Source organism: Manacus vitellinus, unplaced genomic scaffold, assembly GCF_001715985.3.
Source record: "Manacus vitellinus isolate BGI_N305 unplaced genomic scaffold, ASM171598v3 scaffold_3_pilon, whole genome shotgun sequence".
Lineage (NCBI taxonomy): Eukaryota > Metazoa > Chordata > Aves > Passeriformes > Pipridae > Manacus > Manacus vitellinus.
The window spans coordinates 23,344,452-23,488,630 of NW_021940535.1; the positions used below are offsets into that span (position 1 = coordinate 23,344,452).

At 39.4% G+C, this 144,179-nt stretch overlaps 4 protein-coding genes across 6 annotated transcripts; 1 reads left to right on the plus strand and 3 right to left on the minus strand.

Annotated features, from left to right (window-relative positions):
* Positions 1-41,695: 41,695 nt before the first annotated feature.
* STK31 (serine/threonine kinase 31) lies at positions 41,696-73,601 on the minus strand (the record flags this gene model as incomplete). The annotated part of the gene is given in 18 exon segments (XM_029961771.1): positions 41,696-41,914; positions 45,711-45,806; positions 49,078-49,210; positions 49,679-49,800; positions 50,845-50,961; positions 53,412-53,535; positions 53,537-53,593; positions 53,864-53,892; positions 56,864-56,953; positions 65,736-65,895; positions 68,388-68,425; positions 68,795-68,931; positions 70,815-70,889; positions 70,892-70,937; positions 70,939-71,065; positions 71,433-71,464; positions 72,119-72,218; positions 73,537-73,601. Coding segments are annotated over 18 exon segments (1,767 nt in total), but the record flags the coding sequence as incomplete, so codon positions are not given.
* Positions 73,602-76,384: 2,783 nt separating this feature from the next.
* FAM221A (family with sequence similarity 221 member A) lies at positions 76,385-86,374 on the minus strand. The gene is made up of 7 exons (XM_018075220.2): positions 86,262-86,374; positions 84,520-84,693; positions 83,860-84,050; positions 81,548-81,754; positions 80,621-80,731; positions 79,850-79,938; positions 76,385-78,119 (listed from the first exon to the last, which is right to left on the minus strand). Exons 1-7 carry the CDS (start codon positions 86,315-86,317, stop codon positions 78,057-78,059), a joined length of 891 nt encoding a protein of 296 aa, XP_017930709.2. The 5' UTR covers positions 86,318-86,374; the 3' UTR covers positions 76,385-78,056.
* A 6,772-nt stretch (positions 86,375-93,146) lies between these two features.
* On the minus strand, positions 93,147-107,927 carry CCDC126 (coiled-coil domain containing 126). Its single transcript, XM_018075782.1, has 4 exons — positions 107,800-107,927; positions 96,431-96,563; positions 95,394-95,797; positions 93,147-94,745 (listed from the first exon to the last, which is right to left on the minus strand). Exons 3-4 carry the CDS (start codon positions 95,629-95,631, stop codon positions 94,564-94,566), a joined length of 420 nt encoding a protein of 139 aa, XP_017931271.1. The 5' UTR covers positions 95,632-95,797; positions 96,431-96,563; positions 107,800-107,927; the 3' UTR covers positions 93,147-94,563.
* Positions 107,928-114,600: 6,673 nt separating this feature from the next.
* TRA2A (transformer 2 alpha homolog) lies at positions 114,601-139,946 on the plus strand. Of its 3 annotated transcripts, XM_018075404.2 has the most exons (10): positions 114,646-114,865; positions 118,660-118,793; positions 123,131-123,442; positions 123,722-123,855; positions 125,350-125,515; positions 128,958-129,146; positions 137,302-137,417; positions 137,913-138,020; positions 138,723-138,790; positions 138,960-139,946. In XM_018075404.2, the coding sequence occupies exons 5-10, from the start codon at positions 125,483-125,485 to the stop codon at positions 138,968-138,970; spliced, it is 525 nt and encodes a 174-aa protein (XP_017930893.1). In that variant the 5' UTR covers positions 114,646-114,865; positions 118,660-118,793; positions 123,131-123,442; positions 123,722-123,855; positions 125,350-125,482; the 3' UTR covers positions 138,971-139,946. The 3 variants fall into 3 exon arrangements, with proteins under 3 accessions (XP_017930891.1, XP_017930893.1, XP_029817834.1); XM_018075402.2 differs by lacking the exons at positions 118,660-118,793; positions 123,131-123,442 and having other exon boundaries at positions 114,601-114,865; XM_029961974.1 differs by lacking the exons at positions 114,646-114,865; positions 118,660-118,793; positions 123,131-123,442 and adding an exon at positions 115,913-116,033.
* The last annotated feature ends 4,233 nt before the right edge of the window (positions 139,947-144,179 follow it).

Below are 144,179 nucleotides of genomic sequence, written 5' to 3' on the forward strand. Positions count from 1 at the left end.
GAATGGACCACTCTTAAGTTTGGAGGTGATCCTTGAAAAATCAATCAGCTCTCCTGGACTGTATCACATGGATTACTAGTGCCAGTACTAGTCCAGATACATCTGCTCCCCTGACCAAATCACATAAAACACTGGTAGCAAGGACTGGACTGCTGTAAATACTCTGTTGGGAAGAGGTATCAAACTAAAGATCCAGCCCACTGGGGCCATCAGCACATTGTTGGAAAAAAGTCATTAACCTTTAGGTGTCCTGAGCTATTCTGAGAAAACTGATAGTATAGCTGATGTGAAACATTACATAGATATAATGAAATTCACACAACAGGGTACATTTGAAGCCCAGATAACCTAAAACAAATCATGTATGATGCGAGGCTATCCATTATTGACACAAAAGCCATAATTTCTGAATTGACATATCCCTGCACCTTAACTGTTCATTTTCACACACCACACAGCACTAGCTGGACCAATGGCTAGGTTTGCTGTAAAGACAGTTACACCATGTCAGACAAGAAGCCTCTTTATCCCTATATCTTCTCAGCAGCAGAAGAAGAATGTGAGAATATTCTGTACATGTCCTGGTTCTTCCTGAAGACCTTCTTCCCACTTCCTGTAGTCAGTACCCCTGGAGCTTCCTGTAACTGTGCTCTTTGAGAAGCAACAATAATCACTTGCCTTCTCCATCCCTTTATTTTTCCATAAATTTTTCTCATTTCTTCCTTAGTCTCTCTATAAACTGAAGTTCTAATCCAGTTAGTGTCCTCTCAAGGAGCAGCTATTCCATGTGCTAGGTCATTCCAGTTTCCCTTTTCTGGTGCACTACCCTAGCTCAGCTTCTCTCTTTTTACATAAGGTAATATTCAAGATATGAGCGCAGCATGCGCTTATACAGTGGTGAAAAGATGTTTCCTCTTCAGTACTCACCTTCCCTCTTAATTACTTTCTCACAGCTTATTTCCCTTTCTGACCACTGGAAGGCACTGAGTTGGTGTTTTAAGAAAGCTTTTTTGTATAATTCCTAGTAATTAGAGCCCATCATTGTATAGGTACACTGTGGATTTTTTTCCCTCATGTATATTATTTGGCATTTAGTGATCTGAGTCTCCATTAGGCAACCAGCACTTCTGAACTTTGCCCATGATCTGGTGATTCTGACTGACTATATTTGTCTGTTCTTCTAAAAATATCATGTGAGGTGTTCTGAAGTTCTTGTAGCTGTATGCTTGATTGTCACTAGCACCAGGGAACTTACTGTCCATACTCATCAATCTCCAGATGACAATCACCTCTTTACTGTGGTCTTGGCTAATTGGGTTGGGATGCTCTGGTTCACCATGAAAATCAGTCAATACAGCTGAACTGGAATTACAGGGATTGAGACTTAGCAAAAATCAGTGTGAGATGGCCTGTCCACATAACAACATGGGACGTTTTTCAGCCAGCTCTAAGGACCCAGACTGTGGGCTCACTTGTAACTTTTCACAGACTCTGAGCCACTGGAAGGCTAGAGCTGAATTAAATGGAAGAACATAAATATTACTCCTCTGGTACTGCAGCAGCAATTTATTTCCCCAATTTTTCCATACATCTTATGGAAGAGGATATGTCCAGGGTATATCTGTCATCATCACCTTTTTTTTAATATATTCAGTATTTTCTAGAGCCCAGCAGACCTTCATTAATATCATACCAAGCCACCTTGCCTGATAGATTCCCTAAGTACCTGCCCTCTTTAATCAAGGATTTTCAGACAGAGGTTCTGGGAATAAAAGTTTCACTTCGTCATAGAAAACATTTCAAAACCAGAGATGCACCTGCACCCTCACAGACATAAATGCACATACACATGCACATAACTACAGTGCTGTATATACATAACTATATAGCAATTGCTAAAAGCTTCAGTATTTAAAAATACACTCTTGTCTGCACAGTTTTTTTGAAAGTGCCTTACGAGATGTAATTCTAAATGATCTGAACATGAAGGGAATAACTCCAAGATTTCTTTCATTTTTCTCCTCCTCTTCTCCAATTAATTGATGAAGGTAGTTCTTTCATGCTCTCTTCAGCCAAACAGGATTTCATGGTCAGCTGTTCATTTGAAAAATCTGCAAGAAAAGACCAGCAAGAAATTTCCCTCTGGAGCTATTACAAGAAAAATTATCTTCACATGGGGAATTTCATGTTTTTGTGAGCTCATAAAAAAGTACAATATTTACTATTGAACTTCATAACATTTATTCTTGCTGTAATTTTTTGCCTAAGTTTAAAATACTGGTTTTGACATTTTGCCTCAAGAACATGTTGCTTAGTCTGCCAAGTGGGAACCAGCATGAGTTCAGGCCTCATTGAGGAGGTGCAATTTTATTGTGCTTTTCCCACCTTTAAAAGTTCTGTGTTGTAAAATATGGCATTATTGTATATTCCAAATTCCATATGTACCCAGCAAGCTAATCTAAGACAATGCAGACCAGGTAGGCTTTTGAGTGCAAACTGCTCCTGGAGCAAAATCTGACAGGTCTGCACAGCTGGAATAGGGTTAAGCCTTGGTTCTAAAATGTTTTGGAGACGTTTTGTCTCACCATATGGGCTTTATGAACACAAATTCTCTGGAGTTGAAGTAAACTTCCAAGACCAGAACCCTGAAACTTCAGCAAAGAGGCTGAAAGCTAACAGCAAAAGTTGTCATACATAGTGAAACGAGTTCCGTGGGATTCATTCAGGATCACAGAATCACAGAATATGTTGAGTTGGAGGGGACCCACAAGGATCATCCAGTCCATCTTCTGGCCCTGCACCGGACCATCCCAAAGAGTCTCACCATGTGCCTGACAGTATTGGCCAAATGCTTCTTGAACCCTGTCAGGCTTGGTGTTGTGACCACTGCCCTGGGGAGCCTGTTCCAGCATCCAGCATCCAACTGCCCTCTGGGGGAAGAACCTCTTTCTAATATCCAATCTAAACCTCCCCTGACACAACTTCAGGCCACTTCCTCAGACTCTGTCACTGTTCACCACAGAGAAGAGATCAGGGTCTGCCACTCCTCTTCCCCTCATGAGGAAGTTGTAACTGCAATGAGGTGTCCCCTCAGTCTCCTCCAGGCTGAACAGACCAAGTGACTTTAGATGCTCCTCATACGGTTTCCTCTCAAGGCTCCTCACTATCTTCGTTGCCCCCCTTTGGGCACTCTCTAATAGCTGAATATCTTCTTATATTGCAGTGCCCAAAGCTGCACACAATATCCAAGGTGAGGCCACACCAGTGCAGAACAGAGTGGGACAATCCCTTTCCTCAACCGGCTGGCGATGCTTTGCCTGATGCTCCCCAGGACATGGTTGGCCCTCCTGGCTGCCAGGGCACTGCTGACTCATAGTCAACTTGCTGTTGACCAGGATCCTCAGGTCCCTTTCCAAGGCACTGCTCCAGCATCTCACTCCCCAGTCTGTACCTACATCTGGGGTTGCTCCATCCCAGGTGCAGAATCCAGCACTTTTCCTTGTTGAATTTCACATGGTTGCCCAATCCTCTAATTTGTCTAAGTCTCTCTGCAGGGCCTCCCCACCTTCGAGGGAGTCAACAGCTCTTCTGAGTTTTGTGTCATCTGCAAACTTGCTCAGTATTCCTTCCAGTCCTGTGTCCAAGTCATTTATGATGATGTTGAAGAGCACAGGGCCTAAGATGGAGCACTGTGGAACCCCACTAATGACAGGTTGTCAGTCTTATGTTATTTCACTTACTATATACCTCCCAATATCCATGAGGATGTGAAATGTATGTTCATAACAGAGTTTATGGTCATTGCTTTGTGGTTTGCATCATTGAGTTGGTTGTCTGCAGCCAGAGCCCTAAAATCTATGCCTTGAATGCTTTCTTCAGACAAATGCCTCTCATATTTACACTATATCCCTGAGCATTCTGCATCACTTACTGTCTTTCATAATATATTTGTTTACTATTTAGTAAACACTGCTTTGCTGTAAAAACAACTAGAGCTCTCCTAATTGTTTTGTGGCTCGTGCAGTAAAACCAGCTCTTTTTAAGCTTAGGAGATTTCACAATGTGACTACTCAACCTGTATTAACATTGCTGGGAGCCTCTTGTTTTTGCCCAAGGTAAAAAAACTCCCCTTCATTAACATACATTATGCTGTTCCTGAACACATCCCACTATAAAATACAAAGCTGTGAAAATCTGGAATCTCTAAGACTGCAGACCCTTATTACTCCCTCATCTTGCATGCATTCACTTGTCCTTCCCAGCATGCCAACTTTTGTGCTAACCCTGTGCTAATCAAGGAGAAAACATAGGGTGGAATGCCTTTTGCATTTAGCTATTTCCCCAGATGACATACTACTCATCCTTAGAAAAGCAGCACCTTTAAGGAATATGTTTCTTCAGAGACTTGCAAAAATAATCAGTAATGTTGGGGTTTATCTGTGCAATCAGCCTGTAATCTGCACCAAAACCAGCAATGGTAGGGCTCCTTTTCTCCTAGGAAAATTGTTAGTCTTCTAGTCTAGAGTTAGAACATTTCAGATCTAAAGAATCTGTCTTACAGATCTAGAAATACTTCTCAAGATCCTCAGTTTGGATGCCCAGTGCTCCTACTCTACCAACAGTAACCTCTGGTCAAATTAACACCCCAGGCACATACGAACCTCCCATGGCCCATGAACCTCCCTTGGCACCATAGCCAAGGTGCTCTATGGGAGATAAAGTACTGCTGGTTACTTCCACTTCAAGAGGGGACAGCAGAGTGCTATAACCACCAGGAAATATAGCTTTTAGCCAGCACTGGTTTTGACAGAGCATTTTCAACCCATCCTATGGGGAGACTTGAGCCCTGCTGCCTCACTGAGGTGAGTAACTTTGTTGACCCACCCTAAGCAGCAAATATGTAAGAAAAACCTTCTTAAGTGATAAATCTAGAGCCTACAGCTGGACAGTGATGATGTGGAACATCTGGAAGAGCTGTGCTAAGGAAAACACTGGGAACAGAAAACATCCAAGCCAGCTTACAACACAAGGGCATTCACAGTGCCAGCCATCCAAAAGTACAGAGTTAATGGGAAGCTGTTATATGCTGCCTCTGTCTCTTTTCTGGCGATCCCTCAACTTCTAATTAAGAATGATGCAAGTGTGATTAGAATATTCAGCAAAATCTGAATAGTTTATGGTTTCTACTAAGTTATTTCCCATGAATCCAAAGAGCTCATAAGATCATTCTGAATAATAAAATAAGTTGTTCTTATAGAGACAAGGTATCATTATCTAATATTCATCATGACAGAATATAGTCATCTTACAATTTATGCTGCAGTATCCAAGATATTATCTAACATCCATTATCAATTATGTCTTGAACTGACTATATTACATTTATTTAAAGAAATTCAGACAGGTGAGATGTTCTACAGAGACGCCATTTTCAAACAAGCAAATGGGAAAAAAGCCATTGACTGCTATAAATGTAATAAACTCCTACTGACGTCTCAAACTCATTACAGCTCACTAACAAGTATAAAGGCTGATTATTATGATAAAAGAAATAGAGAAATAGCTTCCTTTCCTTCCTAGGAAAGGAAGTGTGACAGCTACTCCTCATTGAGCTGATCCACCTGACTGTTACTCTTGGATTCTGCCCAACGTTTCTCATTTTCTTTGTTAATGTTACATTCATGAAATAACCCCTTTTTCTCCCCATTTTGTAATGGCAGGCTTTGAACACAATCTAAGATATAGAGGATGCAATTTGAGAGCTTTATTTGCTATTTCTAGGGAAGAAATTTAACTGGTTATTTTTCAAGTCCAGAAAGTTAAAGAAATTATGCAGCACAGTTGATATGCCAGTTCCTCCTCCTCGCTTACCAATAAGAGGGCAATGAGATGAAATGAGTAGGCAACTTGCCTACTGGGTACCAAACAGGTATTAAAAGATTTAATCCCGATGAAAACTGCACAGAAATATAAAATCCACAAGGTATGTAATCAGTGGTAGAACAGCTAGATTATTCTATTTAATCATCCCCTCAACACAAACTAGCACCACCCAAAACTGCATGCCTTGTTTACCTTATGAAAAAAAAAGCTATTTTGGAATACTAATGGTTCATATCTGTTCAGATAAAACAGACAGGATCCTGATGTAAAAATATGTATTTGGAAAATATTTCTTTTTGTGACTATTCTCATGTTTTGTCCCTTGTACCTCATTAGGATTAGTCTTGCCTGAAATTTTCATAGCCCTTGCTTATTGACAATGTTATAAAGACAAAGTCAAACTTGGCAGAATGAAAAAAGAAGATGAGGTTTCCCTGTAGCCTGGGAGGAGCTGAGTCAATTCCTCTCAGCCCAAATACTCAACTTCAGTATTTGTGCTGGGGCAGGCAAAGCAGGAGCAAGGCTGAGCCCTTCCTCCCTTCTCTCCTTTCTACTCCAAAATGCTTCTACTGCCACTATAAAGGTCAATTTGCCAGTGATGCCAAGATGCCTGAGGAGCAAACAGGGCAGATGTCCCGTGCTGAGTGCATTTATTCAGATGAAGTCTTTCTGATTTTGTTTTTTAAATTATTGAATGACAGAGTGAAGCAACTGAAAAAGGGACATCAAGACACTGCTACTGTCAGACTTCACTTAATGTTTGCTTTCCTCAAGGCCAAATATATAGCTTGATGTTACTTAATGGTGCTACAAATCAATTAATAATTTGATACATAAATGATTATTTTTTCATGTAAAGATTAGTTTTCCTTACTTTGATCCCATTTTGATGGTGAGACTTGCAGCAGGTCCTTCTTAATCTCAAACCACAGCCATAGTAGAAAAAGATTTTGTAGACAGAGAAGATTTTTTCGTAGCATTTTTCTAAACCAGATTATATGAAGTCAAGGACGCAATATATGGATGACAGCACATCTCAGAGTAGCCTCAACTGAAACATTAGCCTTTTAGCTTTCTCCACTGAGTTTAAGAAAAGGAACAGGATACTTGAAAACCAATCACAAAAGCAAGAGTACTTCACAAAAAGAAGTGAAGAAGCACTTCACCACCTTAAATTTATCGCAATTAAGTATGTCTACATGGTTTCATTGACCCCAAATCTGACAATACATGATTCAGAGGAAACACAGGACTGAATTCTTGAAGCAGGTGTGTGAATCTTCACTTGTCTGCATTTTCCTTCATGGAAAACCAGCATAGCAAAGAAGAGTTTTGAGTAGCTGCCCTTTTCTGTTTTCAGACACAACATAAGTGGCACACACAAACCAGTTTATCCATCCACGTGACACCACCCGGCCAGTGGTGCCCCAACAGTCCTGCTGGTGGTCTGGCAACCTGCACCAACCCACAAGACGTCTCCACCAGCTCCAACCCCATCAGCACCAGGTGCCTCAGGAGGAGACTGGAGCTGTAGAAGGGTTGGGAGGTCAAAGGCCTCTATGGCACCTGTCCTGCTTACAGTCTTCTGGCATGGTTTCCCTGACAGCCCTACTAACTGCTGCCAGTCCCATGTGGAAAGAAGCAATTGTTTCCAAACTTCAAAAATTTCTTCACTCAAGAAATGACTGGATGTGGCACTTGGTGCCATGATCTATTTCACAAGGTGTGATCAGTCAAAGATTGGACTTGATGATTTCAGAGGTCTTTTCCAACCTAAATGATTCTATGATTTTGCGAAAAGGCTGCTGGCAGTGCCCAAAAACGAGCACCTGACCCAACACTTCAGGAAGGCCAAGAGAGTGCTGGACTGTCAGTGCCACTACGACCCCAAGTGCTCTGAAGGGGTGATATTCCATCACTACTTCCAACAGCCATCACTAAGGGCAGGAAGCTATAAAAATGTTGGATCTGTTTGGCCATGGAATCAGGTTTTGCATATCTCAGTGAACTAAAGAGAAAAAATGCTATAGGCAGTGTAAAAGAAAGGCCTCAGCCCCACAAAGTTTCGCATGGTGTGCCCACAGTGCAATTTAAAGGTCTGAGGTAAAAAGACATTTAAGGAATCCTTTTACCCCATTAATTCAAGCCTTTTCCATACTGTTTGCAATTAAGGGATAATGTATTTAATTACTAATTGCACCAATCAGTCTTGACTTCTAAAAAGCCAAAGGAAAGTTTCTTTTCCTGAATTCCACTCATGTAATTGGCAAGCTCAAGCCAGTGTGCAGACTGAAATAGCAGAAGCAGTGGGTTTATCTATTAGAGTCTATATTCTTCTTCAATTCCAGGCTGCTTTGATGACAATGATCCTGGATGGATTTCTGGTCCCTTGATGCACAGTAGTTTCATATAGCAAAAAAATAAAAACAGAACAAACTTTGCAGAGCAAGCATTTCTTTTATGAAAATACCATCCTATCTTAAAAAAAACAAAAAAAAACAAAAAAAACCAAAAAGAAACAAAAAACAAACAAACAAACAAACAAACAAAAAACCAAAACCAACCAAACACCAGTAAAGAGAAAAGCAAACATGCTAAAGAAAAGGAAAAAAATGTTCAATTTCTTAAATACAAGAATAAATGGCCAAATCCTAGGTCTGTAAATTGTTTTGAAAATATGTGATGTGGTTCAAGTTTGGCTATAACACAGGAAACTACTCACTCTTGAGGAAAGATACCAACAATTTTGCAGTGAGCAATATGATTCAAGTCTTCTATGTGAGCTGCAAGCCTTACAAAAAAGCTTCACTGTGATTCTGAGCTGCTGGAGCTGCTGTTATTATTAGGCAACAGCATATGTAAGCATCCCTGACACATACAGCTTGTCAACACATTTCAATTTCAGGAGGAGTCTAAATAAAATGTTTGCCTAGCACGTTCAAAAATGATCTCAAGAGGCAAGAAGGAAAGGGTATGGCAAGATTACAGCATACAAATTGCGGAGATCTTGGATTTTGAATCACCCAAAGCAATGAGAATCAGCAGTGGCTTGCTTAATCTTTTATTTCCTTTCCATAATGAGTCTACCTCTATGAATGCAATTTTCTTGCCTCTCAGCTTTTATCTGTCACTTTATAAAGCAAACACAGCTTCGAATTCGACAGTTTTCTTGTTGTTAGTCTTTGTTTTGAAACCAACTCTCCTGTTGATCTAAAAAGCCAGAGACTCTCAGCCCCATCCTGCCCTCATTACAGTCTTGTTTCTCCAGTGCAAAGACTTTCTTTAACTTCTCAGTTTTTTGATGCTTTATCTCCCACCCCACAAATTATTAAACTCTACCACATTTGCATTTCTCCTGTAACTTTAAAAAGAGAAATCAAAACTAACAATGCTGCAGGACAGTAACACTGCATCCTATAAACTCTCTGGTCTACAGCTGATTAGAATTTTTTCAGACAAAACTTCAACTGCGAAAAATTTTGCAGGACAGCAACAGCCTGTAACAAATTCCACCAGTCACAGCAGCATCACAAACACCCACAGAAAAATTGCTTGCTTCTTCTATCAAACAGCTCTGGGGGAGGACACATTTTGGGAGTTGTCGCTTCTTAAAGCCTGCAGCATATGAACAACGTTAGCTAGGTTTGTACCATCTTGTTGGAACAGCTATATTTAATAAGAACAGCCCCTCTGAATCTGACAGAGGAGACGTCTACCCCACATCCAGGCTCCCACAGCAACAAGCAGCAGATGTCTCTAATACAGAACAAGAACTGGGCAAGTATGCCAGGATACCTCCCCCCGTGCAACTTCCCTGCTTCAAACAGCCTGAAGTCTGGGCACATCCTCAAACAAAAATATGATCTACTGCTTAGCAGGCAAAGGATTTTTCTTCTTTTACTATTTCTATGTTTTGGCACAGATAAACCTTTGGGAATAAAGCCTTCTGTAACAGCGATTTTCACTGTTGGCCAGATGCTGCGTAAGGAAGGACCTCTTTTGGTTCATTTGCAGCCTTCACAGACCAGTTCAAGACTGCTCATTCTTGTAATATAAAATGTCATAATGACAAGCATTACCCTTTCACTACACCACTGCATTGTTCAAATCATATGGTATGCAGCATTTCAGAACATGAGCATTTTTTTCTTTTACTCTTCAATTTCAGTTAATTTTCAAATTCATAATACTAAGCTCAGTTGAAGGATCCTACATTTTCATAAAAATGGCAAACCAAAATGTGCAGTTTCCAACTTCATCAAATTAAGGAAGTGCTTCATTTTAATCAAATCTTTCCCTTCCTTTTCTCTTTTTTCTTTTTTTTTCCTTTTTTTTTTTTCAAGGAAGGAGATGAAGATATTTATAATACTTACTGCGAGAAAAATCTTTTTACTGAAAGAGACTTCTGGATTTATGCCTAGAAGTTAGGCATTCAAGAAAGATCTAAATCTAAGTATTTTAGCCCTGGTGACTGGCCACCTAGTTTAAAGTAGCTCTGCTTGAGTGTATACACTGCTATAAGAAAGCATGGGAAAGAACACTGGAGACAAACCAATACTTACAGATGCAATTGTCTCCCTTTAAATTAGGAAGTTAAGATGAAAGCTAAAACACAAAGTACAAAACCTTATTAAAATTATTACCTAATGAGAATAATCAAAGCTTAATCATGACTTGGTTAAATTCACTCATAATCATTATAACTCTGGAGCTTGTCTCTAGAGTGGCCCAAGTCTGGGGTTTTCCCCTGACTACAGTAAAACAGTTGAAAAGCACTCCATAGCAAAGCTAATTGAGAGAAAAAAGGTTTCCAGCAGTATAGGAGAGGTGTTCAGAGGGGAATAAATACTGCTTACAGTCTTAATATGTAAGGGGTATTTTGAGTGGTACTATCTGCTCCCTCTCTTTCTCCCACACAATGTAGTGTTCTCATGATGAGCGGCGCTGCCAAAGTTAACAAGGGAGATCCAAACAAACTTATTCATCACCTGACAAGATCCTCAGTCCAGCACGTCTGTCTATCTGCTCCTGGTGCATTTGCACAGTTGAATGAAGATGATCTAAACTCACATTCTCACCAAAAGAGGTAGAGCTGCCCCCAGCCACTTGCTCATACCCTTTGCCAGCGATTGGGCTCACACAAACATCTGGCTGTCTGGATTCACAGGCTGAGGCCCATTTGAAAATTAACCCTGAAAATCAAGGTTGCTGACTGACTGAAAACATATTCAGTTCTCTGCACAGCTGTCCCTAAGCCAGCGCTGGCACAGGGAAAGGAGCAGAACCAGGTAGGCAGATAAAGGGCAGCAGTGGCTGGTTCAGAGGTGTCACAGACTTAGGTGAACTTAACATGTCAGCAAACTGCACCCTGAAATCAATCCCCACATTGTTCATGAGCCCTAGGCTCCCAGGCATGTCAGTTTGTCTATAGTTGTCTATCAAAAGACTGTCTGTTGGTCATCAGCTCATTAACTAATGATTACTGTCTTCCACTCTAAAACCTCTTGAGGTTCTGCCTGAAAAACAGAGGTTCCTTCTGGTTAGAAGACTATTTTTTTAAAAACCTAAATGTACAGACAGAAGACAAATAGCAGAAGTTGGAAGAAAACTGTAGTTCGAATCACAGATACCTCAACCACTTGGTTCCACACAGGTTGACCATAGTGAATTCCCACAGAATCTCATAACAGAGATGCAATTACAACATGTATAAAATGAAGGTCAGTCCCTGTGGGTCATCTAAATCACAGATTATCTACAAAACTGTTTCCCTCAAAGGTCTTTCTCAGTGCTCAGTGCTGGAAGTGTGTTACATGGGATGAAGTTCACTCCAAGGAAGTAAAGGTCCAAGAACTAGACACTATAGAAATATAGGCACTTTGAAAGTAAGTCCCATGTAAGCACAATTTGGAGGCCAGGTGACAGTAAGCATTGTGTTAGCTCTTATGTGAATGCAATAGATAAAGAACATGCAAACAAAATTTAAGATTATATTTTGGTCACATTTCAGGGCTTTACGATACCCACATGATGAGGTCCACAAGATATGCATAGCAGACAATTCAAACAAAAAGCCAGATGAAAAAATATACTTTCCAATTTCAGAAAATAAAAATAATCAGAGAACAATTATCAACGTTTGAGCCTTTTTCCCATTTGAAAATAGAACAAAGCAAGAGTTGATGAGTGAGTTGTAGAAATGAATGATTCAGGCTTAACATGCCTCAGAGGAGGTAAACTTGAATTTAAAACAGTAAAACAGTGCATGAAGTTGCCAGCTACCCAGTAAAGGAAGGTTTGCCTCTTGATTACTGACATGAAACTCACTAAATCCCAACACTCCTGATGAATCACTGAGTGGGTTAAGATAGCCACCACTCTATATTTTTTGTTTCTTCAAAGTTGTGAGTTATGGTCCAATAAGCAAAATTTTTCTTGAGTCATCAAGTAGTCAGCTATCAGCTTTAGATTTATCCTCATTTACTGAAAAGCATTAAGTTTCACCATCCCTTAATCCAAACAATTTAGTTCCTTTTCCTAAAGTAGATAAGAAATCTGATTTGTTCGAACAATGGAAAATGCTGATATTTTACATGTGGTAAAAAATAAAGAAACCTGAATCCTTTTTGAGTACCTTGTTCTCACAGATTCTAGGAAAGCAGTAAATCACCAAGACATCTGAATATCAGAGTCTATATCTGAAGGGATCCATTTTTCTTGATGATATGATTGTTTACAGTCACTTATTGCCACAGCTTATAATCTATACCTGTTTGTCCATGCCATTCACAGAAATACAAAGAGCATCTATACAGACTTAGCTCTACAGGGGATTTTTGATAGTTGTCAATATCTTATATGGTAATGGCATTTCCAAGCAACTAAATCCTAGACAAAAGCTATCATTAGGTCCTTGCTGGGAGGGAGAGAAGCTATTAAACATACGTCAAACTAGCTGCCATACAAACCTAAAATACAAGAAAAAATGTATAAATAGATTATAGAAAATGTCAGTGGAAACAAAAAAAACCCTAAACAATCAAACCCCAATGGTTTGAGGCTAATAGCAACCACAGTTTCCCAAGGTACTTTCATGAGCAGTAACAACAGCCTTCAGAGCTGACAACATCTGCTCTCTGGCCTTCCACAGCTTAAAATGCAAGTAGGTACTTCAGAGTGAATCAAGGCAAAGAGAGCAGAAACAATTTGTAAAAAGGAATAAAACAGGCTGTAGCTGTTAATCACTGTTAATCACTACTACACTTTAGTAGGAAAAGTGAATAACTAGCCCTTTTGATCCTGATTCATTTTTACCAGATTTTACCCGAATGCACCATTTGACACAAGAAGCAAGCAACCAATCTGGGACCTAGTTCTCAAAGGTGAAGGTGTAACTTCACCTTCCTGCAAGTTGCATGTCAACGGCAATCAGGTGTCTTCAGCACCTTTCTGGATTGGGAGCTCTATTGCAGTCAGACAGGAAGTACCTCTCTCCCCCGTTTCTTCATTCACCCAATTTACTCTGTGGGTGCTTTGTCAGAACAAAGCCTTGGTAGGAAACGTTCCTCCTCACAGATGATCAGCCCTTTGCAGATATTGCCATTTTTGCATTAGACTTCTCTATCACTGTTCAGGGAAAGAAAGGACTCTTTTCAGAAGAGTTACAAGTGAGGAAAATATCCCACTTGGAGATAGTCAAAAGCCATCTGAACGTGGTCCTGTAGGCAATTGTCTGCAGGTGGCCCTGCTTAAGTGGAATCAGATGATCTCCAGAGGTCATCTCTCTCCTAATCTCAACCACTTCATGATTCTGTGATGTGTAACCTCCTCTCAGGTACCTAGAGAGGGATTGTTTCGAAAGCAGAGCAGGAGCCATTCAAGATGTTGCCTGCGAGCAGCAACAGCCCCCACTCTTTGTATGGTAATATCACTGCCTGAGCATCCTCGCTGCACTGCAGACAAGACTTCTGCATGCCTGGCATCAAAGAGGATTCAAATCCACACACCTAAGCTCCTAAAGCTACTGGAGTTCTGCAGATGTTTACAGGGAGGAAGATTTTTAACCTTCCAGAAGCCACATTATTGGGCCAAAACTGTGCTTGTTCTCAGGAGTGAAAGAAACCAGCAATGTTTTCGCAGAGATGGCAAGAACCATTCCCACTTCAGCATCATTAGAGCAAGATGTTGGGAAGAAAATGGATGGATGGTTCATGCCAGGTCTCTCATTTCCCACAGAAGAATTTCATAACCACCAACCAACTCCACATGCATGGGGACAGGACACCACTATCCCTCTTTTACCCTTTTATTTGGGCAACAGTGTCTATGAGCACTATTTCCAGCAGACCTTTTAGATAGCAGCTGCTCCTCTGCAGAGATAGAGACTGATAGATATGATGGAAATTCTACAGCCCCACACTTACCATTTTGGTCCTGAAGGAGGTTTGGAAACATCTGAAAATTACACTTTATGACTTAGGGACCTAATTTTGCTAAATCTTAAACGGCTAAACCTTTTTGTATTTCTCTGGGATATGACTGCAGGTAGGGACACACGAATTAGAAAAGACAAGAATGAGAACAGACTATTACTTAACAAGCAATAGTAATATAGGAGAATATGAATTATGCAATACCTCATAGTTTATTAACTCACTTTCTTTGGCAATCTGTAGTGATAAATCATAAGGAAAGATACAACAGACAAGACTGTTAGTGCCATTTGGGAGACAAAAGTCTGAATGACTGAACAAGATTTGTTGTGCCTTTGGAGAAACAAATACTTCTGCATGTCACTGTTCAAATTCGGCAACTGAAACAGGTTAACCTACGGAAAAGAGGTATCTAGAATAATGGATATTAAATAATGGCATATCTGCACAATGTATAAACTCCAGATTAAAAATTCACATAATTGCAAGCAGAATACAATCTCCCCAATGTATCAAATCTTATGTTTTACACTAATAATGAGCAGTATAAATTTAATCATGACTCCATAAGATGTTCTTTCTTTTTCTTAGCAATGGCCATAAAGATACATTGTGCTAATAAAGGTACCAAGATCAATTTTTGAGGACGGCAATACAAAGATTCTTCTCTAAAAGCAACTGTAACATTTACCAAACACACCCACAGATCTTTATTCCCAGTCAGGAAGATTATGACTATATAGTTTGGGCTGCTATGAAGCACCAACGACAGACAAAACCATTTCTGCTTCAAAACTCATAAATTCCTGTTGAGACACTTCCTCACTTTCCAAGGACTGTCTAGATTTACAGTTTTTACATTGTATTGCTATGCTCTTGTGTGACACAATGGCTATTAAATATGTATCCAATGTGCATAGTGTGTTTGGGTATACGCATACATGGGTTTCAAAAACTTCTATAAATGAAGAAATCTTACTTCTTTGAGAAGAATCAACTGGATGTACACTGCCATTAAGGAATCTCTGGATCCTTATACCTCAAAGGATGCAAAAAAAGATATCTTTCCTAGAAATATAGCTGCAAAATCAGTCTTTCCATCACTATGGCAGGAACTTACGCTGAAACCAGCTATAATATTGTCACAGAGTAGAACAGTTGTAAGCTTATGGCTCTTTCTAAGTAATATCCTTTGGACCATGAGCTGCGTTGAAACTCCAGGCTTTCCAGAACTGAAGGGGAGATCAGTCTTCATGAATGAGTGGGGTGGGTTAGCTTTGACTAACAGCCAAATACCCCCCCAGCTGCTCATTCTCTCAGTGAGATGTTCACACGTCCCCGCTCATTCATGTCCCCACAACTGATTTTATTTAACAAGAGCATAAATAGGAAGAACAGAAATGAAAAAAGGTTGTGGTCTGAGACAAGAACAGGGAGATTGCTTGCTGTTACAGACACAACTTGGTGAAAACTAATTTATTGCCTATTGATTAGGGTAGCAAGAAACAAAAAAGACAAATATTGAAACAACACCTTTCCTCCTTGCTTTCCCACAGCCAACCACCTTCCTTCTCCCCTGCCTCTTCTACCAGCACCAGGAGGTATGGGGCTAGATGAGGATGGAGGATTATGGTCACTACACAGCAGTTCCTCTCTGCCACTCCCTCTTCCTGACATCATTCCTCCTTTCTGGCATAGGCTTTCCATGAGCTACAGTCCTTGTCAGGAAAGTCTGCTCTGGTATCAGGTCTGTGGTATCTGTGGTATCTGCTCTGGCACTTGGAGCACCTCCTCCTCCAACATTTTTGTTGAACCCAGTTGTTTCTTACCCTATTTTTCCCTCCTCCTCTGCCCATCCATTACTTTCTACCCTTTCTTAAGGGACTCGAGCGCAAGTCCTATGAGGAGAGGCTGAGGGAGCTGGGGTTGTTTAGCCTGGAGAAGAGGAGGTTCAGGGGAAACCTCATCACTCTCTACAACCACCTGAAAGGAGGTTGTGGCCAGGTGGGGGTTGGTCTCTTCTCCCAGGTAGCCATCAGTAAGACAAGAGGGCATGGTCCTAAGCTCTGCCAGGGGAGGTTTAGGTTTGATATTAGGAAGAAATTTTTTACAGAGAGAGTAATCAGGCATTGGAATGGGCTGCCCAGAGAAGTGGTGGATTCTCCGTCCCTGGAGGTTTTTAAAAAAAGACTGGATGTGGCACTTAGTGCCATGGCCTAGTAACCACAGTGGTAGCGGATCAAGGGTTGGACCTGATGATCTCAGAGGTCCTTTCCAACCTGGATGATTCTATGATTCTATGTTTCTTGAGTATGTTTTCCCAGAGGCACCACCAGTTTGGCTGGTGGGTTCAGCTGTGTCCTGCTCTGGGTCCACTGGAGCCAGCAAAATTCTGCTTGGGGCAAACCTTGGCCTCTTCTCACAGAGGTCAGCCCTGCAGTCCCCTGCTGCCAACACCTTGACATGGTCACCCAATACAACAAGAGGTAGAGGGAGGCAGCACCACACTACCAGTTTCTGCACCAGCTGCCTGGTGTCAACACCTGCTTTTTGGGTATTTTGGTACATACCAGATTGAGCATTGACTTCTGAAACCTGCCATTTGTGAGAGAGAGAATGTCCTTGCTGGTTTCAAAAACCTGCCATGCAAACTGGGAGAAATCTGGAAATCTCTGCAGACAGCAGAAATGTAGAAATGAACTCATGAATCTGCAGCATTAGAAAGGAAAGGAAATGTCTTTTCAAAAATGGCAAACTTATTGGCACTTCAATAGAGAACATGCAAGAATTTAATTTTCATACATTTAAATGATTGTGCAAATTGTATGTATGATCAATACCTTGAATAAATCCCCTTCCACTGTCTTCTGTCACAAGGAGCACTGAGCTCCACTGAGTCTTTTGAAGGCATCAGTGCTTCACTAGGTGAAATTTGGCAAGTGGTACTGCTATATACTAAATAGGAAACCCCCTCATCTCGGCATGATTATATCTTCTGCATCATAGCACAGAAAAATCTCAAAAATCTGAAGAACAAGATTGAGATGGAAGAGACAGCTCTATATCTTAGAGAATTAGACATGTTTATTACAGAATTTTCTTATTCATATGAAAATACCACACAGGGAGATTAATTTCACCCTGTTTTTCAGTATTGAGCAATATTTGGAGGCATTTCAGGCAACACTGTGGAACAAAATAAAAAGAAATAATTATTGGTCTGTGATTAAATCATTAAAACATTGCAGCTAGAAATCAGCTTATTATTCTGTTGACTTTGAGCCCCTTTGTAGGATTGGAGCTAAAGTCTGGCCACAAAATTCTGCACTTCTGAAGACTGGGCAATTTTCAGAAGTATGACAATGCTCAAGGAAAAATAATATCTTTGGTTGTCCATGGGCAAACTAGAGTTTACATTTGGTAATATTCAAACAAACAAACAAAAAAAGTCCTCTCCATTTTCTAGCTGTAGATACTTTCTCTCAAGAAAACCCAGATCAAGTGTGATTGCAGCAGTTTCCCAAAGGCTTTATTCTTTGCTCTGCCCTACTTTTTATTTCTTCCTCTCAAGTAATGCCCCCAGGTTTTTCTGCTTTGTTCTTATGATGATTTTGTTTCACAGTGGTCTTGCTACAGCAAATTCAAATAGTGCTACTGTTTCTCAGTCAAAACTGGGAAGGACTCTAACTACTTTAAGGTCAAGGAGAACTGAATAATCAACATCAGTAATGTTCTGGGGAGCACATATGTGGCCGATATCTAAATCCGATTATACAGAATAAAATCTTTCCAGTCCTCTCGAGTACAACACCATACTGATCAGTGTTCAAAGAAACACACGCCCTCTTCCAATGCCATACAGCCTGATCACTGGGTGAAACACTGACTTGTATCAGCACTGAATCCTGATACATAATTTCAAGAATAATAGCACCGAAGTATGACATTTGCTTCTAAATACGTTTCCTTTACTACCTGGCTAGAAATAACAGCACTTGCACTTTTTTCTTCTTCATTTTTAAATCATCAGTAGTATAAGTAATAGCCACAGAGCTTTGGGCTCAGCAAGAACAAGATAAACATTGTATACAATTTCAGGATCTTTGCGGTTTTCATTTAATGCTCAATATGTAGGCTTTGTCATCCAAACAACATTTCTGAGATGAGACCTCAGAGAGAAGGAGACGAAGAGCAAGATAAAACTTGCTGAAGGTTTCACCAGCACAAAGCCAGAGGTGGGTTATGGTGGGGTTTTGAGCTGTTTTCTTCTAAACGTCTACAAAGACGGAGGCACTGATTGAATACAACTGCATTTGAAAGGCTGCTCTGAGTGCAGTAATTAGTCCTACAATCACTGCATGCAGGTGTTTAATTACCAAGGTCCCGCTAGCAACCTGTTTTTATGGATTGGCGTTTTCCTTTTATGGCCTTTCACTGACGTGTGTTCAGACTTGATGGGGGTGGTATCCTTGAGAGAGCAGATCTTTGACCTTCAGCGTTTATTTCAGTTGTCTGAAACAAGCAGGCAGAAACACAAGTGGTCACAGGCGGAAACACAAGTGGTCACAGGCGTGGACATGCCCCAGCCTGAGCATTATGATGGGAGCAAAGATTGCTCATTAAGGCAGGTCCAGGGAGGAGGCAGGGATTCATGTTAACTCCTATCTCCCAGGACACACATCACTTTTAACCAGCCATGCCAAGATCAGAGTTAGAATTTCCCCTCATTCGGGGCAGCACCTAAACTGTGTGCACTCTGCAAAGTCATTTTAAAAGTTTGGTTGTTATCTCACATTAGATCAAAACCACGAGAAGGACAAACTACACTAAAAAGTTCTTTGCTAGTTTCCATAAAACAAGCATAAATGTGTAATCTGTTTTACTGCTTTAAACCATCTCTTAAGTGTCTTTAAAAATCTTGGGGCTCCTTTTTTTAAACAACCATTTGCAGTCAGCTTCACATTTCTTTCCCAGAAGTACAATTCCTATTCCAATGTTACGAACAATAGAATCTTCACGCTAAGACTGGCAACTGTGTGGTTAAAGACTGGCACAACCACCTTCACTTCCACAGCAAAAGTAACCCATTGTTTATGAGGTTTGTTACTCTCTCCTCAGGAAGGCAGACAACTTGAAAGAAACAGAGCAGTACAGTTGGGCCACAGGAGTAAGTAATATTCTTAAAAATTTCTGCAAATGAAATCCAGTATTCATTAGCACCTGTGACCACTCCTTATGTATTCATCTCTTCTTCCTCTCTTTCTATATATGCTACCAGTGACCACAACTGAACTTCTGAGTTCCTTCCTCAGAGGTTCATTTCCAAGAACAGGAGGAGTACACTTCCCTGTTAACATTCACACCAGAAGTTCCAGCACTAAACTTATCACTTCCACCAGAAGTACAATACACATCTATAAAGACATTTAGCCCTGCTTTAAATGATGGTAGATCCATCACCTTCAACAGTAAGTTGTCTCCTTAACTACTTTTGCTGTTGATCTAGTGCAACACACACACATTCCCAAAAATCTATCATGATGGTGTTATTCGTTGAACAAGCTTCCTCACTGCGAAAGGCTGAATGCTAATCTTCAGACCCAGTGCTCTCCTCCTTCTGTACAGGTGCAGCAAGGTTGAGCACCAGCATGTAAAGAATCATTCAAGATCTATCACAAGCCAAGTTTGCAAGTTGGCATTCCTGCGCTCCCATCTGAAGACAACAGATCAGATGGAAAAACCCATTGGATTAGATCTGGCTCTTAGATGCTCCTGCTCAGCTCATATTGCTGCTGTAGGTGCCACTGGTGTGACTATTCCCACAGGGGAAATACCACAGGGAGCAAGCCCCGGGCACATCAGACACTGATGCTGACAGTCATCTTGCCCTTTCTCACCTTTTAAAGCATTTACAGCAAAGTTATGACCCCCACTCACCGTGTGCACAAGAACATTGGAGGCATTTTTATCAAAGGAAGGCTGTCAGTCAAGACTAGCTCTTTATCTAAAGGATGTGACTTAATCAAATGGGAATTAATCCAGGGAAGCCTCACAAACTAAGCTATCAAGGAGGACAAATCTGACAACTTGGTGTCTCTGTCACTAGTGGGAACTTGGAGGCAGAGCTCTGAGCATATGAAGACCATGATGGATGGACATCCAACTTACACCCCATTCCCATGCTGGCAACTTCAGGGTGCCCCGGGATGCCAGGGACAGAGGACTCTTCTCCTAGCTGTCATTGTTTGGGCCTTGGAAAACTTGGGGAAATGGTTAATGAAATCTAGAGTGTAGGCATACTCTTGATAGCCATGACATTGTTGCCCAAGAGCTGTTAATTCAAAACCTACTGCCAGAACTACTCTAACCATAAAATAAACAAAACCCACAACGGTGCATATAATGTTGGCTTTATAAAACTGCAACAGAAACACTGAAGTCTGCAGTTCTCATTTTACTCCTAACAAAACAGAGACATCACCTGGTGCTGGAAAAGGCAGAGTGACTACTGCCATGAAACTGAAGCATATGCTGTCACAGGTTTGCTCCATCTTCAGTAGTCAAATTTCCAGAGACACACAAGATACAGAAAAAATGTATTTGTAGAAACGTCAGGATTAATTCTGCAGAAGACACAAAAGTAGTGCTGTGTTTACACCCCAGACCAGCCCAGAAGGTGCCCTGTGTCTCCTCCTGTTTCAGCACCAGCCTTCATCCACCCAGGGATGTCCAGGCACAGACTGTGACCAGGGGAGCTGCATTTGCAGAGTGTCCTTACACCACCCCTGTGTCCACAGAGCACGTGCTCTGAGAAGAGTGGGGCTGGACACAACTTGCCTGGAAATTGCTTTCTGTTGCAATAAGCTGCACCACACAAAGAGATTTGACGATGGAGTGCAGTGGAAACCTGAGCTGTCAAAGGGCTGAGCCAGGCTCACCCGAACAACCTCTCACCCACGTGTGTGGTCACTTCCTTAACATAAGGATTTTACGTGACCTCTGTCTCTCCCGATAAAAGCAACATCTCTATTCACAAAGCAGGACCTTTGTTTTTATTCATCAAGATTTCAGAAACAAAAATACAGGTCTGAGCAATTATCCTCAGAGAAAAAGCAACGGCAAAACTGGAATGCATTAGCCATAAATGAGGCAATTAAGTCTAACCTTTGCTAACCTGGCAGGTCAATGGTACAAACAGTATGCCAGGAGTTATTTGGGTCCTATAGATGCCCTTTAAAAAGCCAATTATCTGGAAGTGAGTGACTCTGTCAGCTGACAATATAGCAGTCCTTCAGAAAGTGCTGGGGGGGTGGGGGGTGGTCTGTCTGCCTAGGCCCACATGCAGTTTTACAGTATAATTGAGCAGCTCTCACTGTTCAGAGGAAGGCAAAGGTTTCTTTCAGGTCTTTGGAATTAATTACAGTGCCTCTTACCGGGGAACTGCAGGGCACGCTTGCTTGGATGCTATGTCAACATATGAGTAGGTTTCTAGGAAGTACAAAAAAAAGTACAAATGCAAAACAGAAAAGACAGGGGATGCAGCAAGATGTATAAGAGTGCCGAGTCTGAAAAACACCTGGATGAGACGAAACACAACTAACTGAGCTTGTGTTAATAAATAAAGAAAGAAGAAAGCACTAAAATGGCTGTCAGGGTACATATACAAACCATGGTGATGAAGCAGTTAGGGCAGGCATGCCCATTCTAGGCACTGAGGAGGAAAGGAGGGCCCGGATTTCAGTTTGGCTTTGTGAAGAAGAATACACATCTACATGCTATTTCAGAAACAGCAATACATCAGTTGTGGGACTTCTCTTGGTAACATGGCTGGCCTCACAACAGGCATCTCAATCAAGGGATGAGATTCCAGGTCCAAATACAGATTTGGGATCAATTATTTTGCCTCAGCCATGATTTTATTTTCTTTTTAAGTTCATGAAACAAACTAAACCCAGAGAAGTGTTATGAATACTGGTTCAGCTACAGTCCTGACACAAAACGACACTGCCCATCTAAGACTCAGCAAGAGAGAACCAGAAAAACCTGAAATGAAGGCAATGAATGAGATTTACCTGCCATCTATCTTCCTATCTGTTACCCTCTCCTCTCTCTGCTGTCTCCCTTACTCCCATCTTGCCCCACTGCATTAAGCATCCATGCCATTTGTCCTTCACTTACACTTTCCAGCGTCCTTAAGCAGCAGAAGCTTTAAAAGGGCATCGGAGACCATGTTCATGAGATGCACCCACCAGCAGAAAAGCAACAGGAAAAAAAAAACTACCTGTAGCTCCTGACAGCAGGAAGTAAAACCCTGAAGAAGAGCCAAAGTCTCTAAGAGAGAGCCTTTTGAAGCTCAGCCTTGAGGAGAAGCCTGGGCAAATGCTCTGGAAGGCTGATCTCTAAGTGTTACACCTGTGAATCAAGATAAGACCTAAGGCCCACCCAGGGAAGTACTATTTCCACCCAATTGATAAAGCTGCTCATACTTATAAGCACTACAGTTATTCACGCTGTGGCTGGCCATCTTTCTGTGCCTTCTCAGCTCCAAAAAGTGAGAAGTTTACAGCCCACAGCGTCCCCCAGGTATTCACCCCTGCTGCTCTGCTTATGTCAAGGTAACAAATAAAAATCAGCACTATAAACTAGCAGTATAGATACCACCACAGGACACCAGCTACTTTAATACAATATGCAAACACTGTGGGAACAGCAATGTGCCTTCTGCCTGTGTGCACAGTCAGGAACTATGCTGTTGCCACTAGCACCAGCATGAAGCCAGCATGTGCCATGTGGGCACACATTCAAAGAATATTACTGCTGCTTGTTTGAGACAGGCCCTGGCTATCTGCAGGATGGTCAGAGGACTCAAGATGCTCTTGAAGACTCATCTTCTTCATACCACTTCTCTCTGTCTGTACAGGATGACAGCTGGTTAACACTGGCCCCAGTGACACACAGGACCTATTGCACATGAACAGCCCCTAAAGCAGAAAGAGCATGGTGCTGTCTGGGGTTATGAAATTACACACAAAACCACTGTTGCTACTGTAGGCTCCTGCCCTTATGTGTACTTGGCTTCACAGAACAACATGAGAGAATATGAAAATCCATAAAACAGCAGCAGAGATCAGGGAGTAAACAGATAACATGAGACCACAAAACAGTGAAGTACTGCAAAATCATTATATGCTCAATTTTGTCACACAGACTGTATGACTACAGCTTTGGAAAACAAAATGTGACTATCACAGCATCCAAAGAAAGTAAAACAAACAGCAAAACCTTTTAATATGTATTTAATATGTATTTATTAGTTTCCCACCCCAAATTCAGATTTACAACTGTAGTCTGTTTTCTCCCAGGAGGCTGTAGAGGATACACTTCACTCAAACCCCAACAGCTGCTGGTCTGTTCCTCTGTGTTCCAGCCTGTTACACAGGTGAGCTGTACAAAAAGCATCTCCTGGGGTGTTGCACATTTAATGAGCTAGGAACTCTTAACAGAAATAAATTTACAAATTTTGTATTTACTAGAGCTCTCAGTATAAGTAACTAAAATGCATAGACCATTAATTAAGCTGCTTTTTTGGTTGATTGTATTAGCAGAACTCTCTGGTGATCTGACTACACATTACTCTTTGCTTAATGGCAGCAACTGTTGGTGTACCTGATCTGACAACCATAGAGCTTTACAGTTCCTTTTCTGAGAAAAAGTATCTCCAGAAAAAGTAATCCTGTGGTCCTTCCAATGAATCATAAGACAAAGAGCACACTGAGCTCTTCTCAGCAACACCCATCTCCTCTGATATTAACTTCCCACTCAGTCCATTTAATGCATGCCCCACTGACACTGGACCCAGCAGTTTGTTTCTTAGAAGTGCTTAAACAAGGTTCTAACAATTAATCACTGTTCCCTTTACTACCTTTTTTTCCATTTCATTAACTACTTAAGTCTGGTTTTCTCCCTCATTTACATTATCATGGCAGCAGTTTTCATACACCTCAAGCCACCTCCTGTTCAATAGTCACGAATGTCTCAATGTTGCTACTGGCTCTGTGTTGACTCAGTCCCGCTAAGACTGCCCAAGATTAGGTCTGCTCACACTCCAGGCTGGACATGTGCTTCCATTGACTTATAATGGGAAAAGCATTGGTATAGAGGGAAAAAAACTTACAGTCTCTACTAAGCACTTCTGAAATCAGTAAGAGCTCTCACTCAGACCTGACCTTCAATCAAGCATACAGGACAACAACAAAAAATATGCAAAGCCTGAAGATTACTAACAAGCGCTGCTGGTAAATCTCAAATGCCTGAGACACTATTTGAAAAACAACAGAAAATGCAGAGGGCAGACCTAACCTAAGTATTTGGCATTACTTGCACTGCCAGCTCAGCAGAGCAGACTTTCTTATTTATGGATAACATGTGAATCAGCTCCTCCTGTCATTTAAGCTTTACCCTCTTCAAGAAACTAACAAAACCATGAAATCTAGAAAGAAAGAAGGCTCGTGGGAAAATATTTTTTTTATTTTTCCTTGGAAAAATGTGTTTGATTCTACCTCAAATTAGTTGCTTCTTCAGCACCTAAGAATAAATCCACCTGAAGTCATGGCAAGACTTTTACTGACAAGCACCACAAAGATGGTGTTCACAGGTCTGTCTTCACACACATGCCTTCTAGTCTGAGATTTCTCTTCTTCCCTCTATTCTGCATTCAGTTCAGCTTCATTTCACATGGTAAAAGTGGCCACAATAGTTTAGGCATCCCAACATTGTTGTGGTTGCACATCTAGTGTTCAGACATACTTCTCACTAGATACTATATAGAAATAAGCTTGATATTCCAAAGACTAACTTTTCAGCCTTCGTGCCATTGCTTCCTTAAATAGATCTTTGCCCACAGCACATGCCTCTGCTGCTATTTTTGTGATGCTTCATGTGATGTTAAGGATCTGCAGACCTTCAGCATCCTCCCTCTCTCTGCTGATTCTACCCATGCACAACCAGTGCTTGCTGCCCCCTCTTTCAGGGCCTGGAGAAGTCACCCTGCTCAGAGACATTTCTTCAGCACCACTGTCCATCCAAACCTACCAACTCATTTTTAACCATCTAAATTCCCTCAAAACAGCCTCTAAAACTTATAGACTGTTTTTTCTTACAGTCTACCATAAACACTTTTCTTCCATTTTGCTCAGTTCCTTAGATACTGCCTACACAGGAACCTGAACAGTTTTACACTGACTATCCAGTCTTTCTTACTGATTTAACCCATTCTCACTGTTCTGTGCATATTGGTCTGCCACAGCTCATTTCACAGAATCACAGAAATAGCCGAGTTAGAAAGGACCCACAAGGATCATCAAGTCAAACTCCTGGCCTTGCACAGGACCTTCCCAAGAGTCACACATCCCATTTCTCTGTTTTTAATCTCTGTTTCCAGACATTATCAATTCAATTTTTTTTTCTCCTCCTTTTAAAGGTTTAAAATATTCTTTGCTGATTAATTACATGTTGTTCTCAGTGTTTTGGCCAAAGACACAAATAACAGGTCAGAATCAGTACCCTGTGATATCATAGCCTATCCCTCTTTCCTCATTTGTTAACAGGACTTGGCACCAGTGTCGTTTCAGTGCACCTACTCCATTTCCCATGGTAATTAATGCCCATTCATGAAGTCCTCCTACTGCTTAAACTCCCAGAGGACTGTGTGGGAAGTCAGTGTAAATGAGTCCTTAAATCCAGCTGCAAGAACAACTTCCAGAAGATGCATGGACAATGGTGTTAAATACTCTCGTAAGTGAATAGTTTCAACCTCTGGCTGGAAATCTCACAGCTTTAGAACAGGTACTGAGCAGTCCTGTCACCTGGAAGAGTTAAACACACCATGGCAATGGGTAGCAGGAGGTACCTCGAGTACCAGGAGGGAGAAAACTGGTAAAGGGAAATAAAACAAAAAATAAAAAGCACTTTATCTAAAAGACACTTGATCAAAAGCAAACGTTAATAGCAATCCCCAGAAATCAAAGTGCTCCTTCAAAGTAATGTCCATGGTGACAATTAAACTGGAGGGGAAAACTCGATACAACATAAAGTTTTGGAACTGTAACAAACTTCTCTGTTTAGGTCTATGCTAAACACAGTTTGTCTGCATTCATACACAAAAAGTAATCAAGAAATGGAATTACTTCTATTCAACTGTTTGGGTTATTCTTGCCTCACAGTGCTGAAACAAACACTGAACTGCCTATTCATTCCTCCCAACAAAACCAAACGATTGCCTGTGTGTTTCCACACTCAAACCTGGAATAAAAATAAGGATTCCACACACTCCTTGTGCAGCCTCTACAAAGAGACTCTTTTTCTTGGAATAAGTTACAGTAATATAGATATTCTAAGTCAGAGACTCAGCAAACAAAAAAAGCAAGAAATTATTTCTTTCTCTTTTATGTACTGGAAAGGCAGGCCAAAAGGTTTGTTTTGCTTACTGTAAGACTTCTTGTTTAGCATTTTTGTTAACAAAATTTAGGGATGTTGAAAATGTTACATCTTTACTCCAAAACAATCCAGAAATACCAGGTACGAAATAGGGTTCTAAACGTTTAGCATTGACAGCTTTTCTTCCGTTTCCTAGGATTTTAAGGTAAATATATTTTATAGACAATCTATGAAAAAGAATTGTAAACAGTCTTAAAACAAAGAATCCCCCTACCTCAGTTAATCAAATTCTTTTGCTTATAATGAATGATCCTAGTAGTACTCTATTATTTTATAAAAAATAGGGTATGCAAGATAATTTCAGAATATGAAAACAAACAAAAGCAAAAATTCTAGATGTCATTTTAACACTATTAGAAGGGCAACAAAAAGTTTTCCCTTTTGTAAGTGATTACATCAGTAATTTAGGAGCTGCACCATCATTTCCAAACACATTATCCACCACAGGAAATTTCAATTACATTAGTTATTAAACCTAATTAATTAAAGTTGCATCATTTCTACACAGGTACACTTGTTTTTGTTCAAGGGAGCCTTACTTGCTCTTGCTCCTTTTTCTAATCAGCCTAAGCAAAATCAATATATGAGAGCTGATAGTGCCTGTTGGTAGTTGAAGGAGGAATTCCAATTCATTTAGTTACAGTTAATTTGGAAACACTTTCTCTGCTACCGTGATTGCCTTTTTCTCTTACCTGAGAATCAATCATTTGACTTGATTATGGGAAGGGGTGGGGGATACATCCTTTCACTCTTCACTCTACAGTATTTAATTACTAATTAATGTTTTCCAGGTAACATTTTAAATGAGGAAAAGGCAAACTTAGATGATATCAACTTGTCAGAGCTTGAGGAAAACCTCCTGTCACACAAAACGGCCGTGGCTGTTTGGGCAACACCAAGAACTCCCACAAGCTGCTCTGCACAAGGCCTAACACAAAAACGTTTGCGTAGTTTTGACTCATCTTCCCTCTCTTCCCACTCACATCCCACCAGTTTTTTCTAAGTTTCTAGCTTTTAATTTAGCTCTTCCATTCAACAGCTCCTTCAGATTTCTCTTGTGTCTCCTACATACATTCCTTGTCCCCTTTATATCCTCTCTTGTCCTTCTCTCTCTTTGGCTCCTGTCTTCTGCCATTTTTGCCCCAAGACCATTCCCAGGTACTTGAAAACGTGACTGCTCAGCAGTGAAGCAGAAAGGGAAAACCCAGGCACCAAGGGAACCTTACTGCCTAGGCCTAACCTGAAATAGACTGACATGGGAGCAATTAGAATGTAATTTTATGTAATAAGATGATTTATTCATTAGTACTAAGCAGGGATAAAAGCTTACAGCTGATGACAGAATCAGGTTTGTTACAGCTGTCAGTTCCACCAGCAAAATGTATTAGTCATTTAATTTCTTTTTTTTTTTTACCCCCAAAAGCATCCTATAATTACATGTATGTGCCCCTCCTCGTAGAAGGAGACTTTGCACAGAGTTCTTTATTTTCATAATGAAAGAGTAACAATTAAAGTGTCATGAGATGATTGGTCTGTCAGTGAGTTTGATTGATCCACGTAGTACAAAAAAATATTTTAAAAAAAAGTAAAATATTGGACGCAAAATACCTATATTTCTTCATAGAAGGAAGAGTAATAAGTATCAGTTACTTGAAGCATACTCTTAGCCAAGAGATCTATACAAATATTCAGATGGCTTCTTTCAAGGACAGCTGCTTTAACAGGAGTCAGCTCTCATTTCTTTCCCGCTTTCAAAGCAATTTCAGCATAGAAGTCTGATTACCAACATCTAAAGCATTTTTAAATTTGGCCTTCTAACCAATACTGATTAGTTTCAGCAAAAGATTACCATGAAAACATCTGCACCACTGATGGCACGTGGAAGAGAATAAGAACATCAAGGCTTTGGTTCACCATCTCAAACACCAGCCACAAGGCCTGAGACTCTGCTTTGTCTTTCAGTGATCACAACAGGGGAGCACACTTCCCCCTTTGGAGTAGCTCCTAGGTAAAATTCACATTGGATAGGAGTACTCAAGGCCTGTCCCTTTCCTTATCTGCTGGAGAACAGGAATGCTTAGTCCTCAGCAAAACCATACCTGAACACTGATTCAGTTCTTAGTGGGACTTAGCTGGCAGTAAAAGGGCAGAAAGGACTCCTGCCTAGTACAAAGTCTCCTGGGTCATTTCACCCTCCCCTTACTTCCCATCTGCCCTTCAAGGATGTGGTGTTCTTCAGAATATGAAATTACACATTAGGCACCAAAAAGGGTGCTTATCACAGAAACGCTAGTGATGCCTCACTTTAGGCAAGATTCTCAATCTGTATGAGCCAGACCCTGTTCCTGCTATCCACCAGCCAGCTGTGGAGAGCAGGAGCACAACCACTGCGCTATTATGGGGTGTTTTATTTGCTTTTATGTGTCAGACCTCAGTAATTATATTAGCATGCATGACCCTCTTAACATTTCAGACAGAGAGATGAAACCACTAAGAGCCAACTTATGATAGAAAGGAAGGCTACTGGTGTCGTGGTCTTTCTCAGGGCTATCCTTTTTGGAGTAGGGGTTGGCCATCACTACCCCTGTTCCCACCCATGGCTTGTCAGCTGCACTTGTGCAAGCTGCCAGCACCTGATGGGACCTTGTGCTGCTAGGATTTCCCTGGATCACAAAAACACCCCCCCAATCACCGTGACACCCACTTAGCTGCTGAATGTGCCTGCAACACAGCTGATCACCTCAGCAATACTTTGCCGTTCAAGTGGCAAAAGATTTTTCTTTCCGTTTAACTACACCAGGTATTTTCAGATTCAAACTTTCCCCATCAGTTACCAAGATGATGTACATGTACAGAGTACTTGCAAATCCACTCAACTCTGCAGGTGCACAGCAGTACATTCAAACACCTCATCCAAAACATCTCATGAGGAATCTTCCCTTTACTGGGGCAGGAGGAGAAGCATCTGCTTGTGCCAATCACCAGCAGGTTGAGAGAGGTGATCCTCCCAATTCCTCAGCACTGCTGAGTCCCCCTGAGGACAAAGTCCAGTTCTGGGCTCGAAAGTACAAAAGGGACATGGACATATTGGAGAAAGCACAACAAAGATTCATGAAGATGCTACATGGACTGGGGTATTTGCCACACGAGGAGAGGTAGAGAACTCAGCCTGAAAACCAGAAGGTTTGGGGGTGATCAGAGAGTATAAATATCTGATGATGAGAGGATGTAAAGAAAACTGAACCAGACTGTTCACAGTGGTGCCCAATGAAAGCATGCAAAGGGGACAAACCGAAATACAAGAAATTCCATTTAAACATAAGGAAAAGCTTTTTTATTGTCAAGCTGGTCAAATATTGGAACAAACTACCTGGAGATGTTTATAGTCCACATCCTTGGAGATGTTCAACACCCAGTTGAGTATGGTCCTGAGCAGCCTGCTGTAGGTGATCCTGCTTTGTACAGGAGGTAGGACTGGATGGTCTCCCGCTGCCCCTTCAACCTCAACCACTCTGTGATTCTGAGGTATACTGGTTTTAAGTCATAGAACCAAGTGGGTTGGAAAAGACCTCCGAGATCTTCAAGTCTAACTCTTGATCCAACACTGCCATGGTTACTAGACCATGGCACTAAGTGACTCACCTTAAAAACCTCCAGGGACGGTGAATCCATCACCTCCCCAGGCAGCTCATTCCAATGCCTGATTACTCTCTCTGCAAAAATTTTTTCCTAATATCAGCCTAATATTCAAACAAGCAAGTGGCATCAAAGTCAGGGACAATAAGCACATAAACAGATACACAGACTGAACTTTTATCTTTTTTTATTTCTTTTCTTTTCATAGCATCTGTGCCTCATGTATCTGTCTATTCACACACTGTGATTCCCCCTCAACAGTCGATCTTCAGGTTTCCTGAGAAAGAGGCTAATAGCAAAAATTCAGTATCAGCTAATGGTCTAAAACATTCTATTCTGGAATGCTCGGCACATCACTCCCTTTAAAAAACAAGTCTGCTTGCGTCATATTTGTGTATTATTATTATTAATATTACTCCTACCGGGGACAGCTGAACAAAAGCAGGAGGTGTATTTCTCAGAAGTTCCCCCTCTTCTGTTGCTTGTTTCTCTGGCTGAAGGCAGCTATGACTAGATCATGGTAACTACCTTTGCAGCAGATACGCCAAACAAGCACGGCAGAGAGAAATCAACAGCAGATTATGACCTGTATAGAAAGAGACCTTGTTTTCATAGTCAGATACTGTTTGTAAAAAAAGAAGAGGTATAAAAACAGCCTATAAGATTTTGGTAACACCTCTCAAAGGACAAAGTCAGTCCTATTTTGAAGCAGATATTCGGGAAGCAGTTGCGTCCCATACGAATACTGATATATAAATGCAGCTCCCTGACCAGCCCCTCCCTGCCCAGCCCGATGACAATTTACCAGTGGGCACGTGGTATCTGGCAAGTTGTAGTGGGTTGACCCTGGCCAGATGCCAGGTACCCACTAAAGCCACTCTCTTCACTCTCCCTCTGCAATTGGACAGAGGAGAGGAAAAAAAACAGCTAAGGATTAATGAGCTGAGAAAACAACTGGGAGAGGTCAGTGACTGATTACCTTCACAGGCAAAACAGACTCAAAGAGGGGATAGTACTTAAATTTATTACTAACAGGATAAGAGCCAAAGAACAAGAAATAAAATAGTCTTAAACACACCTTTCCCCCACCCCTCCTTCCTTCCATGTTCTCCCTCCTCCCCCCCAGTGGTGAAGGGGGACTGGAATGGGGGTTGCAGTCAGTTCTTTTTTCTCCCCTGCTCCTGTGGGGTCCCTCCCATGGGAGACAGTCCTTGATGGACCTCTCCGGCGTGAGTCCATCCCTCAGGCAGCAGTTCTTCCCAAACTGCTGTCCCATGGGTCACTCCTCCATGGGGTGCAGTCCTTCACGAATGAGCTGTACTGGCATGGGTCCCCCACAGGGGCCACAAGTCCTACCTGGGATAAACCTGCTCCAGTGTGGGCTTCCCTCTCCACAGGCTGCAGGTCTCCAGCAAGACCCCGCTCCATCCTGGGCCTCCCACGGGGTCACAGCCTCCTTCATGCATCCACCTGCTCCAGCATGGGCTCCTCCAAGGCTGCAGGTGGGTCTCTGCACCCCGATGGTCCCCCATGGGCTGCAGGGGCACAGCTGCCCCACCATGGTCTGCACCACGGGCTGCAGGGCCTCAGCTCTGGCACCTGGAGCACCTCCTGTCCCTCCTTCTGCGCTGACCTTGGTGTGTGCATTGTTGTTCCCATGTTCTCACTCTGCTCTTCCCTGGCTGGAATTCTTTCTGCACAACAACCTTCTGTTCTTAAGTATGTTATCACGGAAGTGTTACTATTACTCCTGATTGGCTTGGCCTTGGCCAGCAGCAGGAAGTCCATCCTGGGGCTGGCTGGCATTGGCTCCACCGGACAGGGGAAGCTTCTGGCAGCTTCTAACAGAAGCCGCCTCTGTACCCACCCTCCTGCTACCAAAACCCAGCCACGGAAACCTGCTACACAAATCTTCCTCCATGCAAGATAAATAGAGAGTATACTCTAAATAGAATGCTTTCCAATAGGATGAGACATCTGTGGGTGTTTCCAGCCTTGTATCCAAACAAAGCTCAGTACCTTACTAATCATATACTCCTAACATTCTGGCTACAAAAGGCAGTTGCTGCTTGGAGCAATGCATTTCACAGCCAGCTAAGGGCAACAGGTCTTTGCATAAAATAGATTAAAATTTTTTTTACATTATTTAGAGATGTACTGAACAACACTTTACAATTTATAAAGCCTTTTGTTGATGTCATCCTTGAAAGTAGAACCTATTAATTTGGGTTCTGCAGGTCTCTGCAAATGTCAGATTGCCTTTGGTACAGAGCAACTTGCGTGCAGATTCCAATAAAGGAAAAATGCCAGCCACTTTTTAAGCTTCCTGAGGTTGACACATCTCAATTGCATGCAGTTAACCTAGGTCTCCTTTCCCTACCCTCTGCAAAAGAGCATTTATGACACAGGTTTCTTCCTTTTAATTTACCCACTTCAAGGTACTCTTGAGTTCACACATTTTTTCTTGCTGAAATGAACCTAACTAATAGTGACGGCTTAAGGCAAAGTAATACATTAAAAAAGAATACAAAAGACAGAGCCAAGTAGAACAGAAAAATAGTTATCCAGCCCATCTTCCACCCAATAGTAGTTACACAAATCTGTGTCATTCCTGCCAAACAGTTATCTTATCTCACTACTGGAGGTTTCAAGCCTTCCTAAACTTTACATTGCAGAGTTTAATTAAGCTGAATTAGAATGGTTTTTTTTTCCCCTAATATCATAGAATCATAGAATGGTTTGGGTCAGAAAGTATCTTAAAGATCATCTAATTCCAACAACCCCTGCCTTTCACTAGACCCGATTGCTCAGAGCCCCATCCAACCTGGCCTTGAACACTCCCAGGGATGGGACATCCACAACTTCTCTGGGCTACCTGTTCCAGTGCTTCACCACCCTCAAAGTAAAGAATTTCTTCCAAATATCTCATCTAAACCTACTCTCAGTTTGAAGCCTATCTAAATTCCTTTGCTGTAAAACTCAATCCTTTAATGCTCAAAGGGCAGAAGTAGGAATAACAACTCTATATTTCACCTCTGTTCTAGGGTTTTACCTCTTTGAAGAATTAAAAACCATCCACTCTTTACCCAAGTCTTTTTTCTCGCCCACAGATCCAGGTTTGCAGGTATCTGTTCCTCTCTGAACTCTCTGATGAGTTTTTATTCTTCCTTTTATGTAGGATGTCCAAATCTGGAAAACTTACCTTGGCCAAGAAAAGAGTTTCCCCATTATTTTACTGAAAAAAGAGATCATAGCAAAGAAGTCATCAGAGGTGTTTCAATTCTCAAAAAAACCCTGTCTTCTCCAACAAATTTATGCCGAAGCTGCTTGGCACTTAATTTGATAAAGCTAACTTACCCTGTTTCTGAGGCTACTATCATAATCAGTGCATGGTCAAAATACGTGATTTTCCATATTCTTTAGGAGTGACCCAATCTTGTACAGCAACTTACACGTATGGAAGTGAGTTCTCACACTAAGACTTATAAAAACAATGAAAAAAACTAGAGATATTAAACAGTGGCTGACAATTCATTCATCATTCCAGAATTAACACAGCTTTTCTAATGGCACAGTTGAACCACTTTTCACAGAGCCCCACAGAAAAGAGATGTAGGTGAATTAGATGAAAACTGGGAAGCAGAAGTCCCAGAGGAATCTAAATACAAACACCAGAATGCATACAGGTATGCATGCAAGTACAGGATAGTTTCATCTCTCCTTAACAGTGGATGGACATGTGGCAGGGGAGCCTGAAAGCATTTTATAAAAACAAGATTTGGGTCAGTGAAAAGTGACACTGTGATTATATCATTACTTTGCCAAGACAGTGCCTTAAGCCAATATCCCAGCACTTTAGGCTTGTATGACAATACCTTAGCAGGACATTTACCTAAGCCTATTTGTATATCAATGTCTATAAGCATCTGGCAGGATGGTGTCAAGAGGATGAAGTCAGGCTCTTCTCAGTGGTGTTTAGCAATAGGACAAGAGGCAAAAGGCAGAAACTGATACACAGGAAGTTCCACCTGAACATGAGGAAGTGCTTCTTTACTGTTTGGGTGACCAAGCACTGGAACAGATTGCCCAGAGAGATTGTGGAGTCTCCTTCCCTGGAGATGTTCAAGAACCACCTGGATGCAATCTTGTGCAATGTGCTCTGGGATGACCCTGCTTGAGCAGGGAGGTTGAACCAGATGACCCACTGTGGTCCCTTCCAACCTCACCCATTCTGTGATTCTGTGAACTGAGGATACTGATTTTATAACAAATGACCATGGGTTCAAAGATGCTGGTCATATATTTATATGCTCATTTTCTCCTCACCATACTGATTCCTAAAAAAGCCATAAACATTACTAGAGCACATTCATTCTCCTGAATTAATGCAAGTTCTGATTTAATAATGTATCTCTACCTACCTATCTATATAAAGACTGATCTTTTCTGTAGGGTTTTTCAAACTTCAAAATAAAGTTAAGTAGGTGGTAGGTATTATGGCTGGTATGGCACATAGAAAGAGGGGGCATTCCAAAACAAATCACACCACTTGAGGATTTTAAATTGAAAGTGAACCCACAGAGAGTAATGGAAAGAGTAAATTTTCTCTAATTAAATTAGAGGCATCAACCATTCAAGGGCCTGACAGTACTTCTGTAGTAGCCCTGACTTAACATTAAGCAAATGCTGATTGCTTCGGGTTTAAGTCAGCCCAGGATTGCTCTGTAAGTGTCTGTGCACTGATCCGTGGTGGTAGGTCACCTTCAGTAAATGAACAAATGCATTTCAAAACAATTTGAACAAGTGTAAATTTTAATTTGAGATAGTGGTCATTTGATAATCTGAATGCCTTAATCAGCTACTGCTCCATGAAACACAGGAGGTTGTTTTGCAGATTTAAGAGGTCAGAGGGACAAATTTACTACGTATATGTAGGAACAATCAAACCTCCATTCTCTCCTACAACCGGGGTGAGACAAGAAGATTCTGACACCTTACTGTTGAGCTATTTATCTGATTGCACCCTAAAAAAAGAAATGAATAGGCTTATGAATCATAAAACGATACTAACTGCAGCGAATGATGGAATTCATGACTCAGGCTACTAAGATTACCACATTTCAAATTATACTACTTGCATTTCTTTTATTTATTGCTTTGCAATATAATTTGTAGTTACCATCAATTAAAAAACAGTCATAAATGGAACTTTTAAAAGATAAAAAATTAATCATGATTTTGAGCCAAAAAGCAAATAAAAATGTCAAAAGTTTAATTTTACAAATGCCCTGAGGCATAGTAGTAAGATATTAACACTACATGCTGGTCTGTCAGCATGCTCTGACTAGAAAGTTTTCAATACACTGAGTATTCAGTAAAAGTTCAGCATTTTGGCTTGTCTAACAGCATTAATGGGTTGTTTCCTGACACTGCGTTCTTGCAGAGGACTAAAATGGTAGCTTCTGGTAGAGTTAGGACCAAGAGGAACTAATACTGCCACCCATGCTTTAAAATAGTATAGACAGTACAGACACTAGCAAGTACTCTTCAGATGTACTGCTTAGAGCAAGTTTCGGTGCATATTACTTAAGCTTCTTATCAAAACTTGTCTTCTTTTTTTTTTTAGAGAGACTTTCACTGAAACAGAAATACCCAGGAAGGAAAAAGAGGTGTTCAAAACCAAAGTCGCTGGTATCCAGTGGACTCCCTGAGTTCCCCACACCCTTTCTATCTGCAGCAGTAGAAATAGGCTATAAAGAAGAGTGAGGTTTTTGATTCTATATTTAAAGATAGCTCTTCCCTAGTAAAACACTGGGACAATCTGAAGCACACATGCAGACAAGGCTGGAAGCCTATTAAGTTGGAGAGGAACAGGCCACTTTGTGACAAATCACTACAACATACCCAAACGAGCGGTCTCACAGTTTATGCCCATTAGCACTCACGTTACTTGCAATGGCACTATGAAAGAAATAACAGTATCTCCAACAGAACACCAGCACCAAACCGTTCCCACCCTCTACAATAGTGACATTATGTTTGTAGAGACAACATAAGGAATTAAGTACTGAAATAGAAAGGCTGTCAAGTCACAGCAACTGAACCATAAGGCCCCGATAGCAAAAGCGGTCCCAAAAGCAAAACAGCTTTGCAGATCATGTAATACAACAAAGTAAAGCTCTAGTTAACAAAATATTTCAAAAGAGTATTAGGAAAAAGCCATTAAGGTAAACATACTGTTGTCCAACCACAACAACTTTGAGATTTTTTTCTTTCATGAGATGCATTGGAAACTGTGGCCTTAACTGCTCTTGCAAGTCACAACCAGCCATCAAAGAGAGGGCGGCATTGCTTTTGTGAAATCACCATTTTGACAGTTATCTTAAGTTAGAAGGAAGAGAAGTTGCTTATGGAATAGAGCTGCATTTCCCAATAGCAGTTTTCAACTTTAACCAAAGTTCTATGAGGAAAAAAAAAAAAGTTTTTCAAATAACTTCCAATTCCAGCAGTCTTCACCTCCTGATATGGAGGTCAGTGGGCTTTTCCTTTGGAGTATTCACCCAGCTTTCATCACAGTAGTTGGACCAAAGCATCTTTAATCTATTAGCTCCAAAGGAATTCTCCTAGTTTCTCTCCTGAGGGAGACTAAATTGATCCTGTAAACTGAAATACTTGTACACAAAGAAATCCTCTGAGTTGTGCTGGCCATACACATTCACATTGCATGTGACTTTTTGGCTGCACAAGGCTTCTTGTGTGTTTGTTCAGTATTTCAGCCGGTAGGGCTTGCACAGCTTGCAATTTACCACAGTTACACAAAAACTGCATAAAAATTTGAAGTGTGCTAATTACCACTTAAAAATCCTTCTACAAAATTTCAAGACTGTCTACCGGGTACATAACTCTTTTTCAACTCCTAGAATTGTTCCTGTGTCTACTCTACTGTTGCCTTGGCAGGGCAAGACTGGGGGAGCAGACAATAACTTAATCCACCACAGCGTACGCTACGCAACACTATTAAGAACTTGCATTTCACAGATTTTCGGGTTCTGGTAACACCACAAGAGGCTATCTTTGAGAACAACAGAAAAACTTTATTACCAGAGTGAAAGAAGAAAAGTGCTCAAGAATTTAGTTAGAAAGACAAGCTGCAGCAATGCACAGGGTACTTGGTAAGTGCTGGAGTTCCCTCAGCCCTGGAACTAAGTACATGTCACTGTGTACTAATCATGAAGCTGCAACATGCACTTTTACAGCATAGGTATCCTAGGCCACATCTGGAAGACGACAAAACCAAAGACAGACCTGGCATGGGCAAAATCTGCTGTTGAGTCATCTAAAGGAATATAATCTTGCATCTTAAAGCCCAAAATGTGCACCATTTTCTTTCACTTCAAACAAGGACTCTTTCTCCAGAGCTGTCAAATCTGCCAGTACCCAGTATATTAATGACAGGTGGTACATCTCTTGGCTTTGCCAAAACACCAGGTCATAGAGTTGGAAAAGGAGATCATAAAGAAGTCAGAGGGCTGCTATTAAACTTGCCATACCATATTCAGAATATCAGAAATTTCTAGTCCACACTGGGCTGGTCAAGATGAGACAGAACAGATCCAGTCTGCTTGAGTATGCTACCAATTGTTAAAGTTGCAAGGAAGTTGAATAGCTGGAAGTTCCCAGTGAAGAAAGGTGTGTCAGGGAGTTTTGGTAAGGTTTCCCATCTCTGCTATGCAGCAAGTGGAAGGGATTCTCACCCACGGGCCTGAGGCAGCTAAATGGCTACTAGTAACACAGCAGGTAAAAAATGCAAATCATCACATCTTCACACAGCAGGTCACATCTTGTTTCTCCCCATATATTAATAACATACCTTACAGTTTTAACACAGAGATGCCAGTCAGAAAGGATTCTAAAACATATTTTAGAAAAATCCAATTCAAATGGTTTTAGCGTAGGCTTCCACACAGTGTGATCTTTATGTACTGCAGTCCCTGAATCTAAAGCTGCCAAAACCCAAATCCAGCACCTGAACCCATGAGCTCTACCACATGTCATAACAGCAGCTTTAGGACAATTTGACAATTGTTTTTGGTCTATCTAGCTGTAGTGTGCCAGCTGGGAAAAGCACTTTCCAAGACAACTACCGCAGGAGCTGTGGCATGGTGCATGATCTTAGTGCCTGTCAGTACGCACCCAGAAATCTGAGGAGAGTTGTCATGAGGGTTTTAAATTATGTGAATGAAGATTTGACTCTCAAACATCCACTGTGGTCAAGAAAGTCATCAACTTGCAAGCTACTCAACTCTTGATTTGAAATCAGTTTCCTTACAAACTGAGGAAATGAAGTGACTGCAAATTAAATCAATCTTTGTTCATTTAGGGGAACTTCTTGAGGCAATTACCTATGAAGGAATATAATTCAATCTGCAGGCTATACAAACTTGCAGGGAAAAAATCGTTAAAATACTAGTGAGTGCTGACAAGCAGGACTCTCTACTAGCAGAGAGCTGCTTTGAAGTACAAAAGACCACACCCACCCCAACCCTTCTCAAAACTACACAGGCACTGGTGTTAAATACTAAAGGAGTGAGCAGCAAACAACTTGGAAAGATGTAGTAATATTATCATGGATGTTAGTGTAAGCATGAAGATTAAGAGGCAGTGAACAGAACAGCAGGAGTCTCCAGAACTGATTGGAGATGCAGCATTCAGAACCAGAGGAGTAGTTCCCCCAGCTCCACCCAAACCATGGAGATAAGAAATGTTGATGTTCTCCCAACCTGCTTAAAGATCGCCTCTTCCCAAAGAAAACCAGCCTTATACCAGGTCTGCAGGCTAGTTTAGGCAGAGGCAGAGGAAGTGGTGACAGGTGTCTGAAGACTTTGTTACCAGATCTACAGCCTAGAAGGCAATGGTAGTAGCCGACTTGGGCATGACATTGTGAGTAAAAGCCAAGGCTGATATGAAGTCACAACTGGTGAACACCAAGGTGAGTGCACAGAGAACACAAGTAATGAAGATAACAGTCCTCATGAAAGAAAGTTGTCAGCACCTGGAGCTGGACCTGCTGGTTTACCATTAAAGGCATGAGTAAGTAAGAAGATATGAGTGTCTGGGGCCCATGACAGCAACTGAATGCCTTGCTTCCCCCCGACAGGCCCCCACCATCCTGGTCTCTGCAAGGACACTGCTCAAAGCTGCAGAATGCTGATACCAAGGAAGACTGAGGCAGGTTTCCTTTGGGCTTCTTAGAAGAAGCAGCAAGTGAGAAAAAAGGCAGATGGTTCCTATAGGATCATTTCAACCTCCCCTCTCTATCCTCCAAGTATCACCTTCTAGCCATAAGAGATACAGTTGAAAGAGCTGTGTCTTGAACTACATAGCAGGCAGTCCATTACCATAGATTAGTATTCAGCTTTGGCAACATGACCCTCAACCAACCTATTTTCTTAAGGCCTCCGGCAAGTAAGAAATAAAAAGAAAACCAGAGCTACAAAATTACCATAGAAAATGTCAAAGTAGAAACAAACAGAACTAGTGACACTGAAACTGTAATCAGCATTTAATTTAAATGGAAAAGGCTCATACGTAACAAAAGGTTTCATATTACTTACAGCTGGTGAAGAGATTTTGAAGGTTCTGCAATTTTTTTTTTTTTAATCAAGCATACACAGAGACTTCTGGTTTCAGAAAACCAAGAAGGTTAACAATTTGGGGATTTAAGTACACTCTAGGTTGCACGAGCTCTGAAGCGGGAAAACTGAGCAAAAATTTATTCTAACATATGTTACACAGCATGATACAAACCTTCAGGTTAGTCTTCTAACCTCTCTTCAGTGTTTAACATTTATTAAAATTAAAGTTAACATTTTATTAATGGTGAAAGACTGCAATCAGTATTTGGAAAGCATTCCACAAAACTTTTAAACTGTTCGTATTCACTGACAAGGTGTTATTCCTGTGTGATTTCTGTAATGAAAATATTAATTAAAAATTCTATATAAAAATACTTTTAACAAAGGTTTTATTATCATTGGTTATACACACATTACAAAACTCAAAAAATAATTATATTTAATGAAAAGAGGATGAAACATCTTACATGCTATTCCATATAAGAAATCTAATTTGTTTAAGGATAGAAAACCAAGTCTAATATCAGAGGTCAGTCTGCCAAGGTGGTGTCTTCTATCCACTGTGGACCGTATTATTGTACCTGAGGACTCCCCAATTCCCCTGGTGCTGCTGCTTGCCTATTACATACTGCATTTTTACATTCTTCATCCGACAACAAGCAGCTTCAGTAATTCCTCTGCAAAACAGTAGTCTGCCAACAGTGCTGTCCAAGAGCAACACCCAGAGGCTAAATATACTGCTACAGCAACACTGTGCATTCTGACCAGTTTCTTTCTGAGGAGCATTGAAAACCTTCATAAAGATAAACAACAATTTCCTGTAAAGATAAAGAGCTGACAAAACTCTTTTAATAGTAACAACAACAACAAAGTGTTGTCGGCAAACAAACCTTTTCATGAAAATCACACCTTTATAGCTACTGCAAACAACATTTAAGAACAGATGATATATACACAGTGATGTTGAGCAAATAAGCAGTAGTTTTTGTTAATGTGTGTGTATAGTATTTTGGCTGGCAGCAGCACTGCAAAGGAGCAACTAGAAGGATGACTGCTCTCTACAAAGCCAATTCCATTTTTCAAAAGCAGAAAGGCAGAAAAGAGGAAGGGTGCTCACCATTTCTTTCACCAGTTCTCAAAGCAGTACACTGGTTTTTTTCCTTAAATCCTGAAGGCAGTTGCTGTGGGAACAACTTGTCTATGCAATAACAACAAAACTCCAGCAAAAAAACCCTAGAGCATCTTTAAGAGAAATATGTTATCTGGAATCAGAGCATGAAGAGGGATAACTGGATACAAAAACAACTCACTAAAGCTTCATCTTAAAGATCTCTGGCATCTAACAAGACTAATCTCTTTAAATTTAAAGCCTACATAGAGAAAAAGAAAAAGGCCGACAAACTAAGAATACCATGAGTAATATCACACTTATCTCCCCAAACACTTAATTAGAATATACTTAAAAGAAAACACAGTGAAGACTGTATAATCACAAAACATGATTGCACCTACATAACCTTTTATATTTTGAGACTTCAGATCAGGTCAATGATTTCAAAACCAAACAAAACCAGAAGTCTCAATCAAACACCTGATGGAAAAGTTTCTCATCTGTTAAGTAGAGTTTTCTCCGTTCTCCTCAGTTGATCACTTTTTTTTTTCCTCATGTCTTTTCTCAGAATCTTGTTTTTTATGTGGCTCATACTCTTTACCTGCTTACAGTGAAACTGGAATTGCATCTACTACAAGGAAGCAATCATTCCTCAGCACCTGCTCAGGTATCAGTCTGTTAGAGTAGAACAAATTCAAGAGCAGAGATTTAACTTTATCATCCTACAGAGGGAGAAGGATTTCATAAGTAAGCAAAACAAACTCGATTACAAATTATAACCAAGCATTTGATGAACACATCTTCTAAGTGCTTAGGACTCAAAGCCTTCACAAGATGTTGTGCCATAGCATTCCCAACAGACAGCAGCATTAACAGTCATAATGCTCATTAGCAACAAAATACAATCAAATTTTCAGCACTAGGTCTGTCAACCTGGTGCCAGTAGATTTCACAGAAAGCATAAGGTTTTGAAATTTTTGAAATATAAATTCACTGAAACACTACAAATTACAGAAATACTCAAATTGGTCTTTCTACTGCAAAGGAACAAAACAGGTGCCATTCACCTTCTATAACTTCATCTTTTAATTTTTGTCATACTGTTTCATCACTGTACAGGAGCACAGGGGGAAAAGAAAACCAAAGTAACAGGCTCTAAATCAACAGCAGCTATTCTGCTATTAACCCATCACTTACACTTAGGCTCTTTGGATTTATCAGAAGAGATTACGTGCCTAAATACTTAGCACATTAACAGCACTAGACTCCATAGACAAAACACAAATCCACAGCTGCTACACATATGCTTAAGCATCAGCTGTTGAGCAAGAAAGAGAACACGCTGGATTTGGACAAGGGGGCTACAAGAAAGACAATCTCAAATTCTGATCTAGAGATCTAGGTTACTAAACCTCAACTGGAACAGAATCTTTCCATAGGAAGGCTTGCTTGTTCACAGTCTCCAAGCCAGCAACTCTTCTGACCAGGGTCAATATTAACAGCAAAGCACAAGATACCTGTACACCTCTCATCTATCCCTCTTTCACCCAGGCAGAAGAATCACTGTGAAGCAAAGGAACGTACACAAGTAGTCAAAAACTTGAAGACAGAAGTAATTTCCAATTCTTTCACTAATTATCAGAGTGACTCTGGAGAATTAGTCACTCCCCAAATAATCTGAAATCTGGGTTAAAAGATGGGATCTGAAAACTGTTGATCTTGCAGGCATAAAGGGTTGTTCAATATTTGTAAAACATTTGAAATACTCAAAGGAAAATCTCTAGTTAAGGGGATGTGCAATGAAATACCGGAGTGAATCATGACTACATACTTCCTCTGTAAAATAAAGTGAGGAAAATCTGAGCACTTGAAGAGCTTGAAAAGCTTTGTACTTGTGTATTTGCATTTCAAGATACTGTCAAATGTCTATCAACAATAAATATCACCTTCTCACACTTAGGAAACTGAAAATTGATTCCACAAGGAATACTGCTATAGGACAACGTTTCATCTTCTTTACTCCATCTCATTTTGTTTGATCTTACTTACTTTTTTCTTTCCAAATACGCAAAACTGAATGCTGAAACACTCTGAACATTGAAGGCTGACATAGCTAAATGAGTGGCTGCAAGATCTTTCCACTAAACATTACCTTTCCTCAACAGTTACCTAACATTAACATCCCAGTTTTAAAGCTTTATGTTATCTTCCTGTGGCAGTTTTGCATTTGTTGAAAACAACAAAAATTTTACTAGTTGCAAGTGTGCAATTCCTCTGGGCACGAGATTGAGATGGAAGGGAAATTACGGTCTGTCAAGAGCCTGCAGATGGGCATGGAGATTAATTCCGAATAAGCTGATTATAGATAAAGCACTTTAAAGCAAAATAGATTTTCCCCAAGAACTGGGACAAGGATTAACAGCCAGAGGTCTAAAAGATTCCCCAAGAAACAGCTGAAAGATATTTATTAGTACTACATTTCTTAGTAAAACCCTCATCTGTATTTCTGAGCACTGCAGGCAACACAGATTGCTTCCTGGTGGACTTTAGTGGTGAGGCACATGCATCTACATGCATGCAGGATGAATCCTTAAAAACGAAGTAAAAATCCAATGCTGCTTCTTTTCATCAGGAGGAAAAAAAAAATCAGAGAAATTTGCTCTTATTAAAAGCTGTAATATTAATTCATGCCTGCTAAAAACAATACCAACTAAATTAACTAATTGTTCTTGAAACAAAAGCAGCTGTTTGCACTTCAGAAGGTACCTGTTACAGAAGAATACAGAAATATTATGCCCTGAAACTGGCCATTTAAACTTTGATTTGTATCCTTCAGACTTTATTTGTAAAGCATTGTCACAGCAGAAATTTTATGGAAACCAGAAGTGAGCCGACAAGTTTTAATGTCCCAAGAAATCTTTCCTAATTCCTTGGACAATTAAGTTTCCTTTATACATGAAAGAAAGTTTGGGATTTTTAGTATCTAAGGATTATTATGCTTAATCCTGAACACTGCACTGGGCAAATGGCTCTGTACAAATTTTGTGAAATACATTTAAAACCCCCTAGCTGGCCCTAATGTTCAATCATGAAGTACTGAATCTTCTTTCCTATAGTATCGTGTGTTTCATGAGAGTCACTTTAATTTAAAAAAAATCAGGCAACTGTAATGAGCTATAAGATGCACATTTACAGGATCACCTTTCTGCTCAAATGCTGCATGTTTTAGTATTCTATTTTCCATGGTAGTGTCCCACTGGAAATAATTTTGCAGAAGGATTTGGTAGACAGTCCTGTGCGTTATCAGTAATGTTTTCATCACTGAAGAACATTGTTGAAGTGAAGTTGTTAAAAGACATACTGCAGAGGAGTCATCTAATAAAGCAAGATTATTTGCAGTACTGTGTTATACAGTGATACACAAACCACCCTGCCAGGACACTGAAGCTGTGTTAGTCTGGGACTGTATCATGACAGTTTCTTAACCTAAACACAGTAAACAGGATACACTAAGCTCATAATGAACACAACTCCAGTAATTTAACTCCATCTTAAACAATCATCTCTGTAAAGCTGGCAAATCATTAATACACGAGTATAACCAAGAAAGAGGAATTTATTATTTGGTCTTAATTCCTGGCCAGAAGACTGAAAGATTATGGGAATGACAGTTACACAAGAAAATAAGCCTAAGGAAATACAAGCACTCAAGTAAAGAATGCACAGAGATGAGGGATAAAATTGGGTGCCCATCCAAGAGAAAGATAAGTTAGTGAAAGAACAACTGTAGAGCTGGAGACCCAAGTTGTGAAGCATGAAGGTGCACAGATCTTATTCTCAAATAGTCACTGGGACACTGGAACAGGATAAGTTTCAAAAAAAGGGTCTGAAAATAGAGTTCAAGGGAAAAACAGTTGCTGGCATAAGGTAGAGAGAGAATAACAGTATTGAGAGTAGAAAGAATGAAAACACAAATTTGTATCATGCAGGGTTTACTTATATCTGTGCATTTGTTTCAGAGGTATAGGAAAACTTGTTTCACAAAAAAGAAACCAAATCCAAAGAGTAAAGGGCACAGTACAGTTTTTTAACTGCATTTAAGTGATTAAAATGGAATTTGGTGGTTTTATTAATGCTCAAGCACTGTGCTGTCATTATGTAGTAAGACAGATGAACAAAGTCAACTTCCTGACTTCAGAAAAGATAGATTTCTAATTCAAACACCTCCTTTGAGGCTGAATCTCAATGACTTATTCCCCAAGTCTGTAACTTGGTGTCATTCAATTAATGGTAAAGAAGTTGCTCCTTCTGAGGTCTGAGTTTAATATTAAGAAAACTTTGGGGCTTTCTACCTTCTCAGTCATCATTTTATTTGTGCATTCTATCTAGAATTATGCAAATAGTCAATTAAGAACATTTTTCAAGCCAGCACTTAAAATGAAATATTTGACTTTAAAATTTGATCAACCACTTCTAAACAAGAGCAGTCTTATCTTCCTCATCTGACAATTGACATACCATGGCAACCACATCTACCTCAGGTGTTCCATCTTCTTATATGCCAAACTCCTGGTTTTGAATGCAAAGCTGTAATAACACGGGTGGGTTTTTTCCCTTTAGTTAGGAAAAGCAAACATCAGTCAAGAAGATTCACCAGGTTTCAAATGAAAATGGATTAATACAATAAAATGGCAAGGAAAGACTGTTTTCTAATTTTAAAGTAGGGTAAAACATGCAAGCTGCTCAAGTTTCCCTTACACAGAAACAAGAGGAAAAAATAGTATCAGAAGAAAGTTTTAGAGGTCAAAAGAAGTAGACATTTAAAAATATGACGTAAAATAACATGCCCAAGTTATGTTACAAAATCCTCTTTAAGAAATGTTGAGGGGTAAGTGTATTCTAGCAGACAAATGTGAACTCTGTACCCATAAACTAAGTATAATCCCCCCAGTCTTCACTATTGCCCAGAAGCATGGACGAGTACCGCACTTTCCAGACACTGCCTGCAGGTTAAGCTGAAAATTCCTCTACTCTGAACAACTACATAAAGAGCAAAAGGAAGCATGTGTTTTGTCAGTGCTGGGCTCTCGGGACACAGATCAGCAGAGAACTCGGAAAAATCACTGTCTCCATTTTTGAAGTGTCTGTGCTGCTTAATGAGGGAGAACACAATTTTGGATGCCTAACATGAAACTGGCAACTGCGGAATGTAATATTAAGACTTGAGCTAGAATTTTCCATCAAATGATCAATGCAAGACCAAGTCTGAGCTGAAGATTAGTTACATGTGGGGCAATCTGAAATTCAGCTGGCAAATTTGGATGAGGGTTCAGAATGCCAATCTTGCTGCATCCCAGATAGTCTCTTCAACCAGAATCAGTAATTCGTTTCAGTCTTTGTTTCTTTGGGGTTTTCTGTTTGGTTTGTTGGGTTTTTTTTACTTTTTTTTATTTTTTTACCCTCACTTCTACTTACAAAACCCTTTAGAACAGATTATCTGAATAATGGTAGTAGTATTCTAGCTAAATCCTACAGTGTTAGTAAATTATAAAAATCTACGACATCAAGCTACACTTTAGCTCATCCATTTCATCACTTATTCATCTGAGTAGAAAAATTACTTAATTTTAAGTAACAGCTTCCTAAATTGGGAATAAAGCATAATAAAGAGTTACTTTTATATGAATCAGCTTCATCTTCTCAACCCAGGTAATTGCCAGTGGCTACCTATCAACTTGCACTGTTAGGAAGTGTTTTTAAAATGCTGCAGCACAGAAAGCATTACTGAAGCCATCCCTGTGCAGATGAAAGAACTGCCAGTATTTCCCAGGAAGACCCCCATATACCTGGAGCTCCAGCTGATACTCAGTGAACCAGTTCCAATACATTAACTGCTCATGCAAAATCGCTGCATGGGAACATAAGCACTTGCTGGGTAGCTTGTGGCTTTTCAAGTTTGGGAGCTTTGAACTTTTCCCATTTAGAACACATGGTACTGCCAGCCTGAGCTGGGGAGGCAGCAGTACAGTGCCAGAAAAAGACATGGAGGAGATGCTGTCCAACATACCACCTAATGAAGGAAAGTAGGCTGCTTTCTCCTCCCTGGCATACCACACACTGAGAAACTATTAAAGCTCATAAGGTGGCAGAGAATACAAATTGCAAAACCTCTCAGGTAAGAAAAAAACTTTACAAATATACAAAGACATTCAGCACTATTTTCAAGAACTTTATTTCTGCCAGCTTTCCTATTTTTTCTTCTCTGACTTTCTGCTCTTTACCTGGAACTAATTGCTTCCCCATTCCTGCTTTCCAGCATATTTTAGAATTGTCTACTGTCAAAATAAGAGCTATACCCCAAGTTTCTATCCTCTTCCATGACAGCAGCCAGCAACAGCTATAGACAGACTGGAGAAGACTAGTTTGCAGATTGCCAAGAGTCCTTGGTAACACATCAGTTACCAGTTACCAGCTCCATTTGTGATCATGCAGAAAGTACAAGCCCTGAGCAGTACTGACACCTTTGCAGAGAAGGCACACACTGGACCCAGGCTGTGAACCATGGTGAAACTTTCCTGTTCTATCATGCAAGCTGCTTATTTCAGCACAGCCCGTACCTGCAGGAACGACTAAAGAGGACAGTCTTCCTCAGCTCTTGTAATTTTCACAATTACACCATCTGTACTGAGTATGACCTTTCAGAAAATTCAGCTGTCAAAAATTTGTAAGGTTCCCTGTCTATTACAGTTGGAATTTAATTTTATGTTAAGTGGAAGGGGAAGTTTTTTGATGTAATTTCAAATTCATTGTAATCATCAGGATTAGGAATAGCAAAATTTGTGTATAATTCTGACTATCATACCAAGCAACAGTAATCTACTATAACAGGATTTAAAACCTGCTTCTGTATCACAATTCAGAAATCGAACATATTCTCAAACACGTATTTTACTCAGTCTCCTTCCTGGAAACCCAAGTGAATCCCCTAAAACCTAATCACTGAGAAAGGTGTTCCCTTCATTTATGTGACACACCGAATGTTCTAGCCCTTTGCCTACTTGTTTCTTAAATCAAAAGGCTGGTTTTTTCCTTTTGATTAGCTAATCACCAATAAACATAATAGCAACATCATTCATCTATGAGCAACACCAAGTTCTATAATTCATTCACTTTTTTCTCTCATACACAGGCACATTTTTTATGTCACCTCATTATTCAAGAATCTTTTTCCCAATAGGTTTCATCATCACTGTATCTTATTTTAAATCCCTCTTGGGAGCTTACTGCCCTTTTACAGTGTTTGAGGCACATGTGCAAGTTCTTTTTTCCCTTAAGCATCATCAGAATAATTATTGCATGATCAAACAAACAGCAGTGAAGCTGAAGTGAATATTACCAGTGAAGCTGAAGTAATATTTACATTCTTTAAACTTCTCTGAGGGGTAGTGGGGAACCCTGAAAACTCAGACATTGACTTCTGTCACCAAAGAGGAGGCACACACATTATCAACAAAGCTGGATGTTAAAGTTATACACAAGCAGCATAGTAGAAAGAGATGGACAAAACTTACCATGCTGTGAACAACACACGCCATCTGAGGGAATAAGTTAAAAGCATAGTGCCATGGCTGGGGACTGAAACAGAAAAATTACTACATACTGACTTTTTTTTTTCTTTTTTGGTTGCTCGGTTGGTTGGGGTTTTTTGGATTTATGCCATTCAAGCTTGGCCTCAGGGCTGTAAAACTTCCACATTTAAAGGCAAAACTGAATTCAGAAAACTGTTTGACATAGTTACCACTTACTTGGAATAGACTAAATTAATGTTTCTAAACCAATCTGAAAAACAACAGACAAAAATACCAACACTGTAACATTTTCATACTTCCTCAAAGTTGTTCTTTTCAATCAGCTTCCATTGTGTTTGGGCCTTTAAGCTTTTCACAATTTTCTTAACTGATAATAAGTTGTTAATATTGGGTCTTCTATTCAGTCATTCCTCTGCCTGCTTTTTTGAACTAGGAAGAAAAGAAAAAAATCAGGAAGTACTAAAGCTTTCTATTTTGATATGCTTTAGTCCAATGCATTAGACAAACTGCCTGAAGCCTATTCGAATTCAGCCTTTCAGGGTCTTTCCCCACAGAATAGGGGGTTTACTGTGTTTCATTTTCATTACACTAATAATCTTCTGAAAAACCAACATTCTCAATCCCCTTAAATTACATACTACTGATTTGTCATGAATCCAGAGATTCCAGCTTCCACTGCTTTATTTTTTAAGAAAGTATCTTTGTATTTAACTGAAATGAAGCGTTGGCTAAAATGTACCACTGGAAATCTGAAGCTTTAACCCAACCTACCTCTCATCACCAATATACCCCTAGAATTTTCTCATAAAAAGATAGAGACATTTATCAAAAAGAAATTATGTGAGAAAAGGTTACCTGTATAGATCAGTGTCATAGAAATAGATAAGGCATAAACACACCTCAGCACTGGCCAAATATCTGTTTTGTATGACAGTGATCATACTTTGCTCATGATGAACTTCACACATAACTTTATTGTAAGTACTTATAATTATTCCCTTCTCTGCTTCATCATGCTCCTAGACTGAATTACATAGAGGGAGATTAAATATTAAGAGTCATTCTTCATTTATACACAACAATATTTAAGATGTAAAACCTTTACTGAGAAGTTCCATTGTTAATGAAAAAAGTAATTTATCAGATTTTTCGCTCTTTTCTTATGGAGGTTCTAAAAGGGCAGTTAGCAAGTCATCCAAGAGTTTCAGTAGAATAAAACTGATTGGCACTTCTATGCAGAAGTCCAATTTCACATTCCACATGCTACAAAAGAATTCTTTTTAAATATACCACAGTTAAATAGATATGGAACATTAGAACATGCAACCAATGAGAGTCACTGGTTCTATCACCAGAGCAGTCACAATCAGACTAAACTACTGGTTTATTGTTAGTATGATGCTACATCAAAGGACAGATGCAACTTTTGCTGACATGACCATTCTCGGGCGCAACAGGGACTCTCATTGCAGAGACAATGAAAATATCTCAGCATCAGCAAAAGAGAATGGAGGAAATGCTTATCAGAAAATATAAATAACTGAGAAAAAGGCTAACACTATCATAGACAATTATTATCAGTAAGGCAAGAACACTTGCCCCATGTAAAATGAAAGTGATGAAAAACTGTTCATCTCTTAACACTGGAAAAAGTAAGTTAATCCATACACATTCCCCCAGAGAGGAAATCCCATTATTTTAATCAGAATTTTCACCTGTATTTTCAACACAAGCACCAAAACTTGGTAAGGCTCAAAGAAAGCTTCTCTGCATATAGAGAGGGAAGAAACACTTTTCCCAATATTTCTTATTTAAGCCAGTTGTACATACAGCTAAGTTCTTGTAATGTGACGCTGTCCTTTCTGCCTGTTGCCTGGAAAATACATTCTTTTGTCTCTGGGGAGCAACCCAAGCGGCTTTCTACCACATTTCCACAAAATCAAAGAAAAATGCTGCCTTGTAGCAAATATCTTGTCTGATACATTAAGAACAGTTTTAAACTGAAATCAAATATGTGTAAAATATACAAAAGTCGTGACAGAGCTGGTATGATTAGAAGTTACATTTAATTCTATATCCAGTTCTTCAGAAACAGTCAACTCAACCTTTTTGAGAATTTAATCTGCACTGCCAACCACTTCATCTAAGTCAGAAAATGCTTCTAACATCAGGTTACAACACTTCAAGGAGCAGAAAGAAACAATCAGCCTTGCAATTGAAAATAAGAAATTAGCAAGCAGAGAGCAAAACCAAGTAAGAAATGCAAAGAGTTTTAGCACTACTGGAAATCTAATCAGGATTTGAGTCAGATCTCACCTCACACTTGAGTAATATACAGATTTCTAGAACTAACAGAGTTAAGATTCACTAGGCAAAAATAAAGTTGGTTCTTGCCTTGACTGGGTTTTATTTTTCTAATCTCATTTTGTTTTTTATCAAAAATGAAACCAAAGAAGAAGAATCCAAATCCTCCTGAGTTTCATGTCAAAAATCAACATGTGCTGCCCACACAGTGGTACATGAGATTTCCATTCCTATATGGTACAACCTGACATAAAGACACATCCTGGGATCTATTTCACAGTTTATCGAGTGTGAAATAAGGTTAAAGATTTCACCAGGAAACCATAAGTGCTTTCATAAAAGTCAGAAATAACTTTGCTTTAAGATACAAGGTGCAGAAGGTGCCAGAGAAAAATCAGTAAAATCAACTTACAATCACACTGAATGTTGTTTTTAGCAAAGTTTTGTTGCTGATATCTAGAGAAGAAGAAATATTACACTGGCAAGCAGAATTTAAAAAGAAATATGGTCCTGTATTTAACATGCAAGATACCAGTCATAACAGAAACCTGCAAACCCCACCTTGTTAATTTACCTATCAAGCTTGTGTATTCCACTAAATACTTGAAAATATTTTATTGTCTTAACCTTAATGGAGCTAAAAAAAACTTTAACAATGCAAGTTCAAACAATGTTTCTTCCAAAAGCCTGGAGTTGTATACTGGAAAGAAGTCATACAGGTTCTGAAAATTTCCTTGTCTGCCATTGACCCATTTCCTATTATATATACTCTCACGGTATATATATACAGATGCTACAGTAGATTAATTTGGATTCAGAAAGAGAGGAAAAGGAGTATCTATTTAAAATAAAGAGAAGGCAAACACTTCAAAGAAACATTTCCTTTACATGATTGTTCAGTATTTCTTTTTTAAAGGAAGTAGAACTTAAATTGCAACAGAAAAATTGCATATCAAAAGTCAAAGCGATTAAGAAGGATAAACGAAAATTCCTTTCTCAGTCTATCTACCAGTGCTTTACCAACCCATGACAAAAGTCTGTACATTTCCTCTACCTCTGAAGCATTTGCAGAAAAGTTCAGATTTGAAATAGGTAAACCAAAGTTCATCACTATACTGACAAACTCGAGCCACTTTCATGTATGCAGAATAGCACTCTGAATTGCAATCACAGAAACCCACCCGCCAGTTTGTTTGCCCCCTCTAATAACTGACATGATTATAAACATCTGTAAGTAATTATATTCATTAACATTGTACTCCACATGACATGCACCAAGTCTACACTGCTGCTGAACAGCATTTATCATCTGGTCAAGGAACACTGATACTCATAACAGCATCTGGCCACAGTAAATGCTCTGGGTACAATGAAATGCAAGAGTAGAAAACTTATACACTAGGAAAGGGCACAACCCTTGTGCATTACGTACAATATACATGGGCAGGAAGGCTATGTTGACACAAACTGAGAACATTTACATGCAAGTGTGACAGGGAGATAGGGAAACTGGGCCTGCAGGAATGGGGAGAGAGGAGCTGACAGTCTTTCCAGGAAGACTAGGAGTCCTAAACTGAGCAAAAGCACAGAGACAGGAAAGTCACAGTTACCTTCCTACTTCGCATTTTCTTCATAAGCAGAACTCAATGGATGGTGATCCACTTGCACCACCCATCTCCTTTTATGAGAAATAACCCACACCCAACTTCAATGCTCCAAATCTCTTACAACTCAGAGTGGGAGACACAGAGCATCAGAATGGTATTGCATAACAGTAGACAATTTATTTGCACAAATTCTCCACACTCAACATTTCAATGAGGAAGAAAAATCTATTGTATATTTCTCTGCAGCCTGTACCTACATCACATCCAGTCAGATTGGCTGTTTCTTTGCAGCCAATCTCTCATCACCACCTTCAGCGGCATTTATGAACTAGAACCTTTTAAAATCCAAAGTATTTCTATCCAAAGGTCTCTTGAAAGGACTAATTAAAGCATTTCAGTCACACAGTGAACAGATAGAAAAGCACACCCAAAGTTATCCTTCCATAAAAGTACTGACATCTATGCTTTCTTCTAAAAGGACATCTTTTGTATAAATTCCAGCTCACTGTACCAAGAGTGAAGGTAAAGTAACACTCTATTCCTCAATGCATTACCTTTCCCTCTGTATTGAAGCACTGTCATTTAGAGCCACTGTTCATATGCACAATCTCCCTGCCATAAGTAGTTGGCCCTACTAATGCCTACTGCTCACTACCTTGGTTAGACAGTGTCATACTTCATCATGTTCACCAACAAGAAAGATTGACTGTTTGTGTTACCTTAAAGATATAACTGAACCGGTCAGCAAGAATTTGCATAGTTGTGTCCATATTATTTCTGACACAATTTAGTTTCTTTGTTTTAACACACTTGCACTCAAAGAACTGTTGAAATACCTCCTGGGTCATATGCTTCAGATTCTTGACCATAAATCATCTCCAGAGAAGTTGTCAGCTCCTGTGTTTCAAGTAAATCCAGAAAAAACAGTTTTGCAAACAAGGCGAATTCTGTGACCATGTGTTACCTACAAAAATCAAGATATTTAACATAGAAAAAGTTAGCACTATCTGCGGGTATAAAATTATTTTTACTACGAAGGCCTCTTTCTATGTCCAGTGAAGTATATTTTACATTCCACTTTGCTTTGAGATCAAGTGCCAGTATGTCTACCAGAAAATGCAACGCAGAAAAGGATCTCAGAGATCATTAAGTTTGATTTTTGTTCCTTGAAAACATGGAAGAAAAAGGCACCACAAAAAGCTTAACAGCTCATAAGAAGTCATTTGTATTCTAGTTATTTGTTCCCTGTGGACTTTAAAGTCATACTCATCAGGATAAAGAACAAAATGGGGTTCAATTTATAATGCTCCTTATAGAGCTGCTCAACTTCAGAAAACAAAGTGAATTTGTACTAAGAAATAAGGTGAGCAGCCGAGGAATTCTTCTGAATGTAAAGTCACTTGTCAGGAGCCTTTTAGACCCTTGAGCAACCAAAGAGAACACCAGGTAAAATGACTGACACTACCACCAGAAGCTGGAAAGGGGCAGCAATGGCCTCCCCTTGCTGAGGGCTGCAGGTACTGTGAAGGTCAGGAATTGACTTTTAAACAATTTTGTAGGACTACACACGATGATCCGGCAACCAGACCTAGCACTACAGACACACCACAGCAAAAGTTCAGATTGGGGCCAAAAGAATAAGAATTTCCTCACATTATAATTAACTAAATACAGTGACCGAAAAAGGAACGAAAACAAAACAAAAAAAAATCCAATCCTCCACTGAACAGTATTTTATAAAAATTACAAAACCACTTTCATAACAATAGCTACTACAATGAACAACATTCATTCAGTATAATAGACTGTTTCAACAGCAATTTCCTACTGAGCCAAGTGACATGAGCTTTATACAAATCTGCTTGTCTACAAGCAAATACCAGGAAAAGGTTTGTGCTAAATTTATGGAGGCTATTGAAATCATTCAAGTGCACAACAGAATTCTCTCACGTTTTTCTGAGTAGATGGGATTCAGTACACCAGGATACACATAGACAGAAAAATGGCACAGCAAGGTAAAAGCCAGGTTCAAATGGAACAGTCTGAAGGAGGGAGGAAAAAAATCAACCAATTTAACAGCAAACAAAAGTAGGTAATAGAGCAGAGAAAACTGCTCAGTAACAGTTTCATATCCAGTATCACACTCTGTTTACAAAAATAATAGCAGTAATCACACCAGGACAGTATCTGCACATATTCCATCAGGCTGTCTTCAAGGAAAGAATCCTATAAGTTAGGTCCTATTTCATCCCATTTATTTTTCATACTTTAAACACATTTCTCTAAAACACTAGCAACTTCATCAGCATAGGGATACAGAAGCAGTTTCCAGGACAACAAACTACCATATGAAGATGGCTCAGTGGCCTATGTGCACTTGTCCCAGCCACTATCTCTAAGCATGGTAATTCAAAGGGAGCAGAACAAGCTACTACACACTATCCATGAGATAAAGGAAACTTGCTTACAGATAGATAACAACCGTTCAGCTCACACCCTAGTTTGCTTTAGGGCAATTTATGTGTATACCCCCCACTCTCGGCTTTCCTCTCAAGCAATGCAGTATTGTCACTTGGAAAGCATGGAGCTTATCAACTGGTTATTTCAGTCCTAGCCAGGTGAACCCAACTGTGGCTGAAGCTGTTTGAACTGAACAACTCTCACCAGAAGGTATAAAACACAAGTCAGAAGAGATGTCTGATGAAGAAGAGAGTTTGCAATACACAGGCTCAGTGAAAGGCGCATTAGCTCCCAAAATTCTCCTCTGAGAGATATGGAAAAATATCTGTTTCTCTAGGACAGCACAGCGTGACCACTTCAGCTCTATAAAATTGCAAACAAGGTTCTCATTAATATTTGGTAAACACTTATTTCACTTTCCCTATATGGGAAAGCTATTTTGGTCTTCCAGCTCCAAACACAAGAGAGGACCAAGAGAGGACACAGTTAAGCTAAAGCTCAACATTTAATTAACACAGCAGCATTTCAGTACCCCTTCAAATATTTTCAAAACACTCTTAAAATTTCACTTCTGTACAATTATGTAGAAGATGCTTGATGCCTACCACCTAGTGGATTCACACAGTATAGCCTTTAAACACTCACACAAATATCCCAAAACCAACACAAAACAGAAAAAATCATACAAACAACACACTACAACTTTCCTCTATCTGAAGGAACAGGACTTTCACAATGCCTCTAGTGATAAAAAACCATGAAATGCTACCTATGCAGTATCTTTTTACAATTAGATACCAATCTGTATATCAGACTATAAAAAAAAAAGAGTATGAAACATTTTATTAATAGCATTGAAAAATAATTCCATTGGAAATTGAGTAATTCCATGAAAATTTGAATGCTTCAATTTATTAATGCTGCTCCAGTCTTATACAAACTTATGTGCAGACTGCAATCTTGGTGATTATTCATAAGAATTCAATCTCATATATGTGTGGATGAATAAATCTCTGGAATTTGTACAGACAAGCTGCCCAAATACCAACAACCTTTTTCACCCCTCCACACACATTTGCACAGTCAAAATTAAGGCAAGTAATATTTCTGATGTTAAAAAGAAGAAAATAAATTATTTCTAATAGCAAAGTCCAGTAACACTTCTATTGGCAAAGTCCTCTTCAAAAGTCCTTACTGCTTCTACAGAGCCTATTTCTCTACCTACATCCTTACTTTCTGGTTTTGGGTTGTCTGAGAGGGAAAGAGACTCTTGGTAGGAAAGCATAGACTCAAATCACACAACACACGACCACGATTTACAGGATAACTGCATTGACTTTTTAATTGTAGGTTCTCTCATTAGCAGCCATCTTCTACTACATATTCTGTGCTTAGTGAAGTCTTGTTAATCACCCAACACAGTCCCATAAAGGAAAAGGTGTTCCCTAAATCCAGGATCTAGATAATAATTTCCTTCTAGAAACAAAACATCTAGGAGACCAAGATCACAAGTAAATTAAGTATTACAAGAGCCAGACGTACACCTTACCTTGGAAGTGTTACCTAAAACTTCATCTGCTGCTGTCAGTCTCCAACTATAAAATGTTTAACATTGAAGAAACGCCCTCCACAGATTCTCAGAGTTTCAGAATCTATACTGATCGAAGCAATCTCCTTACCTGTAACACTCTTGAGGGCCCAGAGAGGGCACTTGATCCACTTCCAAAATTAATTCTTTCACTGCTGAATACAAGTTCTGCTGCACCTCATCTTGCTTGATAAACAATTCATCTCTTTCATCCTATGCAGAAAGAAAAGCAAGTCAGCAACTCTCACCCAAAGAATGTAGAAAGTGATACAAAAAAAGCATTAATCCTTGCGAAGCATGAGTAACACAATACATGCCTGACTAGGAATGAGTGAAAAAGCTAATTTTTTTAACCTCCACTCCTATGGCATGACTACCTTGCACAAATACAGCACCCTTCACAGTGTAAAGATATGACTACATGATCAGAAAACTAAAGAAACGGTTTCTGCATGACTGTTGATAACAGTGGGAATCTTAACTGCCACTGAAAATTTAAAATGCCCTGGTTGTCCTGTAGTTTTTCATTGTATTACAGAAATTAGAATTTGGATTATCCACACTTTCATACATCCAAAATTACATCCACAAAATCAGACTGCAAAAGTTTTCTTACTGGAAAAGAATGCTCTGGAATAAAAAAATCCTTGTCTTCTAGTAGGAAAAGCAGATGAACTGTGAACTTCCTACTGATTATCTGCAGAAAAATTATTAAACTAAACATAATTTTCTAGAAACAAAACAAAACAAAGCTTCCCTTGAATGACTGGCAGGATTGGTTCTGCTAATAGGAGAGGAACCCCATATTCATAACAGACAAGGTACCTATCAGACTTACCAAAACCAAACCTTTTGAAGTGGATGAAAGAAGTTAAAAATCCATACTTGGATTGCTTGCAATGTTCTTTTCAGAGTGATTTAACTCAACATGCTCATAGGTATATAAAAACTCATATGAACATGGAAGATCAAGCTGCAGCTTTATGGACCTGCTGTAAAGATTTGCTACTTCCTTCTACATCCATCTCCAAAAATAAAAAAAAAAGTAAAATGATTGAAGTAGCTATAACATGGTGTCCTGATATGTGTTCCCTTCCCTATCACACACACACATGCTGCTTCAAAACCTTGGAAAGTCTGGCGCGGAGGGCAATTATTAGTGAGGAAACAGAAAACAACAGAAGAGTTAATCATAGCACTAATACCATGGAGCCAAAGAACACTCAAATGAACACCTCCTGCTAACAAGAAATAAATAATATAAATGTATCTGTAATATCAATATGTAAACGCAAACATAGGTTCAAATGTGGTCTTCAATTTAGTTTAATGAAATCTTAGAAATGGACGTAATCAGCAATTTTTAAGTATCCACCATAGACTAGAAATCTTTCACCAGTAACAGACAAGGACAGAATGAGATCCAGTGGTTGGAAATTGAAAGATGGACAAGCTCCAAAATAAAACCCCAAGTTGTAGCACACACTGCTTTATAAACAGATTAGCAATTGAACAGTTGCTGTAATTCAGCCACACATTAATAGCCTGGATAATAAAAATCACTAGATTAAGTTGTACTACAGAAGGTGAACAGAATGTATTGCTTTAGCACTTAAAACCATGAAACAACAACAACAGAAAAGATTTAAATAGGTCCTCCTGCACTTTTGGCCATCACTGGAGACTTCCTGCTGTTTTTCCTGCATAAGGCAAGAGCTAGTTTGTAAACCAATTCTGTAACATGCTGCATAAAAAATAATAAGGACCCCTCATCATAAAGAACACTTTCCAATACTTCTACAGAATGTTACTTCAAAAACTAGAGCAATAGACACTTAATGTAGCAGAAGATTCAACCAGGCAACCAAACTCCAGCTAATACCAGTTAAAGCACTAGAGAAAATTTAACAGTCTACACATGATTAAATGACTATCAAGGAGCTCAACAGATGGCTCAGGAGTCACAGGACAAATCTCCTTCCAACCTGTGTACATGGGACACTTCATGGCTCAGCTAATGCCCATTAGATAACTTCACAGAACATTAAGTACATAAGCAGTATTTTAATAGTCTGCTTTACAAAGATGCGAGCTCTTCACAGTAGTAAACATTACAATTAAATTCCTTTAAAACAGACTAAATGCTTCTCAAATTACAAAATTTAGTTCATTAAAAGAAACCCACAACAACAAAACCCACAACACAAAGAACTGCACAAACAGCACCACACAACCAACCACCAGACTTGGTAATATCACTTCCAATCTGGCTCACCATCTTGTTTCTGATAACTACAGCGATGCTAATGAAAGTACACAACAGCAGTTTTTGTCTCCCTTTAGTGCAAGTTACTACTTTGCAGTATATGGAATATCTAAGATAGGTCTGGCATCAACATCCATCCTTAAATTGTTCAAATTATCCCAGCAACCCCCATTTTTTTTTTTTAATGAGCAACTGAATAGTTCCCCTTTTTTAAACATTAGCATGATTATTTTTTCTTCTTTCCCACCAAGAAAAAAAAAAGCTGAATATGTACACTACAGTCTCCAATAAGTTCCAAAACTGAAATCACAAATAAGCAACAAATCCATACAACACTAACTACAGTGTCTGAGAAGTCAGCATGTATATTACACCCTATCACTACGAGTACCTACTTACACTGCAGTCAAGGGAACTTCTAATTACCCCTGTTTTTTCATCTGTAAAGCTGCCATCCTTTAAGTAATACTTCTATAGGAGAGCTGGTAAAGTCATCATCACCACTACATTCCTCTTTGGACACAGAATTTACATAAAATTCTATTATTAGTTTTGAATGTATTTTAAGCATTTCCATAAATACCTTATAAAAAAAAATGTTCCAGTCTCCCATCTTCATTTTTGGGACAATATCTAGGAGAGACCCAGTTAAACCACAATAAACCAACTAAGAAAACACAGACAATTAAAACTGAAATAATACCACTTACTCTGCACTCAAACTTTTAGTGGGTGTACTCACACCTGGGATAGTTGTTTGAGATGCATTACATTTCCTCAAGCCAAGATAAGATGTTCACTTCCAAGAGCTTAAAAATAATGAGCCTCGTGACAGTGAGAGAGGGCACCAGCGCTTCAGGGAGGTTAAAAGAAGAGCACATTGCTTAGACAACTGAACAGCAAGATATAACTTAGTAAAGCCAATTTTGGCAGCTAGGTTGACAGATTGAGCAGAATTAAACACTCTGCTTTAGTTTAATAGCCAACTATCTCATCCATCTGTTCGGGTTCACTGGACTTCCTGTCTGGATTCAGTGGACTTCCTGAACACCGGATTTACATGAACTTCATTTTAACTGAGCAGAAAATGAAGTCAGTGACATCATCACACTTGGTTGCACTATCAAAAATGTCTGCTAGCCAACCTGTAGTCAGTATAATTTAAGCGGGTATGACAGGCAGACTAACAAGCACACCATTTACTGTGTGCATCTTGGACATTTCTTGTATTTGAAAATACAGTAGCCAAGACTCTGCGGCATGGTACAGCACAGAAAAGAGATTCTTAAAAATCAAAATTACTGTCAGCAAAATAAAAAGTTACATCACTACACTGCGCATTGTAGGGACAGGCAGGGCAGGAGAGGCAGAGGGGTGGCACTGTATGTAATAGAAGACTTAGAATGTATGGAGCTCACAGTTGGCACTGGCACAGTTGAGAGCCTCTGGGTAAGAATCAAGGGGCAAAGAAATAACATGGATGTCATCGTGGAAGTCTGCTATAGATCTCCCAGCCAGGATGGTGGCGCTGATGAATTATTCTTTGAGGAACTAAGGGAAACTTCCAGGTCAAGTGCCCTTGTCCTTATGGGGGACTTCAATATGCCAGAAATTAACTGAGAGCATCACACAGCTGATACAACCAAGGCCAGAAGATTCCTAAAAACCTGGATGACAACTTTATGGAACAGGTTATAAGGCAGCCAGCTTAGAAAGATGCTTTCCTTGATCTGCTGCTTGTCAACAGAGTGGATCTCATGAGAGAAGTGGAGATTGGTGCCCATCTTGGCCACAGCAACCACAAAGCCATCAACTTTAAAATCTCTGTTGACAGGAGGAAAAGTGCCAGCAAAACCTCAACACTGGACATGAAGAGAGCAGACCTCAGGCTGCTCAGGGAATTACTAAGTAAGGTCCCCTGGGAAAATGTTTTTGCAGGTGCCGGTGTCCATCAGTGCTGGTCACTTTTCAAACACAAACTCCTAAGGGCAGGCAATTCCCAAATGTCAGAAATCAAGCAGGCAAGACAGAAGGCCTGTTTGGCTGAACAGGGGTCTTCTCTTGGAAATAAGGCAAAAAGGAAGGTGTATGCCCAGTGGAAGCAAGGTCAAGTGACATGGGAGGAGTTCAGAGATGCTGCTTGCCACTGTAGGGAGAAAATTTGTGTGGCCAAAGCTCAGCTGGAGTTGAAGCTGCCAGAAATGTGGGGGACAATAAAAAGAGTTTTTTCAAATACATTAATGGCAATAGTTGTCTTTTGTCTTTCCTCTAATGAGAAAAGACAACGCAGAAAGAATCGTGTCTTGCCGATACCATCCAAGGGGTCTTTCCACTGTGCCTTTTGCAACCAGACTTGTCTATCTGGCATTGGCCTCTTTAGCCACCAGTGCACTTGTAGCAAATGTGGGTAGAGCCCTTCCCAAATCTTTGTTCGCGAAGCCTAGTCATGAATGGCAATAGGCAGTATAGAAATATCATCAGCCCATTACAGGATGAGGATGGTCACCTCACAAACAAGGACAGACAAAGGCAGAGGTGTTTAACACATTCTTTGCCTGTCTTCAACACAGATGATGGACCAAGGGCATCTCAGTGGAGAAACTGAGAGGACCATGACTGTGAGAATTATCAACTCCCAGTCGAACGTGAAATTTTGTGGGATCTGCTGCTCCAGCTGGATCCCTACAAGTCTATGAAGCCTGATGGGATTCATCCAAGAATCCTCAAAGAGCTGGCTGATGTCATTGCAAAACCTCTCTTGATGATTTTTGAGTGGTCTTGGGAATCTGGAGAGGTCCCAGATGACAAGAAGTTGGCAAACGTCCCAATTTTCAAGAAGGACAAGAAGGAGGATGTCAGAAACTACAGGCCTGTCAGTCTCAATTCAAGCTATGGAGAAGATTGTTTTGGGAGCTATTGAAAAACACCTGAAAGACAACAGAGTCATCGGTCACAGCCAGCACAGCTTCATGAGAGAAAAGTCCTGCTTATCAAATCTGATTTCCTTTTATGACAAGGTAACCCACTTAGTTGATCAAGGGAAGCCAGTTGCTGTCATCTTTTTGGATTTTGGTAAAGCTTTTGATACAGCTTCTCACAGGATCCTTCTGGACAAAATGTCCAGCACACAGCTGGATAAACACATAATGGGCTGGGTGAACAACTGGTTCATGGGTCGAGCACAGAGGGTTCCATCTTGGGCCCTGTGCTCTTTAACGTTTTCAAAAATTACTTGGAAGCAGGACTGGAAGGAATACTGAGCAAGTTTGCAGATGGCACAAAACTGGGGGGAGCTGTTGACTCCCTCAAATGCAGGGATGCCCTGCAGAGAGACCTCAACAAATTACAGGACTGGGCAATCTCCAATCAGGTGAAGTTCAGCAAGGGAAAGTGCCGGATTCTGCACGTGGGATGGGTCAACCCCAGATGTACAGACAGACTGGGAAATTAGATGCTGGAAAGCAGTGCTATGGAAAGGGACCTGAGAGTCCTGGTCAACAGCAAGTTGACTACGAGTCAGCAGTGCCCTGGCAGCCAGAAGGGCCAACCGTGTCCTGGGGGGCATCAGGCACAGCATTGCCAGCCGGTTGAGGAAAGGGATTGTCCCACTCTGTTCTGCACTGGTGTGGCCTCACCTTGAATATTGTGGCAGGTTTTTTCACAGCAATATAAGAAAGATATTCAGCTCTTAAAGAGCGTCCAAAGGAGGGCAATGAAGATGGTGAAGGGCCTTGAGGGGGAGCCGTATGAAGAGCAGCTGAGGACACTTGGTCTGTTCAGCCTGGCAAAGAGGACACCCAGGGGAGACCCCATTGCAGTCTACAGCTTCTTTGTGAGGGGAAGAGGAGAGGCAGGCACTGGTCTCTTTTCTGTGGTGAGCAGTGACAGGATCTGAGGGAATGGCCTGATGTTGTGTCAGGGGAGGTTTAGGTTGGATATTAGAAAAAGGTTCTTCATCCAGAGGGTGGTTGGGCACTGGAACAGGCTCCCCAGGGAAGTGGTCACAGCACCAAGCGTGACAGAGTTCAAGAAGCATTTGGATGATACTGTCAGGCACATTGTGTGACTCTTGGGGATGGTCCTGTGTAGGGCTGAGGGTTGGACTCAATGATCCTTGTGGGTGCCTTCCAACTCAGCAATTCTGTGATTCTGTAATTCTGTAATTTGTGTGGCACTGCAAGACTAGCATGATACCAATAAAACTCTTGTTCTGTATCCTTTGCTTGCCAAAGACTTCAAAATACTTAAAACAAACTCCACAAGACCCTTAAGATGTCCTGCTTCCAGCTGCTACCTAATTATCTTGAAAACTACATTAATTCTTCAGGGAGCTCTACACTTCCAAACACATTCCCACTTGCATACACCTTGCAGCACTTGGGCACTCTGGGGGATACCTGACATCCTGTAGAACTTCTGTCTTCTTTAATTTTCCCGATTTAAAATATTTGTGACACTGCTACGAGAACTTCCCCACTTCAGATAGCAGGATTTTTTTTTACAACAGCATGTTCTTGGAAAGTTATGATTTCATGCCACCATTCCTTTGCACCTTATCCACCATTCCTTTGCACCTTATCTTAGGCAACCAGGAATAATGTCAGAATGGGTGGGGCAGCCTGGAGGGGTGTGGAGGGGATTGGTTTCTGAACAAAAACAGTTTTTAAGCCACACATGAGGCCACATTGATCACACAAGAGGGCTACACAAATACTTGTGGAGCTACCAGAAGCAGCAAAGTGCTGTAAGCTCCTTTCAGCAGTATTTTGGCAGTGTAACACACTACAACTCATCATGCAGACATGACTTCATTGTTAGTCATTTCACAATTGAAATGGGTGACAATGTCCAGATCATCTAACATATTCCAAGAAATTAGTCCATCACTCAAACAGTCTTCAAGAATGAAACACTTTTTCATTATGTTTGTCATGGAAGAATGCTGCTTGCTGGGGTTGGCAACGCAAAACCAAAACAAAACCACAAGCCCAAATACCTCACACACACAGTGTCACCAGAATGGCACCAAAGAAACCATCTCCGCTATTAAATAAATACCTTTGAGACTAATTAGTCACACCACAGAATCTGCATTCATCCTAACTTTGGTCCACATTAACAGTTTTCTTTTCCTCAATCTCCAGCTCAACTGAGTCAAAGCAAAACTGTCCAGTGGGGTGAAAACGATTTCTAAGATGGCTTTGCTTTACTTATGGGATGTTGTTCAATCAGACTTATGGACCCCACTGAGCTCAATCATCCTGTAAGGTAAACATATGTAGGTATTCTTCCCAAGAATGCCAAGACAGTGAAAGGATTAAAAAAAAAAAGGTTTATTTCAGATGCAAGGATCGCTTTTTTGAGATCCTGCGTGCATCAGGCCCCAGGGGCAAAAGGCAAAGCCTCTCCTCCTCCAAGGCTTTTTCTATCTTCTCTCTCTTTTCCCCCACTCTCTCTCTGGCCCAAGGAGGCCTTGTACGTGTCTACAAACATGTTATCTCTCTGCATACCAAAGAGCAAGGCTGAGAACTTCTCTTGTTATGCGAGGGGAGGAGGGGGAGCACTGAAACTGCATTTGAGAAAGAGGCACCACCTTAGGCAGAAAGCCGTCCTAGTGAAACGAGTTCTAACTTCCCATTACAAATTCTTCCGGAAATGTATCTATTCCTACAGTCCCATGTAATCTCTAGAAAACTACAAGTGCTACTATCTCACATGGAATCATTATACGAGGAATTTGTACAAGGAAAGATTGTGCAAGTGAATCCCTAAGCAGCCCTGACTCCTGGGTAACTCACAATCTAGCTATTCTTCTGCACACTACTCCGCTATACAGGATGCAACATTAAAATTTCATCTGCTTATTAACGCTTATCTCAATGTGGTCAAGTTTAAACATTTGACCTGGGTTTTAGTAAACAAAGGAATTTCTTTTCGCCAACAGGAATCAAATGCATGCCATGCTCTAGATGTTTTCCATACACAAGCAACAAAAACAGAACTTACTTGGGTTCTCCTCATGGCTCAGTGTTTTCTATTCCACTTCATAAGCTGTTAAATTCAGTATAACACAACAAAGCTTCTTAAGCAAACACGTTTAAAATGGTTTAAGTTGTACCTGAAAATAGCCACAACACATTTTCCTAGATGCACAACTACCATCCCTTCCCTGCCTTACCACAAATCCTGCTACAGACCGAGGACACTTCCCGTTCCCAAAAGCAGCACATACCCATCCTTGGCAACACAGCCAAGCCTGCACACCCACGCAGGCTCCTTCAGATCTGCGGCTCCAGAGAAGTTGCACTAGATGGCAGCTTTTCCCTGTACAAGTCCATCTTCCTATAGCACCGCATTTCCACACCGCTCCCCCTGTGCTCTCCATAGGAGGGAAGCACACACTGCACCCAGGCAACGCAGTTGCAGAGCCGAAGTACTTTGTATTACAGCACAGAACCCTTTAAGCTACCATATTCTGATTTTCTTATATTTCTTTGTAAAATCAAGGGTGTCAAAAAGTGTAGGTTTAACACACACGTACAAAAAAAAAACAAACCTGCCACAAATACATCAGTTGTGGCAAAGGTAGCAAAGCCTTCAATGTTGTCTAGCAAAGGAGAAATGTTTCCATGCTGTGCTCATGCTGTCCAGCTACACTTACAAAACTAAAATACTCTGTCAATACCTGTCAAATTATAGCTTCTGAGAAAAAAAATAATTTCAACCTACCAAATTTCTGCATAATTGAATCCTCTTTTAAGCCAAGTCATATTCTGTCCAAATCCTCTGCAACTTTTCCAAGGAACACAGAACAGTGAGAGAAACATCTGGAACCACTTTTATGGCTTGTGAGAGCTGCTTCCCAAAATGACTATTCTTTTTTATGTGCCTAAGTTATAAGGAAGAAACAACATTTTACGAGAAGTTTTTTTTCACAACTCAGGCAGTTTAAAAATTAACACTATTCAGACCTCTTGATTTTGAGATAGCACCTGTCATGTTAATAACTTAGTTTCTTTCAAAAAGTAACAGCAGCAATTTGTCTCATTCAGCTGTTAATTTTTTTTTTTTTTTAAGTGAGGAAGGATCAAGAACACATTCATGATAACTCAGTATTGACAAGACCATACATGGAAATTCCCTCCTGCTCCAAATTTTCCTTTTGTTCTATTCCCTCCCTTGGTATTTTTTTTTTTAACTTGTCTTCCACAAACACATGTACCAATTTACACATTCCTTCTTAGGGAGATGATGGTCACTTCTATTTCAAGTCTATTTCAAGTCTTCTTCCCACTGCACTTTTGTCTCTTCTTTAAAAGTAGAAGGGTAATTTGGGCTACCCAAAGACATACACCTCTCCCAGCAATAGAGATACCCAAGGAACTCTGACTACCCAGTTACTTCTAACAATTTATAATTAGCGTCTTCCTTGAAGATGGAATCGAAAACTCTTCTTGCTACAGTGATGGTAAAAGGACAGAAGTGAACCAAAGTTATCTGATAAACACTGAGAAAAAGATCATGCAAATTGCAGTGTTAGCTCCTAAAACACGGAGGTTTCAGTCATGCCTTTGGGAAATACTCCCCTCTTCATAGAACACCGCATTTTTCTTAGAAAATTAAGAAAACAAAACTTTTGGGAAACAAAAAAGCATGCATGGCTTCAAGGGATAAGCAAGGCAATGATTAATAATATTATTTTAGAAAAAAAAAACTAACTTTTTTCAGTGCCTTCACCCCAACAGTCAAACTTCTTGATTTTTCATTCCAATGTAAGTGCATTGTTCAAAGCTTTCAGTTTTCTTAGATGATTCCTTCTCTATGAATTATTTATTATTTTTGGAGCAGTGTTTCAACAATGTCAGGGAAAGATAGATCAAAAGTCACAACAGTCAGCCAAGGCTGACTAACACACAGACCACAATTTAGGCTTTTGAAAACTAGAGATAAACACACACAGAGCTGGCCCTCCTCAAAACACTAACAAAATGCCTAGAAAGACATACAAACCAACGAGAATAATTTTATTATTAGCATTGTAGGGCTTAATAGTTAATTTTATTCCTCTCATTTCAGTAGTGGATTTCTTCAATTACTCCACATTTACTAGCAAATCTTCAGAGAACATGGAATTATTTTCTTTCCCTGTTGAAAAATTCCTACCTGTTAATTCAGGGAAATCAAGTCCAGGGTCCCATTAAACTCCTCACTCCCATCACAGCCACACCTCTAAATAGTGCAGCAAACCTCTCATTTTACCTACAACCAGCCTGACCTTCCTACAAGGAGTATCCTTAAGAAAAAATAAGGAATACTCTTGACCCCAAAAAAAGCCCAAGCACCACATCAGGCTATATTCCTCCAGGGGCAACCTAAATATGAAAACTCCTGCTCTGATTCCACAGAGATGTTTTTATAAACTCCACTTCAGATAACGAAACACAGACTGTAAATGTTTTTAGCCTTTCGGACTCACATGATATTAAAAACACAACCAGAAATGCCAACAAATGAACAAAAAAAACATATAGAGATATAAATAGGTTTGTATTGGCAGATATACATCCAAAGTCTTATGATGGCAGGGTGTTTTTTGAAGTACCCCTCAAAGCCACCACAACACAGCACCCTTCTGAAATAAATCGTTGCCTACCACAGCGTTTTTGGCAGGAAGGAAATATTTTCTTACTTAAAAGAATATCCATAACCTTTTCTTTTAAAATAGTTTACTTGCAATCAACACAAAACAGAAAATAAAATTTGTAGAAAACAGGGTGTTTTTTAAAAATCATCACACTATATGTAAGAAATGCTTCTAAGATTTTCTTGCATTTAAATGGGTTTTTTTTAGCTGCAATCATGTATTCTGTTGCTTATTAATTTAGTTTGCATAGAACAAATATCATCTCTTCAGTGGATGCAGAATCTGTGCAATGACAAGTTAGTTTATGTAGAAAATAGATGTTCTAGGAAAAGTTAACCAAGTAGCAAAGCTAGTCATGACTAGTTTTAGTCTGCAAGGAAAAGAAACAGTTGTGTGCAAATTTGGGGTTTGGGGATGTCAAAAGGATTTACAAAATGGCAGATTTTCCATTTATATCTGTAGGGATAAGAGTTTGCACAACATTTTTCAAATTCATGAATACGTAACATCTTTTCACACAATCTCTTTATACTTCTGCTGTTTATCACACTTAAAACCATTCACAGCCTTTTTAAGCCTACCAGTAACTATTACGAAGTACTGTGCTTCCCTTATAATGCCAGGAATCTCCCCTGGAAAGAAACATAAGCGTCCTTTCTATTAAGCAGCAGTTAAGGAAAGACTCATTTTTATGCAGTTCTAAAATTCCACAGCTGCTATGATTCTGTGATGCTTACAGATTTTCAGCCCCACACACAGAAAACTGGTTTTCCCTCTAAGTGAGGAAAAAAAACCAAAAAAAAAGAAAGGCAAAGATCACACCCTTACTCACAAAGCACGTTTTTAATCACCAAGTGGTTAACCTGAACACCTTCATACAAACCAGAAGTTGCATGAGTATGGTGGCAAGCCAGCACATACACCAAGGGGAGCTCAGGTCCAACCTGGACTGAAAAACCTGTGCTAACACATATTGACAGCATCTCCCTGCACCAGGGCAAGACAAGTCTTCACTCAAACAGTTTAATCCTTCTCTATTCCAAAGAACAGTTCAGAGCTGAACTGCAGAATGATGAAACCATAAGACAGAATTATTGCCAGAAACACTCTCAGTGAGAAGTATCCACTTTGCATTGCCGTATACCTGAAGTTCACATTTCAGCTCTTGAACCTTCAGTTCTAATTTCTTCTGCTTCTGCAAGAGATTTATATTCTTCCTTCTGAGAACTTGTTTCTCTTCAGATAGCCTCTGATCTGATCTTATTTGTCCCAAGCTGGTGTCTGGCAGTCAGGTAGAAGCTAGAATATTTTCCTTTTAAAAATTAAGTAAGAGGAATTAATTTTTAAAAAATCACATAATTTGCAGACAACCCTTTGTATGTTTTCCCCATCACTAACTGAAAAGTCTTTTCCATCCAAAAACCATATTATAATACACTTACATCTTACAATGCGCACTTACACTACAAACCCACAAAAGTCAAAGCCCATTGTAACTCAAATCTCCTAGCTAATAAATAAGCCAAAGCACTTTAGAGTAAATGTTGGGATCTATACCCTAAAAGTTGTTTTTGTAACAAAGAGGAGTGATGTAAAGCCATCTGTCTCCGAGTACTGTGACAATACTGTACACTACCAGAGCTCCACTAGATCCCACATCAACTCCATCCTCACCTGCACGGCTTTGATTACATCCCAGCTTGTTTTCTTCTCAGGCATACCACCCCAAAAATGCCTGTGATGTGCAAAATATACAGAAAGGGAATAGAGAATCTCCTGGCTGCCTCCTGCTCAGGCCAGTCAGGACAACTTTATTCAAAAAAGCGCCTCAACACCGTGTGCCAAAAAGAAAAAAGCCCTCTTCCTTATTTAGAATCAGATTCACAGCATACCTGTAGCTCAAAAAACAGGGCAGATCAGGGTATCAATATAATTCAGGATGAGGCACTTTACTATAAAGTTGGAATATTTTGAAGAACACCTCATTTCATATTACTATATATGTTAACAGCATAGACCTGCCTAAATGATCTAACTGTAAAACAGACTTTGATACTGTGCTGGTATGTGGGAGGGCATGCCCTCAGATGATTCTTTAAAATGTTCAAGAAGCTCAAATTATGGAACACTGGCAAATTCTAAATAAGTTTTTTGATAGAACCTTATATTTCTTACACCATCTCAACTTTCTGAATGCCAAGTAACATTTTTCCCACCCACAAACATTTTCCTCAGCAGCCCGTTGCCATGGCAATCCTAGCAACTGCAGGACAAGTCTCTTTAAAAAGATTTCTGACAACAACTGTATCTGCCAACTTACCACCACCTCTTGTCAATGTAATTACAAGTTGCAGACAAACCGTTATCCCCTAAAGCTTACTTCAAACTGTGATTACTGGCTTTATTTCTTATAAGCAGACACTCTTACATTCCCACACAAATTAATCACCATAATATGTCTGTCCTGCTAGGTAAGTGTACTTTTACAATCCATATTTTTGTCCAGTGAGTTCTAAATAGAGATAAATAGGAGGGGATAGCTACAAAAAAGCTCAAGGACAAGCCTATGGAAATTACACAGATGCTAAAACAAGCAGCACTGCATTGGCTATCACTGCAAAATCTGCTTGGAGGCCCAATATCCTGCAACCTCTACTTTCAGCTAAGCTTTCTAGTATCTTCTCCTCTGCTTACAGGCTGCTACCCCTTCCTTCTTTTCAAAATCTTGCATTAAGATACATAGGAACTGTCTCTCAAAATCAAACAAGGAAGAGCAAGCTCTCCAAGCAGCAAGACTACTAATGCATAGTTTTCTATGGATTAATGTCCTAATTCCAACCACGACAGCATGCACACATACTCACATGTATTTCCTTTCCATGGAGTACCAGTACTACCTGATGCTGGAAAGAGAAGGATTTAAATTTGTATTTTAGGCACCCACTTCCATCTTCTTATATACCACCATCCCGGCAACTGGGCTAATAAGATCACTCACACCAGTTGCCCTGTGACATTCCACTGGCTTGCTTTGGGCCAAATGTATGGTTTCCAGTAAAATTCTGATTCCCTGAGCTGGCAGCTACTTGGTCAGAGCATCCTCTTGGGGTGCTGTACAGTGCTTGCTCAGACCTGTTTACCCACCGTAGAACTGAAACTTTTACCTTCCAATGTTAGTTTTGTGTGACAGCTACTTTTCTTTTCCTCATCCTTAGTGTTTCCTGGAGATGTGTATTTTTAGTAATCCCTGTCTTGACCACCTCTTCTCCAATATCTGTTTTTTTTGTATTTTGCCTGGGCAACAATGGTACCATCTTTATGCTTGGCTTTGTGATGTATTTTTATTTCTTTTTCAAAAGCTAGGTTACTCAAAAACTTCTTCCCCTCTAAAATAAAGATATGATGAAGTTGCGTACTGGACACTCAGAAAACTTTAAGCTGAAATCCACCATCTCTCTTCTGAGAAAAAGATGGCATCTTTAAAACCAAAACCCAAATAGCTGCACAGGTAAATCTTATGTTCAACATATTTGTTCTGAAACAATGCTACTACCTGTATAACTACAACTGTGCCTGACCTAATCACTGTCAACATCAGACTGGACTTCAACACCAATAGCTCTCCCTCAATGTTCAGCCTTGAAGAATTCAGTATCATAACTGACAGAAGTCCTAAGTCCCATCGACTCTCAATAGAAGTTGGCAAGTGGGTTATCCAATTCCTTTTGAAATTTACTTTATTCAAACTAAAAGCTTAGTGACAAAACTTTAAGTAACAAAACAGATCTCTGCTGGCAATTATTTTCTCTAAAGGCTACAATTAAGAAGCAATATAGAAGACTTTTTATGGCCAGATATGTAATCTAATGTTTCCATGCCAAACAGCCTGTCTAGAAATGATAATTTTAAATAGGAACTATTAGCCCTCTGTATCAGTCTCCTAATGCTGATTAGCAACTCTTTCAGGTCATTTCCATCAGAGCCAAAAGCTCCCTTTGGATGTTTGTCATAGAACTGCTACTAAATATGTCCTGGTTGTCTTCTCAAGAGTACTTTATCCAGCACATTCAACATTACAGATTTTTAAAAGATCTTTCATGCTTCTTGAGATGGAGCAAAGAACCACTTCTCTGAAAAAAGCATTGCTCTCTTGTGAAAGAAAAACCCATGAAGTATACTGGACAAAGAAACACAATGCAGCATTCTGTATATTACCTTATTGTAGTATTTCATGAGTGTTAAAAAAAAGAACAGTGTTTCCATAATTTTACTGAAGTGTGAAGTCCAGCCAGACTTGCTCACAGAAAATAAGTGTTTTCTTTAGGAGAGCCAACAGTTCTTAAAGAGAACTTAGAGAATAGAGCCCACAGCATAATCAAAGATAAAGAAAATAACTTAAGCAGTGGTTGCATAGAATTAAAGCTTTTATATGCAGGTGAAAAAAAAGCCACATACAAAATATACTTACCTTACTAAAATCAGGTTTGCCAAAAACTGCATTAGTACAAGGACAAGCTTCAGTCAGCGCACAACATATTTTCAAGAGGTCATTACATCTACTGACATTCAAAGTGTGGAGAGAGCATAAAAGTTATTAACTGTCATTTTTAATAGATACTTGATGGCTTATAACAGCCAAAAATTAAATCAAAATAGTTGCACAGTTGTTGAGACAAGTAATGCCCCACCCTAATCTTTCAGTCTTCACGATTTTAGGTGCACTTGCAAGCTTGCTCTCAATTTCTTCCAAGAATTAATGAAACAGATCTGGGCAGGTGGTGTACCTCAGAGAAATAGTTTGCAATGAACAATTTTAACAGTTTAATTACCAGCTAGCTGTCTGCAGATCTTACTTATCAATCCTCACAAATGTTAGTATGGATGTGGTATCTGTTTTCTTTCACTATTTAATAAAAGGAGACAACAGCTCTGCCATACCCTTCATTTTCTTTACATGCAAGACTTGTGTTTTGGTTTGGCTGAGAGAAGAAGAGTTTTTCCATTTACAACTTAGTATCTGAACCACTGTAAAACTAGGTCAATTCCAGTAACATAGCTTTCAGTAGAGACCATTCTACTCATAACTCCAAGGAAAGGATCCAGAGCTCAGAGCTGGAAAGAAAACACTTGTGCAACCAAACACTTAGTTAACCTTAGAAGCACACTCCTAACTTCTGTGCCTTACAATATTAAATAAAACACTGCAACTGAGTTGCAGAATGCCAAGGGGAGAATTAAGTATGACTATTACATATAAAAATCCCTTTATTAAAAAAAGCTATTCCATAAACAGAATGAGTAAAATCTGGTCCCCCTTCCCAAATTCCTATTGGGAACATGACAAGGAGCATTACCTCCACCAACTGGCTGAAAGCTACAGTGATGTTGACCACACACTGATTAGCCTGCAGACCAAACAGGAAAGGCAAGATGTGGTACTCCTTCTGGATTTTCCCCTCTCCCTGCTACATGCCCCACATCAAAGAAAACCATTAATTGTTTGGGGTTTTTTACTTTTTCTCACTTTCCCCATCCAACATCCTCCTGCCCATCTATACAAAAATTGACACTTTTAGGGTAGGAGATCCACCCCCAGCAGGACTCCAACTGCCTCATACAGTATTCCTAAGTCAATAGCAAATATTTTAGCTATTGATTTTTTTTTGACCTACCACGTATTCAAGAAAGCGTAGCTACAAACTTATTTGTCCAACATATTCTCATTCATCATGCGTTCACTGGATGAAAATTCTTTTTGACATTTCAGAAAAGAATACACACACACACACACATACACAAATTGCTCACTTATACAGAAACTTGATGAGGGGGAGGAGATAAGATTAAACATTTCAGTTAAAATCAAATAGTTTTTCTGAATTAACCTGTGCCCAAAATGTTACAGCTTCTTCAACATGGCAGCCCACAACATGGAAGCGTTCAAGGCCAGGTTGGATAGGGCTTTGAACAACATGGTCTAGTGGAAAGTGTCCTTGCCCATGACAGCGGTTTGGAACTAGATAATCTTTAAGAGCCCTTCCAACACAAACTATTCAGTAATTCTGTGATATTGAGGAAAAGAAAAAAAATAAATTTTCCTCAAGCATAGGATTATGTACTTGTTTGTTTCAAAAAACACCCCACTTTACCTTTGTCATACTCTGTCTCTATCTGTGACAAAGGATTCTGAAATCTGTTGATGAGTCTGATTCATCAACTGCAAAATTAAACATTCTGATGGTGAGGTGAAGATGTGGCAGAGCTGATAAAGTGCCTGATAAAGGAACAAACAAGTGATACTACTGAGAACTTACCTAAAGCTGCTGAGCTGACGCATCTGGCCTGGAGACATCTGACTGACAGTCAATCAATCACTGACTGACAGTCAAGCCCAGTCCCACTTTCTAATAGCTGGATCTTCTACCATGTCCGTTTTTGGAGCGCGCGTAAAGATTCCTCACTTGAGGCTGAGCAAATATTTGCCCACAGTTGTTGGTATGGGTGAATAACACCAATCTCTACTTATTAATTCTCTTTGCTAGTTTTAATATAATTGCTTCAGTATTGCTTCAAAATAGTGCACTGTACTATAGTAGTAGTTATAGCTTCTATACTATGTAGCAAATAATTCTGATTATGATATTTTAGTCTAATCCTTATCGTAATAAATATTTTTTTTATATAAATATATCTGGTTTGCCATCCTTAATTCTGCGGGATAAAGTTGTGCAAAAGTTCAGTTACATCTGTATGATTGTTTAGACATTAAATGTTGACCAAGTCTGGGGCTAAGATTGGATCCAGCCCCAACTAGACTCCTCTCTGAACAGGAGTTCAGAAAGCAAGGGGTCCTTGCTGCACCTCCTGACCCAGCGGGAAGGCTTCTCTAATAAACTTTGTTTGAAGCTCCCATTCTGCCCATAACACAGCACTATGTAGGCAACATGTTATGGCTGAGCCTCGGACCTTCCCTAGGGAGCTAAATGAAGGAACCTGTGAGATTAGTGCCCAGCTGTGCCAGACAGCATGGGTACAGTGAATGCAAAACCAGTGTGAAGCAAGGAATGATTCACTCCACCAAAAGATAAATGCTAAAGACTCCAAAGCGAGATTAGGCTTCTAGGCAAAAGTATTATATTTAGTTACCAAAAAAACACCCAACAACAGGTACACCTGTGCAAGGTCTTTTAGACTGGAAAACCTTTGTTGTTGTTTTCAATTATTTTTGTGCTAAGAAAAAATACTATCACTACCTGCACAGCTGTCTCTTTTTTCTTAGGCCACATGGCTACAAACCACTTCTAGAGAGACTCCAGGGACATACAGCCACAAGACCACCAACTGTTTAATATGCACAGCATGCTGTAAAGACACTGACAGCTTGACAAAGTAAATCTGCACGGGTGCCATTACTGGTCGTGAATTCACACATCACATTCCCCTTCGTCCCGAACCTGAGACAGACAGACATGGTTTATATTTAGCATCAGAAACACCCAGGATGGGAAGGAGACCCTTGCCCTCCACTTAGGATCACTTAATCTTTGCCCAAGACCTATAGGATTAGGCTTTAACAGTTTAGAGCACTCTTGTGTATGACAACAAAACCTTTCCCTCATGCCTGATTCCTTGGATCAGGGTCAGAAAGAGTTAATGTGTCTAGCTGAACGACTGATATACGCCCACCAATAAATCATACACATGAATGGTTCTTATCTGTTCTATGATATTTTGTTCAAAGTTCATGGCTGCTCTCAGGAAAACAAACCATCAACAAATACCAGTTAAAATGAGCTCTTTATTTAATGAGAACTGTTAATGGCAAACACACTAGTATTTGGTCTCTGCTTTTATATTATTTTAAAAAAAATTCTTTTGTAATAGATGTATAAAGAGATTTTTCAATAGAATTGGAGGTTGCAATTTTATGCTACAAATTTATTTTTTTTAGGATAAATTCAAATTTCACTTAAGACATGACATCCGAGTTCCTTTTTTTGACAGCCAGCAATATTGAGATGCATTGTACCAGGTTTTTCATGTATAGATATAAATAAAATTTCAGGAAAAAAGTATTATGTGAATACAAGAAGCAAAAGTATGCCTTCTAGTAAGGAAACTGAGTTTCTTTTCCTTGGACATCCTCAACATGAGTGAAAAGTGGTCAGAACTCCTAAGTAATATTTAAATGCAGTTGATATTTTTATGATCCAACCTGTTTTCCAACTAAAAAGTAATACCATAAAATAAATGTAATAATGATTTTGTATCATTTAAGTGGAAACATTAAATAAATTTAAGCACAGAATAAAAAATTTTTAAAATTACCTTAACAAAACCAGTTCATGATGATCAAAGTAGAGCTTAGTAGAGCTGAATTTGGCAGTTAACATTTAAAACTGACAAATATTTTCAACTTGTAATGTCAAAAAAGCAGAATACATTTTTTCCCAAGAGTTATGTTATCAGTATAAAAAGGAATGCAAAATACAAGATTATTGTAACTATTAAAACCTCTGCCTTTAACAATATTTCCCTGTGAGAAAGCTCATCCCTGAAACACACACATACATTTCCAGAACTGCATTCCCTAGTAGGTAAAGTCACGGGGATATATCCAAAACTAGAATAAACTTCTGCTATTAAGCTTGTGATAATCTCTCTGAAAACTGAAATATTTTTTTCTGTATTTTTAGTTACCTTTTTTTTTACCAATGTTATTTATATTTGGGGGTTTTTCTCGTGATTTCATTGTGAAATCTCCATTTACTTACAAGACCAAGCAGAGGATACGTAGAACGGATTGCTTGCCAGGGCCAGAAGAGGGAGCTCAAATTAGTATTTTCACTTATTAGGATAAAGCAGCATGTACCTGTGTAGAATTTAACAGTAAAGGTACTTTTATAACATTAATTAGCCGCTTTGATGTATTATGCATTTAAACTAAAGTAACAGATTAGCTTGTCTGATTGGCATCTGCAGTAATGGCTGTAAAGGTCAGAATTAAGGCAAATGGCTCTCTTAAATCTTTGAATTTCAGCAGTTGAGCCTTCCCCTCCCATCTCATTCAGATTCCAGCTGTCTCCATCACTCACTGTATGACCCACATGCACTCCTAAGAACTCTCTTTCCCTGTCTGAACAAAAAAGCAAGTTGCCCTGCACTAAATGCCTTCAAACTCACCTCTTTTCCTTTGCCGATCAGGCACATAGAGGCTTTCTCTCCGATGGGAAACAAAGCTTTGTAAGCTTCTCCCAATTCTTGCTGTAAAGTCTCAGTACACACATAACTATCCGTAAAGTCTCCAGTCCAAGAGACATCTTCAAGTATTTTTAAGGACTAACTGACTTACACCTTTCTCTTTTCAAAGGAGAATAAGTTAGCTCAGGCTCTGCTTTTACGTCCTAAGCTGCACCCTCTGCCAGTTATTCCATACCAAGTTCTTGCTGTGCTGCTTCACAGAATTAATCTACCACACAAAGTCACCAAATTTTATATTTTCCTGTCCGCTACCTTTAATACAACATATGCTGCCACAGCTGTGCATATGGACAAAGAATGCAAAAGCACATCTCCTCAGTCTGTGTTGGATTAGACATAATGAATCTGCTGGATAAATAAATTGTATCAAACACAATACAATTATTTATTTACATGTAATAAATAACAAATCCATTTACACTTAATGTTTTCAGTTTAGTGTAATAGTTGTTATGGACAGTAACAGACAAGCAAAACTGGGAGACTGGTACCACCAGAGAAATCTGGGATAAAGTATACAAGCAAGATCCCTTCAAGTAGCTCATAAGTGTGGAAATGGATTTACAAGAGTACAGAATGCCACACGTAAAAAAGATTTATATGATGGCAAGAACAGAGCCTAGAGAAGTGTGACAGAATAACGGTATGTTTGAATTTTATGTAAAGGAGATGAAGCCAACAGAAAGGAAAAAAAATTAAAGGAAATATTAAAATGTCAATATTAACAGAACAAATCTCACCAAGTAAAAATCCATGAACAAGATGAGTTCAAAGGACTCTACAAATAAAGGAAATGTGTCACAGAAGTCTAAGAGTAAGACATATTTTTTTTGCCCTCTGACAACCTAATATTTAAATATATGGTTATTCTCGCAGACCTTAAATAACAGTTCTGCAACTCTCTAAATATGATTTTCCATTCTCAAATAAATATCTGTGTAACAGTTCTGGAGATTAGAAACACATTGATTAAAGAACCAATTTTATTATAACAAGATAATTAAAAATTAATTTCAGCAAAATAACAAAACAACAGAATAAATAAATTAATAAACAGAAGTATGCAGGTAGGCACAGAGAAAAATACTCAATGCAATCTGAGCAGTGTGCCAAATAATAAATATTTATTTGTTTATTTATTAATCTCATGGCTTCTTTGATGGCACTGGACTTTTCCCTCTCCGTTTAGCAGCTTTCTCCATTTTCAGCTGTAACAAGAAGAGACATCAACAATGGTCGAAGCACTAATTTGCCAGTCAGCTAACAATGCAATATTAAATTGCTACATCCAGCCACAAATTTACCAGAGTGATACATGCAATGAAGAGAGCTACAGAGCATTATTAACCCAACCTAGCATTGCTTATGTTTGCAGCATAGGACAAAGGAGCACTTTCATAGCTCTACTGCTCCTCCCCTATTCAAACCAGGGCTGCCTTATTTCTGATAATGGCAATCTAGGTACTTTTGTATTCCTCAAGGCCAGTGTGCCTCACAAATGTTCATGAGTTTATCTCTGTGTAAGGTAAAGCAGCTTTATTACAGATGTCTAACAGATACAGTAAGATGAACCAGCATGCACAAAGTCACCAAGGAATGGTGCTAAGATAGATGCTAAATCTCCATCTCAGTGTCTCCTCACTGACCCACAAGGTCATGACTTTCTCTCGTGAGATTTTTTCTACACAGTAGGCTCTTACAGCATGGTATGATTTACCAACACATATACATTTAACTATGCCATTTTGTAGTAAGATTGTCAATCCAAACCAGTATATCTGTTGTTCTCACATATTGTTACACTAGTGAATGAAATTATATTTAGAGTAATTACATAAAAAGAATGCATGGGCTTTTGCATCTAATACTAGAAATCACACTGCTAACAAAAACGCAAGAAAAAAAATTAACATGCTTTTCCCCTCTCATAAAATAATGTCAAAAGGAAGTCAAGCCTCAGTCCTCATTTGGATGTCCCTACAAATGAACTCACTGCTAAGCAATCCTGTTGTTGGTCTACATAGGAGCTGATTTTAAAACATTTTTCCTTATTTGGAGTCTTGAGGTTTGTAGCTGAAATTCCTACTACCTTTTGCAAAGAAAATAAAATCTTGGGGGGGGGGAAGAAATGGAGGAATTTGGATTTGATAGTAACATGTTTTCTATTAATTGATATAATATTTTTAACATCGGACCATATTTTGTGATTATTTCCAAAATAAGGAAAGCTATTTAACATTTCACAAAGCTAGAACAGCTTTCTCTTTAACAAACACCTTGTTTCAAGCACCAAGCATAACAGTAGTTTCGATTTTAAAAGTTAATTATGCAACACTGCCTTACAAAAGAATTCATAAACAGTCAATACAACACTTCAGCTGAGATGGTGGAGCTAAGGAGCTTATGTGGGGAAAGAATTGGTATTTAAGCATGTAAGTAACCTATACCACAGGGCATTTAAATTTAAGATAGTCAGTGGGGTGGAGGAGACACCTCTAAGGGAGTGATACAGATCATCTAAGAAAGACAGACCAGATTTAGCCCAATTTATTCAGACATTCATTAAAAAAAACCCACTATGAATTTTATAAATGAGGTAGCAAACACACAGTCCTAAATGTCACAGGGGACTTGCTGTGAGTCTGCTTTGTCGTTTCTTTTTGTCACATGGTAAAATATTTCAGTTTTCTGTAATGGCAGGTTACTTAATTAAAATCTGTCCAGTTAAGGTAAATGGTATCCCACATGACTGGCCTCTGAAATCCTATAATAGCCCTTAACTGTATTTAAAACATTATGTTAAGAAGCTAGTGCTTCCTCAGGAACAAGAGAAGTAACTATATAATACATTTATATGCTACTTAAATCACATATGTAGCATTTTAGACATCCTCTTGTGAAAGGGTATTTAAATTAGCGAAGAAATGTGGTGACTTGCCCGTTCTTGATAACGTTTTTCAAAGTAAGCCATGTCATCTTCTTCTGAAGGTTTTCCATGAGAAATTTGCCCTGTGGCACTTGAACTACCTGAAAAACAAACAAACAAACAAAACAAAAAAACAAAACTCCTTTTTCATTAAGGATACTTGTTATTCTATTAGTTATGCTTTACATTTGGCAAAATACATGTATAATGAGAACTCACCTTTACAGGCAAGTACAAAACACAGAGTTGGGATCAAAGAGAAACCTCTTTAATCTAGGCTAGCAGCTATTATAAATTGTCTTGGAGAAGTTCAACAGTTAGAGTAATTGCTAAATTTTTATACTGAACAAGGGACATAAAATAGGCATAACTGATCTATGATTCCATCTAGAAAAGACTTTCTGGCAGAAGGCAGTTTCACAGGATTATGCTGAATATATACAACCAGTTCAGATATAATGAGCTTCTCATAGGAATTAAAAATTTTAAAAACTGACCCAATGAATAGGTGACACCATTAATGGGGAAGATAACAAATGCTAGGAGAAAATCATTTCAGGTAAAAACCCCATCATGAGCAGAAATAACAAGCATTAAGAAAACAGTTATTCTAAACATTTCAAGTACATGAATGCTGTATTAACTTTTCACATAACAAGGCTTCTATATTCAATGTTTAACTTTTATTTTAGCCCTTCAATCATCCTTAAATTCATTACTAAAATCATTTAATTTTATATTAAATTCTTTTTGTATAACAGTATTATCCTACTTAAACATCACCTGCTCTCTGTGAGATGGTTTGAGCAGAACTAGAAGGCCCCTGAAATGCTTTTAGAAATGGATGATCCATGCTGGTAACAGGGGCTTCTAAAAGTTCAGCAGAAGGAGCACCTGTTAGAAAATAAGTCAAATGAAAACAATAATTAACTTCATGAGATAGATTCCTAATATACATGATGGGGTCAAAACAAGGCTACAAATTCATATCTACAACTCTCAGTGCAGTCCCCATAAACTTGAGTTAACAAAAGCATTACAAGGATGGCTTCGAAAGAAATGGAAAGCTTTGTTTCTTTAGTTACTATGGCAATACCATAGTTTCTAAACTTCTGACAAATCCAGGAAACCAGATCAGAATTTAAAAAAGAAATAATGAATATATGACAATTATAGATAAAGCAGTATTTCAGGACAAAATGTATCCATTATTAAATGACACAAAATCACAGAATAGCAGAAGTATCAAGGCCAACTAATATGTCTGTTCTGTGAATTATGTCTGGTTTTTTAAGCTGAACAGCTATTAACCTTTGAGTTTGAAAACAAAAATGCTGTAAATATATAACCAAGAAATTCGTGGGCACTATTAGGCTAAAGGATTAACATAAATATAATGTGGAAGTATTAAGAGAAAAAGAGAAGTTACAGTTCCTTCTAAAAGATATGCTGCCTTTCAATCAGAAGCAACTGAGCTGAACACCAGAAGTGTTGATAAAGAGTTATTTTATCAATTCAGTACAGGAAGTTGGACAACACGGTCACAGCGATCTCTTCACACCAAAGGACTGCTGGAAAAAAAAACTATCTGCATTCCTATTCCCATTGATCCAGTTTGCCTTCAAACGTTGAAAATCTATTTTGATTTAGTACTTTTCAAAGCTACTTAGGTGGAGAACTAAAACTTCATCTCAGGTCAGCTGCACTTACCTATTCCACTGTCATCAAGTCTCATGTAGCCTTCTGCTAGTGAACTAAAACCAGTCAGTCCTCCCATAGCAGCATAAGGAACATCCTGCCCCACAGGTTTTCCTTGGGCCAAGCGCTCCTCTTTGGTTTCCACAACTGTTTCATGAGCATATGTTGGCTGACCACATGCACAAGTAAAGCAACTATGAAAGCCTGAACACTTGGAACCTAATAAAAAAAAAATGAGTGAGATGCTAATGGAATTTATACCTCATTGCAGACAAAATGGTTTTCCTAAACTGATCTCATAAAAAACTAGAGTTCCTTCACTACAAAAGCATCCAGCTATATCAAAAAATCGTATAAACATAAAGGATCACTGTGGAGATTAGATCATAAAGCCCATCCAGTCACAAGGTCTCATTCAGTTTCAAGTACCTCTGAGGATGGTGATTCCACCTCTCTCAGCAGCTTGGACCAATGCTGGATCAGACATTTCTTTTCTGATATGTAACTATATTTCCTGTGTTATAACTTGTGTCCATTGCCATTAACAACACTCCTCTCTATCCACTGACAAAAAATAAAGGGATAAGAAATTCTGACACTGGTAAGGATGACAACCTGCCAGCATTTTGGCAATATTGCCTCCAGAGTTGTACAGCACATGGCAGTGTTGCATGGTCAAAAAGCTTCATATCATAATTTATTATATAAATCACAATTTAAATGTCTTTTAAAATCAGCAGAATTATCTCAGTAGTAAACAGAGACTGTGGCAACAGCAAAATGGGTTCTACACAAGAGTACAGTTAGACTAACTTTCATGGGGGTTTTTAACCTCACATAGTCATAGGATGTAACTGAAATAGTTATACACGTCATGTGACATTCAGAAACAGAGTGGAGTGAAGTGAAGTGACCTATCTGCCCTAAACTCAGGGATAAAATTGTCATCAAAGCCCTGCTGGAGCAATGATGTGACCAAGAAATTGAGGAACTGATTTTGCAAATGTTTAATTATACAAATTACTCTGCTTTCAACTCACAGTTAATTTTGCAGAGCACCAAGAAAGATTTTTTTAAGTCTTGCATAATATGCTCAAGGATCATATTCTTGAGAATGCTAAAGGCTTTTTCATATAATTTTGGGCACTCCTTGGTAACAAAGCTCTGTATTCTGTGTTTGGACACAGAATGCAGTGTTTGTGATATATAAAGTGTAACAGTAGTATTTTCAATTATAATTTATCTATCACATTAGATTTATCAACACTGAACTAAACTAATACCATTACATTAAAACAACACAAGTCCAAAACAGAAGCAAGTCTTGACACTTCTCTGTGAAATCTGTGAATCCCTTAGAAGTGTCCAGTATTTTTGAGAAACACTGAAAAAAGTGCATAATGTATATTATTATTGAAAACACTGTGTTCTACGGATTCAGTCTGAATTGTCCAATTGCACATTTAAGATTTTGGCATTACTTAGAGTAAATCTGGAAAGGCTGTCATATAAATATTTTATGATTTATTCTATGGGATATAATTCCCAAACAGTAAAAGCTGTTTACAGTTTTTCCTGTACAAAATAGTGACATTTTATGAAAGAAATTTAATAACAGAACTCTAGCAAAAAAAATCTTCAGCTTACATAATTTGAGATTTCAAACTAAAACATCTCTATGCATTATTTATTTTATGTGGTCAATAACTATTGCTGTTTCATTACCTAAACCTCAAACAACTGAAGCAAAAAACTTCCCCTTAATCCTTTTTCAAAGCTCTTCCTTGAAACTCCATTCCCATTTACCTTTCTGGACTCCCAATCTGTATGCTCAGGAACTGCTTTGTTAGAGTGCTAACAACAGTATTATTTGAGAACAGAGCGCTACTTCCTATGGAACTGAGAAAAGATACATTAACATTATATTCAACTAGGCAATAGAGGAATGGAGATCAACCCTTCTCTCTCACAAACTACCAAGTTCAGGTAGAAAAGTCATGTGCATGGAGCTGGAAGTGACAAACTGCAAATGCAGTGCTTTCATACTGCCTAACTTCAGGCATCTGTCTCCATAAGCACCTAACTAAATCATTCAGAAACTTACACTCCTTCACAGGACTTGGGGAAGCCAAGGATCTTGTTCTAAACCCTCCTGCAAAAGGTGATGTCTTCCTTCCCACTTCTCATCCTCCTTCAAGGATCAAAATACACATCAGTGACAAGTGCAGCATATACCTAATACCCAGGGACAAATACAGATCCCTAACTTCTTGTTTCTGTTGAGTTTCCTAGCAAAGAATGATGCAAGCCCACCCGTAACTTACAAGAGTTACATGGAAATCCAGGTGCTGCACTGTGCTGGTCAGCAAAGTGTTTGCATCTACAGCGGATGGGCTGGGTGCCATTCAGAGGGACATAGTGGTAGGACTGGCATGGACAGCATCTCACTCTGCAAGGCACACAAATAGGACGCTCTTTGGGAAGCACTTCATAGTCTGTTTTGTGTTGTTTATACCTAAAAGAGGTAAAAATAATAACTTTCATAACTTTATTAGTATTTATCAGAAAAGTAACTGACAGCCTTATAATTTAGTTCACAAATTTGGGTTTCAAGTACCCTTAATTATATTACTGTTAATTGTTAATTTTTAATTAAATGCATAGTATCAGCTGCTTTTACAACTATTTATCACATAAATATCACAGATCTTTATGTTTTGTTTTGATACCACTATCAGAATCAATATGATCTACAATAACTCATACCTTAAAGCTGAATTTATTGAAGACTGCAAAACCATTTTGGTTTCAAAAATTTATTGAGATTTAGATTTAAGAACAGTTCTTACTGTCTAAAACCTTATTTTCTCAACCCTCAGGCCTTAAATTAACTTGCTTATGTGGTACTGTAACGTATCCGGAAATACTTTACATTTTCCTGATTTTTAAAAAAACCATGGTATAAAAAAAGAAAAGCTGCCTACCGGTGAGTACAAAAGCACAGTGTCTCTGGTCCCACAAGCTTACAGTCCATGCCAGTTGGTGATCTCCAGCTCACATACAACCTGTTCTGTAATCGAATTGGTAGTACTTTTCTTTTGTACTCCTCATATTCCTCAGGAGTAAAGAGCTTTCCTCCATCATCATCACCCACAATTCTGTAAGCATGTTATAAAAAGAACCATAAGGATATGAAGACAATAAAAGTAGATTTCTCCAGATATTTTTTCAAATAATATATAACAGCACTTTTGCTGTAAATGCAAAAAGAAAATCTTGTATTTCATAATACTGTTCTAGTGATATACATTTAACAGAACTATAGCTGATCTTTAGAGAAATTTTGTGAATAATGCTCTTTTGAAAAAATTGCTCTGACAGACTGAAAAACAGTCTTGTAAGACAAAAGGAAAAAATAAAGGAAACTACACAGCACTCCTTTTCATATGGCAGAAAATGCAATGAGTATCAAGGGTTGTGTAACCAGCTAGCTCTGCATCAGACTTCTTGAATGATCTCTGGCAAGTCACTTCACCCATCTACACCTAACTGTACTGCAGACTTGTTCGTATCAAGTGATTTAATCTTAGTCTAGTTTGAGAGTAACTGCAAGCAGGAAAACAAACTGCCATCAAAGTAACAAACAACACATCCAAGTTGTCTTCTAACTTGCAAGAAGGCTATGATAGTTTCTGCAGCTAAAGTTGATGGGAGCTGTATCCCACAACTCAGACAGGCACACTATATTCAAATTCAAGGTCACTGAATATCTGGAACTCCTGAGCTGCATCCATATTCTGCATTTATAGAAACAATTGATAACAATAAGTAAAACCTGTAGAATACAATTAAGACTTAATTGCAACACTTAGCTATGCTGAAAGTTAGTTTATTAGTGTCTGTAAATATTTCAGTTATTATTTGTTGGGTGCCCTAAAACACACTGAGTCATTCTGTGTCAAATATTCTGTGGATTTGTGCATTGCCAGTACTGTACAGCACCAGAATAACGTGCCAACACATCGCTGTCATTTGCACATCAACCCAGCCAACGCCCACTGAATCACTGTACACCTTATGTAAGAAATACCACTGCGCCTTCCTCTCATGTTTTATTTAACTTTTCCTAAGCTAAATTCAGATCACACTTCAGCACAATGACTGTGTTCATGTTTTATTTTTGCTCAGCCTTTCGAGAGGAGTGCTGACGAGATTACCAAAGACACACAAAGTAGTGTAGTATGAGGGGTTTATAGAGTGCAAAACTAGAACTCATGATGCACGGAAGTCCGTGTTTTCTGAAAGAGCAGTACAGCTGTCAGATTATCACAGAATGGCTTGGGTTGGAGGGGACATTAAAGATCACCTAGTTCCAACCTCCCTGCTAGCCCATACGGCCTCTCACAGCACATCACACAGACACGCTGCCGGGCGGGCCTGGATGCGATGAACGACGCGTTCCTTTGCTGTACAGCGTTTACGCCATGCCCGCACCAGGGCACACCGGCCACGGCACCTCCGGCTGCGACAGTGAACGGCGGGCGGTGGATGTGACTCAACGCAGCCGCCACAACCCCCCGGAGGAGCGGCTTCGGGAGGGCGGTAGGCGAGCGCGAGCATCTCCTCAGGAGGAATCCCGGCCCGCGCGCCGGACACGGGGGATGCGGCACCGCCGCCGCCGGCACCCCGCCCCAGCGACCCCACCGCGCCGGCCCTGTCCGCTCACCGCCGGTACTCCGCGTACTCTTCCAGGGCCTCCGCCTCCACCTGCAGCCGCTCCATGACCGGCCCAGCCGCCGTCAGGCGCGGGAGCGCCGGGCGCCGCCCGCGCACGGAGCGCGGCAGGCGGAGGCGGGCGGGGGCAGGCGGTCCTCCTCGGCACGCACCGCACCGGTCGCTGAGAAACGCGCGTGGAACTACGGGTGTGTGCCGCGTACACTACGGGGTGTGTGCCGCGTCCACGGGGACGGCGAGCCCCGCGCCAGGATGTTTTCCCGAACGCGACTCGTTTCCCGGTGCGCAGCGCAAATTCACACCCCGTATTTCTGTGTTTTATTCTAGTTTGCGCAAAGGGGGGAGCTAGGCGGTAACCCACAAAAGGCTCACTGGTCATCAAGACTTTACACTCTTTATACATTTTAACAAGGGCATCGGCATTCATTGGTTACAAGTTACATAACTTTTCTATTAATACTCAAACCCTTATTTGCTAGTTATAGCTCTCGATTCTCATAAGAATTAGTCTGCAGGTGCAGTTCTCTCCATTTGAGTCTGGGGTCCATTTTGAGTAGGTGGTCACAATCGCCCACTGCCGGAATTACCTTTCCCTGAGTTACTGCTCAGTTCTGCTGACTTCACTCTTGGTGGCTCTTGTCCAGATGGCCCATTTATCCTGGAATTGTCTTCTCTTTTCCTTAAAACAAAAGATTAGCCAAACATACAACATTCACAATGCAATTGCTTAATCATAACTGTCTAGCTACAGCTACTGACTAACAACAACAAAAAAAAATTGCAAAGTTTGATTCAAATCTTGAGCAGTTCAAATCTTGAGGGGCTTGATATCAAGGACAAGGACATACATGGTGCACGCATCCCCCAGGTATGGCAGTCATCCCCCATTCCTCTCAGAATGGACACCCTCCCTGAGTGGCAGTGCCGGGGCACAGGCACAGGCACATCCAGAGATGTGTGTGTGCAGATCCGCACACCTGAGGTGCCCCAGAAAGGCATCCACAATCACGAGTGCCACCAGCCCCGCAGCACCTTGTGTCCACCCAAGCCCTCACGGCACCTGCCCTGCACTCACATTGTCCTCAGCTGCTGCTGCTGCTATTTAGACCACCCCATTCCTGGTGGGTATTTTTGGTTGGTCACTGATTCCCCGTCACTCTTCCATTATAAAATAAAATATATGTTCCATTACAAAATGTGCGTTTTGTTCATAGTTCAAGACAACAGGAGGCTAACTTTGGGAAACACTGCTAACCAAAGATGGTTCTTAAGATTGGCAAACTGCAATTCCCCATTCCTCTCCATGTGCCACAAGCAATGCCACTACATTGAAGCAAGTCCTCTGATGTGTTTGAGGGCTGTAGTGAATACACCAGAGACTGCTATTTCAGGTACTGCACTATCCGTGTAAATTACTGCTTGCCCTTGATACAAACACCCTGGCCACAAAGTGACCAAATATGTGAGGAAAAGATGTAGTATGTTTTCTTTATCTGAGCTTTAGGAAATTGGTATTTAAATTGTGCTCTGCCTGCTAGCATGAGCTGCAAACCCTCAGACTGTCAAATTGAAACCCACAAAGAGAGGCTTTTTCCATACCATACAATGACACTTGCCTGGCAATAAAAAGGTACAGCAATTCGGGGAAATCTCTAGATTGTTTCAAACTGGGCAAGCCACAAGCAATGAAGCAGAAGGTGAAGAGGATTGTCACAAGAACTACGGCAGTGTTTTGCCAAAACATCCCCCAGAGAGAGATGAAACAACAGGGACACTCCCAGGTTTCCAGCAGTATCTAAATAAGGTGACAGGGCATATGGTCTGGGCATTTGTCCTGTGGCTATGCCACATGTATAAGAAATTTCAGCAGAGGAGACAGCACTACAATGCAACACACACGTTCTGTCACACTGAGATCTGAACATGAACAGGTCACTCAAAGGCAGAAATTATATGGGAGCAAGTCCTCACTGCAGTCAATACATTTTCAAGTAAGTTAGTGGAGGAAAATAAAATCCCACCAAAAAAAAAAGCATTATTTCTCCAGGGAAAATTCCTCCTCTGACCACAACTATTTTGATAAAGAAAGAGATGGGGGAAAGCGGACCTTGAAAGCAGGACAAGAAGCTCTGCAGACAGGGGGTTTGAACATAACAAGAAACACACTGCTGCACAGGAGCTGCACAAAATTGAAGATCTTTGAGATAGCTTATCTGTATGCACATTTCACTGGTGCCAGATTCCAGCATTGCCAATAAAGGGGGGAAGGGGTGGAAAGAGCTCTGGCAAGCCTGGTTCACACAGAATGAGCAGAGCTCCTGTGTCATGGGTTGATGTGCCTCATCTGTGCAAGATCTTTGTTAAAAACAGTCCTCTGAAATAGTTTGGGTTTGGAGAGCAGAGCCAGGTTTCTGAATAAGGCAGCTTTTGGCGACAAATGTTAGTCTATATTGCACTTTAGCATCAGATTACCTGTGAACAGTCAGTGAGAACTTATCAACAGCAGGAAATCAAGTCATTTTTTGCTGAGGCATCTGTCCTATGAACTACCTCCCATCACAAAAATTGAGGATTTATTTCTGGATTTGATCATAGCAAGTGTTTTCTGCAATACAGACAGTGTTCAGCTTATTAGCATCCAGGTCTTATTACCTAGTAAGACCCCACTCAAGATCTGCTTGGATCCAAATCTGGATCCGTAAACTTACTCGGGAACGGATATGAAAGGTGAAAGACTTTGAGAAATGGAGTTCTTAGCTAATAAAGGTATTTGAAACACTCACTGTTTTACTGTCATAGCATGAGTATAGGAGTACATTTTGGACTCAGAAAACCCTCTCCCGTCTCTCATCTCTTCTAAGAGATTGTTAATAGACATCCAAAATAAAATTCATTAAAAACTGAGTCAAACCAGATTTTTCATGTAAACTACCAAATAATTTTGAGTAGCAAGGAAGGGAAAAAAAAGGCTTTCTGCTCCCATGAATAAGCCATGACACAAGGTAAGTAAAAGGAACAGGAATCCAGATGGCATGTTTTACCTCCTATGGTTGTGATATAGCATACGGATGCTGCTGGCCCAAGATCTTTGAACACATCAAAGTGGGTTGAACATATGGATACTTAGTTATAGTACAGTTCTGTGAGACCTAAGGTACTGCCTACACATCAAAGGCAACAGCTTAATGCTGCATGGGGTGTTGACAGTCTCTCTCAACACCCTCTGTTAACAATAAAATGTGTGACCCTTTAAATTTTTTGAAACCCTTACAAGTTTGACAAGTGCTTAAAATTATTCTCAGTGAAATACCTATGCAAATTGAAGACAGCCACTTTATTAATACAAGAATAAATAATTTAGAAAAAAACCTGGTTTAATATTTTGGACCTCAACTCATCACTTTGAAGTAGTAGTCAGTCATTCTATTTCTACGGATCTGGTCAATCAACTATTCTGGAAACGAGAATTAAAGTAGTAAAAAGAATAATATAAACGATTTCCATTAAATTGTTCCCTCCATCCATATTTTTAACCAATATTCTGATATACTTCAAGGCAAATACAAGCAGAACTCACTTCTATAAACTTCTGACCATGACCATACATAATGCTACAATAAAGTAGTTTTTTAATTATTAATCCTAATTTACAGTATTTAAAAATTACAGCATGTTTTTCTTCAGTTTACTATCAGGAAAACAGAGCATTATTAGACATGTACAGACAGAATAAGCTGATGAATGTCACAGAGAATATGTAAGCTCATGTGCAAGTAAGGGTCAATTAATGAAAGGTTTTTGCTGGAAGTACTGACAAACATAGGTGGGAAATCTGTAGTAATTAAGATCACTTAGAGATAAGGTAATTCAGCAGCATGTGATGCCACTGATGTTTAAGAGAGGTGATTCCATGAACATATGTAACATGAAATTTTTTTAACTTGGGTTTAATTTTAATAACCTAAATGATAGTTTCAAACAGATTCAAATGCCTATGTGCATCATTCCTGACAAACTGAGATTAGTGAAGTACCAATTCAGTAAACGTCTTTTCTACATGAAAAACATTTAAAAAGTCTAATTCACTTTTTGAGCTACTATAAAGGGAAGTCTCCCATTTCACTCTTGCCTTTGAAGGTGCCATACTATCAGATATGTTAAATTGAGCCCCACAGGTAGCAGACTGCTTTATTTTGTAAAGTACAAACTAATGGCATTAGGTAAGGGGGGTCATATTTGGATTAATTGTTAAAGATACCAATTGACACTCTACATCACCTTTACAAATACTACATCAATTAAGTAAGAATGTTCTAGATATTTAACTTATTCAATGAGTTTGAGTGTTTTTAGGAGTTAAAAGGGTTTCAAGAAAACATAATAAACTGCGATGTTAAATTTTATGTAATCATTTTGCTAAATAAACTTCTTGTTCCCAAATTTACTCTGCTTCTGCATTCCCGTGAACAAAGGCCACAATGGCAGCAAATACCCCCAGAACATGTACATGCACAGGAGGTGCTTGGTCTCTTAAGCAACTTGCACACATCACAAACATGATGCAGCTTGGAAACCTCTGCATTAACAAATATATTTAATTCAAATTTAGATCTATCTAGCCAGCTTCTTTAAATGATTGCATTGATGAAAAACAAATATTTAGCAGTTACTTGGAAAAACAGACCAAACTGTGCAACATATGACACATATTACTGGGTATCAAGGAGACTGATGTTTCACCACACTAAATACAAGAATCTCTATACCCTTGTGTATTTTTCCTTTAATTTTAAAATTATTGCGTTAAAAACAGATCAGCAAACTTCTGTGATCCTAACAGTGTATAGGTAGCTTGGTAAGAGCCATCTCAGTGTGTTTCAGAGGAGCATCTGTTCATCTGTCCATCCATTCATCCCAAAGATTCTTTAATGTGGAGCCACTCAGCACTTTCTCTTCTTCACACAGACAATGCTTAGACATCTTAATTATGTTAATGTTAATAAGGTGAAATTCCAAAATGATTTATTTAGATGAAGAAAGTAACAAAAAGAACTGTCTGTTTAGACAGCAATCAATATATACTCTTTTCTTTCCATTTTTCTTCATTAGAACTTTTGTTTGGGAGTGGATCTTGAACATTTTTTGCTACCTATATTAAGCAATCATTCACAGGCACAGAAGTACTGACAAGTATCTAGTAAAATCAGCTGATAAACACTCAGGAGGCAAATTACAGTTGGGAAAATTTAAGACTCATAATTTACCGAAAGATTTCAAGGTCAAAACCAAAACACTCCCCCCTCCCTTCAAATCAGCAGTTCTTTATATAAGAGGTTATATGGCCCCCTGCCCTCCAAAGAAAAGGGAAAAAAAAACCCCAAAAACACCAAACCCAATCCAGCCCAAGAACCAAGCAACTTCAAGAAGATTCCATATTACAAAAATTGAAGCAGGTCAGTTTGGGGGGGGATTATGATGTTGTCTAAAATAGGAAATACACAGCTGCATCATAAAAACTGCAGCACAGTAGAAACACAACTTAAATATTTCTCAGGAAAAAAAAATTAAATGTTTGGCAACACAACCAAATCCTGTGAAACTATCAAGCATTTTGGACCCAGGGTAAGTTGTAGGCTTTCTCTTGCTTCTTTTTCACCCAAACCCTCAGGTTCTTTACACAACCTCCTGCCACTGCAGGGCTGCCACACCTCTCACATGTTCTATAAAGGAAGCTGCAGGCTAGAACATGCAGATGTATTCTTGCTACTGCTGTTAATAGGAAAGGGCAGCCGAGACCTCCCCCCTTTATCCCTTCCTTGCCTTTCTTTCCCTAGTTTTCCTATTCTGAAAAGTGTTGTCATCTTAGCAAAAAGGATAAAGCTCAGCTTCCATCCTCTGCACTGCTGGAGCACAGAAGTCATGGAAGCATGCTAGGTAGCTGGGGAAGGGAGAACACAAGTCAGAGGCATGGCATGGTGATAGAGCACAGAACAAGACTAGTGACAAAAAGACGGGTAAGATATATCATGGACAGTGATGTAATGCTGTATCAACCCCTAATAATGCTGGTTTCAGGCAAAATGAGATATAGGATGCTACTAGACGATTTTTAACTTGCTCCTTGACAAACAGTTCTTTCAACTATATTAATGAATGGAACTTTTGTCCCATAAAACAGAGGTAGTTCACAGCTTTCTCTATGTATTTGTCAAGTACAAGCTAATTCCAATGAGCCATTGTGCTAATGAAACCTGAAAAAAAAAGCAACAATTTGCTAATGGCACCATAAATTACCATGACTGCATGTATCAGTCTCCAAAATCCCTGCATAAAATAACCTGCTTGTGCACATATTGATAAATACTCACCTTGCTTGTTTAACAATCCTCAATAACTTTATTTCACATACCCTTAAAAGAAAAAAAAGACAGTTTTGTATACAAACACAAGAACAAGGTTCTGGTTGGTAGTAGTCAAGTATCTGGAAAATAAAATCATAGATGGATAGATAGATATAGACAGACAGACATATAAAAACGTATCTTCACATTGTCAATAGAGAATTGCAGATTCAAAAGAAGTTATGCACCTATCTTCTTTAGTCCTAGATTAAAGAGCAAAGTCTTCACTATTAAAGATGGAAACTAGTTATTTTATTTTCAATTCTTTCTTCCCGCAGCTCTAACCTGAGGAAAGTTTCAGGGCATAAGAATTTAAAGAGCAGAAGAATCCAGTGACTGAGCAGAAAGAATACCAGATAGACTACTACTAAACCTTAGAGAGACACAGCTTTCCAATTCAGAAACAGATAGAGCACATGTAGCAAAAACGACAAGACTGTTTAATAATAATAATAAAAAAAAGAACAACAGGAACATTTACAAGTACAATTAAAAATTTATTTCTCTTTCTGCATTGAAGTGAGTACATGTTTACACACAATGTGACCAAAAAAAATCCTCTGGATACTAATGAAGGTTGCAAGTGTATTTTCTTTTATAACCATCAAGAATATCAGCAGGGAAACAGAAGACAAGAAAAAACACATAACTCTGGATGGTGTATCATCCAGCACCTCTGGTTTTACCCACCCCCAAAACCCCACTCACAGGACACTTTTGGCAAAAGTCTCTGAACGTATCCTCTATCCCCACCAAACATTCACTACGATTTAAAAAACAGGTTCAGTGGCACTTAAATATGACTTCAGGAACATTTTGAAATACAGTGCATCCATGCTGAATGCATTTCACTTTGCTGTAAGACTAACTTAGACATAAGGCAAATATTACCTTACCTCTCAAATACTCCATGACTAGACACCCTCAGTATATATAACTCTGTTAAATGCAGAGATGCCTTGTTTCCCTTCACTGATTTTCCTTCTGATCAAGAAAGCAATTCAGGGAGATCGTGTGCTATACTCATCACAAATTGCAAGGTATTAAATTGTTAAAACAATCACCAATGAATAAAAATAAACCATATTTGCATATCCAAAACTTATTTCCGTCACTTAAATAATTTCATCTGCAATTACAAAATACATACACTTAAATATCTTTGTAAGAAACAATCATCTAAGATATCACAGATTATGATTTGCTTTTGATAATCTAACTGCCTTAACTCTGGCACGAAGATAAACCTGGACAGTGTTACTACCTAGAATATTTTCCTCTTATAATTAATTTTCTTAAATATACAGTAAATTCTCTTTAACTATTCTGACAGATAGTGCAAATAAAGACATTCTTTGGGTCACAATTTTAAAATATTACCACCAATGTTGTCCTCAATTTACTATTGTTTAGTAGTTAAGTAACAAAATATTTTAAGTATATACATTTTCTAACATCTGCTTAACAACGCATTTTCCTTAGTTACCTTGGCTTAAATGTAGATCACAAAAAATTAATAAGCTACAATGCTTCTCACCTATCCAAAAAATATGTTATATTCATACTTAAATAAATATATTTATAAACCTACCCATAAGTTCCCCACTGCTTTCCACATAGTTTTATTATCCAATGGCATACTACATCAAATCATGATATCAAAATATCTTTAAAGACAACAAAGATCACTTCAGAAGTACTGCTCAAAGGCAATGAAATAATGCTCTGAGAACCTAAGCACATATGTTAGGCCTACACAGATCCAGCACATAGTATAATAGAATAGTTTATGCTTCTTTTAGAGTCAACTACTGCTTTGCCTTAGCCAGAGATAAAAAGCTTATTTTAAATATTACCCATCACAGATGTAGCAACACAAAGCAGCCCTGTTTGCTATCTAATGTTGCTGGCTGGTTTTACACGTTTATTTGAAGTTACTGGTGCCTGATGGCTAGTTCCATTAGTGGTATTTGTTGCTGAGCCATTCACAACAATGTAATCAACCTTGTTTTCCAATTTCACCAGGCGTTGTAAGATGTCATCCAGAAGAACAGCAATTGTTCTCTTAAGATCAGCTGAAGATAATGGAAAAAACAAATTAGAGACTATTATTTACTATGTGTGGAAAAGAATGGCTATTTCAACATATTCACATCTTAAGACTTGCTATCCTCCCTACTATACACTTTGGAAAGGAATGCAGACTGATATACAAGTATAGCTGCTTGATTTTTCTTTGATACCATTTCTTTGGTATTTTACGAATGGAAGATACCACCATAATAGGGAACTGTGAAGGCAGCCAATTAAATATTTGAGTGTAAGAACAAAATCACTAGAAGTGACTATTCAAAGGCAGTATTTCAAATTTCATCCAGACAACAGTACTAGAATACACAGCTATAACACCTTTTAGCCTTGGACAGCAACAGAATATATTTAAATACTTTCCAACATAAAAAGGTAGTTAATAGTTTTCCCCTAAATAACAAATCTAGTCCATAGAAAAACTGCTATGACATAGTATCTTATTGCTTATTATATAAGCTATAAAGTAGGGGGGGAAAAATCTATATATTTACACCTTTGCTGATTGAAAAACAAGGAGTTTTTTTTCTCTTTAAGAGCAGTATGTAATACTTTGAAAGAGAAAAAATGTAACTTTACAGCTTTCATTTAAAAAAGAAGATATTCAGACTACTAGTATAGCTTTTTCCTCTTACCATATCCTGCCATAGATGCTCCACCGGCTCCATTCATTAAATTTTTATTTTCTTCTGCCAGTGCTTTGACATATCTTCTGCTGAGATCTAATATCTGTCCACGCAACTCAGCACTGCTTTGGCGTCTTGGATACTGAAAAGTGTAGCGTAGCAACATCAAACCCCAGATGATTCCAAAAACTAGTAAAAACATACTCAGTTTCTGGGACATATTTTTTCTTGAAAATGTTAGAAACATTTCTGATGAAGGCCACAGGCGTGTCTTAATTTCAAGAAAAGTAACTGAATTTGGCTTTGTGAAATTATATTACATATTAAACAAAAATAAGATTTCTATGAAGTGAAAAATCTTCTGGTTGGATCATCTTGAATACATCTTCTCATGTTTTAGTTGGTCTTGATTCCTGAAATTTGTAAAGTATCACCTGGTTATTCAAAACTGCTATAGTTGTCGAGATCAAGGACAAATATCAGTTCCTAAATACAGTACTATATCATCATCTAGCAAACAATTATGGATTTTTATCTTCTTAGAGGTTCAGTCATCTTTCTGTCTCACCTGTTATTCACAGGGTTTCCTGTTCCCATTTTTACCAGTTTTTAGTCTCCAAAAATCAAAACTTCTATGCTTCTACAAATCACCTTAAGTATTTTAAATACTGTAATTTAAACTGCCATTAAACCGAAATACATTTCATACAAAATGCAGTATCTAGAAGAGACTTGTAAAACATTTATAGACAACATTTTGATAAGTTATACACGTACATCTACAGACAAGAAAAAGATCTTGTAAAATGATTCACATGATTCTTATTCTTCACTTAGAAGCACAGGGCAAGTATAAAGAGACAACACGAAACATAAAATTTCTTGGCTGGTTAGTTATTTCAAAGTCTCCTCTTCTGATTTTGTACACCATTAAGAGTTTTTGTTTGTTTTGGTGTCTTGCTACTGAATAAAGAAATAAAACCAAAATAAACTGGCATATTGCACCCACATTTAGCATTTTACTACAACTTGAAAAAATGTCTTACCATAGCAGCCAATTCTGATCCCTCAATAGATTAAGGTTTCAAGAAAGAAACAAGTGGTAGGAAAGCTTCAGCAGTTAAACAACAAATGTCCAGACAGTCTGAAGCAGTATGAGCCACACATCTTCAGGGAGCTCTGTAACAGGGAAGAAAAAAAAAAGATTTAAACAAAACAAAGTGAAGAGACCTTCATTTTCTTATGGAGTGGTTGAAGTTGAGGGCTTCAAGTAACATGTGTTTAAAACAGAAATATATTTTTAAACCTAACTTGAAGCAACTGTTAGGGAAGAATAGAGAATTCATTTCCATTTTACTTTAAATGCATACATTTAAATGCCCAGTAACTGACTTCAGCACAGTTTTAAAAGAAAACTTGGTAAGAATCTCACTTAATATTTCCCTCTTATTCTAAGACAGTGACAGCAGATGGTCCAGATTCATCATATATGTACATGCACATATATTTACATGTGTCATTCTCTTCTTAATTTTTACCCCTCAAACTCATCCCATCTTTTCAGCCTCTTTACATGCACATACCTTGTATTTCTCATTTTATACCCATCTCTGAAACTACTCCAATTATTTAATACTTTCTTGAATGACTTCTACCATTCAACATAGTCTGGATAAAGCCACTCATCTTACATAATAGTTGTTTTCCCCTGCTACTCCCTGTTCTTCCCCATACATTACCTGACATGAGCACTTTTCAGACTGAAGTTACACATTTAATAGAGTTCCTCACCAGACTTTCTACAGTGGCACGTAGGTCTCTGTTTCTATCAGAATATTGAGATCGAATTTCTCATGCTGCTAAGCTCTCCTCTAAACAACTCCGCCTCCAAAGCATTTTTTCATTGCCTCCCCTGACTCGTTCAAGCACCCTTATGCCAACATACCACGGTCTGCTGCAAACACAAGTGTCACTGCCAGCAGGGCTTGTCGCTTACCCTTCACATTCGCTATTCAGATAATCCTCTCAACCGGTAGGCACACGTGCCTGATTCGAGTGGCAAATTTTTGAAGCACTCTAAAATCAACATTCTGAAAATGATTAACCCAAGGCAGGGGCAACATTAGGACTTGGACACCAAAACTGCTGTAAAGTAACAAGTTCCTGTGTGTAAAATGCCCTATAGTAAATGTCAGTACATAAAGCCTTACTTTTACTTTTGGGTGCACTAATGCGAGTGGCAATCACAAATCACTGAATGAGGAACAGCTTACTTCACCTCCACTGTGGGATACGACCATGCACATGGATAGACAGTAAACAAACAATAATTTGAATTCCCACCGGAAATTCAGTGGGATGTACTTTGTTCAAGGAACGTGCTTATCCCCCAAAAAACTGTTTTAAGAGACAAATTTATCTTAAGTACAAAAAAATAAGAGAGCAAACAATAAAAACTTACATTCTACAGCACGAATATTTGGAATTGTGTGATTTAAGATTTCCTGAAACAGATCCTCCCTAAACACACACTTTTCCCTAGCTCTTTGCCAAATCCATGGCTCTGCACTCAGACTTTAAAGCATAAACTGCACCCACATCATTATGCATCTACACAACCCATGAACGGTATCAAATATGATGGAAAATATTTACATATGAGGTCCAGGAGTAGGGCATTCACATGATGGCTCAGAAGACCAAACAGTATTTCTCAAGAAAAGAACAGAAGTTTCAACCCTCAATCCAAAAAGTCTACATCTTCTATTAATTAAAATAACAATAATAATAAAGACTGAAAATAACAGATAGTTCTTGCAGAATTTAAATTAAGTTCAGGTCTCCACAGATCCCTAGCTATATATTGCCCTGAATCATTTAGACAATATCACTACAGCGCTTTGGAGTGGAAATAACTCTGCCATCACAATGTAAATAAGACCACAAAGCCAGGATAAGAGGTCTAGCCAAGAGGAACAGATTGAATAAACTCCTGCCAAGGAGCAGCAGTAATTGCAGACTGGGCCTTTGCCTTGTGTATCTGATTCACGATGCACACAACAACTACTGAAATCAACGGAAATCAAGGACTCAACCTGCTGGGAAAATGGCACAATACCCAAATACTGACCCTGGGCAAAGAAAATGGGAGCAAGGTGTACCAAAAGGAAGGCAACTATCTGTACTTTTCCTAAGCATTTTTAAAGGCCATTGCCCATAATGAATTCCACTGTAATTTCAAAGTTCTGTGAGATCTGGTCTTCTCTTTCCCCCTGAAGCATGCACATCTAGTGACCCCTAACACACTCCATGCACAACCCTTACAAGATTACACAGTACGGAGTAACAAAAAAATAAAAGCAAGCTTATACCCACATGATTTCAAAGTAGGAAAAAAAAGAGTATTGGAGCAGCAGGTGTACATATTAGGAAGAAAAGACCACAATAAGTGAGACAAATTAATTGGAATATTCTTTTACCTCTTGTTGCCCTGAAGGGTCAGCACTTCTCTACATGAACATTACAGTTTAAACAAACCCTGTCTCAGAATGGACCTCTTGTTTTCAGTAATTCAGAGGTAGTATCCTATGAGATAACAGCACACATGTAAGAAGAAACATTACCTCTTGTCATCTTTCTTCTCCCTCATTCTCTCAAATCCTTCTTACCCACCACTCTGTGAGCAGGGGAAAAGGGAAGCCGAGACTTCCTTCTTCACACTGACCAATCCCAGATAGGAATGCAGGCTCACCACTCTCCCAACCACAGCTGAGGGGCTTTTATGGCAAAGGCTGTCATAGCACACCAGCGAGCAACAGCAAAAAAGGGTGCCTCAGAGCTATGCCTTGTTGGAATTCCTACCATCTCTAATCACGGAGACTGAGACAAAAGGAAGACAACTATGAAGACGAAGGAGTACAACCAGGACAAAATTTGAAAATCTAAGGAGGGAAAGAAAAGAAACAAGACTCCAAACTAACAAACCCAAAACAAAACAAAAAATTCAACCAAACAAACCCAAATCAAACAAAACCCCTGACCTGACTGTGCGGGGAAAACGGCAGTGCAAAAATCTATGAAGAAGAAAATATCTTCCAGATAATCCTTTCAATAAGCAGCCTGAAGTGACTGATTCAAGTGGCAATTTTCCAAAGTTCTTTAAAATCAGCATGCATATCTAAATTATTCTGAAAACTACAAACCCAGGCCAGAGGCAACATTAGAACCTGGAGCTACAACCAATTTCTGAATGAGGATCTGACACTAAGTTTGCCCTTCACAGACATATAAAGAGTTTGGTTTTCTTCACTGTTGCCACTGCTGGTTGTCTGAAAAATGTCTTGCCAAAACCTACCAATGTGAATTCAACTTTGTGCAGTGGTATCACAACACTGACATACATCTGGCAACAAAAGCAATGAAGGAAGGCACTCATCCCCTTCAAAATAAAATCACTCTATCCTATGTATTTCAACATCGGTCATATATAAGTTATATTACCGAGTGCATGAAACAAAAGGAACAAAGGCAAAAGAAAAAGCAACAGAAAATTCATTATATGTTCCATAACAAAGCAATGTTCTAGTATCTACTAGATGCTACTGTAATAAACAGTAGCATCAGACTTCAGTTTGAATACTGACTCTTCCCCATGGAAACCAGCCCATACTTACAAAACATCCTTCTTGAATTTTGTTGCAAAGTCTTCCTCAGATTCTGCTTTACTTATTTCCAGAAAGACCCAGAGATTATATTAATGCACAACACAGAAATGAAGCAGACTGTAAGGCAAAGGAATGCCTCATGAGTCCTCTGAAACAATCTCAGGTTACCAGGAAAACAAGGCATACCCAAATCCTTAAAAGTTTACAATGCACCTTACAGCACTGTCGGTTCTGCTAGTTCAGACTTTTTTTGTCATCGTTTTTCTATTCTGTCCAAGAGACTCCAGCCTTCCTAAACCACTCAGCAGGGCAAATTTCAACCTGTCCTGCAGAGATGGGTGTACTTTCTAGTTTTGAAAAATGTACAGGACAGATGAAGATAATTATTTGTAAGAGAAAAAGAAAGCAGCTAGTCCATCAGGTATTTTTGATTGTTATGAATAAGCAGCTTTAGCAAAAAAAAATTACAAAACAGAGTCAACAAGATGTAAAGAATACAGAAAACTGAAGCCTGAAAATCCCATTTCATTCAAAGATCAAAAATACTTTTAAGGACAAAGCCAAGAAAAATGCAGTGAAAGTATCATTGTCAGCATACAGTCCAAAAAAGTCACCTTTTGGTTACATATTTTTAAAGACAGAATGCCAACTACTGAGGCAACAGTTCCTCAGTGATACTCTAGAGACCTAGAGAGGTCTCTAATGTATACTAAGAAAGTAGGCTTGAAAAATGGGAATTTTACTCAGTGTATTACTTAGTACTTATCGGTTCCTCTCTGCCAAATTATCATCAACGTGACACTGTGAATTCAAGAGCAGGTCTGGCTTTGCGACCAGTTATTATTATTAACACAGTTAATTATTATTAACCAGTTATTATTATGTATAAACACAAGACGTGATTTAACAAGATAGAGGTTTAAAAAAAAAAAAGTCGGATATAGTCATAGGAGAGTGCATCCAACTACAGAGGAAGGGGAAAAAAATCTTGTAGTATAACAGGCAGCAGACAGAAATTAGGACAGTACAAATAAAAGCTGACATTAATAATTACTATAAAATAATTGTACAGTACAAAATTAGAATTTATTAGAACCTCAATGTGAACACAGAAAGTTTATGAAATTACTAATGATTTAAAATGAACATCTATGCAAGAAATTACTATTAAATTCATGGTAACAAACATCCCTGGGTACAGAGAGGGTACTGTATCAGTAACCAATATGCTGTGCTGTAAATAGGCAGGATGATAACTCATTGCCAATGAACATTTCAGGAATACAAATATCACAGGGCATTACAGAATACCAGAAAAAATATTCCACAGTTCTATCAAACTCTGTTCTACTATTTTTCTTTTTTTGCATGTATTGAGAGTGTGCTCGCCCTGGCCCATCTACCTCTGTGATCTCCAAAATATTTTTTGCCTGATTTTCCAATAGAAAACTTTGAGCATCACTCAGCTGACAGGCAACGATCGCACTGACCATTCTGAGAGCAGACGGGCTGGTTCCATGTTATTTGGAAAACTAACAGCAAAGTTCCTGTGCAGCAAGGAAAACGGGAAGTCTAAAGAAGACTGACACACACAAAAAAAGCATAGAATGTATTTACTGACCAGTTAATCACAGAAGACTGGGACAAGGAAATAAGCACCTAGAAACCCAAGAGATTATGTGTTGAGACTTTTTGGAATGCCAAAAATGATGTTTGCATTCTGGTGATTTGCAGTGTTAGACTGCTGTTGGTTTGCAAGTAGAAGAAAAATTTGCACGAGGTGCAGCTGACAAACAGGTTCTCAAAGAGCTTAAGTGTTTATTGTAAAACAGGACCCTGATACCTGGCAATACACAGAAACTTCAGTTCTCTGTTCCCGCACATAGCACAAACTCCATTTAATAAATCATTGTATCCACATCATTCATATTTAAAACTGGTGCACAATCACATTCCTCATATTTTTAAGGGCACATTAGTTCTAGAGAGAATGCCAATAAAACCGCTGTCCTTTACTGGCACAACTGTACTGGTGACTTTTGCAGACCAACACTGCCCAGGTTCATTAATCACTGAGGTTCACTCAGCTGCATAGCACCACAAAAGAGCAAGATATTATGCTCAGAACCAACAATTAATAGCAATGCCTGTCCCCAGACAAGTAAAACACATTTGAGCTGTCTTTTGACAAAATCAACTCTCACTCAGCATGTTAAGTACTCCTATTATTTGTTGCTGTAAAACTTGGTGTAGTGGGTTGGCTTTTGGATTTTTTAGGCCTTCCTTAGCAACTGGGGTCAGAAATCTAAGGAAGTATTCCATATCATCCTTTAGCACAACACAACATATAAATAAGGCGGTGGCTGAAGGTGACAGGTCTCTCCGCAGACGGTCTTTGCTTGTATAGGCCAGGGCCTGCCTGCTCAGACCTGCCGTTATCTCCGGTTCCCTCCGGGAGGCGTGGGGAGTTAGTTGGTGCTTCACACGGCTCTGCTGTCTCCTTCAGGGAAGTATTTAATTTGTTTTTTTGTATTTATTCGCTAGCTCTATTAACGGGATATTTGGAGGACATTTGGGTTTTTTTAATCCCTGTTTCCCCCTCCCTTTTCCTTCCCCTCCCCCGAGCTCCCTATCGTGTGTACAATATTCAAATTGTATATATAACTGTAAGTATATATGTAAATATATATTTTTTATATAATTCCGTTTCATTCGGACTTCTTTCAGTTTTTCTGTGGTTTGTTTTCTTTTTGCCACTTGAGAGAGCGGGGTAGGGGAGGAGAGCTAGCTCTGCCTTCTTCAGCCACTACCGCAGGAGCTCCATAGGTGGCCCTAACAATGACCCTGAAATCAGCATTGCCTGACGGTCCCATAGCACAAGGGTTCTCCTTTTAAAGGCCATTTTACCCATTTCCTTTCTGATTTTGGCAATGTTTGTGCCTGTCCTGGGCTATCCCACAGGGAAACGTCCAGGCCCAGAGGATGAATGCTACCAATACTTTTCTTAATTTCGACATCAAAGGCCTTGTAAAGGAGATCCCCACGGTTACAATTGGCTCCAATTATTATCTAAGTTGTGTTGCAACAATACTGTTACTGATGAAGGTAATGGAAGTGCTACTTAAAATTGGAAGAATGGTGTTGTATTGCTTTCCCTGTCGTAGGAAAGATCGTACCTCAAAGGGACTCACTGGAACTTTGGAAAGGGCTTCGGACAGGCCAGTCCCCGGATGGCATGGAGCCTGGGTAGATTTTGGTAAATTAGTAGGGCGTGTGTCACCTCGTCAACAGAAAAATGTCAAAGCAGAGACAGAAAAGAGGATACATTCCTGAAAAAACCTCAGAAATGCCTGGCACAACGGAGCCCAGCAAAATGCTGTACCTGTGTGCTGGTGAAACTTGAGGGTCTTTCCAGACTGCATCATAGAAGAGACAATTTATAGTAGTACCTGCTAGGCTCAAGAGGAAGGATCAGCACTACACAGCACATTGCCATCTTAAGAACAGGTATGAAGGCACATTTCTGGGCAAAAAAAAAGGCTGCCCTATCACTATGACAGCTGCTGGGCTGCAGGTTTTAGCAGTTCTGTACCACTTTTGGAGTGTGCTGCCAAAGGAGTCTGTCTTCGTGTCTTTTCCAGTACATCTATCTTTATACCTTCTCCAACAGCATGTGTTTCTTCATTCCCTGCTTCTGCAAGCCATAGACTTGCAACTACCAGGGAAAACTGATAAAAAGTAAAATTTATCCTTTTGCCTTATTGCTACCTGTCTTTTGGGGAATACCTTTAATGGATGTTCCAAATGAAATCATAGGAGATGGGAGATGGGAGGTTTAAGGGAATAGCAAAGATGGGTAACTACCAAGAATACCTATTCTGCAGTGTTGCAACAAAGAAAGAAGAAAATCTCCTTGTGTGCTCCAGGTAGTCCCTGTCTCTCAGTGCAGCCAGTAAAAGTCACAGCTCATCAAGCAGACACAGTGTCGCTACTGAGGAGCTGCTGGGATAATCTCAGACATATCTTAAACCAGAAACAGTTCTACCTCCTACAGGCTTCTAAGAACAGCACACGATTTGTTTTGTAGATGAACTTCAAGTTAAAAGCAAAAACATATTGCTTGAGACTTGAAAACTCACACAACAAGCTAACAGTGGCTCTGATATAAAATTATCTGAGAGCCCAAACACTATATTACCTTTTGTATGTCAGTATTTTAGAAATATTGGTGACTTTTTTCTATTTTGAATTCATGTGGTCCTATTTGCATTGGTTTTATTTTGCATTACGTCTAAGGAATCTGCTCAAGTACTTTTTGGTATCTTCGAGTATCCTTTTTTTTTCAGCTCCTCCCTCCTTTATTTTGCCTACTACTGTCAGTAAATGCTTTTAAAATAAACCAACCATTTAAAAACAGAAATTCTTTGTTCCTTGCCTGTGGGCAGTCAGCCAAGATTCAAGATTTTGAGAGGGGAAATGACTTGGCAAGGCTTGTGAAGAAAATTAAAGCAAGCAGATATCAATAGAGACAGTATGTTATACTTGCTGAAGTTCCCTTCCTCCCACTGGGTCCATCTGGGCCCCAAAACGTTTCTATATCTCTGTATCAGCTTCTTGGGGACAAAAAAAAAAAAAGATATCTCAGCTTAATCCCCCCCCGGACACTTTATTTTCTCACTATGCTTTATTGCTGCTTTTCAGGTCACAGTAGGACCCTTGCTCCTAAGAGTCAGTTATGATAGAGCATAAGGCACCTTCTTGGCTTCTCATTTCCCATAAAATTGCCACAATTTTTTAATTGCAGTTGAACACTAGGCTATGACAAGTCCTCCCCTGCAAATTCCTAACTAGTACCTCTACTCCCTTGTGAAATTTCACAGCTGTCTTTGTATCGCTCTTTCCAAAGCCCCTGGGACTTCAAAACTTCCTTCCGAGATGATAATGTTTAGCTAATTTTAACTAGTTTTACAGAGAGCCAAGCCTGCAGGATGATGAATGTAGGCTACTGATAAGAGGGTGATTTTCACTGAGCATTCTAAAGAGACCTAAAAGGAAGGTGGGTGTCATTAAAGAGAACTAAGAGGGGAGGGGAAGGGGGGAGACAACTAACAAAGTGACAGCTGCGATGGGGGAGCGACTGCCACTGCTCATACGTGGAAACACAGTGCAGCATCCACACAAACACAATTCCTGTAGAATGGCAGCAAAAAAAGGACTTGTACCACTGGGAAGAGAAGAATAATTTAACTTGCCTGGTTTTCTTTCAAGAAACCTGCAGAATTCAAACTGCATATGAATTTGTCTATCAAAATTATGTTTCTATGGTAAAACTGCAAAACAGACAAGGCTTTGGATTCACGCTCCTTCCTAGGAGACTGATCCAGTTGAAGATTTCAGAAAAATTAACACTGGAGGAAATATTAAAGACAGATAAATCCTTTTATTTTACATCTTTTATTATTTCTAGATTGACTTGTCAGTTCATCTTAGCACACCACGTGGGTTATGACAGACATTAGTTAACCATAACACTACAGTGGTCTGCACTGCAAAATATACTGTTCTTAAAATTAAGTAGAAGGTACCCAAAAATTTAACTGGTAGCCTCTTATCTCTTCAATATTAGTGAAGAAACCAATTTCAGTGGAATAACTTTTAAGTCCTCTTGTCTAGGACCTGTTTTATGTAGGCAAAGTACTGATTCAGTTCTGAGCAATCCAAAATTAATCTTTTAAACTACATAGGCAAACGCTAATATACGGGTTTTTTTTGTAAAGTTGACAATCACAAAAGAAAATATATGAGATGATTAATAATGCTCAGTTGAGGAAACCCTGTCCATTTAATGGCACAAGTTTTCAACTACAGGTGAAAGAAGTTGTCAAATAAAAAGTAAATACTATATAAAGTACATTTTAGCAGTAAACTTGTACAAGGACACAACACATTCATTTGAATGACTGAGCCTCACAGATTTTTGACAGTTACTGGAAAACAGCTATTTTTGACACTTACTAGTCTGCAGATATGTTGACTACACAGCTGACAATTTAAGCTGACAGCATGCATTTATCCTACTTACAGTCTGGGCAAGATGCAAGAACTAAGTGCCTTTTACTATTCTTGGAAAACGTACAAGTCACCATGAACTCCAGGGGAAATATCTCACTTTTAGCAATTAAATGACATCCAATCCCACAGCTAAACCACAGTATGGGATTAGCTAATACTAATGCCTCCTTCAAGAAGATCACAGCCAAAAGGAGTCTCTAAAAGTAGAGAACACAAAAGGGTTTGTTGTTTTTTTTTAGAAAGGAAGTAGCTTTATTTCCAATTGTCAAAGCTTTAGGAAAAAGATTTATTTGCTAGAACAAAGGAATTGCAGCATAAATGTTTAATTCTCTGGGGCTCTCAAGTACCTGAAGTGAATTATTAAACAGTTATGTATTTTAACATATAAAGTAACAAAAAGAGGCCAGAATAATTTAGGCTTTATACACACGGGCATCTCCAGCAAGAACGGGAGCAAAGATAACAATAAATTTCCATATTTGGTATAACACTGCAATCGCTCCACTTGTGACACTAGAACAAGATGCTGCTCACAATCTAATATCATCTTCATACTGTCTCCTTTCTTTGGTATTCTCACAAGAGTGAAACAGCAATTCATTACATTTGCTCCAAAATAAACTCTACGTTACAATTGGAACAAATCACATGCGTGCTTAACTATGATGTTCAGCACGTCCATATTCTGAAGACTCTTTAAAAAAAGACACAATTCCTACAAAGTTCACTTTTCACGGTGAAAAAACACCCTCACACACACCAATGAGCCAACTCTGGGGGCAACTTGACAACCAAAAAATCCCAAAAACAGAGCAACAAAAAAGATCTAGTTAACCCTATCTGAACTGCTCTAAGGAAATTCCGCATCATGTCACAGCATAGAACAAAAATTCTCTCTTCTTGTTTTGTGGCACACAAACACAGAAATTACACTGCACTCTAGCTGTCAGTATATTTTAGATGACAAGACACATAAAAGAGAATTTACAGGATGCTACCATGTTAGGTTAGGGAACTGAAAAGAAAGTTTACTAATAATGAATGATGAACAGAGCTACAGAAATAAAGTAGACATGATAGTACGTTATAAACATTTACAAAAATAAACTTAATGGGAAGATTTAAAGTGCAGTTAAAACGTCATCAGCTATTACATAGAAAAGAAATTTTATTATATTGTAAGCAGGAAGCATCCCACAACTACTGCTGTCAAGAAGTTTCATATATTATAATCTCCTAAAACTGAATGTTTCAAATCTTGCAAATTTCCTTCAATATTGCTTCTTCCTATTTATTCAATATTACCGAAGAGACCAATTTCAGTGAAACATTTACCCGTTGTTTGCATGTAGACATGTTAGTGCCCGAAGATCACTTAACCTGACATTATTAAGGATACTGCCTTTGTTTAAACATGAATTAAATAATTCTTCCCCCCTGTAAGTTCCATCACATCACTGTAATCAAGCTTTGCCTCTTTAGAAGTTGTGTCCTTACGGTACGAGAACTTGCAGAGTCACTGCAGTCACAGTTTAGAACGGGAAGACCACTGCAAACGGTGAAGGAAACCAGGCAACCCTTGTTTCCTCCACCACTTCCTCCCATCCAAGGACACTGCATCACAGCCCTGGGACACGGCTCTCCGGCCGGAGGGATGCCCGGATCACCGCACAACTCACCGCTCCAGAGCTCCGCCGGCGGGGCCCGCAAGGACACCGCAACACCGGCGCTGGGACCGACACCCGGCGGGAAGGCAGCCAGGAGGACAAACCTGTCCCACAGCAGGGCAGCTCCCGGAGGACGGGAGGGGCGGCACGGCGCGGCGCTCAGCGGGCGCGTGCGGAACGCGCCCGGCAGCCGCCAGCCGCCCTGCCGCCATCCCGCTCCAGCCCAGAGCCTGCGGCCACCCCCTTTCCCCGTGCACGCCCCACGGGCCTGCCGGGCCTCCTCCGCCCCCTTCCCGCCAGCCCCGCCAGCCCCCATTCGCCCCGCTGTCCCGGCTGCCTGTCCCGGCTGCCTATACCGGCCGCTGTCCCGGCCGCTGTCCCGGCAGCTGCCCGGGCCGCTGTCCCGGCACCGCTGTCCCCGCCGCTTATCCCCGCCGCTGCCCGGCCGCTATCCCCGCCGCTGTACCCGCGCCGCTGCTCCCGGCCGCTGTCCCCGCCGCTAATCCCCGACGCCCTTGTCCGGCCGCTATCCCGCCTCGTCCGCCGCTGCTCCCGGCTGCTGTTCCCGGCTCCTATCCCGCGCCGCTATCCCGGCCGCTATTCCGGCTGCTATCCCCGCCGCTGCTCCCGGCTCCCTCGCGGCCCCCCGGTTACAGCGCCCCCCGCGCGCCGCCCCTCCGCTACCTCCGCCCGCCCGCGCGCCCGCTCCGCTGCCGCTCGCTTCCGCCCGCGCCGCGCCGCCCGAAGCCCCGCCCCCCGCCCCGCGCGGCGCCGCTCCCGCCCCCTGGCGGCGTGAGGGGGCTGTGCAGCCGCCTCGGGAACGGGCGCCCTCCCTCGGCATCGTGCCGGGAATTTGCCGTCGTCCGTGCGCCGGGTATTGTAACCCGCATCGGCGCGGGCTGGACCAGCATCTGTCTTGGGAGGAGAGACTGCAGGAGCTGAGCCTGTTTAGGGAAGAGAAGTCTGAGAGAGGGGTCTCATTAATGCATATAAATACCTCAAAGGCGGATGCCAAGGGGATGTTTCCAGGCTCTTTTCAGTGCCCAGTGACAGGACAAGGAGCAATGGCCATAAACTAAAACATGAGAAGTTTCACCTCAACATGAGGAAGAACTTCTTTACCTTTAGGGTGGCAGAGCACTGGAACAGGCCACACAGAGAGGTCATGGAGTCTCCCTCTCTGGAGACATTCTAAACCAACCTGGATGCATTCCTGTGTCACCTGCTCCAGCTGACCATGCCTTGGCAGGGGGGTTGGACTAGATCTCCTGAGGTCACTTCCAACCCTAACTGTTCTGTGATTCTGTGACTGTTTGCGGCTGGGGTGGTCTATAAACTCCCACTACAATAATTGCGTAAATAAAATCCATTGTGGGTGCATGACTGCGCTAGTGAGTTACCTCAGGCTCTTCCTGCAAGGTGGTGTTTAAAGGAAGCTGGTATCAGTTACGCAAAGGTGAACATAAGAACAAAGCAAAGAACATAAGGTCACATCAAACAGCTGCAGAGTTGATAGCATTCAGGAGTATCTGCTGTTCACCTCAGCTCAATCCCTTCAGGACTGTCCCTACCCAGACAAGCCAAGGTATTGATTACAACTCAGATGTTATAGGTGCGTGTAGGTGAAGGTTCTGTTTCCAACATTGCATCCCTTGTAAAATAAACACAGTTACAGCCCATGTTGTCCTGGCAGCTTGCAGATCTCACCTCTGCTCTACCTCCCCACCAGTACCCCCACACCTGCACTGTGCCATGCTGCACCTTTCCCCCCCTTCCAGTGGGCGTCAGGGGCTACCTGGCTTCTCCTCGGTTTCCAACCTTTATATTCTTCAGAGGTTAGATGCAGGAAAAATCAGCATTTAAATCTGTTGCTGTTCTAGAAGAAGGGATATTTATACATCAGAGTGGCCAGTGGCCTAGACCTGAGTAAACAGACAAAACTGTTGGCAGGTAGTATCATGTCAGCTGGTGAATAAGTTGCATATAAAACTTTTCTTACATCAACTAGTTCACAGTCACTTATTTCAGAATCTTGGGAAACGTGTTTTGGTAAAGTTGGCTGTTATTGGTTTTTTTCTTGTTTGTCTGGAAAACATTAGTGTTCACTTTAGAGTTAATTTAAATTTGAGAAAACAGGCAATCTTGGAACTGAATAGAAAGCTGTATTACCACAGAGAATTCAGAATAGGCTGCATTAAAGGAATTATATATTTGATTATGCAATCCATCCCACAGACAAAAGTATTTTTCTAAATTGTACAATGTTAAATGAGGACAAACAAAACCAATAAAAACTGAATTATTTGCTAAGTAAGCTTTTGAGTGAACAGTTTGACTATATATCGCGCAGCACCAACAATATTGTTGCTAGAAGTATTTTCTAAAGCAGAATCACTTCATCAGTTTCTGTGGGTATTTTCTTATGAAGATTCCCTCTTGAAAAAAATCAAAAACAGATGGTCTGAAATGGACTTCACATTACAAATATACTGCAGCTATTTATCACCATTTATTACTATATTGTTTGCTCAGTGATTAATCCTCTATTTTCACAGACATGCAGTGAACAGATGTAATGTCTTTGCAAATATAATTTATATGGTATTTAGATTTTACCAGGGAGAGAAAGGGAAATCTGTCAATAACGTAATAGCAGGAAGATTTCCTTGTGAAGGTCACAAAATTATATTAAGAAATCTGTCTCCACTATTAATATACCCTCTGTGGACAGGAACTCTCAACTATTAATAACATTCTTAATTCCTATTGCCTAAAGGCATCGTGTATCTGGTCATCTTTCATAAACATGCATCTCACAATATCATGGGATACTTTTCCCTCTTATCTGTGTGGTAAAAACTGTATGACAAAACAGTATCAAGCAGCGTGTTTCTCCTCAGTGACATATGAAAATCAAAACTTAACAGTGTTTGTATGGTCCTTAAATTTGTGGGTAAAAATATTCTGGGCATCATTTCAAGGGACAGATAAAAGCCCAGGACTGGAGAAGTAAAAACTTGATATATTGCAGTGTTCTGTATTATTTTTCACAATTAAAAAAAAATAGGTTGAGGCTGCAATATTATTTCATTCCTCTCATGCCATTCATTTTCTGTAGACTGTTCTTCTGACATTAATTTGCATAACTATTGCTCTGTCCTTTTTAAATATGTATTAAGAATTTCCTCTCATAATATGTGTTTAAACTGCTGAATGGTAATGGTTAGTGAACAGCACACTAATCAGTATGCTCTGTGATTACTGTACCTTCTGCCTTCTTACTTAACCAATTAATCCTCTAATCTGTATATGCAGATAAGAATATATGCAACCTTATACTTGCCTTACTGCCACTCCTATTTTTCCCTCCTCCTGATCCCTTACCAGTTGTTTATACCCTTTTACTTTAGGGAATGGGCTTGATCTGGGCCTATCTTTCCCCCTAAAATGCATTTTTCCCCAAATTGTGAATACTGTATACTCACTACTGCATTAAAACTAACAGTATATTACAACAGTATATTAATATTGCTTGAAAAACCTCCATCAGGCATGCTTGAAGTACATGTAATTATGTCACGTTAGTGTATCCTTTAGGTCATCTCTAGTTGTCTTCTGTGTTTAAACCATCTCCCATTTAGCAGAGAGGCTCCCAAAGATGCAGATCAACTTTGCAGTCCTACTGACTAATAAGTAATGAAATCTGAAATGTAATATCAAATAATTATTGTCTCTATAGTCCAGGAAATTATGGTGAAGTTATTGTAGAGAACAATGAAGGCAGAAGAGTTATGGAAAAAATTGTGAAGACAGCTTGTAGCTTTCAATTTAAAATATAAACTTGATTAGAATTTTTAAAAATAGATTTTGCCATTTTTACTTTAGATTTAATTGCCAGAACGTCTTAGGATAACAGGAACGAAAAAATTCTGCTGGAATAATGCAAACGTCTTGAATGTCTGCATTAGGATTAGCCTAACTCTCAGGAACTGGAATCACAATGTGTACTGTAGCTAGATCTTATATATGTGCAGGTTAAGAAAAAGTATATTCCTGTCTTATATTCTCCTGGCCTTTCCCTCCCTCCCCTGCATGTTTGTTTTTTGGTTTTTGGTCTGTTGTTTTTTGGGTTTTTTTTAGCGTGACCACTATGTATTTTCAGTGGGTTCTTCATATTCTGTTTTTCCAGTGATCCATCCAATGGTAGAGGAGAATTGATTAGCATTTACATCTCGGAATTTAGGCATGCCCTTCATGCTCATTCCCTTTTGTTCCTGGAGTTAGAATATAGGCAACATCAGACAGGATCAGAATCAGATAATGCCAGAACAGCATGTGATCTTGCAGCAGAATAAATACTTTACTAATAAAGTTACACTCGAAAAGGGAGATGAACAAATCTATCTACCAGAGCTGAATGGAATAGAGCTGGTATAAAAGACAGATTATGACATGTATTCAGAATGGCTTTTGAAAAGTGAGATATCAGCAGAGGCTAAAACTCAGGCCAGCCTCCTAGGAATGAAAATTACAATTTAATTGTAATTAAACAAGAGCTGGCTAAGGAGCTGACTGAAACTTTTGAAGTAAGTGACATGCAAGAAACTTTTTAGCCAAAATTAAATATTTTGCAAACCTCAGTTACAAGGAAGGTCTTTCCCCATGTGCTGGTTTAAGAGTAAACTGGTGGGAGAAATGAACCCGACTCAAGGGAGATTACAAGTCAGAGTTACAATTTACTAAAAAGATTACAATAAATGCAGTGATACAGAAAAAAACCTGGTTTTAACACCAAACAATCCATTTATTAACAGTCCATCAGAAATTACATACAGGGTGTAGAGTACCCAATTTTTGTTATACCCACATAGTGATAAACTGGTACCAGCCCCTCTAACTAGGACACCCCCATACTGCCTTCTTTACCACTGTGAGCTAATTTACTCTTTAATTGATAATTTGCTTCTGACTCATCAAGAAAAAAGAGGAAGAGCTGGCAAGTACAGTTCCAGCCTTCCATTTGCAATAGAAGCAAGAAATTATCAATATCATTTATGGTCCAGGTAGGATGAAATACTAGCCATTTCTGTAAAGAAGAGTGTATGTCAAGGCTTGTTAGAACCTTGAGCTGTGGTGACCACTGGTTACCAGTGTTAATGTGGCTTCTCCATTGGGACACAGCATCTGTTGGAAACCCAGTGCCACAGGCTGGAGAAGCAACCAGTGCTGTAAACACTGCCATTGTCTATAGCCTTAGGAGTGTGCTTCATGTAGCAAAGGTGTTTGATTTCCAGGGAACCACTTCCTGCCTTTGATTCACCCTCTGAGTGCCTCATTCCTTTTCAGAAATATTCACATGAGCACGCAGTTAGGCTGCTCACCCCTTGGGTACAGTGGTGGCAAACTGAAGATAACCAGCCTCAGCCAGCACAGGAATTTGGACAGAACAGCTTCTAAAGGACAAAGGGAAGTTCCTGCCCCTGAAGAAGCACAGGAAAGATGCAGAGCTGGGGCAGGAACATTCTTGCTATCACTACTAGCAAGAATCTGGGAAGGGCAATCTGCAGCTGCTGGCCATGTGTCTTCACCTGGCTTTCCAGTGCTGACAGAGAAAGTTTAGCTGTTTCATCATCTTTGGAAATTTTGTCACCAAAGGAACTACCAGTCAGTCTCAGTTCCTGCAAGGTACTGCAAGGTATTGGTGCACGCTGGAGGAGGAAGCACCAAAACCGCACAGGATTTAGGAACAGTGAAACCTTTCTGAGGTAACTGAGCAGAAAGGATAAACCTTTAAGTAAAATAGTGCTTAAAAGGCAGTTCTCAAGATTGCAAGCAAAAATTTAGGCCTTTGTTTCCTAGAAACACTCAAGATGGGATCACGTGACTTTACCTCCATGTGTGTACAACAAAATCAATCCTCCAGCCTCGCATATTAAATATCCCAAAATAGGTTCTTTTACCTGATGTGCAAGAAGCCAATCCACAGAGTTGAGGTATTAGATGTATTTACAGTTCTGCACAGAAAGTGGTGCTGAGTGGCAAAGCCAGTATGACTACCAAAACTTTTCCCTATTTATACATTTTAGTAAGTGAAGGCATCCATGTTCATTGGCTACAAGTTACCTAGTTTTCTTATTAACTGGTATTCTATCTTCTGTTGGTTGATGATCTCTCGCTTCTCATGCTAACTAGCCCGCGTGCTCCGTCCTTCTCTTCTTTTAGGTCACTGCGTTTCATGGGTGAAGGGTCTGTGAGTCGGTGGTCACGATTTTCCCCTGCTGGAATTACCTTGTACCCAGTCAGATGTGAAATCAACACAGTCGTTGTCTTTATTAGTTTAGTTTCTTCCTTACCTTGGGAGCTCTGCCAAATGGCCCTATGGCCTATAAATTCTGCATTCTTTGTTTTCACCATCAGTGGGCATCCCTCTCTTCGGTTTTGTTAACTTCCCCCAAGGTCTGAGATCATTCAAACGTGTCAAGCCCTAAGCCTTAACAAGACAATTCTACCGACAAGTAATTTAGCTTTCCAACACGTGGACATCACTTAGAGCTTGCTTGTTAGGTGCCTATCTGTTTCAGGGATTAAATCCCCTTTGTTGTTGATTAGGCTTGAAAACATACAAAAATTAAACACCAAAGAACATCCTTTCTTAAGAAAAATCTTTTTACGTATTCCACATTTCCCTGCTCCACCAGCTCACCCAGCGAGGGCGGATGGGTAGGGGCGTACGAGGGCCGCGCGCGCGCTCCCGGGACGGCAGGTGTGCGCATGCGCGGCGGGTCCTCCCGCAGCGCTCTCGCTCCTTTGTGAGGGGCGGGCGCGGTCCCGCCCCGCGCGCGGTGCCGGGCGCAGACGGAGCGGCCGCGGCGGCGCCATTTTGCGCGGTGCGGGAGGCGCGGGCGGGAGGCAGCGGTGGTGCCGGTAAAATAGCGGCAATAGCGGTAACGGCGGCGATAATAGCGGCCGTGGGTTGCTGCTGGTGCTAATCGGGACTAGCGTCCCCCGTTCGCCGCAGCCCCGTGGCCAGGACTCTGCCGACATGAGCGACGTGGAGGAGAACAACTTCGAGGGGAGGGTGAGTGGCCGCCCCTGCGCGGGCCGTGCTGAGGGGGGGGCCGGGCCCGGGGGCGGGGGTGGGGGCGCTCGGCGTCCTCCGGCCCGCAGGGTGGGACAGCGCAGCTTGGCTCTAAAAATGGCTCCTTCAGGCGCCTGAGGTTCGCCTGGGCCGTGGGTGACGGCCCGCGTCCCCTCCGCTCTCCGCGTTTTTCCGGCCACGGTGGCTTGTCCCATCGCCCCGGTTGGGCGGGCCCCGGGCCCCGGTGCTGCGGATCGGCCCCTGCCCGCCAGTGCAGGTTGTTTCTGTGAGAACGACGCTGCTGTAGCCCCCGGGGTTTCTGCCCGCTGCTGTTTCCCTCCCGCGCTCCCGAGCCGCCCTGTTGCCCGCCGGGCCCGCGGGTCGCTGCTCTGCCCTGCCCCTCCCCGTCCCCGCTTCCCGGGCCGCGGCCGGGCAGCCGAGGCCTCCTCCCGCCCGAAAGAGGAGGGACCCCGCGTCCTTTTGTGCGAGGTGCGCTGCTTCCCCTGGCTGCAGGAGCGGCCTCTGGCCGGGCCCCCTCCGGCCATCGGGGGGGTCCGGCTGTCGCTGTGAAACTCATCGATCGCGCAGCTGGAGGGCTTCGGACGAGCTGCTGCGGCTTTGTAACCTCGTTAGGACTGTGTCTTTTTCCTCTAATGGCTGCAGGTGTTCACGTACACGTGTGACAGGTCCCTTCTATGTTCATTGTTTTGTGGGTTTTTCTTAGGGATGATCGAGGCAGGCAGGAATTAGAAACTGCTTGAAACGGGAATAAAATGTATGTTCAAGTCCTCCATCACCATTTATTTTTTAAAGAAACTTGCAGAGATTTTTTTTTGTGTTTTGATTCTTTAGAGGAACACCTGAGCATCCTTTTAGTGACTTTTTTTGATGAATCAGTGGCAGTAGCTTTGCAGTTATATGTAGTTACTGTCTGGAGAAACAAGCAATGAAATTTTGGAAGAACAGTGTCATATTCCAATAATTATTTTTACACGAGTATTGTTGCCCTTTTTATGGTGTTAGTTAAAAAAAAAATAAATTCCGTAGGCCGAAAGTTCTTTACCTGGCTGTGCAATGACTGCTGCTGCTTCCTCGGGGAGGTGAACAAAACCTGTTCTTGTGTTGATTGCTTGGACAAAAGGTGGCTGTGTAGCTAAGATCTATTCAGGTAAATAAACTAATCTCTGAAGGGGAAATAGCTAAGTCTCAGAAAGTTAAGCAACGATTATACTTAGTTGGGGGGGTTGTTTGGTTTTTTTCTTTTTTTGTTTTTTTATTATTACTTCAATCTTCCATTTTGCAGCCAATATTTATATTTTTAAGAATTATTTTCTTGTCTGTATTCCCACTGGGGGGTTATTGTTAGGAAATAATTATATTAGGTTAATATCCAGATCATTTATATTGGGTTCCTTGATGGATCTGTTGTTTGTATTACAAAGCTGCTATAGCTTTGTGCTTTCAGTATTCACACTGCCTCCTGCCAAAGATAGAAGTAAAATAATGTTTTCAGAGTATGCAAAGTCTGAAAAGTCCTATAGAGCAATTTCTGTAACTGCTGTTTATTAGTTGTTGGTTTTGTTTGTTTGTTTTTGTGGCGGAAAATTTATATGTTGGAAAGAGCTGCTGAGTGTGTCGAGTCTTTGTTTGGAAAACTTCTCTTTTTGCTCCATAACACTGAGATTTCTCAATAAGTCTGGCATGTGCCAGTGTCTTGTCTATTGGTGTTTTTTATGATCGAACATAACGACAGGTAGTAGTTTGTAATTTGGGGGAGTTGTGCTTCTGTTAAAGCACCTTTGTAAGCTTTTTTTTTCTTCAGTAATACTTTTTTGTTGTGATGCTACTAAAGTACTTGAAATAAGAAATTTCATTTCAGAGTAATGTTTTACATTTAACTTCCGCTGAAAGTGCCCATAGGCATAAAATTAAGCATGTACAGCTTTGAGGCTATAGTGTTTAGTCTGCTATTCCCAGTTGGATAGGACTCTTATCATGCATTGAATATCCTGGTGCTTCAGTTTGCTCCATGCAGGCACGTGAACCTGAGAGTAAAGCAAAAAATTTCACTGGGAGAAAGAACTGCAGAAACCAGAAAAAACTTTGTAAAGAACTCGTTTTCCTGGAAATCAGCAAAATAAGAGTTCTGAGTACCCTCTCAGTTCTTTCACCCCCCTCACGCTTAAGTACTGACTTAAAAAAACTTAAATACCAAAGGAGTAAGGGGGCTTTAAGTTTAGTTTATGCCCTTTTATGTTTTATCTGTGTAGATGCACATTGTCCCAAAACACTTCAATGAAAGTTGAGTATGATCAGGATTTTTTTTTTAAAAGCTTATTTTATCAGCATTAAGATATTGTCCGCATATGTGCTTTGCCTCTAATTTATTATTTTTAAATCATAATGTTAATTAATCTGACCAGGAAATTGAAAATAATTATGGAAATAACTTGTCAATGAAATTGCTTAATTTGCACTATTTAAAAACTTTCATTTCTAAAGTATTGGGTAAAATCATTGTAGAGCTTTTTTTCCTTCTCGAGCTCACTCATGTCTTTATTAAATTCTTTTTTTAAGCAAATGCTAATCAAATATGCTCGTATTAATCAACATCCACTCTGGTTTTGTGTCATTTTGTTTCAACTTCAGCAAGTTCTCTATTAAGAATGTGGCTGGTTGAACAGAAGAAATCCCCCTCCTCAAGCATGATGATTTAATGGAAAGAAATTGACAGAAGAATTAAAAATATAGTGGATGTGCTAGAGCTAAGTTTATGGACATTAAGAATAAATAAATATTTTAAGTAGTACTTGTTATCCAGTGACTTGGTTTTGGAAAAGTCAAAGTATTTTATCACCACTGAATGCTTTTGGTGAGGAAGTTAGACAAATGACGCTTTTTTTTCTTTTATTGTTGTCAGGTGACAGGCAACTCTTATTTCCTTTCATATTTTCATTATTTTAAATAGGGTGTTGTTTATTTAGTGTGTGTTCTGTGGTACAACTTAACATGTTTCCCAGAGCAGCGAACAAGAGGGAATCTAAACAATTCTGCACTTCAGTAGCTCCACATTAAACTTTGATTAGTTTTTTTCAAGCTTCTGATAACATTTGAATCGTAAAGGTTTAGTAGTTTTGTACCAGTATTAATGTGCTGTTGGTCTAAATAGATAAAATTTTTTATCAGAACAAAGGTTGAACTCCCATTTTATAACTGTATTGGTTCTGTTCCTTCCTTCTAATGAGATGTCTCCTGCTCTGTGCAGAATGTTACAGTGAGCTAAATAGTAAAAACTAATAAAGCACTTCAAGAAATGTATGACTTTGCAGGTCAGCCATCTTGTTGAAGGAAGTATGCATAATTCCTAGGTATGTGAGCAGCTTTTGGGTTAGTTTAGCTGTGAAAGTGCCTTGTATTTTCTTCATGAAGCTTATATGCAAAATACTTAACTACCTGTGGAATTACGTAACTGATCAACTTTGAGATAATTTCTTTGCCAAAAAACCCACAAACGGTGCGGGGGTCGGGCTCGTTTAGCTATTGTATTCCACTCTCCTGAAGTGGCAGTGTGCCACCTCTGAGCAAAGGAAGGCGTATTGCTTTCCATACCTTTTGAAACACAGGCACAATGTGTGCTGGTGCTCAGGGGTTCTGTGTTCACTTGGAGAGTGCTGTGATCACCCTGTGGTGTCTAATGACCAGTGTGGGAAACAAGAGCTTTTCTGAAAGTCAGGGGTTTATTTTTCTTTTAATTTTTTTGTTTGTTTGTTTTAATCGAGCTTAATAAATTCTAGGTTGTTCTGGACCATGTCAGCTGGGAAGACTGCTCTTTTTGAAAACAAATTCTTTTTACCATCTTCCGTGTGTGGTAAAGGAGTGACTACAGAAGCCTCCCTGAAGAGGTGTATTTTCAAGCCTCAGTGAGAAGGTCAACTTGTAATTTCAAAAAGTTTATTACTGAAGCCTTTTTTTCCCCCCCTTTTCATAAAGAGGAACATTGAGAAATGCATAAAGTTTACTTATTTTGGTAACTTTTAAAATATACGTGTCTTCAAGGTAGCAAAACTTACGAGTTGCTTTTTATACAGAAGTTTATTATGTATACTATTATAATATTTATAGACGAATAGCTACTTAAGGGATCAGTTTTGGTTTTATTATAGAGTAACAGGGCATGGTATGAAGCAAAAATGATTTAAGTTCTCTTGTAAATTTCAGGGAAAGTTGGGAGATTGCTGTCAAAACTGTTTAAAATGTCATCTTTTCTCAGAAGTGAGATGTCACTAACTTGACAGTTTCATCTAGTGAACGTAGGCTGCTGCTAAATTCCTTTTTTTTTCCTAACATTTTTCTCTCCCCTTAGAGATTGATTTCGTTTGTGTTTTTTTTTTTTTTAGTTTGGATAGGATTTTTTAGTGGGATTTTTGGAAACTCTGAACTATCATTTTACTGGCTTAGTGGTATTGCTAGGCTGCTTGTTGTCCTGTCCTTTTTTCACTCCATGTGTATTTCCTCTTAAGAGGGCCAAATGAATTTCATTTGAAATTTCTGTGTGATTTAATGATTTTTTCCTTTCCATTTCATTTCCCGTGCTTTGTTAGAGAAAGCTTAGTTTAAACTTATTTCGTTCTTTTTATTTAGCATCTTGCTCTAAATTTTGATACCTTTCAGTCATACTCTGAAATGGTAAGGTGTGAGTTGAGGTAAGGCATGACAGAAGTTCAGGACAGAAGAGGAATGTAAAAGAATAGGTTTTGGTGGGGGTTTTTTTTGTTTGCTTGGGGTTTTTCATGGGGGACAGGAGCAGGTTGTTATTTTGGTTTTTTTGTTGTGGTTGCCTCCCCCATGTTCTTTATCATATCATCTTCTCTTGGTGAGTGAAAACTGAAAGAATACTTCTGAAAGACTTCTGCAATTCTACTCTGTGTGAAAGTGTTGTAAATGCTTTTAAAATAGTAATTATATTGGAAAGTAGGAATTATTTTGAAGGATGCAAGGAAGATAAGTGATAGAACTTACATCAGTTAAACAGCTGTACCGGTATGGATGAAATACATGGACATGGCTGATGTCTTGCTCAGGTGGATCATCAGAAGTTGTTGATAGTTCTTCAGTGACTGGTTTTATGTGATCATGAGGTAATGGGGAGAGATCCTTACCACTTCATTTTGTGATTATTTCTGGGAAGAGAGAAGGTGGCAAGGATTAAAAATACTCTTCAATGCTCTCTTTAAGTGCTTCTAAATGCTCCTCTTATCAGTAACTGAAGCTGCAGACCTTGGATTTTGTGTTTGTCTACAATAACTTCTTTGACTCCAAGTTCCAATTCTTGATGAATCATTAGTCCCGTTTCCTGGTGTGTATCTTATTCTGAAGAAGCACCCTGTTACAATTGAGTTGGGGTTTTTTCTGTAGTTATTATTTTAGGTGAGGGGTTGGTATGGTTTTTGTTTGTTTTTGTTAGGGGTTTTTTTGGGGTTTGTGTGGTTGGCTTTTTTGGGGGTAGGGAGAGTGTTAGCATTTGTTTTGAAAGGGAAGTCTGATCTTACAAATATTACAAAGTTAGCTGTTGCTTCTATTCCTGCAGGCAGTAGTGACAGCAGATCTAGGTGGTTTGACATGGTGACAGTGGCCAGTCAGTCATTTGGCCCTTAAATGACTGAGGATCTTCAGAGCAGAAAGATAAGAAAGTGCTGAGGATCCAGAGTGCAGTATTTAGTTTCTGTGGTAATGATGGAGCTAAGATCCAAATGTATAGGTTGCTTAAGGACTAGTACAGAATTGAGAGACTTTAGTGCTTTGGATAGTAGAGGTGTCTGGTTTTGCATGTTGAAGATAACATACAATGTTAAATATTTTTGTCATTCATATTGCAGAATGGATATAAATTGTTCATGAAGAACAGTTGGGTTGGTATAGATTAAGATACAGCTTGATAATTGTTTCATTATAGTAGGAAGTAGAGGAAGAAAATTCTCTAAAATCTTCCTTTGTGACTCCTTGGAGCTCTGAATCTCTTAATCCCTGCCTGTAGTCTTTCTCATACAAATCTTATTAGGTACTTTTTCAGCATCATCCTTAAGTCCTTAAATTCTTGCAGGTTATTGTGATTCTGTGTGTCTCTCCTTTTGAAGCTTTGTAGGAGGTATAACTAGATGATCTGTGTTGCATCAGAAGATGAGATGTAATTGCTGCCAGTGACAGGCACAATGTGCAACTGCTATCAGGTAGCTTCTCTTCAGCTGCAATTTAAATCTACAGTTATTTGGTTGAGGAAGCTCGAAATATGTAGGAATTTAGGCTTTTGCCTGTGTCGTTCCAGTTTTGAGGTTGTATGTTTGTTAGTGCAGCCCCTAAGGGTCTTAAACAGTTCCAAAAGGACTTGATGTACATTAAATGATGTCATATTTGGTTTTGGCAACTTTATACAGATTTGCTGTCATAACTGATATTAAAAAAACTCTACAGGTGGTAATCCTTAGGTGCTTCAGGTGAATAGTTAAGAACTCTAAGCCGACTTTTACATTGTATAGTATTTTTAGCACCTCCCAACACTTCTAGGCTGTGCAGTGTCTAGGGAGTGAGGTGGGGGGTGATGGGTTGCTTTTGTCCAGGCTTTCAGAGTTCTTGTTCAAGAATTGATTTCAGATGTAAAAGATGTGGACAGTGCAATATCCTCATGAAGAAGGGCCATCTGAGGAGGCTTTTTATTGAAGGGTGTTTTGTAAATATGATGTCACTTTGAATGGTTTTCTATATTGCTGGTCAGTTCTACTAGGGGGGAAGTAGAAATAATTCCCAGAGAAATTGGCAATTGTCGCAAGGGATGAAGTATAAAGGAAAGAATTTAGGAAGCTATTAAACATTGAAGAATACAAAACCAGAGGAGAGATGATGAAAAATCATGTTACTGGTTCTAAAACAAAATTATTTTATCATGAACAGTGGCTTTCAAATGTAGAAACGCTAAATAAAATTTGGTAATATTTCAGTGAGTGTACATAATTTTTTCAGAGAAAGCAATGTAATTAGCTTCACAGATAGCCATCTTAATAAGGGTGACTATTATGCAGACCTGATTATATGGTTCACCTGTCACAGCCAAGCATTGAATTTGACCTTCATTGTTGAAGTTTGGCAGGCCTGTCATCCCAATAGGTGACATTCTCCATGTGTCCCTTGTCCTTTTCACTGAGGTAAAAGGGAATGGTAGTGTGGCTGTAATACTTGTTACTAGGGAGTTCTCAAGTTCTGTTTCTGGTGGACTTTTTGTCTTGAAATATGCGGACAGCATCCTTTGAAAAGAATTTCAGCCCAAAGTTCTGAAGAATTTTAACTGCAAGAGAAAGTGCAAATCTGGACATAGGTAGAGGAAGAAATAAATTGAGAAAAACACTGTGAGGACAGGCAGGAGGAGAAATAATGCAGATAAACATGAAATGTAACACCTATGGGAGGGGAACTTGCTATGCATTTTTTCATTAAGCATTTTGCACGCTTTTGTGAATTTACAGATTTTTATAGCATACTATTCTGTAGGGGATTTTATAGTTAAGCTCCCTAGAAATGCTGTGCACTATAAAATATGAGGAAATCCTAACCTGCTCTTTGTTTGCTTGTTTTCCTAGTTTTTCTCTTGTGTGTCTTACCATGCAAGAAAAAAAAACCCTCCTGTCTTTACTTGTATTGGATTGCTTTAATTATACTATTCTATGTCTTAGTTTATATGGATTATATAAGGAAAACAGGATAACAATGAGGAAGAAAAAGTAGGAAGAATAATAATTTATGTTACTTATGCCTATGTGCATGTATTATGCAAGTAAGTATGTACATAGATAGGTTTTGACTGGAAATCTTTGGCCATTCTGTTGAACTGACAGTGTCTTAGTAATCTGTAGGAGTAAAATTTGGGATATTCAATATTGAGAATACATAGCTATTATTTTAGGGGGGGGAATCAATGATATCGATACTTCAGTATATTGTGCTAATTAGTTTTTAGTGTATCTATGTATCTTAAAAAAAAGTCTGAGGGGAGGAGGGTAGCTTTGCAAATACAGTAAAACACTGAGAACTCAGTAAGCTCATTGTTAGAACGTAGACACTTATACAGTTTTAAAGATATTAAAAAAAATTGTTTTATAAAATAGTTTCTTGCACTTTACCTGCTGGCTTTTCAATTTGATAGATAACATCTGAACTCCAGCAGAGTTTTATAATCCCCACGTGCTTAAATATACTAAATGTTCTTTTTCCATTAAGGTTAATGTTCGTGAAGAAATTGAAGAGTTTTTTCCAAGAATGTGGAAGATAAATCAAGATAAAAGAAGGCTAATGAAAAGTATTAAAGATCAGAAAATTAAAATTGAATGGGGGAAAAAATTGAACAGAAGATTGGTCAGATAGAAGCACTTGAATATTTTTTTAAGGCTATAATGAATTGTTTGAATTGGGGAAGAATACACGAAGTATGAAAAATGAAAAACTCAATGAAGAATGAAGAAAAGTAGAAAGCAAGAGTGAAGTAGAATTAAAAGAATCTGGAAGAATGAATGGGTCCTAGGTTAAGTAAATGTATGGTTTATGTTCCAGTGTCTGTATGATCAAGTTGTAGATGAATTTGCATGATTACTTAGTTAATAGAGAATTGGTGATCTGGTTCAAGCAGGGACCTATTTGAGGAAAGCATACAATATTAACAGTGGGTTAGCAAAATGAAATTTGTTTTGGAGGGTATTGCCTAACCATTTGTTTTTCAGGAGCAATCAATATAATAGAATTACTGTACTTTAAATGTTAGGAGTTAGGCATTTATGCAACCAATACCATTTTTAATACTGTCTTTTTTGTTAGGAGTCTCGCTCCCAGTCAAAATCTCCAGCTGGGAGTCCTGCTCGTGTAAAATCGGAGAGCAGGTCAGGATCTCGCAGTCCATCGAGGGCTTCCAAACATTCTGAATCGCACTCGAGGTCAAGATCAAAATCAAGGTATATCCAGAAAGTTATTTGGTGTTCTTTTGGTAGATTGAGATTTCTTTTCTCCTGTTGTAAAAATTATAAAGCTTCTGGGGTTATGTTAAATTTGCCTGTTTGTGCTGCTCCTAGATGGACGAAGTTGGGGAAAGATTTCATGGGTATGAATGGAGAAAGTGCTGTAAATAGAAGGACTAATGTAGAAATCACAACTAAAATTTGTAGGCTTGTCTGTTCCAAAAGAGAGAGGGGATTGCATCTCAGTTCTGTAAAGGTCCTGCCTCTTCCCCCTAAAATCTTTTGGGGGGGAATTTTTGTGTGGACTTCTTTTAGGGGAAAAAGAAGTTCAGTGAGAACTGTAGTAGGGTAGTCAGGGCTAGATAAAAAAGAGTAGGCTCTCTAACTGTTGGAAATATTGGAAAGCACTTGTTGGGGATGTTCTTGACATTCCTTCATTGGAGGCTTTAAAAACATAATCAAAAACTACATCTTAAATCGGTTGTGAATAGGTTCTTGATTTATGAGAGCTCTAAGATTTAAATTCATTTTTTGATGCTGCGTATCTTTCTCTGCCCTTCTCTGCTCCAAGTCTGTGTGTGCAAAGGTAAAGCTTTATAGCTCTCGGTTCTGACAGAGCTTGTGTGGAACAGAAGAGATATGTCTGTCTTTTTTTCCTCTAATATGTCATAAATATTATCTGGCTTATACTGCTGATCTTCTTTATTCCCTTGCACCATTATACAGATGAAAAGAAAAGAGAGCTACCAAATCTTTCTCTCATCAACGAAGAGAGAAACTGGAAAACAGCATTTGTAGCTCTGGAGGGGGAAGAGGAATTGCATAGTGTTATGTCTTTCCTCCTCCCCAGTTTTTGGGAGAGATCAGTAACCCATCTTCTTTATACACTTCATACTAGGGCAGCTGAAAAAGAGTTGCTGTGCCCTGAATTCCCAAAATTCAGGCTAATGTTATAGTTTCTCTTATTGCAGTGTTTAGCCAGATAACTACCTGTTTAAAACTGAGCTTATTGTTGGCAAGATGTGTGCAAAGAAATGCTTGAGGAGTTAAGCAGGTGTTTAGGGTTTTTTGGTCTGGAATAATTTTTGTCCCTAGTTGAACTTCATTTGTAGATATTGCAGCAGTATAGTGCTGCCAGATCTTTCAGTTTTTCAGTCAAAACAGTACTTTACAATGTGGCATATCTGGCTTCTGTATCATTGTGCAAATATTAGTTACATAAGCAGCCAAGCTGGTAAAAGTTTAAACTTTGAAATGCCTGAAATATAATCCTTAGTGTGTGCCAGAAGTACTTTCACAGAGTTAAAAATGGTGCTACCGAGCAGATTGTTAGAGGTCCGTGCAATCTTTAGATGTGCGAGGTAGAAGCAGCTTAATGATTTCAATTGTAGAGAACCTCTAAAAAAAAGATTTTTGTCTAGGAAATTCAAGGCTTACAGTTCAATACATTATATGCATGTGACCTAACTAACAGCTTTCTTTTTGTTGAAGATCCAGGTCCAGAAGACATTCGCACAGACGTTACACTCGTTCCAGATCCCATTCTCATTCCCATAGGAGACGTTCTCGAAGCAGATCGTACACCCCAGAGTACCGTCGTCGAAGGAGCCGTAGTCATTCTCCTATGTCCAACAGGAGAAGGCACACTGGCAGCAGAGTATGTTCATCAAGGCTGAGTATCAAAACAGTTGCTGCTTATCCAGGTTACCTGCAGGCTGAGTTTGACCTGCTGGCTTGTCACTGGAGGATACGGGAATTGGGTGGGAGTGGGGGGTATGTGTGGAGCAGTCTCTGTCCTTACAGCTGGGCACTTATTTCTTGGGTCTGTGACTGGCAGGGAAGTTGTAGAAATGCATTGAAAAACATTCCATTGCAAGTCAGTATGTGCAGATATAGTGACATCTGCTTCCATCAGCTCTAGAAGTTGAACCCTTCTGCCTTCTTTTTTTTTTTTTACAGTTCCTAGTAGATACACTCCTCACAAAAATGAGACCTTTTCTGTGTGAGCTTGCAACCTGACAGTATTGATAAGATTGACTAGAGAATCCAAAGAAGGAAATTCCCAGGTGTTTATTTGCTTATAACATAGAGCATATTATGTTGAAAGTTGCTTGTGATTTTATACCTCTGATTATTTAACTTGGTATAACTTGAAGTAAAGCCCTGTGTTATTAGGCAATACATAAATCTTAATAAACTAGAAAAATATACAGTTACAAAAAGGTTCAGTAACCTTTTCAAAATGTAAACGAGAAGTGTCTCTGTATGGGCAGGAGGAAGTGTAGCTACACCAACCAAAATTTGAGATACTGATCTTATGTCATTCTGGAGAGATTTCTCCCAGTGTCCTTTGTAATCACAGAATGGTCGGGCTTGGATAGGTGCTCTGGAAGTCATCTTGTCTGAAGCAGGTTCACCTAGAGCAGGTTGCACAGGATCACATTCAGGTGGATTTTCATTAGGAGACTCTGCAGCCTCTCTGGTCAGCATGATCCTGTACTCGGTCACCCTCAAAGAAGGTTTTCTTCATATTCAGATGGAACTTCCCATGTTTCAGTTTGTGCCCATTGCCCCTTGTCCTGTTGCTGGGCACCACTGAAAAGAGTCTGACCCTGTCTTTGTGACACCTTCCTTGAGATACTTGTATGTGTTGATAAGATCCCCTCTCAGTCATCTCCAGGCTAAACAGGCCCAGCTCTCTGAGCTTTTCTCCATAAGAGGTACTCCAGTCCCCTAATCTTCTTCATAGCCCTCCACTCCAGCAGTTTCTTGTCTAATCCATAGCTTCTGGTTTCCCGTTACTTCAGGCTGATCTAAATGAGTGCTGTTGAATACAGCTCAGTGTTTTCCTTGCTGAGGGCAGTGGTACTTTTCTCATCCTTTTAATCTGGTTTAGTCTTCAAATTTTTTATTAATTTTGTCGAAAAGCATATCGTTTTTTTGGAGGCTTACCCACGTGAAGCGTATCACCAGGAGCAGGTGATACCAATGTGAGGGAGCAGGCAAAAGCATGTGGAAAAGGGCAAGACTCCAGTGGTGTTAACATATAGTGGTTTAAGCTGTTGTAAAGCAACATTCGTAGTTGAGCTTTTTGTGGATTGTTGCCGGCCTCTAATCACAGTGTAGTAAATATTAATCTAATGTCTTTAAAAATTGGCAGAAATAACTGAACTTCAAATGGGTTAGCAGTTCTTCTGGTGAAAGGTGGAAGAATCTGCTTTACTACTTCAGGAAATACTAGGATGTTTTGCTCTGTGAAGAAGTCTTTCTGCCTTGGAAATGACTTTGTGAAACACCAAAATTGTTCTCACAGTGAATTTCACATTAATTCTAAGGATTCTGAGAATTCTAAGGACTAGTTCTAGTAGCATCAAAATGAAACTCAAGTCAGTCAGATTTGGAATCCCCTAAATAGCAAGGTCCCAAAGATGCCAGGAAAATTGATAGCAATTTTCTTCTGATCTTGTAAAGAGAGCTTGCATACTGTGTTGATGGGAGGCAGTACAAAAACCTAATATAAAAGCTACCTTTTAGTCCTCCACAGTCAGTTTAGTCCTTCCAGCGGTAATATAGCCATCAGTTGTAGCTTAGGGTGTGCAGACTGATCTTAGTACTTCTCTTGTCTCAGAAAAGGTAATAGGGTTTTTAAGTGTAAGGGGGTTGCTAAAAAAAGGGCAAAAGGTATGGACTCTGTGGAGAGACTTCTCCAAACAATGATTTAAAAGACAGATTTCATTAGACTCCCAAGAGTTCAGTAAAAAAATCGGTATAGCTGCCAATGCCATTGAATTATCAGATATGTTTTTACTCCATGTTTCAATCCATCTAAACCTGTATAATTAAAACTTTCAGATTACAGACTACCAGGTTTTGGTGTGCTCTTCAGCTGTAATAAGGAATTGCAGAGGATTTGTGTCTTAAAATAAAAGTTTGAACTTTGACAAATGGAAAGAAAGGAACATCAAATATATGAGTAGTTTGGGCATCTTATTTTCACAATAGACTCCTGAGCAAAAGCACTGAAAAGAACATGACAGAAGATCTAAGCCTGTTCACTCTTTGAATCAGGCTGAAAGGCAAGCTCTGGGGCATAAATTACTGTGCATTGATGGGTTTGAAAATTTGAAATACAAATTTCAGGTGTGTCAACTTGCAGTTATTATTTTGGCAGAAACATTAAATCCCTGTGCTTGTTGCTGCTGTTTTAAATTGCTGCATCTAGTATAACAGGTGCCAGAAGCTTAAGTGAAAAAAGTGCTTAATTTTGATTAAAGTAATCTTGTGGTGGAATTGGCATTAGATGAACTCTGTGACATGTAGAGAAACTTTGACTTCTCCATATAGTGAAATATAAAGGAGACATTTTACCTTGTACAATTACATATTTGACTTTGTTTAGTTGAAGTGAAATAAATAAATAAATAAATAAGGATGCATTCTTTTGGATTACAGTTTCACAGAACTGGCCTTCAACACCTGTTTTTCTCTAGATGAAAGAACCAGGTGACTTTCATCCCGTTTACAAGTGGGAAAATAAACTTTCAAATGTAAATATTGACTTTCAGTGTAGTTGGATGGGAAATGTTGAGGGGGAGGAAGTTTTGGTAGAAGCTAAATTATAATTCAGTTGTCTGTTCTTAGGAGCTCAAGTGCATTTAGTGTGTGCAGCTGGAGGCAGTGTGCACTCTTTAGTACCAGTGGTGACCATGCAGACAGGCTGAAGGTGGGAGTTCAGGCTGGCAGACCTGTTCTTAGCACAGATTTGTATGTTGTATCTGCAGCCTGTTGGCAATTTGAGTATGAAATACTAATAAAATGGATTCTTATTACTCTATAGCTTCTCTGTAATCAGAATGCTTAATTTTTATGAACTGAGATTTTCACCAACAGGAGTAGTTTGTCTGGGTCTTTTTTCTGAAATAAAAACTGTTGAAAGTGGTTGCCTTTTTGAAAATATCCTGCAATGAAGTGTTAAGCTTTGTAATACTGTATGTTTAGTTTTCTTCAGATTAATTTTTTAATAATTGCTAAGTTTTTATATGAGAATATATAACTTTTTTAATGTAAATTTAATTGGAGTTGAACATTTGTCTTACCAGGCTAACCCAGATCCCAATACCTGTCTTGGAGTGTTTGGTCTCAGTTTGTATACCACTGAGAGAGATTTGCGTGAAGTCTTCTCCCGCTATGGACCTTTGACTGGTGTCAATGTGGTTTATGATCAACGGACTGGACGATCAAGAGGATTTGCTTTTGTTTATTTTGAGAGAATTGACGATTCGAAAGAGGTACATTCATGCTTCATTACTTTTCACTTTATGCATTGTCATCATGAATTCTCCATTAAAAAAAGAAACATGTTTTTGAGCGTGTGTTCATTAGCAGGTTCTCATAGTGAGATTAATTGAAAATACTTTGTTCAAGCAATATGGCACCTATAAACAGATCAGGTATTTTAGTTCAGTGTTCTGATGTTTGGGCAAATTTTAAGTAGGAGCTGGTTGTACTGAATCACCAGTGAGCATTGGACTTTGATTTTAGTCTGCTACTTTAAAATGAAGATAAATCTTTGTGAAGCTTCTATATCTGTAGTATTTTTGAAACGTTTTAGAAGTTAACTTACGAAAGTAGTTTTCTGTATCAAAATTCTGGAGATTCTCTTTGCGTTTTCTTCTCTTGAAAAATAATGGGGTTTGTCTTGAAATGTGCCTTGGTCAATGGCTTTGCTGGTTATACAGATGGCTATTTACAACTAGACTGAGTTGTTAATATTATTGATTTTTAAGGAAAGAATCAAAGAATATGAACAGCACCCTATATATTATGACTCACCACAATGAGCAGTACTTTTTTTATCCTTGTGATGATACTGTGAACCTTACTACATTTACTGAAAGTTGGAGATAAAATTGCTATTAAAAGTAAAGACATACCCTAAAAAAAAAAAAGGTCTTTAATCCTGCATTGGGGGATTATCTTTTTCTTTCAAGCAAACTTAGTCATAGACTTCATCTTGTTCATGGATTAATAGGCTTGGGTGGATGTTTCAGATTTGCTGTTTGATTCTGTTCATATTTGATAAGTTTCTTCATCAGGAGATATTAAACAATAAATAGGACTCCTCTCATAAATCACTTAGCATCACAGGGAGGGAGGGAGCATGACAGCTGTGGATCCTTCTAGCAGGACCTGAAAAATGAGAACATCGATGCCAGTTGATGATATTTTAATGAAAAAAACCTGTTCTGTGAGTTACTTGATTGATGTATACTCAGTTCTCGCCTTTGATTTCTGGTATGATCCAACTGAGAATCAGTTTATAGGAAGAGTAGGTGTAGATGTGTGTATGTGTGGTTGTTGCAGGATATAGGGGTGAGTAAAAGGACATAAAACTTTAGTGTCCCTTCTGTATTTTCCCACTTTCACTTGGAAGGTAGAGAGGGAGGTTAATAGGGTTGGATAGCTGTATATCTCCACCTGTCTTTAATGGCCTACTCGCTTCTTCTAGCCTGGTATTTCTTTGCACTGTGAGTTTGGTGGGGTTTTGTAAAAGTGACTGTTTTGTAGACTATTTAAAGTCCAAAATACTTGCAGAGTATTTCTTGTCATATTCGTGTGCCAGTCATGTCTGTTGTACAGCTTCATGCGTCTTTAGAAGGAGGTTTTTTTCCTGGTTGCCATGGACAATGGTCATGCATGACACCATGCATTTCTTAAAATGTTCCGTGTAAATAGCATGAAGTAATTTGTTCAGTATAAAGCTGTTTTGGCAGATGCTACAAAACTGGAATGCAAAGAAAAAAAAATGGGATGTTATTTGCATTCAAAAGTACAGAAAAAGATTAGCACCTTAAGCAGGAACTGAAATAGTTTGGAATGTAATTAGACCAAATTTTTCTCCCCAATGGGCTAGTGCGTGAAGAAATGGAAAGGATGCAAACTCTCCCAACATCTGGAACTCAGATAACTGAAATACTTTGGCAAAAAGGACAGCAGAAAAACTCGTTTATTTGACTTATTTCACGGGCCTTGAGGACAGATAAGTGACAGCTGGTGTAGAAAAAGGGCAGATATATAGATGTAAGGTAGGTGTGAAACTCTGTGACAGGCCCTGTATTAGAACCCTGAAGAACATGAAGCAATTCTCTATGTGGAAGATACTTCAAGTTTGAAAAGCTGAAAGTATACTTAAAAGCAATGACACTTGAATTACTTTTGTTCTGAGTAAATAACTTTTTCTTAAAAATAATAATTAAAAAAAATCTAACCAACCAAAAACAATAACAAAAACCAAACCAAATTCCCCAACACCCCAAATATCCTAATAAGGAGATGAGATGTCAAACTAAATTCCAGCCCTTTTAAAGGTAGGTGGATTAATGAGAGTGGAACTTTACAGAAAAATTAGGATTTTTCATAATCTTCACTGTTGTCCTTTAGGAGAGGTAGCACAGGGAAGCCTCTCAGCAGACATGCTCTGAAGCACTGGCAATACTAAAATTTGGCACCAAATTAATTCTCAGTAGTTACGTTTAAACTTTCATAATTTGTTTTAAGGTAGGTCAGTGTCAGTTATGCATGGATTGTGTTGCAGCTGAAATCCCTCAAGATCTTTGTCATCCCTGGTTACTTTTACAAACTGGATCAGTTACTGAACTGGTTAAAATGTTGCTGTGGGTCAAGATTCTGAAACCAAGCGGTACAGTTTGTAGTTCCATATGGTAGTAAAAACTTTTTGAGTTGTCAACTAGCTTGATACTTCACAGTGTCCTAAGAACACCAAAAGGGGGCAGTTTTAAAATGTATTTTTACTGTAACTGGTTTAAAATTTCAGAAATTCAGATTATGACACTGTAGCAGCCTTGTTAGTGATTTATGATCACCTTGATTATAAAGAGGAGCAGAGGCTCAGCTTTAGATAACTACTAGATAGAGCAGCTGTCAGAGCATCACAGTAGCCTCAGTCATTCCACTTCAACAGAACAGGGGGTTTCAATGCAGTTTTCAATGCGTGTGCCTAATCCAGGAGGTTTCTTGTGGAATCTCTTCTCTTCTGTTTGAAGCTCTGCTGAGGTTGAGATGAAACTTTATGATCAGGCAGAAGGTTCGTTTTCCATCGAACGTCTCTTATTGCAATGGTCTGGTGTTTGCAAGATAGCACGTGACCGGATTGTTAGGTTCTGAAGGCACTTGCAGACACTGCCCTTAGTTCAAAGTGTGATGGCAAACAAGAAATGTTGAGGGCTGATAGATGTCTAGAAAACATCTGATGGATGTCTAGTGGTTGTGTAGAAAACCTGAGTTTTTGCTGTGCCAATGTTCTTGTCTGTGAGCTTGTTCAAAGCCTATTTGAAAAGCTTATGTTGCTATCTAGGTTTCTTTCAGCAAACATATTCTCTGTTATGGCTGTAGTGGGTTTCATTTTTTTAATGAAGTTATGTTTTACTTTTTCTAAAAAAAAATGTAATATTTAGTATGCTTTTTTTTGCCTTGGGTATTGCAGTGTCTTATATTGGCCACTCTTCTACCAAGTCTTCAGAACTGTGTGTGCAAAATCGTGAAAGGACAAGATGTGTAAATGTTTGCTGAAGACTTGCTTCTCAAAATCTTTCTTACATAGTTCTCAATGTTGGCAATGCTGGCATGGAGCCGGTGTTGTAATGTTGGTTTGCAGTATTTTCACTATATTATAGAGGATATTCACCTGCCCATCACATCAGGATTTTCTTCCTGTGTTAGAGGATCACAAATTTCTATGTATAGGATGAGAAAAAAATAAAAAGTTATGGGGGGGAATTGGTTGTGTCAGGGTTAACAATAAGTTGAGAAGATCATGAGTGAAAAGTGAAAAGTGTTGGCTGTTCTAGGACATGATTCTTACTACAGTTATCAGAGATTCCATATGCTGGTAACCAGCTCTTCACTAACTCAGAATAAAAAGTGTTAGTTGTTTAAACTGAGGCTACTGTGAATGTACTGTCTGTAGGAGGAACTCATCTGAGAAGCATCAGCTACAGCAGCTGTTCTGATTTCTGGTGCTGGTTCCTTGGTGTTGACTATCTTTCAGAACTGCTTTCTCAAATAGTGTTCATTAGCAATCAAGACAAACTATTAACATAATTCAGTTGCCAAAGACCAGAATAATAACAGGGTTTATCGCTTTGATTTGCAAAACATTTAATCTGTGGTGGAAGCAGACCAGCTTAAAACCATCACCGTTGAGCAAAACTCCCACAGTTTGTTGAAGAAATGCTGTCAGTGTTGTTTGTGGTATCAAAAAGGACCCTTGATATACCAGAAAAGAACACAAGAAGGTCTCAAATGTTTAGAATTTAAATGTTACAGAGTTCTGGATGTAAATGGACTGTTGTTCAAAGTTGAAATGGACACTCGAATTCAACTTGGCAGGCTGCAGCAAGTGTAAAAAGCTGTGTTTCCTTATTTTTTTTCATCCCATCAGATTTTTTTTCCCCACAGAATTTCCTTTCAGTTATCCTTGTTAAATCCAGGCCTGAACCAGTGTTTGGAATCCAGGGGGGGAGAAAACCTAGTCTGTCAAGTCTTTCATCCCTTTCTGTACCTGTGATATAGAGAAGATGATGTTTTTATCAATGGTATTAAACACAGTACAGAAAGGACTTCCAGTAAAAAAAAACAAACAGGAAACCCCCAAAACCACAGCAAACAATAAAAAAAACCAAAAAAACCAAACAAAAACCAAAACAAACAAAAAACAACAACAACAAAAAGACAGTGTCTTATATAGTTATTTTTAAATTGTGGAAATATTTTCAAAATAAGTCACAACATGAATTGCTCGTTTGACTGTTGAAGTGTATTCAGTCTGTATGTTGCGAACTTTGTAGTGATGTCAAGTTATTGAAGTAATTAAAGCAGTTAAACGTAGTTGAAATGAAAATTCTATGATCTTTTGTACATTACAAATGTTATTTTGAACTCCCCTAGTGTAGTGTAAAGTGACTGTGATAACAGCTCTGCCAAGTCAGATTCTCTCCTTCCCTTCTCCCTCTTTTCTCCCCACGCCCTTCCCCTCCCAGTGACCACGGTACAGGTTGCAGAAATTTCCCCATGTTTCCATGTCCAAGCTGCTCTTTGTGGCATTATCCAGATTGAAAGATTATATATTGGTTTTGGTGGATTGTTGATTGTTTCACTAACACTAGTCACCTGTGTAAGTTCATGCATATACTTAAGTGTTTCCAAACTTGTTTTACTCTACCTCAATGCTAATGCATTTAGAAAACATCACATACTGTAATAAATATCAAATGAAATTGAAGTCTTTGTTAAATTTAATGCTTTCTTTCTAACTTTTGAGCCGCAGGAGACCATGATGCTGTAGTTTGGGAACTGCTTATTTTTTCAAACTGACACCGTACAGATAATAAGTTTTGTTATTATGGATAGTCTTCTGAAAGTTTAAAACTGCAAATCTTTAAAAATGCAGTCTAATATTGAATTATTACCTGTGCCATTTCCAATCCTAATACTGTTTTCTGACTGCAAACATACAGATGTGTATTCTGGCCTACAAAATGAATTTTTTCCATAAAATTTGCTACCAGAATTTATAGTGCATGTTTATAGGAATGCTTTTGCAAAAGCCACGCGAGTATTTTTAACAACATTCAGATATTTGGAAAAGAATCCAGATTCTAATAAAAATGGATTGTTGACAGTTAAAGACTCCTAGGAGAGTACTGTGTGTCTTAAACCCCAATATAATTTGATTTTTCTTTTTAAAAAGTTTCACTTGATGGTCTTAAATAGTATTTGAGAATGTCTTCTGCATTGTTAAGGAGAATGTGCAATTTTTTCCCTTTAACACTTACATGTTCTCAACACAGCAGTCAGGCATACCTACAAACAGCAAGAAAAGGAAACTGAAATTTCTTTTGAATAGACATGAAATAAAACTGTAAAATCCAAAATTTTAATGTAAACTCTTTTAACTTACAATAAAGCACAGAAATGCCACTAATTAAAATCATCAATATATTTTTACAGCCTTCTCACAAAATAAATACTGTTGTATCACTTACCTGAACCCAGCTATTCAGATAGGGCTTTTGGTCATATTGCAGCAGTCCTTACCTAATAATGTCATCTTAAGTACTTTGTGTCAAATACCTGAGATGTGCACATTAAGAGTGGTACAGAGAATTTGGCAGCATCTTTGGAAGGAATTTCCATTTGCTAATCACTGAGTATGAGTGATCCATACTATTAATTATTGTTGGATTTATAATGGCTTATTGTAGGGTTTGGCTTTTCTGCATTTGGGGAATGCAGTCACAACTGTAAAAGGCTTTGTTATGTTTGTATATCTATTAAAGATTTTGTTTATTTTAATATTTTTAATCAGCAGTTATTCTTGACAGCTGCTGAAGCCTAAGAAAAGTAAAGTTTTAATATTGGGTAGGGCATTAGACATTATGACTAGGGTGTTGGGAATTCCATGCAGACTGGTAAGTATGAACTAATCTTCATCCATTGAAATGTAACACCTTACTTGGTATTTCTAAAACAAACTATCAGCTCTCAAAATTAACTCTTTGTCTTTCTTGTTGGTATGTTGCTCTTCTCTGTACTGCTTCCTCTGTCGAAGAACTCATCCTCTTGAAGAGGTGCTTGTTGGTTTAACTAAATAAGACATATGCCAGATGTTCTGTATTGAGGTGGCTTCTTGTTAGTTAAGCTTAGTATTTTACAAGTTGTTATTGGACTTAAAAATTCCATGAAGCAGAAAATTTCTTAACAGGTTAGCTTGTGTATTGCTGCATTTCCGGAAGGATGCTTTTCATCATGAAGTTAATTTTTCAGCCAGGTATTTGCAGCCTTCGTTTTTGATTTGTGCACAGACTTTCTTAGGATGTGTGAACAGATTTATTTTAATTTAATTCATCCTTGTGGAACGGGACTTTTAAAAAAAAATTATGTCAAGGCTAGAAAAGTAAAAGCTGAGGAGCATGTTTTAGTCACAAAACATACCTGAGTGTGTGTTAAAAGATTTGAAATTGCAGTTGGCTAAATGTAGTTGCGGTATTGTATGGAACAGAACTCACTAGGTGGCGATATAGTATAGATACAAACAGTATTATTAAAATACAAACTCGGTGTAGTTAAAAAGATTAGTGGTCCTTCAGTCACTTCCAATTTGAGTACATCAGTTAAATCCTGAAGGTGTCACATTTTTGTATCTCCTCCATAACTTGTATATAAATTCAGTAAGGTTCTTGTTAGAGTTGCAAATAAGTAAATTTCTGAATAGTAGTTTCATTAAAAAAAAAAAAAAAGAAAAAAAGCTCTGCTTAGAGGTACCTTCATGTTTTGTGGCTGGGTGTTGGTTTTCTGCAGATAAAAAACAGCAAAGTGGTCATGTTCTTTAACTCAAAATTGTAACAGTGTCTCTCTTGCACACACGAGAAATTAAAATAATATATATTGGACTAATTGCTATGCTTAGCATCGAGAAGTAAAGGGTGTGTACTAGTATTTCAGAGATCCTGGAGCAGCTAATAAAAGCTATTAAAATTTGAAAAGCAAATTTTCAAAAATCCTTTTAAGTCCAGCGTTAACAGATAAATTTACTGGTGTGGGGTTTTTGGGGTTTGGAGCTTTAAGTTACTGTTGCATGAATATAATTCTCAAAAGTGTGCTGTGCTCCTTTGAAAAACTTATTTTCATGATTTTGAGTTTGTGAAAGGCCATTGTATTGACTCTCAAAGAGTGGAGAATCGGGCTAGAACACCCAGGGAGTGTGTGCAGGGGCTGCAGGCGGGTCTGAAGGCACAGGCTTCTCGAGCGCAGACCCTTCTGTGTATCGCTTTAGCGAGCTGCTATTGTGAGAGGGAGTGGGGAGGAAGGTTGTAATTAGGTATCCATGTAGGCTGAACCCGCCATTTTACTAAGCTCTGCTGAAGTAGGTCCTTGTAAGGGAGATGGCAGGAGGCTGGGAGAGCATGAAATGGCAGCCGACTAGCAGTAATCCGGCCATATGCACCCTACAGGAAGCCACTGTTTCACACGGCTTTTGAATCTGCCCGTCCCCTCTGGGTTAGAGGCAGCGGTAGGAAAGGTGCAGTTTTTAGAAAAAAGCTGTTTTGACTTTCAATTTAACTTCTTGATGGATAGAAGACAAAGTCTAGGGAAAGTGACTGTTAGTAGTTAGCATTGTGCTCTCTTAAGAAGGGATTGAGTGTCACGTTAGTCCGGCACCCCAGTGCGTCCTGTAACACCACCGGCAAACAGGCCAGGGGACAAGAGATAAGGCATCCACCACAGTGGGGCACTAGTAACCACTTTAAACAAAACAAGTTCAGGGCTTGCTTTCCTGATAGAAAATAATGTGTTTGTACATAGCCTTCCATATTTACCAGTAGGTTGCAGATTTCACGTCCCTGTTCCTTGTCTCTCCTGTAGGCGATGGAGCATGCAAATGGAATGGAGCTGGATGGCAGGAGGATTCGGGTGGATTACTCGATCACCAAGAGAGCACATACACCCACCCCAGGCATCTACATGGGCAGGCCAACACAGTAAGTTTGATGGATTCAAACTTAATACTGGAATCTGGTTGAGGAAATAGAGCTACAGATACTTTTTTAAAAAAATTTAGAGTTAGGCCAGTTTGATTTTATCACAAAGTTACTAATACGAAGAATGTGTTACTGTGATTCACATACACTGTTAAATCCTACTGTGGTTTATTGTATCTTTTAAAAATATCTCCTTCAGGTTTTTTTATAAAAATAATATGCAGCATAATCAGTTCATGCACTCAGCCTGCTGAAATACTAAGTTGCCATTTGCCTTTGATTTTGATGGGAATTAGACTTAAATCCCTCATGATTTTTGGGAGGGTTTTTTTAAAGGTGTTTTTATTTAAATATTTAATTTGTATATTGTTTCATGGCATAGTATTAAGTGTCAGATTTACTTACAAGATGGCTTTAAAAAAGCTTTTAAAAAAATTTAAATCAAGATGAAGAGTAGATATCTAAAGAGGGTTTTTTTGCCTTTTCCCCTAATAGCAGTGGAGGAGGTGGTGGCGGTGGAGCTGGTCGTCGCCGGGACTCATATTATGATAGGGGCTATGACAGAGGATATGACAGATATGAAGAATATGACTACAGATACAGGTACTTAATCTTTATTTTATTTCTGTAGGAGCAGAGGATTTGTTGGGAAAACTGAAAAGTTAAATGACAAAAAAATGTAGCAATATTCTGCATACATACCTGTTATGTGTTAGAGCTTCATTCCTTTGAGTTTTGTGGGATTAAAGCAGTCATCATCTTCAGTCTTTATGTAATTTGGTTATTCAGTTGGGCAGGGGGGCTAATTTTGCTACCTGAAGGAGGTTGAGCAAGTACTCCATGAATCAAGCGGACAGATAGAAAGGGAACTCATTTTTCCATGCTGTATATAGAACGAGGAACAGCTGATACACACTGCTGTTTAAAAAGGGATTATTTGTAGATGGAATTTTTAATGCTTGACATTTCATAACCATCTTGCTGTTTTGAAAGTTATCTGGTTTCAGGGAATGTTGTTCAACAAGAATTGTAGGCATCTGGAAAAGCACTTCATGTGTTTGCAAGGCTAGTGAGAGTTTATTAAATTCTTTGTCTGGGAATATCTTACAGTTTTAAACACTTCAAATAGAGAAATATAAAAGCATTTGTTAAATAACTGTAAGCCACAGCCAAACAAAGCAGAAATAATTCACACAAGCCAAGTCTTTCAGTGCTGAGGAAATGGTTCTGTTCTGTAGAAGCAATGTGAATAAGGCTTCTTTCATAATGGATGTTGTTTGGTTTCTTTTTTAATTTCCTTTAAAGGAGACGATCACCATCGCCTTACTATAGTCGATACCGATCACGATCAAGATCCCGTTCCTATAGTCCAAGTAAGTAAATGCAAGTAAATAAATAGATTCTGGCTGTCATAAACATTGTTATATGAGTTGATCAATGGAAATTCTGAATGTGAAAACTAAAAAGCTGGGCACAGTAAACCTGAGATGATGTGTGTACAGTTAAGTTTATAGTAATTGTGTCATCTTTTGTTTTTTCCAGGGCGCTACTGAAGGTCAGAAGAGTTCCAGTTGAGGACTTGATTTTTAAATACAAAGTTCAGATCTCTAGCTTCCCTACTGCTTTCCCTTCTATCCTCCCTTTCTTGTCCTCTTTCCAGCTCTTTCACAAGTCTTTGGTTCATTTAGAATATACATGTTTTCAGTTGAAGTATTCCTATTTTCCATCCCTCCTTATTGTAATACTCTTAAATATTGTAATTGTTGTAGTTTTTGTGTAGTAAAACATCTTGAGCAAAATGAAATAGAGAACCCAAAGTGCTGATACATTTTGGAAGTCATTCCTATTTGGTTTTTAAAACAGTTGCACTCCTGACTAATCAGAAGAGAGCATTGATATTTTTAAAGCGTGCATGTCATGTATTATACACACTCAGATACTTTAACATAAACCTGCATTTCCAAGTAACTTGTTAATCTTTCTGTTAAAATGTTTACCTATTACTTTGATAAACAAGTAATGACTTTGAGCCTTTTCTGTAATGAGAAATTTGCTTAGATAGTCATGAACCAGAGGAAATTTTTTTTTTATTATTATTTTTTTTTTGGTCAAGTAGTTGCTTTGAGAGTAGACTATTTGAGCTAGAGAAAAATTTGGTACTTGACTGGCTGGGAGAATAGATCCTTGTACACTCAAAAATTAAGGCTGTGTTTTATAGAAAAAAGTTTCTGGATTGCTACACAGTGGATAACAAATGAAGTTAAAACTGTTGAAATCCTGGGGTTTTCATTGTACTTGGTTGGATATTTCCCCTTAATTGGTGCAGGAGAAAAAATATTTATTGAACATAGCAATTAGTTGTATAATTTGCTGTTCATTAAAAAAAAATTACTGACTTTTTGGTATTGCAATAATGATTGAAAAAGTTTTGTTTCAAGTCCTTTTTGGAATTTTGAAAGTATGGATGGAAAAACCTACAACTACATGTAAACCCTTTTTCTTCCTCAATAAAAGTTAAGTCCACTGATACATGGTTTCTTGTCTTTTGTTCTGCATTTTGTCACCTTGGAATATAGGTTAAACAAGACTTAATACTGCTGTATGGGTAATAAAGTCAGCACTTATCTGTCATCTCGGGAGCCCTGTCTTCCCTTGGAATCAGTATGCGATTATATGGCATGGCTAAGCAGAGTGGGTTGTCCAGCTTTCTCTTGTGCCATCCTTGACACTTGCTGGAGTTGTGCTGAGGTGGTTGAAGGAGAGAAACACCACTAACTTTGTTCAGATTTCTGTCAAGTCACTGGTTGAATGTCTGTTGGCACAGCAAAAGGAATAAGACCACAAAGCCCTAACAGCAGAATATCATCCTGATTGTCAGGGAATGCCCCAGAAGAATTGGTCATGATTTTAAGAGAGTAAGTGTTTGAAATATAATTGTGTTAATTATTTGGGTGTCAATGCCAGGAACTATTAACAGGTAATTAAAAGAAACACACTAGCACACATCCAGCTATTTTAAAAGCTTGATAGAATATACCAGGAGAAATTGGTGACAAAACAAGTTCTAACTTAATTATCAGAAACACTGTAGTTAAGTCTTCCAACTCTAATGATTTTACTGGTATTTATTGGTGATCCAGGCAAATTAGGAAATGTTAGAATTGTTCTCTGTAAACCAAAGTGCCAATATCTCAAGATAGAGAACTGTAGGTATATTTCATTTTGGTTTTGTTCTTTCAAAACATGGTTAGCCAGTGTGACACCCATTCACAAGAAGAGCTAGAAGGAGGATTCAGGGAACTACAGGCCTGTCGGGCTGACCTTGATGCCCAGGACAGTTATGGAACAGATCACCTTGAGTATGATCACACATACAGGACAACCAAGGGATCGGGCTCAGCCAAAATGCATTTAGGAAAGTCAGGTCCAGCCTGACTAACCTGATTTTTTTTATGACTGGGTAACCCACCTAGTGAATGAGGGAGGAAAAGCTGTGCACGTAGTCTACCCGGACTTCAGCAAAGTCTTTACTGTCTCTCACGGCATTCACCTGGAAAAGCTGGCAGCCCATGGCTTGGACAGGTGCATTCGTTGCTGGGTGAAAAAAACAGCTGAAGGGCTGGGCCCAGAGAGTGGTGGTGAATGGTGCCACATCCATTTTGCATCTGGTCACTAGTGATGTGCCCCAGGGCTCAGTCTTGGGCCCAGTCCTGTTCAGTATCTTTATCGATGATCTGGATGAGGGTAGGAGGGTACCCTCAGTCAGTTTGCAGATGACACTAAGTTTGGTGGGCGTGTTGATCTGCAGGAGAGTAGGAAGGCTCTTCAGAGAGATGTGGACAGGCTGGATCGATGGGCCAGGGCCAATTGTATGATGTTCAACAAGGCAGGCCAAGGGCCGGGTGCTGCACTTGGGCGACAGCAACCTGACATAGTGCTTCCAGGCTGGGGGAAGAACGGCTGGAAAACTGCCCAGGGAAAAAGTAGGTGGTGGTTCTGGTCAACAGCCAGCTGAACATGAGCTAGCAATGTGCCCAGGTGGCCAAGATGGCCAATGGCACCCTGACTTGGATTGAGGCTAATGTGGCCAGCAGGACCAGGGCAGTGATTGTTCCTCTCTAGTTGGTACTGGGGAGGTCACACCTCCAATCTTGTCTTCAGTTTTGGGCCCCTCATGACAAGAAAGACATTGAAGTGCTGAAGCAAGTCCAAAGAAGGGGAATTAAATAGGTGAAGAGTCTGAAGCACAAGTCGCATGACCAGTGGCTGAGGGAGCTGAGGTTGTTTACTCTGAAGAAAAGGAGGCCCAGGGGAGACCAGATCATTCTCTATAACAGCCTGAAAGGAGAGTGTAGACAGGTGAGGGTCAGCCACTTCTGGCAGGCAACCAGTGATGGGACAAGAGGACATAACCTCAGACTACACCAGAGGAGGTTTAGGGTGGACATTAGGAGGAATTTCTTGATGGACAGGGTTGAATATTCAAACAGACTGCCCAGGGAGGTGGTGGAGTCCCCATTTGTGGAAGTGTTTAAGAAATGACTGGAAGTGACACTTTAGTGCCGTGGTCTAGTTGACAAGGTAGTGATTGGTCAAAGCTTGGACTCTGTGATCTTAGAGGTCTTTTCCAACCTGGATGATTCTGTGAAAATTATGGGGAGTAGTGTGCAGAAATAGGCAACTAGATGCAAAAGTATGGGAAATAGCTGTAGGACAGGTTGAAGGAGGCTCAGGGAATTAGGATAATAGCAAGCGAGAGAGAGAGAGGTGGCTGCTTATGGCAGGTTATGGTATTTGTGGCCTGTAATTGTCAAGGCTTGAGAAGGTGCATTAGCTAGAGAGCAGTTCAGCAAATCCGTTGCCTGGAAGCTAAAGCAGTGCTGCAATCCTTAGCTTGGAGATAGTTTCTTCCAACAGTTAGATCTGTCAACCTAAACATCCTACTTATCTCAAGCCCATATGAAGTTATCAGTGGTAACAGCATTGTATTATGTGGTGCATTTTGTGCTTTGAGTTCAGTGGTGTGATGCAGTCCATTTGAAGAACAGGTGAAAGTGGTAATTCTTAGTGTATTGGATGTACTTGTACATGTCTGAAATGCATGAATAATTGTTAGACTTAATTGGTCATCTCTAAAACTGACAGTCCTGAAATGGAAAGGGTAATTCGCAGCTGTTTCCTCATTTATGGGGAGGAAATGGGGGGTTTTTTGGGGTTGGTTGTTTGTTTTTTTTTTAACTGAGATCGGTTGTGCTCATATCTGTGTTTGCAGGTTCTTTTAACTTCTGGGGCTTGCATTCTTCCCAGGAATGGGAGCCTTGTCTCTGCTTTGTTGTGAATGGATTTAGGAAGACTATTTCTTTAAGCTCCAGTTTCTGTTTATGAAATTAATTAGTGTGGGTATTTCTCACACTGTATCTGTAAACACAGCTACTGAAACAGATACATACTTTTTTCTAGACATTTTTATACTTTGTTTAGTTCTAGGTGAATTACAAGCCTAGTCAGAACTCTGAATAAATACTAAGTTTTGCAACAAAGTAAAACCAAGTTAGCCTAAGTAAAAAACTTTGTTGCTCTGTGCTAGTGCACAAGAAGCTGAAGTTCACAATGAATTGCAGGGAATATTTACATATTGACTTTCAACAAACTTGATGGTTATCTGGGTTTATGTATAGCCTCAATTCTAGGCAGAAGCTACAGAATGCAAGATAACACTTGCTCTTAAACATACTGTGTTCCCAAATGCTTCCAAGAAGTGGCCACAAGAAGTTCACAACAGCTGCTACGCAGACTAGTCTGAGACTGTGCATGTAATGGAAAATTTGCACCCGATGACAACAGTTAAGAGACATACTGGTTTATATGTGGGGTCAGAATAACTTCCAAGTGCGTGTATATGCATAAAGATGATGTGCATAAGGTGAAGTTTTTTAAGGCTGTTGTTTCATCATTTGTCCTATATAACTATACTTCAAATCTGTAATGACATCAAGCCTTTGGTATTGCAGTACTTGGCAAAGCATTTGACTCTGGTGGTGTATGATGTGGAATTGGAGTGGTCCAAGCAGCTGGAGAATGCTTTTTGGAAAAACACCTTCTGCTGCATGGCTTCACAAAGTAACAACGGTTTAGGCAGACTTACACCACTGCCACCCTTTACTATCAGTCTGCTCTGCTTAGCTGCTGCAGTCCCCTAGAACCAATGTGAATAATCAGAGAAAGAAAACAATCTGGGATAAACATTTTCTATTGCGTCCTACAAAAGCAATTTTTTTTTTGGTTGGGAAAATGATGTGAATAAATTTCCCTCGTGCTCACAGTCACTGCCCTTGCCTTTTAAACACCAGCATAAAGGAGAACACGAAATGCAAACTCAAGCCACCCCACCTGCAGTACCTGTAGATATAATTTCTTGCATTGCTTACATTTTACTTCTGCTTAAAATATTTCAGGTAGGATTACCTCTGTATAGGGGCAGGTAGGGACTGTTAGGCTCAGCAGAGGAAAGTTTTCCTGTGTTTCATACAGTTGTATTTGTAAATACAACACTTTGATCAATTAAGGTAGAAAGCAGTTTCCTTTACGTAGGTCAGTGTGTCCAGGTGGCGCAAAAAATACCATCATCACACTTGAGTTAAACTTGTTATCAAAGTGGAATAAATAAGCCTAATACTTTTTCCTTCTGCTGCTTTAGATACGCAAGTTGAACCATTCATGAAAACTGGCAGATAAACTAGTGGCCTTGGAAAGGCTACAAGT

Excerpts from the sequence above, each read along its gene's own strand:
- FAM221A (XM_018075220.2), bottom strand. The coding sequence starts at position 86,317 with ATGGAGCGGCTGCAGGTGGAGGCGGAGGCCCTGGAAGAGTACGCGGAG. Across the intron at positions 81,755-83,859 it reads TGGATTTCCATGTAACTCTT|GTTCCAAGTGTTCAGGCTTT; the intron begins GTAAGTTACGGG and ends TTTTTTTATTAG. Across the intron at positions 78,120-79,849 it reads AAAAACGTTATCAAGAACGG|CTGAAAATGGAGAAAGCTGC; the intron begins GCAAGTCACCAC and ends TTCTTGTTACAG.
- CCDC126 (XM_018075782.1), bottom strand. The coding sequence starts at position 95,631 with ATGTTTCTAACATTTTCAAGAAAAAATATGTCCCAGAAACTGAGTATG. Across the intron at positions 94,746-95,393 it reads AGCATCTATGGCAGGATATG|CTGATCTTAAGAGAACAATT; the intron begins GTAAGAGGAAAA and ends CATTATCTTCAG.
- TRA2A (XM_018075402.2), top strand. The coding sequence starts at position 114,830 with ATGAGCGACGTGGAGGAGAACAACTTCGAGGGGAGG. Across the intron at positions 123,856-125,349 it reads AGGTCAAGATCAAAATCAAG|ATCCAGGTCCAGAAGACATT; the intron begins GTATATCCAGAA and ends TTTTTGTTGAAG. Across the intron at positions 138,021-138,722 it reads GAATATGACTACAGATACAG|GAGACGATCACCATCGCCTT; the intron begins GTACTTAATCTT and ends TTTCCTTTAAAG.